General features: G+C 39.6%; 3 protein-coding genes, 1 long non-coding RNA gene and 1 other non-coding gene across 7 annotated transcripts in view; 2 read left to right on the forward strand and 3 right to left on the reverse strand.

Moving 5' to 3' along the window:
* Window positions 1-5012, reverse strand: part of Fam83a (family with sequence similarity 83 member A) — an 18067-nt gene extending 13055 nt beyond the window's left edge. The window contains exon 1 of the mRNA XM_026407847.2: window positions 4533-5012. Coding sequence (XP_026263632.2) covers window positions 4533-5012 — 480 coding nt within the window. The remainder of the gene's footprint in view (window positions 1-4532) is intronic.
* Window positions 5013-26671: 21659 nt separating this feature from the next.
* On the forward strand, window positions 26672-26744 carry Trnam-cau (transfer RNA methionine (anticodon CAU)). Its single transcript has one exon. It is a non-coding gene; the product is annotated as a tRNA-Met (tRNA).
* A 47-nt stretch (window positions 26745-26791) lies between these two features.
* Window positions 26792-29511, forward strand: LOC113195898 (uncharacterized). The gene is made up of 3 exons (XR_003302481.2): window positions 26792-27022; window positions 27326-27573; window positions 29218-29511. It is a non-coding gene; the product is annotated as an uncharacterized LOC113195898 (long non-coding RNA).
* A 2171-nt stretch (window positions 29512-31682) lies between these two features.
* Window positions 31683-104987, reverse strand: Tbc1d31 (TBC1 domain family member 31). Of its 3 annotated transcripts, none has more exons than XM_077800366.1 (22): window positions 104703-104987; window positions 98508-98654; window positions 91718-91833; window positions 89278-89456; window positions 81832-81983; window positions 78881-79040; window positions 77010-77210; window positions 73038-73214; window positions 69793-69872; window positions 69558-69704; window positions 65092-65225; window positions 59474-59607; window positions 58858-59037; window positions 57312-57544; window positions 56885-57037; window positions 55611-55746; window positions 51212-51304; window positions 44544-44684; window positions 43307-43501; window positions 40167-40305; window positions 34081-34176; window positions 31683-31916 (listed from the first exon to the last, which is right to left on the reverse strand). In XM_077800366.1, exons 1-22 carry the CDS (start codon window positions 104777-104779, stop codon window positions 31783-31785), a joined length of 3204 nt encoding a protein of 1067 aa, XP_077656492.1. In that variant the 5' UTR covers window positions 104780-104987; the 3' UTR covers window positions 31683-31782. The 3 variants fall into 3 exon arrangements, with proteins under 3 accessions (XP_077656492.1, XP_077656491.1, XP_026262998.1); XM_077800365.1 differs by having other exon boundaries at window positions 34081-34179; XM_026407213.2 differs by lacking the exons at window positions 65092-65225; window positions 69793-69872; window positions 73038-73214; ... (5 more) ...; window positions 98508-98654; window positions 104703-104987 and having other exon boundaries at window positions 69558-69698.
* LOC144255675 (uncharacterized) lies at window positions 93309-98587 on the reverse strand. Its single transcript, XM_077800368.1, is given in 3 exon segments — window positions 93309-94428; window positions 94430-96696; window positions 98508-98587. Coding segments are annotated over 2 exon segments (2391 nt in total). The 5' UTR covers window positions 96661-96696; window positions 98508-98587; the 3' UTR covers window positions 93309-94268.
* Window positions 104988-128435: the final 23448 nt, after the last annotated feature.

The raw sequence follows: 128435 nt of genomic DNA on the forward strand, positions 1-128435 counted from the left end.
TCCTCTGTGGGCATAAACCAAAGGGACAGGGTAGGCAGGGCTGGATCTGGATAGGGCCAATCAGAGGGACCAGCACAGGCAGGTGAGGCTGGCTGAGAAGGAGAAACAAGGAAGACCTTTGTATAACACCTTGCTGAAAGGGAAGAAGCTTTGGAAGCAGAGCCTGGTAGGCCAGCTCCAGGAGTCCACAGCTTCTGAGAGATGGGCCCAGGCAGGGGGTTGCTAGACTGATGGGGCAGACCCTGCACATGGGGCCAGCCTGTGGAGGGGGAGCCAATCCTGACACATGGGAGCTCCTCAGGGGCTGGAGATCTGCTGCTTCTGGAAAGGCAGGGTGTGGGAAAGGAAATGGGATTTAGGTCCTGGTGTGACCACCCCCAGTGCTGGGGACAGCCACTGGGGACACTCAGCACCCCTACCCCCAATCTGTGCTCACTCCTGCTTTTCCTTTTTCTCTTCTATATTCTAATGTTCCTTTTGTTTTTGTCTTTATTTTGAAGGATGAGTAATAACAATAGCAAGGCAATAGGTAGATCTCATGAAATTTCCACAACTAGTCCCCCAGCCTCCCAGGAGAGGAGCCAGGGAACCTTCCCTAGCCAAACAGCTGAACTATGCTGGACAAGCCCCAGACTTCAGTCCAGAACTTGTGCCCATTATTTGGCTCCAGGTCTATGAGAAGAGTTCTGATGTCTGTCTACATTAGGTACAGCCTGAGGGAGGGAAAATGAAGGAGGAATAATCCAGAAAAATAAATTCCAGTTTCCAAGTTCTCTGCCAGACAATATGATTCTATGTTGTCTCCACTCCAAATTCTCCAATGGCCTTAGGCTTGCCTAATAAACTTGCCAGGGTTTTTTGGTCTCAGGATCCCTTCCTTCTTCTCTTAAAAATTATCGACAATCTCAAAGAGCTTTTACTCATGTGGATTAAAGCTATCAATACTTAGCATATCAGAATCTAAGACTAAGAAATTTTTGAATAGTTTTATTAATTATTTTAAGATATCAATAGGCGACCTATTACATATTAACATAAAATGACAGGTTTAATGAAAAGAACTGGCTCTAAGACGGGTGCAGTGGCACACACCTGTAATCCCAGCAGCTCTGGAGGCTGAGGCAGAAAGATCGTGGGTTCAAAGTCAGCCTCGGCAACTTAGTGAGGCCCTAAGCAACTCAGTGAGACCCCGTCTCTAAACAAAATATAAAAAAGGCCTGGGGATGTGGCTCAGTGATTAATCACCCTGGGTTCCATCCCCAGTACCAAAAAGAAAACAGAGAAAAAAGAAAATTAGCTCTAAAAATACAGCGAGAAGAGTGACCTTGTTTTTCACTTGTTTCACATTTTCACGTGCATATGGTGGAGCTGGGGATGGAACCCAAGGCCTCGTGCGGACTGAACACGTGCTCTACCATGGATCCTCTCTGGGTTTACATTTTGCTGATTTCTGTGATGTCTGCCTTCACCAAGGAGTGTGGCTTCTTCTGTCTCCTGCGTCAGTCCGCTAGATACCTGGCCTGGGTGGAAGTCTACGAAGATGATCCAGCTTCCCCTGGGTAAGCGGCGAGTAAGGAGAGGCTGGTCCTCAGGGAACCTGTGGAGGGCCTCCACCTCCTGCAGGAACCTGTGACCACGCTAGGGAGCTGCTGTTCACACCCTTTGGCTCAACACAGAAGGCACAGCACTGCTGCCCCACCTTCCTTGTCCCCACTGCTCACCCCTCCTCCAGGTCCCACATCCCCAAGCTAGGGTCCTCCCAGGGTCCAGTGGTGTCTGCCCACATTCAGGACACGTGAGACTTTTCAGACGCCAGGATGTTTGCATTGGACCCTCCCTAGGACTGGACTTCCTTTCCTCTCCTTCTCTGCCTGGCAAACTCTTACTCAGCTTTAGCCACTCAGCTCTGAGGCCACCTTTTGGGAAGCCTGCCTGAGTCACCTTCTACCCACTTCCAGGCACTGAGGGCCTCCCAGGCCTGGGGCAGCTTCCCGAAATGTCGTCCGATTCTCTCCCGACAAAGGGCAAGCAGACGGCAGAAGCTCCCCAAGGACAAGTGACCTCTCCTGTCCCACTCTGCCACGCTGCGATTTGTGGAGGAAGGTGGCTCCTGCTGCTTGGGGAGTGGGAACTGCTCCAGAAGGGCTGGCTCCTCAGCTTGTCCCCTCTCTCCTCCTCTCCAGGGGGATGAGGCCACAGGGGAGGGGAGAGTTCAGCCCACCTCTCCTCCCTCTCTCCTCCTTCTACTTCTGCAGACAGCCTGGGACCGGGCACCAACCCAACCTGCTGCCACAGCTCTGGGAACAGGCCATCCCCAAGCCCTCGCATGTGTGAGTGTGAGTGTGTGTGAGTGTGTATGAGTCTATGTGTGTGTGTGTGTGTACGTGTGTGTGTGTGGGGGGGCAGCGATATCACAAACAGCTTCAAGGCCTTAGGGGCCCAAGACAACAGGGAGTAGTGGGGACTATGTGGCAAAGAGGCCCCAAGAGGTGACCACAGCTCAGCACCCTATCTGCCAGGGGGAGCTAGAAATTCTTACTTTTAGGTGAAATCTGCAGGTTTTAGTGTTGTCCTAAATTCCTAACAGGCTGAGTTGTTCAAAGGGACATGAACAGAGCCCAGGGCCACAGAGGGGGAGGGGGTGCCTTGCCAGCTGGGCAGTAGGAGGCGAGGGGCTCTGGCAGGGGCTGTGTCTCTCAGGCCCTGACTGGCCTCTTTCCAGGACTCTTGCTCTGCAGCTGCTGCTGTGATGGAGGGTCTCCCTGCGACTCTGGTCTCACCCCCAGAAGGGCACTGGACATCTGGCTCCCGAGGCCTGTTCCCAAGTGTGTGAGCCCTGGGCTTGAAAGACACATTTGGGAACAGGCCTTGAGAGCCAGAAGGGACCTCTGTCTAGCAGGCAGGCTGAGTGCCAGGAGTTCAGGGGACTTGAAAGAGGTGGCGCCGGTGGCCCCAGGCAGCCCAGGCTCCTGGCTGCCTGCCCAGACCTGTCTGTCAATCTGATGCCTCTCTGTCACAGAAACACGAAACACGCTCCAGAGCAGCCCAGTCACACGGAGCCACTCTGCCCGTTGCTACCTTCCGTTTGAGTTTCCAGAATCTCCGCTCTCCTCCCTGTCTGCATGTAGCCTCCCCGCCTTGGTGGCCTTCTCTAGAACCTCAAGATTCCACGCAGTATTGACTCTGGGAGGGGATTCAGTCATGAAACTGGGACTCTAGCAAAAAATAAGCTAAAATATCAGCATGTATTTTTAAGAGTTTTTTTTTATTTTTTACTATAACAAAATAAATAGTTTTAGTTACAAAAAGAAAAATAAGACTTTTTTTTTTTTTTTAAGCAATGGGGATTGAACCCCAAGGGCTCTGCCATTGAGCCACATCCCCGACCCTTTTCATTTTGGGTTTTCAGACAGGATCTCCCTATATTGCCCAGGCCAGCCTCAAACTTGCAATCCTCTTGCTTCAGCCTCCCAAGTAGCTAGGATTCCAAATGCATCAACACACTTGGCAAAAATCAATCTCTACAGATGATGAATCTGTCAATCTTTACAGATGTCAGAGTTCCTTCCTTAAAGTCCGTTCTTACTTCTGCCCCTCTGCAGCTTCTGGAGGGAGGAGAGGAGATCCATAGTGCTATGCTAAATAGTGCACCTGGTAGGGTGAGGCCCCAAATGGCAAGTCCTTCCACTTAGTCCCCTGCTGACGGAAGTACAGGGCTCTGGAGAACTCCTGGCCTGGCCTGACTGGGCCGATGCATGCTCTGTCTTAAGGACTTCCTCTTCTAAAGTCTATATTGATTAAAATATCAATATCCAGGGAGGGAGAAACTTTCCCTGCTGTGGGCCCCATCTTCTGCCTCGCCGCTGGCTTGGTTCAGGTGCCATAGCAGCACCTGTGGGCAGGCAGGTCTAAGCAGGGTCTGAAAGGACCAGGGGCAAGGGTGTGCCTCAATGGAGAGGTCTCCCTCATTAGAGTGGGCTCCTAACCCAGCCTGGGGAATTCAGAACAGTCTTCCCCAAGAAGGAGTAGCGTCAGGGACGGCGAGGGGTGCCCAGGCAGAGGGCGGCATGCAAGGACCTGAAGGCAGAGCTTGGTGGGTGAAGAATCCACAGGGCCCACGAGGTTGAGTGGGAGGAGGTGACGGGGGCTGTGAGTCCTGAGAAGGACTTTGCTCCTCCCATTGTTGCAGACAGGGGTACAGATGGCACCAAACAGGGAAGGGGCCAAGTTAGACTCGCAGTACAGGGAAAGACTCTGCTGCAGCACAGAGACTGGGTGGTTTGGGAACCAGATGGAAGAGCAGGGCCAGGGAGGAAGTGACTGCAAGAGTCCCAATGATGGTTCTTGGAGGCTTGTGCCCAGGCTGTGACAGGTGACATTGGGAGGTCAATGATCCACAGCAAGGCAGAGCACAATGTCCCCAACTCCATCCTAAACCCCAATTACCTGGATTCTGTCCCCGAGAGCAAGACACATCCCCTCTCCCTACTCTATGTGCCATAGCCAAGAGGACACAGGACCCCCATCACTACCTGGTTGGTCCGGGTGATGCAGCGGCGTACGAGGTCTCTGATGTTGTTGTGCTTGTCCATCTGGAAGTACACAGTGGCACTGGACTTTTCCTTCAGGTAGGGCTTCTCAGCTGAGGCCCAGGTATGCAGCAGGTCTGGCTCGCTGCCCTCTGAGGCCATAGGGAAGTAGGTTCCTGATGGCAGGGAACAGGAGTCGAGTCCCTTGGGGCCTGCTTCAGCCCCTCCTGCAAGATCCGGGGCACAGGGGGGCTCCTTGGCCTGGGCCTGGATGTACTGGGTTTCCACAGAGGACAGGAAGTCCACTTCACCTTCCTGACTGAGCGCTCGCCAATAGGCCTCAGGACCCCCATCCAAGAGGGCATCTGTGGCCAGCCGCACACTCTCGTTGTCACTGAAGTCAGCCCTGGCTGGTCGGACCCACTGGCTCTTGACATCTTCTAGACGTTTCCGGATCTTGCCCACATGCCTTGACCGACTCATGCTCCCCGTCCCTCAGTCGTGGAGGGAGAGGCAGACACTGGAGCTCTTCCAGATGTGGGGAGACGGAGCACACGGAGGAGTGGGGCTCCCGACTCTCCTGGAGACCACCTGCTTCCTGGGCTGGGTGCAGGGTACCTGCCACCCCTCCTCTGGCTCAGAGAAGTGACTTACCTCTGTCCCTGAACAATGCTTCTCAGGGATCCTCACCTGCAGCTGAGGGATTGGCTTATCTCCGAGGGCCACCGCCCAGCCCGCAGGCCCGAGGGCTGGCTCAGTCTCCACCTTGGCACAGTCAGCCATGGGATATTTCCTCTCCTCCAGCTGCGGCTGAGCCGGCTCTCCCGCTCGGTTGCACAACTCACCGGGCTGGAGCCCCAGGCCTTTGTTACAAAGCTAGGAACAATCCCCAGCCCATGGACAAGTGGGCCTGAAGGAGGAGGGTACCGGGGCCATAAGGTACCCTCTTGTGCTCCTGGGTTCAAATGCAAGAGGCAAGAATTTCCCTGGGAGACGGTACTGTGGCCATGGTGAGACTTGGGAGGAGGAAAACCAGAATGCAGACTAGAGACCACCAGGCACCAGGGGCTCGAAGCACCCCTCCCCGTGGTCCTGTGAATGAGCCCTCCTGTCTCTGCTTTGGTTTGTCATTGTCCTGTTTGCAGTGTCCACAAAGAGGCTGAGCCAACCCTGACCCATTGGTCTGGAGAAGAACCAGAGGCTGTGTCCTGGATCAGGAATGGATGACATCTGTCCTGGGGCTGGAGGGCGGGGGGCAGTACGTACGAATGAATCATGTGAACTCAGTTCTGAAGGGAATAAGCACATTTTCTCCTCAGATCAGATCATGGCCTGACAGTGGAACAGGATGTCTGGAACCTGACTGCCTGGGGTTCTAAATAGCTCTAAAGACTTGGGTTTGAGCACAGGAACATTGGAAGGTGATTCTAAGAAGCAGGAGGTCAGGTGGATGGTGAGACAGAGGGGAGGAAGCCAGTCCAGGGCAAGTTCATGTGTAGGTTGTATCATGGCCATCTGGGGTTCACAGACATCCCTAGGGGCATCCAGTCCTGTGGGAACCTCTGGGTGATGGGGTAGAACACAACTCAGTTTCCTACCTGAAGGGGGAGAACGCTGCAGCCTCCCTTTCTCATCTGCAGCCTCCCTTCCTCTCTGGTGGAGGGCTGCCCCAGGCTGCTCCCCAGCTCTCTGGCTTGCCATGTGATCTGCCCGGCAGCGCTGGAGCGAGCCTGAGGCAGGGAGAATGAGTTAGATGAAGCGGTGCTTCAGGAAGAGAGGAGTGTGACAGTGGTAGGTAGGAGGGACAAGAGCACGGTCCTGGGGCTGGGGCTGGAGCTCAGTGGTGGAGCACTCACACTGCATGTAAATCAGTGAAAAAAATAAAGGTCCATCAACATCTAGTCTTCAAGAGCCAGTGTGCTCAGCAGAGCATGGGTCTCTCTGGGGCATTTCCACTTCTCAGAGGAAACAGCCCAGGGCCCCCAAAGCCCTAAGAAGCAGTGGCCCCCTGGCTTAGTCTGATAGTGTAGCAATGTAGCTTGAAATGCAATCCAAAGAGGAGAAGAGCAGTCTAAAGGGAATTTCTTTTTCTCTTTTGAAAAACATGGAAGGGATCCAGCTCACCATCTCAGGCAAGCTCCATTTATTCCATGTCTCTCCTCCCTACAGTCCCTGGAGCCTCAAGGGGGAAAACCCCAGTAATCCTTCTCCCTCTATCTCCTCTTTGGCTCTCTGCCCTCTCCCTTTGTCTTCTGCCAACTCCGGCTCATGGAGTTGACTCCATCTCATCTCCCACAGCCTCCTCCCACTTCCCAACTCTGGTCTAGACTGTGTCCTCTTCAAACCAACCTCTGATTCTGCATCACGTAAGCCGAGTCCCTAGTCTAGTGAGACAGACCTGGGCCGGGGGTAATCATCCATGGGATTTGTTCCAGTTTATTCCATGATTCAAGAGCTGTCTATGGTTCCCCATTGCCTGCCAAGTGAAGTACCAAGTCCTAAGCCCAGCTCTTGAGACCCTGCACAAAAAGACCCCATGAACACTGCAGTCTGCCCTTTCCCCCCTTGGCCCTCATGGAGGACTCACGGCATGCTGGCTGCCTGAACCAAGGGTGAAATGGGTTACTTGGCTCTGGCACAGAAGAGGAAACCGAGGCTCATAGAGGTTGAGTAACCTTTCCCGGATCACACGACTAGTAAATGGCACAGCTCAGGCCCGGAATTCCAGTGCTTCCCCATGCCAGGCTTCACCCTTCCTTCCCTCTCCTGCTTCCTTTCTACTTCCAGAGCATTGCAAGTTCTCTTATTGGCTTTAGGATGTGTGCTGGGAAGGAAAAAAGAGGTGGATGTTTATTTGGGGATGTTCCTCTCACCCGCCCTTAATTTTCTTGTTGGATGAATAAATGATGACTGCTCCCTGAGACAGCGGTGGCTCTCTGTCATATACAGGGAACATTTGCTCCCTGTCCTTTCACAGAACAAACAGCTCTTTAAAAAAAAACCAAAAAACCTTTGTGTGGAACTTTCCCTGTTGGAACTTGGCTTCTCCTATCCCAGCTCCTGACCCTCACACAGACCCCAGAGACTTCTAGGGTCCTTTAGAAGAGTCAGCAAATACTCTATACAGTGTTGATACCACCACAGCTTCCACACCTGCACTCGTGGCAGACATTACTAGTTGATCATAGAACTCTTTCCCAATAAGCTGAAAACTCTCCCTTCATTGCCCTTTCTAGGGATCAAAGAGAAGCCCTCCCCTGGAATCTTGGTGGTACTACAAGCCTTTGGTTTACTGATGGTGAAACTGTAGCCCAGAAAGGAGTGACTGTTCTCAGAGTCACCTGCTGGCCAGTGCTTGTCATCCTCTTAGCTCCTGTCTCTTCTCTGTGGCCCAACCCTGGGAAATGCCGTCATTCTTGCTGGATCTGCTGCTGTAGTAACAAACTTCTTCACCTGGGATTGCACCACTGAACCAGGAAGTCTGACCCGTGGTGGACTGAACACTCGTGCACCCAGGAGGCCTCGTCAAAGCCCTCGGCCGCAGGCACTGTGGGATCAGGAGGTCTTGGTGTCCCTGCCTTCTTCTTCCTGTGGTTGACTGGGGTGTAGCTGTGTCTGCTCCTGGGGCCATCCAACAGTGAGGGAAAGAACGTGAAGCTGGGCTCCTGTGAGCAAAGGCTGGTGTTGGGGCTTCCAGAGAATTCCATTTGTCTAGGGCAATGGTTCTCAACCGGGGGAGATTTGGGCCCAGGAGAGATTTTCCACCCAGGAGTGTAGACGTGACTGGCTGTCATATGCGAGGAGGGTTTGCTACCTGGCATTAGAGGGGATGAGCCAAGCGTGCTGCTGCATCCTCCAGTGCACAGGACTGCCCCACTGCCCCAACAGTGGACTATCTGACCAGAATGCTGAGAGTGCCGAGGCTCAGGAGCACTGCTCTGGGGCCAGGCCTGTGGGTGACTGACCCTCACCCTGTGATGACTGGCATGTGGGCGCCCCAGTCCCCTGCCATTGCTCAGGCTGTTCCCTTTGCTGGCTCCACCATCACATCCTACTCAAGTCTCTCTCAGCATCCAAGGTCTGTCCCCAACCCTACCTATGCTAGGAGCTTTTCTCAGCAAGTGCCACCGTCTGGAGTTGCTGCTCCTCTGAGACAGCCCCGTGCTGGGGAACTCGTCTCCATCAGCCTGGCACTAGCCCTGGGTGTCCTGCTTCATCTCCCCCAGCTCTTAGCACTCCAGTGGGGTCTTGGGAAAATGCATGAGCTTTGGAGTTGGGCACAGGTGGGCTCAGACTGTGCCAATGCTGCTGTGTGACCTTGTAGGTAACTTGGATGACCTCACTGAGCTCCTCTTTCCTCATCCATCTGGTAACAGCTGACATTTCTAGAACACGTGCTGTGTGCTAGGCTCCATTTGAAGTGTTTCTCATGTGCTAACTCATTAAGTCCCCCCGACGCCTCCTCTGAGTAAGTGCTCTTCCCAGGGGTGTTTCAGGGATGATGGTATCGGGGCACAGAGTAACTGTGAGGGGCAAGGGGTCTGAGGGTGAGTTGTGGCAGACCAGCGATGTAAACTTGCTCTTTCTCTCTTTCCTAGCTCTTCTGCCTGAGAGAGCACCAGTGTTTCTTTTTTTAGGGGGGAGGGGAAGGGTACTGGGGATTGAACTCAGGGGCACTCGACCACTGAGCCACATCCCCAGCTCTATTTTGTATTTTTTTTAGAGACAAATTCTCACTGAGTTGCTCAGCATTTTGCCATTGCTGAGGCTGGCTTTGAACTTGAGATCCTCCTGCCTCAGCCTCCCGGACCCCTGGGATCACAGGCATGTGCCATTGTGCCGGGCTCTTCTGAGCTTTTTACATCTTTGCTATTGGATTACATGTGCAATTTCATTTATTTATGTATTTACTCACTGTAGTTCTATGGTTTGTTCGGAAGACTCTGTTCCTGCTAGATGGGCACTCTACTGCTGAGCTACACTCCCAGTGCGAAATTTTATTTCTTGCCTTCTCTTTTGCCTTGTTAGTTTTCACATGATTAAAAATATGTAGGGCTGGGGATGTGGCTCAAGCAGTAGTGCGCTCGCCTGGTATGTGTGCAGCCCGGGTTCGATCCTCAGCACCACATGCAAACAAAGATGTTGTGTCCGCCGAAAACTAAAAAGTAAATATTAAAATTCTCTCTCTCTCTCTCTCTCTCTCTCTCTCTCTCTCTCTCTCTCTCTCTCTCTTAAAAAAAAAAAAAATATGTGCATGCTGGGCATTCTGACACATGCCTGTAATCCCAGCCACTTAGAAGGCTAGGAAGAAGAATTGCAAGTTCAAGGCAACTTATAAGTCTCAGTAACTTAGCGAGACCTTGTCTAAAAATAAAACATAAAAAAGGCAGGGATGTAGCTCAGGGATAAAGTGACCCTGTGTTCAATCCCCAGTACCAAAACACACACGCAAAACAGTGTCCACTTTCCCCCTTCATATCTCCACGTCCCTTTTCTTCCTGAATGATTCAGTCCTAAAGCCACTGGAGTAGAGTGCTCACCTAGCAGCACAGAGCCCTGCGTACCAACCATAGACTACAGCGAGCAAGGTGGGCATCAGTGATGGGGAAGGGGCTTGGCAGCCTAGAGCAGATGTTGGAGCCCAAGCTGAGTGAGGAGATATAGGAGAGAGAGGGACCAGGGAGTGTCTTTAAAGGGGACAGTTGAAATTCAAGCAGGGCAAGGAGGGAATCCACACAGGGAGGGGAGAGCCTGCAACGGAACGGCAAAGCTTGAGCTAGAAGAGGTAGCCGGCACGACAATAGATTGGTACAAACAAGGCATTGAGCAAATAAACCAATGTACTGGGCAGGAGTACGCACCCGTAATCCCAGCGTCTGCGAAGGCTGAGGCAGGAAGATCACAAGTTCAAAGCCAGACTTAGAAATTGAGCGGGGCCCTAAGGAACTCAGTGAGACCCTGCCTTTAAATTAAAAATATAAAGATAAAAATAAAAATAAAAAAGGGGCTAGGGATGTGGCTCAGTGGTTAAATATCCCCAGGTTCAACCCCCAGGCCCCCCCCAAAAAAATTAAAATTAATTCTAATATAAATTATAAATAAATGTATTTGTAAATATATCAACTACACTATACAAAAATAAGAACACGTGCTGTAAATATGTGGGTCCCCTAGTTGTGCCTGCTGACAGCCCTCTACCAGGGCCCAGGGCCTCCTGGGGGAACAGCCACTTTCATGTTGGGGGCCAGGAGGGAGCAAAACAATCCTGGAACCTCTTGTTCCAGAAAGCAAGAAAGAGCCAAAAGAAGAAAGGAGGACATGTCAAAGAGTCTCAGAAGCCAACTTGAAAGGGCTCGCGCCTGCCAAACCTGGGAAATTTTTTGCATCAAAATAATGGTATTAAAGGATTATGAAGCATTAAATAAAGTAAGAAAACATGATCATATCTATATAAAAAATAGATATCTTAAGAGTTTTAGGAGGAAGGGGACATTAAAATATTTTCAGATAAAACTCCCCCCAAAATACCTAGTGACTACAAATGGGGAATAAAAAACTTCACAATGGAGAAGCATCTCAGACACTACCCTGATCAAGTGATCAAAAGGACTCCCATCTGTAATGGGACAAATTGAAATCTTGAGCCAACTGCTAAGGTGCAATGAGAAGATGCCAGACTCTCTTCCATGATATTCCAGGCAAAGATGTGTGACCTGAATCCAATTATAAGAAAATATCAGATAGAGCCAAATGGAGGGACATTCTACAAAGTAACTGCCTCTTATCCTAAAAGTCATGAAAATCCAGGGACATCTGAGACTGTTCCAGCATGGAGACCAAAGAATCTTGCTAACTAAATGCAACCCGTGATTCTGAACTGGATTCTTTTGCTTATGAAACATGACTTACTGAGACTGTAGACTGTTGGCAAAATTCCCACAGGACCTGAGGATTAAAGGTAGCAATTTATCACTATTGATTTCCTGATTTTTCTTTTCTTGTTGACAGTACTGAGGGTAGAACCCAGGGGTGATTTACCCCTGAGCTATATTCCCAACCACCACCCTCTTTTTTTCTGGAGATAGTCTTGCTATATTGCCAAGGCTGGCCTCAAATTCGTAATCCTCCTGCCTTAGCCTCTTCAGCTGTGTGTCACCAGGCCTATCTTGAGTTCCTGATTTTGAGAGCTGATTTGTAGTTTGCAGGAGAGAGTCCTAGCTTATAGGAAACAGAGAAAAAGTATTCAGAGGTGTTGTGCACTTTGTGCACAGCTCATTCTTGATTGTTCTGAAAGAAGGAAATTCTGTGTACTGTGTTTCAATAACCTTTTGATTTAAAAAAAAAAGTGTGTTTTAGTCAATTCTATGAATAGGAAACAATCAGGCAAACCCAAAATATGGGACCATCTACAAGACAAAGGGGCAACAGGACCACAGTGGGGACGAGGAGGAAGTGTCTAGTCTTGTGACATCCGCTCTACCTCCTGCCACAGCCCTGTCATGTTTCTGTAGATGAGGAAACTAAGGCCCAGTTCCTTAGGACCAAAGGCAGATCCTGGATTGGGTTTATCCCTGGAGCCCTTGCACCTACGCACAACCAGATTCAGTCATTGCTAGTCTACGCCAGAATCCTCCCCTTCATATTGAGCAATTTGGGCTGGGAGTTGGGGGCAGGCAAAGCATGCCTTGGCTGCTTGGCACCCCAAGGGCCTACCCTAGTTAGTGGCTGGCACCACGGTGGCACTGAATCAATGCTTGTTGGGAGGATGAATGGCCAGGAGCTCTTGAGGGGGAGGCCAGCTCACATGGATAGAATGGATACACATAGGAGGCCTGGGCTTGTGCATGGGGCAGCCAGGGGCTGAAGGCTGTGGCCAGGACCCGGAGGAACAGGGTGACCTCAGGAGCAGCTGCCACCTTCGCCCCTCTACTTCCCCATCAAGCCTGCAGCAGCAAGAAAATTGTACAGTCTCATTACCCAGTGACCTGAGAAGTGCAATTAAGTTGAAAATTAGTTGGCATAATTAATTAGACAGGTAAATAGCTCCCTGTCAACACCAATCAATCCTTTCTGCATAAAATCAGCTCCTTCGTGAAGGCAGGGCAGGGCGACGAGCTTGGGCAGCTGCCACATTGCTGGTGGACCAGGGCACAAGGGGTGGGGGCAGGAACAGGCCAGAGTGTGTCTGGGTGCCTGACCACTCAGGGCCTCCCACAGTGGCTTTCCAGAGAAGCAGTTGCTCTGGATTCATTCCCAGTGATTCCATCCATAGCACTCTATAGAATCACAGCTGGATTCCCAGGGGTCCACAGTTTGCCCTCTTAAAAATTTCTACTTCAGAGCCCATTGCTGGAGATTTCTGATCTGCATGAAAAATGATGGGAGAGGGCTGGGAATGTGGCTCAGGCGGTATCGCGCTCATCTAGCATGCGTGCGGCCCGGGTTCGATCCTCAGCACCACATACCAACAAAGATGTTGTGTCCGCCGAGAACTAAAAAATAAATATTAAATATTTTTTAAAAAATGATGGGAGAACCTACTTTTGGTTAGCAAATTTAGAGAAGCCTTTCAAAATTAAGGTACAACTTACCCCCGTCAATGTACAGCTCTGAGTGTGGAAAAATGTGGTCACATGACCACCACCATCAAGGTACGGATCACCCCATCACTGAAACACTTCTGGCAACCTTTGGCAGACACCGCTGCTTCCTCTCCCCTGGTGGCTGGCAACCACTGCTCAGTTATCTGCTCCTTAAGTTTTGCCTGTCCCCAGATGTCACATAAATGGAATCACATAGGCTAAGCCTTCTGAGTCTGACTTCTTTTGCTCAGCATAGTCCCCTGGGGGTTCACCCAGCCTGTGTGTGTGTGTGTGCAGCTGCCATTGTTGTTGCCGAGTAGTATTGCATCACATGGCTGCACCACACTTTCTCTACTTCCCAAAGAAGACACTGGGCTCTTTCTTATTTGGGGTGTTTATTGGTAAAACCACTATAAATATTCATATACAGGTTTTTGCATGAACATAGATTTACATTTCTCTTAGGTAAATACCCAGGAGTGAGATTGCTGAATCTTATGATAGGTGTATAGATAACTTTGTAAGAAGCTACCAAACAGTTTTCTAAAGGGCCTGTACCATTTTGTATCCACATCAGCAGTGAACAAGACTTCCTTACTCTAAATCTTTGCTAGTGAACAAACTTTAAGAAATGAGGTTGGGCACAGTGGTGATGCCACTTGGAAGACCGAGGCAGGAGGATCACAAGTTCAAAGCCAGCCTCAGCAATTTAGCGAAGGCCCTAAGTAACTTAGCCAGACCCTGTCTCAAAAAGTGTGGAGATGTGGCACAGTGGTTAAGCCTCTCTGGGTTCAATCTCTGGTACCAAAAAAAAAAAAAAAAAAATAGCATACATTACTGGTGACTACAAGACTGTTTACATAATTTGTGGGGCATAACACAAAATAAAAACACGAGGTCCCCCTTCAAAACAAAAGGAAAGAAATGCCTCTAAAGTTACTAAACCAAAAAGCTCTATTCTTTATTTTTTTAAGTATTTATTTATTTATTAGTTGTAGTTGGACACAATACCTTTATTTATTCATTTTTTTAATGAGGTGCTGAGGATCGAAACTGATGCCTCGTGCATGCTAGGCAAGCACTCTACCACGGAGCCACAACCCCCACCCCTGCTCTTTAATGTTTTAAGTAATGAAAAATTATAATTTGGAATCATTAGCATAAATTTTGCCATTCATCTTTAGATTGTGCAATGTTATTTATTTATTTTTTTGTACTGGGGATTGAACCCAGGTGTGCTTTACCACTGAGCTATATCCCTGGTCCTTTTCATTTTACTTTTAAAAAATTTGAGACAAGATCTTACTAAGTTGCTGAGGCTGGCCTTGAACTTGCCCTCTCCCCACCAGGAGCAGGGATTGCAGGTGTGTGCCACCACACCCAGACTGTGCAATGTCATTTTAAATGCAAATAGGAGAGCATTGAACTTGTATGTAGAATCACTGAAATTGGTATTCCGATGGCCCATGCAGATGTGCTTCATTCTTACCAGAAGGTGGAAATGCTGTTCAAAGCCAGCTCAACTGTTTCTATTTCTCTTCTTGTGGGCTTTCCACCAACACTTCACCTCTGGCTTATCTATGAATAAAGAAAGGCTGAAGGGAAAAGGAACTAGGGGCAGTCTTCTCTTTCCCTTCTTTTCTATGTTGTCATTTTGAGCATAATGTAACCAATTGGGCATTTCTTTTTTTAAAAAATATGTATTTATTTTTTTAGTTGAAGTTGCACACAATACCTTTATTTATATGTGGTGCTGAGGATCGAACCCAGGGCCTCACACATGCTAGACGAGTGCTCTACCGCTGAGCCACAACATCAGCCCCCCCATTATTCTTTTTCTATATTTGAAACCAGTTTGGGTATGAAGATTAAGTATGGCTTCTCAGTCCACTAGGGCTCCCTTTGGTCACAGAGTTCACACAGTTATACACATTGAGTCTCGCTGACCTTCACATCATGAGTCCCAAGAAATCAGTTCTCCAGGGCTGAATGGGAATGGGCTGGGTCTGGAGGGTTCTGTAGACAGCACAGCACATGCCTCTACTGCCCATGCTGGACTCACAAAACCCAAGTTCAACCATCAATTCGCTGAGATTTTCAAGACACTGACAACAGGGCATTAAAATTAGTTTTCTGGCAGGTGTGATGGCGCACACCTGTAATCCCAGTGGCTCTGGAGGCTGAGGCAAGAGGATCGCAAATTCAAAGCCAGCCTCAGCAATGACGAGGCGCTGAGCAACTCAGTGAGACCCTGTCTCTAAATAAAATACAAAATAGGGCTGGGATGTGGCTCAGCGATTGAGTGTTCCTGAGTTCAATCCCCTGTATCCCCCAATCCCTCCCCAAAAAAGTTTCCTGTAATAGAAAAGCATTCAATCCCTGAAGTCGTATGTAATACATTCTTTGGGGAGAGTTTTCTGTTGATCTAACCTGTACTTTGTTTCTTGGTGAAACTGTCTAGATCAAGACTAACTCTGTTCTTTCATGTCCTGCACAGCCTACAGCCCCGGCCAAGGTCCCAAGGGAGCTCGGATGATACTGACTGGTTTTCAAAGAGGCCACTAAAAGAAAACTGTTTCTCTACCCACAGAATGCCTCCGACACCAAATGTGTGGGCTTCCCCACACCAAGCAAATCTCCAGTTCTCTGAAGACACCAAATGAGTGTCCTGAAATTTCATTCAATTCGGACACTATTACCTGGTGAAGGGCTCAGTCCCACAAGTCTGCCCACTTCAGACTCCAGCTGCAAGCAGTGGGGTCCCCAGGTTACCCCGACTTCTGCCCAACTTGGCTTCCAGTCAGGGCTTCCCACAACTCCCTGTTCATATTTGATAATTTGCCATGATGCTCCTAGAGCTTGGAGAAACACTTTACTGACATTTGCCAGTGTGTTGTGAAGGATTCCAGTGAAGAACCACATGAGAAGGTATCTAGGGGGAGGTTCAGAGGGACCCCAAGCCCAGGAGCTTCTGCCCCTGTGGAGCTGGGCGCACGGCCCTCCTGGCAAGTGGGTGTGCTCACCAACCTGCCACCTCTCCACAGTCCTTTAGGGTTTCTCTGGACCCTGATGATGAAATTCCAACCATCAAGATATGGTCCAACCAACAAGAAGAGACTCATCACTCTGGAAATTCCAGGGGACTTAGCAGCTCTGTGTCAGGAACCAGGAGCCCAGGACCAAGACCAAACATAGCCACAGAAGACGTTCCCCTTGTTGCTATCAGCCAAGAAATTACAAGGATTTAGGAGCTCTGTGCCAGCAACTGGAGACAGAAACCAAATATGTCTTTTTTATTATATCACAATATCATACACTCCTGGAACAATCTCTTTGTGCCACCCCAGCTTTGTGTAGGAGCTGGAGTGGATGAATGAGAGCACTGAAGTTACCCCCCACACACACACAAACAGCCGGGGTCAGAAGGTTGAAGTTATCAGATGGTAAAGGAAGAAATGCCTAAGTAGCTCATATTGGAATCACCTCTTAGAGAGGATTCTCATCAATGTTGCAATACTCTAGAAGATTCTGGCTTGGGCCCCTCTTTGGCTCTAGTGACTTAAAGGCTGCAAGAATGAATCAGCTCATGAGGTCCCTGCTTCCATTCAATGAGCACAGGCTTGCTCTGGTGTGTGTGTGTGTGTGTGTGTGTGTGTGTGTGTGTGTGTGTGTGTGTGTGGTGTGTTGAGTGGAGACAGATTTCTAAATATAAAAAGGCTCAGGCTCAGGATAGCCAGCATTGGAACATTTCTTCACTTTACAAACCCTCAACTGGTGCCTACGTGGGAGTGCTCTAGTGTCGTGGTTCTGCACCCCCAGAACAAATCCTGAGGGGATTAAACACCGCTTTGTAAATCATTTCTTCCATTTGTATTATCTTGTCTTACCCCTCCTTTCCTCTTATATGACATTTTGTATAACAAATTAGAATAAAAGTTTAAAAAAAAAAAAAAAAACACCGCTTTGTAATAAGACCTTCTCCCTGTTCCCTAAATTAATGGAAACCTCTAAGCCTTAAATCATAAGCCAGATGGTGGAACTCTGTCATAGTGTGATTGTGCAATTTTAGCAACCAACTCGATGTTTGAACTCTTGATGATAGAGTAGATTCTAGTGATATGATTTGAAAGGATTGGTGCTTAGGACCCAGCCCCTGTGAGCCTAGCTCTGACATGTTAAAACCACACACCCATGAGCTCTGCAAAGGAGGGGGCCTCATGGCTCTGTGCCCCAACATAGCCTTAGGTTACAGGACACACACGGTGACCTCTGCCATTGCGGTCATACTTGTTACAACTGTGGGCAAAGCCACTGCCCTGCTCTGGGTCTGAACTTGGAAGGGGCAGGCCTGGATCTGCCTCCAGCTCCTGCTGAGACCACACCCACCACTGTGGTCTTAAGCTGGGGCTTAAGGGTGGAGTGGGAGGGCCTGCCGTCAGCTGTGTGCTGTAACCCTTTCCTCTCCTCTGCCTAGGGGAGCTTGCTGTCCAACACACCCAGTACCTGAAGGGAGGACAAAGGCCTACAGTCCATTCCTGGCTGGTTCCCAGAAAGCCCAACCTGGTTAGGGAAGCCAGAGCCTGCATAGCTTTGGAACGAAGTAATAAGTCTTGGTTCACCCAGAGAGCTGAGGATACCTGGGTGGATCTCCAGTCCTTCCCTCCAGGGAAGACCAGCCTCCACAGCAAAGCGTGGAAATGTCCCTCACCATCCTGAAAAGTTCTAGGCCCACTGGAGGCTCTGCACAGGGGACACAGCCTGGCCCTGCTGAGGAGGTCCTGTGACCCCATGGAAAACACAACCATTGAGAATCCACACACTGAGCTGTAACAAGCAGTAAGGCCAGGGACTGTGAGAGGGGAGTACGGAGCAGAGGACTTGGCCTGGTTCAGGGTCTGGGGGCCTCTCTGAGGTCATTGTGGAGACCAGAAGGACAGTAGGGACTAGCTGGGTGCAGCAGAGGGAAGGGGTGTAGGTGGGGGAGGGCGGTGGACAAGAGGAGCTCAGGAGGGCAGACCTGGGGGCACAGGAGGACTGGCCTTCATCTTGTGGACAGTGGGACCTGCTGAGGCTGCTCCTGGGGACACAGACAAGGTCAGCTAGTGGAGTGACAGCTCTTCTGGCCACGTGGAGCTTCTCAGTGAACATCTGGAGGGCAGCCTTCTCTCAGCTCTGTCAACAGGGCTCAGAGAGATGACTCTTGGAAGCTTCCAACAACAACAAGCTGACTCACACCTCCGTGTCCACTCATCGAGTCAAGAATGGAGCTGGGAGGATGGTGGCCTTCTGCCTCCTTGGACAGATGACAAAGGAACAGGCTGGCTGCTTCCTGTGGGGTGTCTGAGGAAAGCTCTCCTCACCCACTCTTGGGCTCCCTGGGCCTCCCTCCACTTTCCCAACTGGCTGCTCCCTCCCCTCTGGCTTGTCACAGCTAGAATAATGAAATGAGACACTTGGGCACACGACCAAGTCAGGCCATGTTATCAAGCCCTGGCTGGGAAGGGAGCCAGGCGGGAACCTTGGCCATCTCCCAGAGTGCCAGAGCACAAGGGAAGCCCCACAGGGCTTTTCCTCGGCCCCTGCCCAGTGCTTGCCTCTCTCTCCAGTTAATTTCAGTTTTCCTTTAAGCAGAGAGGGCTGGGAAGGGGATGGAAGTCACAGTGTGCACAGATTTGGAAAGCTGCCCCTGAAGTCCCTCCAGATGGAGTGGTCACAGCCTGTGTTGTGGCCAGGCCAGATGTGGCCCTCAAGCTGGTTGTGAACCCTGCCAAGCAGATGGGTGCAGTGACCTGGGGGTGGGAAGGAGGTGCAGGGAGAGGTCAGGGGTGGCAAGTCCTGACTGGTACCAGCTGAGTTCCTGGACTGTGCCTTCGGGCGAGTGGAGACTTCTGTAAATGAGATCTCCCCAGAGTGCCCAGCAGATCTGCCAGAGGCCAGGGAAGAACATTTTTTGGTTTTTGGTTGCCCACAAGCTTGTCAGACTTATGTGGTCCAAAACACATTACAAGGATGTCCCCTGCAGTATTTGCTACAGTATTTGGGAAGAATTAGAAGTTCTAGAACTAGAATACCCAGAGCAGTTCAGACTGCTGTAACCAAGAACCATAGACTGGGGGGCTCCAGCCACAGACATTCCTTGGACAGCACTGGGACTTTCAAGATCAAGGTGGGGACGGACTGGTGTCTTCAGAGGCCTCTCCTTGGCCTGCATCCTCACGTGTCTTCCTTCTGCATGTGTGAGTCCTGTTCCCCTCTTCTCAGACACTATGTGATTAGAAAGAATGAGGGAGATCTACGCGCATGGGCAGGAAGAGTTTCATTGTTAAACGGAAAAAGTAGGTTGCAGAACTAAAATAAGCACAGTGTAATCCTACTTATGCACTTGAAAACCAAGTGTTTATTTTCATTTTTGTCCATAAAAGGGATACTCACGGTGGGTCCCTCTGGAGAGGGAACAGAATTAGAGGTGAGGGTAGGGGAAGGAAATTTATACTTGTGTATGTGAATATGTGTAGCACCTTAGATTATGGTTCTCAACTCTTCCCTCCTTCCCTTTGCCTGAGATTCTGTAGTCCCTCCCACTGTGGGCCCAGTATGTCTCTCAGCCGGCCCCACTGATGTTGAACTTGGACTCTGTGACTTGCTTGGGCTATTGGAATTTTTTTTTTTTTTTTAACCAGGGATTGAAACCAGGGGAACTTAAACACTGAGCCACATACCAACCTTTTTAATATTTTATTTTGGGACAGGGTCTCGCTGAATTGCTTAGGGCCTACTAAGTTGCTGAGGCTGGCTTTGAACTTGTGATCCTCCTGCCTTAGCCTTCCCAGCTGCTGGGATTACAGGTTTTGTGCCACCTTGCCTGGTGGGCTATTGGAATTTTGATGGACAGGCTTCTAAGCAGGTGTCTGATTCCTTGTGGTACCTGGGTATCTCTAATACCAGGGGCTGGGGAAGGGGGTGTGAGGAACTATTAATGAATGAGTATAGGGTTTTTCTGTTTGGGATGACAAAAAAGGTTTTGGAAATAGGTAATAGTTTCAGAACATTGAGAATGCGCTTAATACTACTGAATAATATGGTTTAAAATGGTAAAATTTTTTTGTTACATATATTTATAACAACTGAAAAATAATATAACATTCCCAAACTCATTCAAGGGCACAATTGAAATGGGCTAATTATACGTATGTGAATTAGATCTCAGTAAAAGCCTTTTTAAATAAAGAAAAAAGCATATTTGTTATTTAAGCCATTAAATTTTGGGTTGTTTATTAAGCAGCACTACGGTATTAGCTGACTGATACAGTTTGTATGTATGTATATATTTTATATTTTTTAATGAAAATATATTATTTGTGTAATAGAAAGTATGCAAGCCAGAATTTATCAGGTTCCCAGAAACAGACCTCTTTCCCATTGTCCTCCCTGATGGTGGCACCAGGATGTTTCTGGACATTGCTCATCCCAATCTGGAGCAACTCTACCTTCTGCTGATAGTGAGCAAGACCCCAGTCCTGACCCCTGTGCCCACTTGGTGCCTCCTCTTTGTGTCTGCAACCACTTCCCAGGACACGTTTTCATTACTTGGTGCTGGTGCCAGGACTGTGGTCAGCATTTCCCAGGTAGTCTCCCTGCCTGGGCCCATCCAACACAAAGAACAATCACTCAACACGTTTCCATTCAGTTACCCTGCCCAGCCAGCCCTGAGCCAGCCTACACACACACACACACACACACACACACACACACACACACACTCCACTTTGTGACATGAGCTCACAACAGCCTCCACTGCCTGTCAGGTCACATCCAAACCCCATCAAATGCCATCTGGACGTGTACATGGAGCAATCCCAGGGAGAGTGTTCCTGAAATTGGTGACCTGGAGAGAGTTGCAGGGGCCAGGCTACTGCTCTTTCCCCATCTGCCCTAAACCTCCAGCACTGCAAATAAAAGCAATACGCAGAATGCTGGTTTAGAAGCTGGGAAAGTGAATGACTCTAGTGACTATCGTGACTTCCAGTTTAAAGCTGAAAGAGGACCCAGCAAGCTTCTAGACTGGTGGAAATAATTTTTGATTACCGATTCTTAGGAAATAACTGGTAATGTATTTAAGGGATAGAACTTTAGTGCTATAACAGCTTTAACAAAATTCTCTCCATCCTTTTTACTTCTTCACAGGAACAACTTTCTCAGCATGTACATTCTATAAATGTGAAAAATAGGAACAGAGTTAACGCTGAAACCCCTCCCAAAAAGGAATAGCTGGACCCACATACCTGAACTAAGTGGAATAAAAATCATATTTGTCTCATGGATATATATATATATATTTTTTGGGGGGGGGGGTATCAGGGATTGAACCCAGGGGCTTAACTACTGAGCCACATCCGCAGCCCATTTTTATTTTGAGACAGGGTGATACTAGGTTCCTTAGGGCCTCCTATGTTGCTGACACTGGCTTTCAACTTGCCCTTTCTCCTACCTCAGCCTCCCCCACCAAGCCTCCCCAACACTGGGATTACAGGCTAGTGGCATTGCACCTGACTTCATGGATATTCATTTTTGATTGATTTATATTTTTCCATGTAATACTTATTTTAAAAAATATATACATATATTTATGATTGAGTACTTATAAAAGTAATGATATGTTAATTTAGAAGAAAATTTTGACATTCAGTATTAGATATGGAAAATGAAAAGCCCCAAAATAGTGAGGCCTGGAAAAGGGAATGAAAAAGAAAGCCATACATTGATAGCTTTCATCTCTTTCAAGATAAACGGCTTTCCAGATAGTGGCCGCTGATGGGGAGACAGTGTTTTATCAAACCTAGAATGATAGTCTCTAGGAAACACTAATCTCTTCCAAGATAAATCCTGGCTACCACCCCTAATCCCAAACCCAAATTCCTGAGTGCCCAAACTGACATGCTCACCAAATCACCTCTATAAGCCCACACTCCTCCTGCGCCAGCGGCTCATTTTCCACCAGGAGGATGGGGCCATTCCCGTGGGTGTAATCCTGCTTCTGAATAAAAGGCTGAAATGATTCGTCAAGTTTGCCATTGGCCTGGTCCTTTTGCACGAACACTCAGGGACTTATGGTCCCAAGAAAAAATGTCCATTTATGAACATATTTGTATTGCTGAGGGGCACACTAAGTGATCAATAAATGCTGAGGGTCACACTAAGTGATCAATAAATGCATTCAAGCATAAAATATGTATTATATGAAGAAAAAATTTTTTTTGGGGGGGGAATAGTATGAAAATATGAGTTCAAGTGGGAAATAAAATGTAAAGTTTCCAAATGTTAAAGAGAAGCTAATTTGTGGACGTTCAACACAGATTCTGGTTTATGTGGTGTCCATGCGGGGCGGTGTGTGTCTAGATTTCATACAGAACACTTTAGAACACCTTATACTCAGTTATTCTTTAAATTAGCATTTACAAAATACACGGAAATCACATCTTTTGCAGCTGCTTGAACTTACAATGAGAAAGTTTAGATGACATTAGGAGAGGAGGTTCATAGATAAATTATTTTAAGAAATGCGCGAGAGGAGACCTGCTGGGGTGGTGCTGGGGTTTTAAATTGGGCTCTTCGCCTAGCTCTTGGAATTACTTGGCGCGTCTGTAAGAGAAGGGTCAAGGGCGTTGGAAGTCTGACCCCCCAGGGCCTTTTGAGAAAGGGTTCAGGGAGATGACCTCATCAGGAGGACAGGAGGACGTCGGGGAGGAGGCAGATAGGGAAGGAAATGCGGGTCAGGTTACACAGGGAGCTGACCTTTGACGGGGTGGACCTGGCGCAAGGACGCGACCTGATCGCAACAAGCTGCCCAAGGGTGGAAGGGGCCCGGCAAGCCCAGGCCGAGAGGGCAACCCTTGCAAAGGCCTCAAGGCGGGAAGGGCTGGGGGCAGGAAGGGCCTGTTCAGGGTGCTCCCCTGCGGGCTCAGCTTGAAACCCTTTGTCGGACAGAGAGTCCTGGCCAACAGTTACTAGTCAGATCTGGGGTCGCCTCCTGCAGAAACCTCTCTGCGCAGTCTCAGCCCTGCGCCTTCGACCCCGCTGGGGACCTGCTGGGGACCACCTGTCTTCCCGACTCAGGAGGGATTCCTCCAGAGCTTCCGCGAGGTGCCAGGTGCGCCCGCGGGGGTCCTGCAGGAGCCTGGCCTTCCTCCAGGCAGTGAGTGTTTCATTATATTCAATGGTTCAAAAAATGGAAGGCGATCCTCAGGGGTATACAAAATGACATATAAGAGGTAAGGAGGGGTAAGACAAGATAATACAAATGGAAGACATGATTTACAGTAGAAGGGGTAGAGAGAGAAAAGGGGAGGGGAGGGGAGGGGAGGGGAGGGGGGATAGTAGAGAATAGGACAGACAGCAGAATACACCAGACACGAGAAAGGCAATATGTCAATCAATGGAAGGGTAACTGATGTGATACAGCAATCTGTATACGGGGTAAAATTGGGAGTTCATAACCCACTTGAATCAAACTGTGAAATATGATGTATTAAGAACTATGTAATGTTATGAACGACCAATTAAAAAAAATCTTTGATAATTAGAGGTATTTGTATTTAAAAGTTAGAAACACTTTTAAAAATATATATATATTTTTTAGTTGTAGATGGGCACAATACCTTTATTTTGTTTACTTAGTTCTTACATGTGGTGCTGGGGATCAAACCCAGTGCCTCATGCATGCTAAGGCAAGTGCTCTACACTGAGCCACAGCCCAGCCCTAGAAACACATTTTGTTGTTGTTGTTGTTGTTTTTAGCAGAATATTTGCTCCGCCCACCACTCTGTTCTGTCCGTCATCTGTCATCCACGAACCGGTCTAGATTGTGCTGGCTACCCCTGCTCTGGGCTGGATCTGGCACCTTGCACGTACTCTAGCCCTGTCGGGAGTCGGTCGGAGTGGCCAGGTCAAAAACCCAAGCCCGCAGGCTTTCCCACCTTCTAAACCAGCTTTCTGCGTCTTGCTTTTATTTGCAGTGCTGGACGTTTTCACGGTCACTTAGGGAGATCCTGGGTGAAGGGGTAGATGGGGTAAGTAGCCTCAGCTAGAGTTCATTTCAAATTACATTTTATCTTTACCGCCCTCCTCCTCCTCTTCTTCCCTCCTCACTTGCCCTCCCTCTCCTTTCCCTTCTTCCTAGTTTCTGCAGATTGTCTTTTAATGAATTTAAACAGGTAACAGATTCACATAGTTCAGGTAGTTTAAAGAAAAAACTATTCAAAGGCATACAGTAAAAAGTGTGCATTCTAGCAAAACGGTTAGGCAGGTTCCAACACGGAGGAACATTCTACAAAATCCTGCCCAGTGCTCTTCAAAACTAGGGAAAGTCTGAGAAACACACAGCCAAGAAGGGCCTGAGACAAGACCATTAAATGTGCTGTGGTCTCTTTGATATGATCCTGGAACAGAAGGGACACTTGGTAAAAGCCAAGGAAATCTGAATCAAGATGTATCAACACTGGATCATTTGTTGTAATAAACATATTTCAATGTAGGATGCTAATAATAGGGGAAACTGGGTGTGGACTCTATGGAAAGTCTTAGTTTTTGCATTTTCTCTATGAATCTAAAATTGTTCAAAAATAAAGTTCATTTAAAAAAAGTCTTCATATCACCTCTGCCCCCAATTGTGCAGTTTCCACACCTGTACATATTAATTATTGGTCTTGTGTGTGTGTGTGTGTGTGTGTATGTGTGCACCTGTGGTACCTTTCAGAGATTTAGTGTGCAAACAGCAGCAAATTTAAATATCCCTGCCCCTTTTACAGAAAGGATAGCTCACCAATGCTCAGTTCTGTGATTGCTTTCTTCTCTTGTTTCCTGGAACAACACAGTGTTTCTTCTTGTTTTCAGCCTGGTCCTCATTCCTGTGGCCTGTTGATGTCTTGCCCTTGACGTTGATGGAGTTGGGCTGTTTCTTTTCTTTTTTCCGAACACAACTTTAGGGAATACCCGTGGACGTGTGTGGTAATTTATTGGACAACTTCTCAGTCGCCGAACTGCCAGGTCCTCAGTGGGTCCATTTGTAACTGCGGTAGACGAGGCAGTTGAGATTTAATCCTCCCGAAACTGGGCGCCTTCTCAGGCCTGGCGATCTGGGTATCAGGGTGAGCCTGCAAGATCTGGGTGACACCGGGGTGACACCCCGAGTCTGCCTTCTCAGGGCTGCTCCAGCGACCTTATCCCCAGCATCGCCCGAGGACTGGGCAGGTGGGAGCTTCCGGAGGTTGGGGTAGGTCAGAGCTTTCCCAGCACCGGGTGTCCCCGACTCCTCCCTCCTTCCTCACTCCGGGGGCCACCGGGCTGCACCCTCCCTGGACTGGAACTCCTGGTCCAGCCCCCTCTGGGAGGCCTGGCAACCCCCTGATCATCCTCCAGGGCTCACCCTCCCCAGCAGCTCTAGTCCTGCTGTCAAATATTTCCCCCACTCCTTACACTAGTTCATACCCCCTTCTCTTTCCAATTCTGGGTAATTTTTAAATTTTTCGTTCTAAGCATTTTCTAAGGACAATTTTCAGATAAAGAGAAAAACTGACAACTGCACAGTGACTATCCTATCCTCCCCACCTAGGGCTAGGTTAAGACCCTGCTCCTCTCGCTGTGGCCCGAGCCACCTCCCTGTTCCTACTTCTGATGTCCCTCAAACTGTGTCATCTTTGTCACCTTCAGCCTGCGGATTTCGGAACACTTCCCGGAGAGCTGTGCCCATCCTCGGCTGGAGTTCCTTTCAACGTACCTTTCAGAGATAAAATCTACAGACGCCGAAATACACACATCTTTGGTGTGCCTTAGTCTGGTTGAGTTTAGATGGTACGCGAAAATGTCTTTTTTTTTTTTTAACAGTTAAGTATTTGTAACGCGAGTGACAGAAGACCCCCACCTGTTTTCCATCTATAGTAGTGAAGCGAAGTTCCCTTTAAGGTGGGGGCATCTAAATGAGCCGATATAAAGAACTGGGGGGGGGGGGAGGAGAGGAGGCGCCCCTGATGCTGAGGCTGTGGCGATGGGACACCTCGAAGCCTGGTCTCGGCGGGGACCTTTGTGTGGCGGTGGAAACCTGGGGACCGGGCAGGACTTGGGGTCTGCGGTGGGGCGCGCGCGTGCGCCTGCAGATAGATCGTGACCATCCTGTTGCCGCAGCCCTATTCCCTAGGCCGAGTGTCCCTGTGAACGCAGCACCCAGTACAGGGCCAGGAACACAGTAGGTGCCTAATGTTTCAAAAGATCACGAGTGTGCCAACGCTTTGTCAGCACTGCACAACAGTTCACAACAGCAGGAAGAATTCCCCTCTCCCTGGTTCTAACTGGTGCAGTATTTGTTGATTGGCAAACAGCAGGGCAGGCGGAGAAGGGCGCTAGGCAGGTGGACAGGTTTCACGGGTCGCGGAGGCTGAGAGCATCGACAATTTCAGGCCGGAAATAGCCCACGGAGACAAGAAAACCAAACCAAACGGTACCTTCTGAGCATGCGCATCGAGTGCGTCACTAGACTCATTAGCCTGTAGCCTGAAAGAACGCCTAGGTGCCTCGTTAGCGCAGTAGGTAGCGCGTCAGTCTCATAATCTGAAGGTCGTGAGTTCGATCCTCACACGGGGCACAATACTTTTGATCTCAGTTTCTTTATCCTTGCGGGGTAAACCCGGGTTTTATTTGCTTGTCTGTCTGGGGCTGACCTTAAGAAGGGACGTAGCGGGAATCTTGCCCACGCTAGGTGGCTCGGGACGAGGGCCTGGAGTCGCGCCCCTGCCTACCCACTACTCCGTGTTCCCTGCCCTTGCGGTGGAGCGTTGACTTTCGCGGGGCACAGGGACACCTCTGGGCCGAGCCGGGACCACCCTGTGCGCAGAATACAGAAGGTCGATGCGTCGCAGCAGAGTAGGGCCCCTGGCACCGAGGCCCGGGCGTAGTGACCGGGAGCACCGTGAGGCGGGGAGCGAGGGCCACGAGTGAACAGATGCTGGACAGCAGAGAGCATCGAACACCGTGGCGGGGAGTTGGGGCTGTGGACTGGGGAGTGACCGGCTGTGATGGGACCGGGAGGAGGGACCCCAGGAATCACCGAGGCTGCTGCTAGGGCACGGCAGGCCAGGGGCTGTGTCGAGGCTGCATCGAGAGCTGCTGCAGCTTCTGTGTCACCTACTGAATTCTTCACTCAGAGATCCTCTCCCCTCTCCACAGGTGAATTGCACATTACAGGAGACGGGACAGCGGTTCCCAGCTCCTCACCCTCCAGCCTCCGCAAGTCCCCGGGAAGACTGCGGTGACACTTCCGGTGTACTGTCCCGGCCTGGAGGCCCTCCCCGAGCTCTCACTTGGCTCTTCCTGGGTAATAGCCCTTACTCAGCCGATCACAGGCCGCGGTGCAGATTCGTCATTTACCGGTCTATGCTTATTCCGGTTATTTGGATACTCGGGAAATAGCACAGGTTAGTTCTGTGACCTATTCACCTGCGGGTAATCCAAATTTTGCCCACGACTCCTTGATCACCTGAGCCCATTACCCCCGAATGTCCCCATGGGCCACAGTAGTGAGCATCAACTCGGGGCCTAGAAATCCCTGTAAGGTCTGGGTGTTTTCTTAGTATACAATCACTCAAGTAAAGGGCCACAGGTCCCCTCAGGAAACCTTAAAGAACACTTACAGCATGCAGTAAGGTCTTTTCTCAAGGGGATCTGGACTCTTTCAATCAAGTGAGTTTTTTTTTTTTTAAATACTTTCTTTTAGTTGTGTATGAACTCAATGTCTTTATGTGTCTTTATGTGGTGCCAGGATGGAACCCAGTGCCTCATACTTGTGAGACAAGTGCTCTACCAGTGAACCACAACTCTAGCCCCAAGAAATGCCTTTTTTAAAAAAATATTTTTTAGTTGTTGATAGACCTTTTATTTATTTATTTATTTATTTATTTATTTATTTATTTAATGTGGTACTGAGAATCCAACCCAGTGCCTCACACATGCCAGGCAAGTGCGCTACTGCTGAGCCACAGCCCTGCCCTTCAAGTGGCTTTAGGTCTGGAAACTGGGTGGCAGGCATGACTCCAGTCAGGCTTTTGGCCATCAGGTTGGTGTTTGTCCTGTTACACATATGGAATTTCATTTAATAGGCTTCTTATGTGTTTCAATCTTTGTGACACTAATCAATTATCAACAAAGACCCCTTAATGCTACTAGTTCCATGCTGCCTTTTGCTGTAGATAGTTGTCTTTGGCAATTCCACGCTGCTACTTGGCTTCACTAGCATGGAATCTCATTATCAGAGGTGGCCTCCCTTTACTGTCACATATTGTCTGCAGAGGGGAGCCACCATGGAGCTTTCTGGTTTGCAGATGCTTCCTTCACTCACTGCCTTAAAGAAGGAAGAGTCTTTTTAGGACCAGAGTACACAGTTTGAAGGTGTGGAGGTCCATATGTGATAAATCCTTTCTGTTTAAGCTTTGGCTATATTCATCAACATCATACCAGTGAAATTCTGTCATTCTTATCAAATAGCGGCCAAAATCGAGTCCACATTTGTCAGCCAACCATGTAAACTGTAGAGCCACTTCCAATTGCACAAGGGTGCTGGTTATCCATTGACTGCCTCTCAGTCCCTGCCCTGCAGTAATGGCCTGGACTCTTCTGCATTTCTTTTCTTAGTATGCATGCTGTTCAGCTGTCAATAGAGGGTGCTGGAGGGACACTGCGGGAATGGGGCTTCTCTTCCTAACTCCACTGTGCTGCTCAGCTGACTTGCTCCAGCTTCATATCCCTTCAGAATTAGCATGGGTGGGAGATCCAGGGGTGCTCTTCTGTAGTCATGTGCCCCAGGGAAGTGCAGTCTGCTCCTTCACTCCATTGCTCTTGACTGCCCCAGTTCGATGACCACTTCACTGCAGTCCTTTGATGACACTGGCATGTTCCAGGTGAGTAGCAGCATCCTGATGCACTCTGAGCACCTGCACATCAGCCTTGGACTGCCTGTGGCTGAGGATTGTTTCCTGTGGTCCTCTTGATTGCACAGTGCACACACCAGGCCACACTCCAGCCTGAGGAGGGGTCCTGATACCTTATGCACTTTTACCCACCAGCTTTGGACGACGTGCTGTGGATGTGGACTAGCTCTAGCCTGGACAACCCGTGAACCACTCCATTCTCCACCCCTTCTTGGACATGTTTGACCCTGAGCCTTGGAACAGAAGGGGGCTCCCTTTCCAAGGCCGTCCTTCCTTGAGAGATCCCCCTCCATCTGTGGCACCCTTTAGAGTTCTCTTTACTTCTTCATAGTTGCCTCCCATCAGCTTAACAAATCTTTATGTTATACCTCCCTCATTGTGTGGTTTGTCTCCTGAATGGACCTAGACTGATATGAGATTAAACATTAAATTCAGAATTTTTGATAAGTTCATCTGTATTCATAAACCAAGCCTTATACACAGTTCTGTTGTGGTCAACACGTACCACTGTGGAAACATTCGAATCTCGCTCAACATTACAGAATTCATACTGGAGAAAAACTCTGTGAATGTAAAATATGAAAAGGCCTCAACTCGAGTTAATATCCTATTCAATACCATTTAATTCACTGAAAAACCCCCTCAAGTGTAGACAGAGATGGAGAGAGATTTAGCTGAAGCCCAACACTTATCTAACATGGTCCAGTTTGCACAAGATGGAAACCTTCTGAAAGTAAAAAACATAAAAAGGCATTTAGGTATTGCTCTTCTTACACAAATTCAAGGGAGTATTGGAGAGAAACTTTCTGAATAAAGCCATTGTGTCAGGCTCAACCCTTATTCGATCCCAGAGAATTCTCATTTTAAAGTAACTGGGGTAAGACTGAGGCTGTGATGCCAAGAAGACATAATCAGAAACATACTTTATGTACTTCAGCAGACATGATAGTCTTAGAAATGCCAACCAAGCACATATGACTAGAGACTCAGCCAAATATCTGAAATCTGCTAAGGCAGTGACTTTATCAAGATCGTTGTTGGGAGAAACGTAGCCCAGAGAAAACTGGAAGAATGTGATTAAAAAGAACTTCATATGGTTGAGCAATCAGAACTCATTTTTAAAAATCAACTTTTTAAGAAACAATTGTGATACATTATAAAGCCGTATGTGTGTATAGTTGCAAAACCAATCTTAGTATAAATTTTAGAAAAAGAGGACCTGGGAGAGAGGTTAAAGTTGGCAATACACAGCTGATTCCTGTAGGCAGAATCACAACAGTTTTAGACTCTGCATGCTTTTAGGTGAACAAGCAATTTCTAGTTCATCCAAGTTCCCATCACACCCTATATATTTCATACCCTGTGACTCCTGTTGCAAAACACACCAGCCTGACCCATGAAGGCATATATTATGACCACTGAAAATGTACAGAAAATTAGGTTGAAGAAACTACTCTTGGGAAACCAATGCCTTGCAGTGACAGGATATTATTTTAGTACTTTGATAAGAGAACCTGACTAAGAGGATTGGTTCACTGTAAGCTTATGTGTTGAGACCCCAGGGGAAAAAAATGACTACTGTGCTGCACACGCATTGTATGCTGAGCACTGGGTAAAGAACTGCACACGCCTCGTCTATGTAGTCCTCACATAAAGGCTGGGAGCTATTTCTATTCTCCCTTTAAAAACGGGGGAGCAAGGTTCATGAAATCTTGGGTAGCCCTGCTGGGAGCGAAGAGATGGGGAGGACCAGCAGACAGCTCTGCTGAGAGCAGCACGCAGAGGGCCAGAGAAGCAGAGCTTGAGATGTCTGTGGTTGTGGTGGGGTCACTGGCAGAGGAGATTCTGCTGTGGTGACACGGGGGCAGGAGGGCTGTCATTCAGGCCAAGTCCACGCTGATGGAGCCTCCGGCTGCTGCCGAGTTCTCTCAGTCCTGGTTGCATGTTGCTGAGATGGTTTTTTGGGATTTTTTTCTCTATTTATTTTAAAAATATTTTTAAAATGTTGATGGATCTTTATTCATTTATTTATATGCGATGCTGAGAATCAAATCCAGTGCCTCACACATTAGGAAAGCGCTCTACACTGGGCCACACCCCCAGCCCTCTCCTTTTATCTTTTTTTTTTTTTAATTTTTAGTTTTTAGTTGTAGTTGGACATAATATCTTTATTTTATTTATGTATTTTTATGTGGTGCTGAGGATTGGACCCAGGGCCTCGCATGTGCTAGGTGAGTGCGCTACTGCTGAGCCACAACCCCAGCTCTATCCATTTATCTTTCTTATTTTTTATTTGTAGTTGAACACAATACCTTTATTTATTCATTTTTATGTGGTGCTGAGGATTGAACCCAGTGCCCCTGTACGTGCCAGGCGAGCGCTCTCCCCCTGAGCCCCAGCCCCAGCCCCTTCATTTATCTTTAAAGTAAACTTTCATTGCTAAAGTTGCTGAAGCTGGTCTTTGCAACTGAGAGCCCAACAGCCTTAAGAGTTTTCAAAAACCTTTTACTGTGAAAAGTTCAAGAAGTCATTTGTAAGTCAAAAAGTATTAGAATTAAATAGAAAACATAATTTTTATGAACACATTTTTTTCTATACAGAAGGATGGTCTCCATAGGAATTTAAAATAAACAATATAAAAATCAGTGTCATTGATTGTAAATAGGTATCTCCCTCTGACTATCTTGAGGTGACATGTCTTTACATAGTTAAAAGGTGAGGGGTCCGACATCTCTCACGAGCTTGCTCGGTGAGCCTCTGGCGGAGATTTCTTACTTTCTTGATAAGATTCTGCTCCATGCTGTCCCATTCTCTTGTTTTTCTATTTAAAGAAACTTGAAAACAAAATTTAATATTACTAGCAGTTGAATTTTCTGATGTTAGCAATGATAGAGTAATTACTTTGAAGGTTATGTGCTGCAAACGTTAATAATAAAATGAATATTGTAAAAACGAGGCTTCTTAAACAAAAAGCTGAATGAATTACCTGCCCCTAAGTAGTTCCATTTACAATTCAAATATTTATTTATAGAACTGAAGAAATGCTATCAGCAAAGTTGTATATTTTAAGTGATTTAGCATTTATAAAATTTATACATTAGGAACCAAGCATGACTAAGAATTTGTGTTCTTCAAAACAGTAAGCTTCCTCACTATGATGTCAATGATAACGAGAAAAGTCATTCCTAGTCACTGTGAAGTGTGTTCCATGACTGCTTTCCCAATAACAAAATAAACAAACAATGTTCTTAATAGCAAAGATTAAAATACAACAATTTGTCTAAGAGTAATGGCCATTTCAAGTGGACTAAGGGGCTAGTAAATATGGAATTTGGGAGAAAAATACACTTCTGAAATTTAGTTTCATAACCAGTCAGCTTCAATTCCTGAAAAACTATTTTCTTCTCCCAAAGAACTTTCTTTTTCATTTTTATTTTTTCCCCAAACGACCTAGACTGAGCCAATCCTTTCACTCCAGTTTGAAATTTAGAATTGTCTGGTTAAAGTTGAAGTTCTAGTTGGGCGAGAAGCACAGGCCTGCGCTCCCAGCTGCTCTGCAGGCTAAAGCAGGAGGCCAGTGCCAGCCCAAGGGGTGTGAAGGCTGCCTGTGAAACGTGGTGAGGAAGAAAAAGAGGGAGTTCTGAGGTGTCAGAATAAGAACAGTGGAGAATCTCTGTATTTCATTTGATTCACAAATGATTCTTAGTCTAATTCATATCCTGGCACAGAATTTATAGGTGCATATATAACTATGAGTTACAAAAACATTTCACATAATACTGGAATCTTATGACTTATTAGAAATATTTCTTGTAAGTCACTGGGAAGCCAAGAACCAAGCCACGATGTGCTCGAATGGACAAGTGCCAGAGCAGTCCTCAGGGACACTGTCTTTGATAACAGATTTCTTTTGGAGAACAGCTGAATTTGTGATTTTGTTCTTCAAAACTTCCTCAAGAAGATGTGAAAACAAAAGAGGCTACAGAAACTCATTTATTCCAGATTCGACAATGGAAACCCTCCCTGAAGAACGGGTCAAATCAATCATCTTCGTGGTCCCAGCCCTCCTCCCATGGGTGGTGTGTGAGGAAAGTAAATGTCTGCTCTAAGAGGGAGACAACTAGACGTACACATTCACGGCAGAAGGAACCTTCTGCAGGGATCTGGCCTTACCAACATGCAATTCCACAAATGCACATTTGTCTCATCTTTTTTGTATAATTTATTAAAATATTATTATAGTTTAAAAAAAGAGAAATTTCTTAAAAAGCTCATTTTTTGGAAACCTTGCATAAAATTTTGTTCTTTTAAAAGAACTCAAAAGACCTCCTTAAATTCTGCTTCATCTATTGAAAACGTCAGCTGAAAGAATGTCTAACATTACAGTTTCCAGTCCCTTCTTCCCTTTTCACAGTTAGTAATATACTTGTTAGCTCCTTTATCGGTTAGTGTGACTATACTGCTGTAAGATGCCACCCTATCCCTTCCAAAAATAAACATGATCCCCCAGGGCATCAAGCCAAGGGATCTGAAGTCACCCACTAGCCAGCACAAAGCCTTTCATCTTGGCAGCAGCGCACCTGATGTAGCATGGACTCCTCCCAATGGCTGCAGAGGAAGACACAAGACAATTCACATATGTGGTAGTGCTGAAGTTTTCTTTTTGAAAGGATATGAAAGCAGTTACAAACCTCATATTATTAATTTAGGGCCTTCAGTTAGGGCCTCTACCTCTTTTGGGGCAGCAATACTGATATAAACAAATGGAGTGGCATGAATGCATTCTGCAGACTTTCTTTATCTGGAGTTGGTCTGTATCTGGTTTTTCCTCTAGCTGGAAACACGTGGGATTCTTGCTGACTCTATTTTAGGTTCTCTGCTATCAGGGACCTAAGAAACCAGCACTGACATTCTATAAATATCATTGCAACCACAATTTTGCTTAAATATTGTTAAATAAAAAATGATAGAAGAAATCTTTCTTGCTTATCAACTTACTCTGTGTTGAGGAATCCATATCAGAAATGTCATTTAATTCTGAGGTTCTAGGCAAACTGCTCAACGTAACCCGTTCATTTTGCAACTGGAGCACTTCTGCTGCAAAAATGAGGTAGAGAGGATGTTCAGGAAGGAGCAGAAAGCCTTTACTAATGCCAGTGGTCCCTAGTAAATTAAAATTGTCAGACTGGGGATATAGCTCAGTTGGTAGAGTGCTTGCCTTGCATGCACAAGGCCCTGGATTCAATCCCCAGCGCGCACGTGCGAACACACTCTCTCTCTCTCTCACACACACACACACACACACACACACAAAATTGTCAGGATGGTTAAACACTTTCTTTTCTATTCTGAAAAAATGCTACCACCATTAAATGTTGCGGAGGATCTGTCTTCCTTAACGAGACTCCTAAAGTGCAAGAAGCAAAATCAAGAATCAATAAATGCAATGGCATCAACCTAAGAAACTTCTTCTCAACAAAGGAAACAATAACATGAAGAGAGAGCCTAAGAATGGGAGAAAATCTTTACCACATGAACCTCAGAGCATTAATCTCTAGGATATATAAAGAACTAAAAAAAAAAAAAAAAAACCACCAAAAAAACAAATAATCTAATTAATAAATGGGCTAAGGAACTGAACAGACACTTCACAGAAGAAATACAATCGATCAACAAATATATGAAAAATGTTCAACATCTTTAGCAATTAGAGAAATGCAAATTCAAAGTATTCTAAGATTTCATCTCACCCCAGTCAGAAAGGCAATTATCAAGAATACAAACAACAACAAATGTTGGTGAGGACGTGGGGAAAAAGGTACACTCATATATCGCTGGTAGGAATGCAAATTGGTACAACCGTTATGGAGAGTGGTATGGAGATTCCTCAGAAAACTTGGAATGGAACCATCAATTGACCCAGTGATCCCCTTCCTCGGTTTCTACCCAAAGGACTTAAAGTCAGCATATTACAGGGACGCAGCCACATCAATGTTTATAGCAGCTCAACTCACAATAGATAAACTATGGAACCAATCTAGATGCCCTTAAACAGATGAATGGATAAAGAAAATGTGATGTAGAACTAATTAGAATAAATTAAAAAATGCTACCATCAGCCAGAGGCAAGTAAAGCACAGTGAGAGTTAAGAGCTCAGCTGAAATTTTCATAGCATCTTTTAAAAACACCACTAGCTAAAACAAAAAGGCAACAGATAGCTAAAAAAAATGCAGATGTTAGGGTAGAGATCCCCAATGTTTACTGGAAGTGCTTATGAAAGCGATCAGGAAGCCCTTGCCGAGCACTGCCGGCCGCGCACCAGCCTCGGCCGACTACAAGCCCACCCCGCGAGGCTGGCCCCGCGCAGCCTCCAGAGAGGAGGCCCAGCCAGCTCTGGAGCCCAGGGGCGCCTCCCACTTTCATCAAGTGCTCTCACTGGCTGACACTGGCCTCTCAGCTGCTCTCTTACTGCCCCTAACTCCTAAGGCTTCACATCCAATGACACCAAAGTCTTCCTTGAAAAAGCCCCGTCCTAACCCCCACCTCAGGCCTCTCCCTGGCCACTCCAGCACAGCCCAGCCTCCATACACGGCCGCAGCCGGCAGAGGCTCCCTGCGACACCAGCTGCAAACTCCACCTGCTCTTTTCACTCCGAGGTTTAGCTCCTGAGGCATTAAGATAAAGCTAATTACCAACTGACTAACGAGCTGGCGTGGGCCAACCTGGCGTGGGCCAACGGCACAGGAGTGTGCGAGGGGGAGCGGAGGTCGCCCACACCGCCTGCTCCGCGCCCAGAGCAGCTTCTAGAGACTTACCAAGAGGACACAAAGAGTCGACCTCTTTACACGTGGAAGGAATAGAAAATGGAGTGCGGTGACAAGCTCGCCAGCCTCCAAGTGCCCCAGCACAGGGGGCGCAGCACAAGTCGGCCTTCCCCGCCTTCCAGAGTCCACATCTCCCAGTCGCCTCTCCTCTGTCCTCCAAAACACTGGCCACTGCGTTTAATTCACCTTCCCCAGCGGCTGTCTGGTAAATATTATCTCTGTTCAAATAACCAGTGGTTCCCTTTGCCCACAGCAATATTTCAAACACTGGCAAATTAAATTGCATTTGTGAGGTCCTGGATATGTGAATTTTAAAAAAAATCTTTGATTTATGAAAAATAACAAATGTTAATTGTAACAATTTTGGACATATAAGGAAGAGAGGAAAAGTGAAAGTTCCTATACTTCCTGTATTGCAACTTGCTTTTGTTTTTCTTAATTTAATGTATCTAAGGCTCCAAAAGTAATTCTTTATCACTTTATTTATTATTATTGTTTTGTGGTGTTGGGGGTTGAACCCAGGGCCTTGCACATGCTAGGCAAGGACTGAGCTACATTCCCAGCTTTTAAAAACAAAACAACAACAACAACAACAAAAAAAAAAATTTTTTTTTGAGTCGGTGTCTAAATTGCCAAGGCTGGGGCTGGGGATGTGGCTCAAGCGGTAGCGCGCTCGCCTGGCATGCGTGAGTCCCGCGTTCGATCCTCAGCACCACATACCAACAAAGATGTTGTGTCCGCCGAGAACTAAAAAATAAATATTAAAAAAAATAAAAAATTTTAAAAAAAATTGCCAAGGCTGTCTTGAACTTGGCAATCTTCCTGCTTCAGCCTCCTGGGTGGCTGGGACTATAGGCAGGAGCCACTGTACTGGCCTTTTTATTATTTTGAATTAGTGTTTATATAATGAATTGTTATTATATATACTGAAAGATTCAAAAGGAATAAAAAGGTACAACTAAATTCCTGCCTTGTCCAACCTTGCCCCCAAGTTCCTTGTCTAGGAGGCAGACTTACAGCAACAGGAGAAGGACCCCCCCTCCCAGGCTGGCATTGAAGTCCTTATTATCTATCTTTTCCGAGATAGCTAGGGCTAGAGTGAACCCAAGTTCTTTGCTCCAGCTTGCCTAACTTAAATCACTAAGACAGGCAACTTCCTACCATTGTTTAATCACAATAACAAGTTCTTCATGAACAACTGAAATTCATGGAAGTTTTTGGTTAACCAATTCACATAAACATAAGGAAAAATTTCGTTTGTGTATGTATATGTGCATGTTTTGGGAGATGTTTCCCAAAGAGGTCCAGAAACAACAAGTGGTTACAAAACAGTATAATGCAATGTTAGGATTGTAACAAAATTAAAGATCACCAAGTCTATAATCTTCTCATTTCACAAATACAAAACTGAAGACCAGTAAATGTTCCTGAGTTAATCCAAATTCAAGTGGTTAAATAAACTAACCAGAGGCACACAGCTCAGTGACAGCAGCTGAGTGTACTGAGACCCTCGTGTTCACACCCACACAGTGGGCCTGTCCTGAGTGGGGTGCACCCTCTCTGTCTCAAGTGTCATCCTGCTTCTCTACACTCTCCCCTTTCTTCAAGGCCCAGTGATTTTGAAACCTGGTCCAGTGGCCTTACTCAGCAACAGCATTTACTGATGTCTTTCTTTAAGCAACAGTCTCCTTAATGTATAATCCATACCCCCCACACAAACTGGATACTTTCCCAGTGCACAATTCAGTGTTATTAATATATTCAGAGTTATTCAGAGTTGTACAACTGTCACCACTAATTTTAGAACATTTTCATCACCCCAAAAGAAACTCCACATCCTTTTCACTTCCAGCCAACCACTAACTACTCTGATCTCCACAGATTTTCCAATTCTGTACATTTTATATGAACAGGATCACATAATATGTGGCCTTTTAGGTCTTTTTTTTTTTTTTAATGTATCATGGGGTTTAAGGTTCAGTTTTCTTTTTTTTTTTTTTGGTGGTATTGGGAATGAAACCTAGAGCCCTGTGCATGCTAGGCAAGCACCCACCCCTCCATGAGCTGCCGCCATGAAGTTCACCCATTTTGTACCATGGATCAGCACTCACTTGTCTTTATAAATGAGTAAGATTCTGTTCTATGGATATATCCCATTGTTTATCCATTCCTCATTTAAAGGATCTCTGGGTTGTTTCTATTTTGACTGTTTCAAATAATGATGCCACAAACATTCACGAATAAGTTTTTACACAAACACATGCTTTTGATTCTCTGGGAGATATACCTAGGGGATGCACTACTTGAGTTAACCTTCTGAGGAACTGTCAAACTAACCTTCCAAAGCGATGGCACCATTCTACACTCCCTGCAGCACTGTCCCCATCTCTCTGATCCTCACCAACCCTTTACTATTTGTCTTTTTGACTATAGCCAACCTAGAGGGTGTGGAGTGGTATCCCATGGTGGTTTTTTATTTCATTTCCCTTTCCCTAACAATTAATAAAGTGGACATGTTTTCCATGTGCATCTGGCCATTTTTTGTATCTTCTCTGGAGAAATGTCTATTCACATGCTTTGCCATTTTAAAATTAAGTTTCTAGGCCTGGGATTTTAGGGACGTCCAGGCATGAACCAGAAAGTTCTGTCTTCTGAAAGATAGTAAGAATTTCCTGACATTGCTGATAAAGTTTCAATACTAGGCAAAAATGTTAAGTAAATCTTCTGTCCCTGGCACATGCGGACTGTTTGCTTCGTCCTGGTACCTGTCTTCTGGGGCCTGAGTGGAAAACCAACACTGAGCATCTCCAATCAAAATGTCTTCCTAACTGTAGCCAATTATCTTCTAAATTATACATCCTGATTAAAGAAATGACTGACAGTTCTTTAGGGGTTTACCTTTTAAAAACGGGATGCTTATTAACAAATTCTCTCATTGGTAAAGTTTAGGAGGGTTAAACTTTAGGTAGCAGGAGGGGAGCCATTATGGAGGCAGACGGAAGTATGTTGTTACACCAATGATGATGGAAGCTTCCCACATTTTTCTATTTCTAAATATGTAGGTTCTTGAAAAGATTCAAAAAGTTTTTCCTTTCTAAAACAGGAGTAAGTATGAAAGGGTCAGGGAGAAAAGATAGCTCCAGAAGACACTATCCTTTGTGAGCCAGTTTTAAATATTTAATTTGTGCAAAGTCACATTCTCTCCCCACTTCTCCCAACTACTATTTTTGATGCAACTGAGACCACTAAATCTCAAGCATGAGAGGTAATGAGGGGTTGCCAAAGTAGGAATGAGTAACTGATGACAGCATCTAACCTAGATTTTTACTTTTCAGATTTGTGGTTGAAACTCAAAACATTATGCCAAGTAAAAGAACAAGACATAAAAGACCATATATTGTAGGACTCCATTTACATGAAATCTCCTGAAGAGAAAAATCTAGTGACCACAAGTAGATCAGTAGTTGCCAGCGGCTGGTGGGGAGTGAGGGGAAGAGGGGAATAACTTTTAATTGGTACAGAGTTTATTTTGAGGTGTCAAAAAAAGTTCTAAAATTGCTTGTGGTGATAGTTGCACAGCTCTGAATAGATTTCTTAACATACAGTAATACAACACATTGTACACTATAAAATAGGTAAATTGTATGGTATGTGAATTATACATCAGCAAAGCTGTGATTTTAAAAAGAATGCATATACATTATAAAAGACTGAAACAATACAACATAATAAAATTTTCCTGTATTTGTACTCTATTTTAGAATTTTAAATTATAATATATAAATTATGATTTTCATTTTTTCAGTTGATTTTGTAGTCCTTGTAACAAAAGCCTAATGTTTGATTAGATCCTATAGGAAGATCTCTAAGATAAACATTAATATACTATTATTCTGAGGGCCAGATATTGGCAAAGCACATATTTTTACTAAAATAATTATAAGTAGCACTTTGGGAACAAATCACATTCTAGAAGATTAAGAGGATGTCAAGGGGCCATGGATCTACGGAAAGTCCTACGGGAATCAGTCCTACAGGAAAGGCGAAACACTGTTCTTGATCAGAGCTTTGTTTTTAAACATAACCACCTCCTCAGCTCACCCTTTCCTGCTCCTCCCCCAAAAGAAAAAAGAAACTAGTGATTACCTCTTAGCAGTGCATAGTTTGAATGAAAGTGCCAAAATACACCTCTATGAATTATTCATGAGAACAGAAAAGAGGAATGTGTGACAGTATGAAGGACACTCAATGACACTCACCTTTATTACATGGATTTTCAGCATGTTCTAAGGCAGCACTCATCTCCTGCTGTAAAAACCACTTTCTGGATTCATCCGAAAGGGCAGAAGCTTTCTTTTCTGATCTCAAATGAAACCCTTTTTCTTCAGCTTCCTTCCACTACATAAAAGTAAGTGGTGAAAACAGATCACATAAACATTGTGGTAACACAAACTCTTATCTTTTCCTCTACTCTTCCTCCTTCACAGTCTCAGGGTGCACACTATCTGCTTGGTATTATGGGATCTGGGCGGCTGTGGTGTCCCACAGCTATGGAAGACCTCTGGGAACAGAGGCACATTCTGTGTAGTACTCAGCACCTCTGAGGGCCGTGGAACCCATAGCCAACCCAACCATTGTAGAAACAACCATTCATTTCCATGTGCTTCAAATCTTAGGAGTCTAAGCTGGTTTTGTATTAATGGTGATTAATTTTATTTAATTTTAATGCTATGCCTTAGTAAAAAAAAAGTCAACAAAATTCAGAGAATTAATTCTTTGTCCAGCTCTGGCATACACCTTGACCACAAGGAAGTCAAATAATTTCTATTAGTCCCCTGATTTCTTCCCCAGAAAATAAGAAAATGACCATCACCTTAAAATCAGCTCAGAGGATAACTAAAATAACAGATTTAAAATATTATAATATTTGCTAATGTTCTAGAAATGTTACAGCTTTTATATGGAAACACTCATATCATTTTCATGAAGAGAACACCAATGTACTAAATAAAAGCTTTAAAGAATCATAAAACACAACCAGAGACCCATCCCTTTGGTGTTCCTGATGATGGCACTGAGTCTGGGGATTCCCCAAGGTTACATAAAAGTCAAGTTAGCTTTAGAACCCAGGATCCAAACACAAAGAATTTCTGCATAATGTGAGAAGCCCTTACAATGATTCCATCTACTCTCAAATGTACTATTTCACCCAAGTACAGTAGCACCAAATTTCACAGTCCAGCCATAGTATCAGCGATCCGACGGGAGCAGGGGTGGGGGCTTCCACCACAGTACTCCTGAGACAACGGCCTCAGTGTCCTGGACAGTACTCCTCCCCACTCCCCCTTCCTGTCCCTGAAAGGAAGGGCTCCTTGCCACTGGGAGGTGGTAGGACACTCTGGAATAGAGACTTGTCTGAAACATGTGGTAAACAGCTTTCAGAATAGACACCTGAGGCAGCTGCAGAAGGAGGAAGGAACTAAAGCCAGTTATCTAGAGCCTCATCTCTCCCCAGCTGCAGAACCCTTAGGAAAGTCCACGGTATCTGTGATAGAGTCTACAGAGCACAGGGCTTCCAGGTGTTAGGAGAAGTCACCAAAAGATACATCTGTGTGACATACACTCTTGGCTGTCTCTTCAAAATCCATTTTGAATCTACTTTCAGAATAAATCTTAATTTTATTTAGGTTCATAATAAACCCTGTTAAAAACTACATTTCCCAGAATCTTTTGCAACCTAATTGGTTAGAAATATGATATGGGACTACTATGATTTGGATGTGAGGGGGTCCTCCAGAAGCTCCCATACAATAAGGTTCACAGGAGAAATGACTGGATTTTAAGAGTCTTAACCCAATCAGTGAATTTATACCCTGACTGGGATTAACCAAGTGGTGACTGAAGCGATAAGGTGCGGCTGGAGGAGGTGGGAAATGGGATGTGGCTTTGGGATTTTTATTTGTATCTGGCAAGTGGAGTCTGTCTGTCTGTCTGTCTGTCTGTGTCTCTCTCTCTCTCTCTCTCTCTCTCTTTCCTAATCACCATGTGAGCTGTTTCCTTCTGCTACATTCTTCTTCCATGGGGCCTCACCTTGAGCCCTGAGGAATGGAGTTGGCCTTCTATGGACTAAGACCTCTGAAACCATGTGCCCTCAAATACACTTTTCCTCCTCTACAATTGTTCTGGTTGGGTCTTTCAGTCATAGTAGTGAAAGAGCTGACTAAAATAGGGACCCTGAGAAAGAGCTGACTCTGATGGGAGGTAGAAGATCCTGTACTTCTTTCTGTTGTCTGGCATATACATGTGATGGCTGGAACTCTAGCAGTCAACTTGGATGATAAGGTATCATTGAGAATGAAAACCATACACCAAGAAGCAGTACAGAAAAGTCCAAGAAACATGGTAGCCTTGAAGTCTCAGTAGCTTGAAACTGTTTATCTCCAAACTTGTGAGAAAGAAAAGCATTTCTATCTTGTCACTACTATTTTGAGTTTTGTTATTAGCAGCTCCAAACATTTTCTATTTATTCAAAATCTTTTGTAAGTATAAAGAATGAGGTAAAGCTGGGCATGATGGTGGCATGCCTGTAATTCCAACTACTTGGGAGCCTAGTGTAGGACCATTGCAAATTTGAGGCCAGCCTCAGTAACTTAGCAAGACACTGTCTCAAAGTAAAAAAATTTAAAAAGGGCTAGGTATATAGCTCAGAGGTAGAATGTTTCTGGGTTCAATCCTTAGTACCCCAAATCAAAAACCAAAACTCTAAAACCAAAAAATTCCCAAACAAAAAAATTAAAATGAGGGGCTAGGATTATAGCTCAGTGGTAGAGCACTTGCCTAGCATGTGTGATTCAGTTCTCAGCACCACATATAAATAAATAAAATAAAGGTCCACTGGCAACTAAAAACAAAATTTTTTTTTTGAAAAAAAAAAAGTATATGGGGCTGGGGTTGTGGCTCAGTGGTAGAGTGCTCGCCTAGCATGCACTAGGCACTGGGTTTGATCCTCAGCACCACATAAATGTAAAATAAAGATATTGTGTCTACCTAAAACTTAAAAATAAATAAATATTTAAAAAAGTATAATAATATTACCACAGACTTAAAAAACAAACCAAACAATAAACGAAAAGCAGGTAAATTAAAGTGGTAATACTACCCAATCAGTCAGAACAAATCCAGGAGCTAACAAATTGAGACACACTAAAATAAATGAGAAAAATGCTTAACAATTTTTAGGTAGCATCAATATTAGATAACTTCTCTGAGAAATAACCATTAAAATTAGATTATTTTTCCCAACTAAAATTACTTGGTTTGATGCTTTTGTCATCTGATTTTGTATTATTCTGATATTTAAATGCTTCATCTAATAAAAAATTTATAATACGATTCTTACCTTCTTAGCTTCCTCCTCCATCATTGCATTTAATACCTCTGATTCTTTCCTTCTGTTCTTCCGAAGGAGGTTGGCTACTTCTCGGTAACCTTCATTTCTTTGTAGATCATTAGATTTTTGTCTATGTAAATTTTGAATCTGCCAGTCAGTATTTAAGCATGCTTGTTCAGCTTTTGCCAAATTTTCTTCAATTATCTAAGAAAAGTTGTAAAAATTCAGAAACAATGTCAGACTCTAAAATCATGTGTCCAGGTATCCAGGACAGCTGTTCATAAGCTTGGTTGCATATCACAGTCACCTGGTGTGGTAAAACAGACTGACTCCCAGGGCCCACCACAAACCAGTAAAATCCATCTCTGGTGCAGTTGGATATTGGTATTTTAAAACACTCTGTAAGTGATTTTAATGTATAGCAAGAGTGAGAACTTCCAGGCTAGGGGATGGGTAGGATTTAGTAATATTTGTTCTAAACACCATGAAAACAAGTCAAAAGAGCCTATTTTTACAGATTCACAAAAGTCTACAATTAAAAAAAAATAGTGGAATATTTTGGGTGAATAATCTAAGGGACTGTTGCAGAACAGAAGGTCTCTACACCATTCCTGATTCTTGAAAGAGGACCAACCCCCGACATACACCCATTTAACATTTTGCTAAAGGTATAATAGACAAAGTTCTTTTTTGAATGCCTCAAGTTTTATTTCAATTCATTTAAATCATCATTTCTGAAAGGATACTCTGTAAGAAATTCTATAAAATAAGTCTGGAAATGTTTCTTAATGATTCAGAATGTACAAAACTCTCAAATTTGGCATTTAAAAAACCCCCTATTTTAGGACAGCATTTATAATACTTGGTCATCCCCCACTTCACTGAATAACAGTTATTAGAATTCCACAAATATACTCTGGAAGTGCTGGCTTCCATACAAGACAGGGACCTCAACCATTTAGGGAAAATTTCTGAGACACAGCATGACAGAAAAGCATAATTTGTAAAGTTTCTATTTCCTTTGAAACAGTAGTTGTAAAGAGTCTGAAAGAGACTCATATATGACTTTCAATGAAGCAAGCACCCTGTAAATAAATACAGCAATGTGAGGCTCTAGGAACTTGGATTAATGAAGCAAAGCAATAAATTATCTCAATTTCACAATTTATTCTAAATTTGTTCTCTTAAAAGAACTATGGATGGAAAATTACCTCCTATGTACACACTAAATTTGCCATACGTTTACCTTCTGGGTCTTTCTGCTCTGAGTCTGGCCAGTTTCTATTAGCTTATGAAACATGTGTTCTTCAAGATCCACTTTTCGCCTATAGGCATCAGCATCTTCTTTAATTTCTTTTGCAATAGCTTCTTGATTACTAGTAAGATTCTGTTAAAAAAATTGCTGATTTATATAACAATACTAAAACACAAAGTGGCTTTTCTTTTTGCAAAATACTAATACGTACACAAATAAAAACAGTAACCATTTAATTTTCAAAGTAAAAAGCAAGTAGTAGTGATATCAGTGAAAACCACAAAGCAAGTAACTCTGAAAATTCTCTCCTTCCTAAAAGCAAAAACTGTCAGAATCAACTTCTTCAAAATTCTGGAAATTGACTGAAGCCTTACAGCAATCTGGAGAGCATTTACTCATTAAAATGGCTAAACCTCAGTAAGAAACAGCAAGCTCTCTGCTATTTTATCTTGTGTATTCTGATTCCCACCCAACCCCAAGCTCAGGTTGGCCCTGAAAACCAGCAGCCTGGTAACCTATGGAGCAGGCGAGCCGGGGCTGGAGCTCCTTCAAGCCATTCCCTGAGAGTCACCATTACTTGACCTTATGGGTCTCTGCAAGACCCCACTGCCTACACTGTCTTCATATCACCTCACTCAGAACTCAGTGTGCGCAGCCAGTTCCTCAGGGACAGTTGTAGAAAACAATTAGAAATTGAACATCCTGGCTGTGGAGGCAGTAGATCGTGGATAATTCCAGCAGCTCAGGAGGCTGAGGCAGAAGGATGGTGAGTTCAAAGCCAGCAAAAGTGAGGCATTAAACAACTCAGTGAGACTCTGTCTTCAAATAAAATACAAAATAGAGCTGGGATGTGGCTCAGTAGTCGAATGCCCCTAAAAATTGCTGTTTCTTACTGAGGTTTAGCTATTTTAATGAATAAATACTCTCCAGATTGCTATAAGGCTTCAGTCAATTTCCAGAATTTTGAAGAAGTTGATTCTGACAGTTTTTGCTTTTGGGAAGGAGAGAATTTTCAGAGTTACCTGCTGTGTGGTTTTCACTGATGTCTCTACATACCCCTTCCAAAAAAAAAAAAAAAAGCTTAACAAGAAAAACCAGGACTTTGACATCCACAGGAGGACTTAAAAAACTCCCCTACATTCTTGGGACTTTAGCCAGCCACCTGCATATGTAAGGCTATGCATATATCCCTATATCCAGAGCTGTGTGCTCAGACCTGGGGCTGCGGCTAAGCACTCACATATAGTTACCTTTGAGGTTCTGTAAGACCATGAAGTGAAATCTAGGCCAGGATTGCAAACTGCCTTGCTCAATGTGGCAGATGTGCCCCAGTATGCACACGGTGCCCCTCAGGAGGGACCAGAAGCTCTCTGGTTCAAAACCCCTAATAAGGAAGCCTGTCAATCATTAGCTGACCACTAAGCTGAGGAGACACCTCAGCGGCTTCACACAGCAAGCAGCAGATTTCACAGAATTAGTTCAGAAAAGTCACTACGCAAAAACAAACAAGAAACCCTGAGGCAGGGACAATCTCATTCTCATAATTGTCACTTTATATTTAAAATGCATAGTTTTTACAATAACCACGATTATTTTTTAAAAAACCAACAAAGTACAACTTACACATAATACAAATAGATATTAACCATACTACCTCCAAAGAAAATACAAAAACGACCAAAAATATATGAAAAGATGCTTAATATCATTAGTTAGTAGGAAAATGAAGTAAAAAACACAATAAGATACCACCTCATATACACATGTATTGCTATTATAAAAAAGAAAATACAAACTACTTCTCTCAGGTGTATTTTCAAGAGAACTGTAAACATGCCCCATAAAAAGCTGTTCATAAATGTTCACATCAGTATTATTTATCAGAGCAAAATCATAAAAACAACTCAAAAGTCCATAGCTGACAAATGGATAAACAAATTGTGGTCTATTCATATAATGAACTATTATTCAGCCATAAAAAGGAATAAAGTACTGATCCATACTATCATGTGGATGAACCTTGAAAACATGCTAATGAAAGAAGTCAATCACAAATGACCACACACTGTGTAATTCTATTTGAAATGTCCTGTCCACTTAGATAGGCAAATCCATACAAATAGAAAGTAAATCTGTGGTTGCCAGGGCCTGGAGAATGGGGTAAATGCTAATGGGTACAGTGGTTGGGGGATGAAGAGTAACAGATGGCCTTCACAAAGATGTAAATTTTAAAAGCAAAATAACAATGAATGTCCAAATAATCTCATTTATCACTATTGCAGAGGCTGGCCTTGAACTCGTAATCCTCCTGCCTCGGCCTCCTGGGTAGTTGGGATTACAGGCGTGTGTCACCATGGCTAGCAGCTGCTATTTCTTTCATATTTATTTTTTAGTTGCAGTTGGACACAATACCTTTATTTATTTTTTATGTGGTGCCGAAGATCGAACCCAGGACTACACACGTGCTAGGCAACTGCTCTACCACTGAGCTACAACCCCAGCCCAGCAGTTGCTATTTCTTGGTTGAAAGATTTTCCTCCTACTTTTCTAATTATTCACAGGCAGCTTACTTGCCTTTATAATTAGCTTAAAATAAAAATATTTACAAATTATATACAGAAAAGATACATGTGCATAGCTATTTATTGCCAACAATTGTAAACCATTTAAACATCTAACAAAAACAAAAAAGGTTTAAATAAGTTACAGTTCATAGCCACTACAAATGATAACAATGAAGATATAGCCATTTGGAAAAAAGAATTTTATTTAGTAAAAAAGAAAAGCAACTCCCAAAGAGGTAAAATCATATATATGTAAAGACTAAGAACTAGGAGAAAAGGTGGCACAGTCTGAAATCCTGGCAGTTTGGGGACTAAGGCAGGAGGATTGCAAGTTCCAGGCTGGCCTGAGCAACTAAGCGAGGCCCTAAGCAACTTAGTGAGACCCTGTCTCTAAATAAAAAATAAAAGGGCCGGGGATGTGGCTCAGAGGTAAAGTACTCCTGGGTTTAATCCCTAACACCAAAAAAGAACTAGGAGAAAAGAATGAAAATTCACAGTGAAGAGGAATGAGGACAGGTTGGTGGTGTGACGTAGCATACTGGGTAAAGGAAGTTGTCAATTCATTTTTTTTTAATTATAGTTTTCTTAGGCCATGGAGGAAGAGGGAAACTATTATCCCCCCTGCAGGCGGCATGAATCAGACATTGTGCAGGAAAGGTTTTACTCAGTATGTCTGAGTTATTCAAACTCTGCACATTTCAAAGAAAAGACTAGCCCTTGGCCAGCTCCTGGAAGATAAGCTCTTGGGCCTCGATCCCTCTGCCTGATGCCTTTGCATTACTGGGGATTTGGCCGCGCCATTGGCTTATGTGAACAATGCGATTTGGTAGGAGCTGTGGGCCAGACTACATTAGCCTGACTTCTGGAGGGGCTGAAGAAAGACATCTAAGGTCAGCCTCCTGTGTGCTCCTTTCCTACGCTGACCCCCTGTGATACCCAAGACAACGAGGCTTGCGCAAGCCTCCTGGTGGCGGTTCTCTGTGCAACTGTCACACATCTATGCCAGGAGAATTCAGTGTTGTCTGCACAACCCCATGGGAGATGCCAGCTGCAAGATCTGCCTGCTCTGGAGTCCACCTACATGACCCTTAAGTTTACTGGATTTAATTTCCTTCTACTTCAATAAAATGAAACCATAGGTGTAAGAGCTCTTACTGAATTCTGTGAGTCCTAATGAATCAATGAACCCAAGGGTGGTCTTGGGGACCCTGCGACACATACATTTATAATCCTCATAACGATCTTTTCAAGGATGCTATTATTCCACAGAGAAGGTGCTTACATGTGAAAGATAGAGAGAAGGACAAAACCCACTTCATTAAAACAAGGTCCTGGAAGATGAAGGGAAGGGATCTGGATCACAGGTCAGAATTTACTTGTTGGTCTTTATGCTTAGTTTTCTTATTTTTCTTCTTTTTTAATTAGGGTCGGGGGTGTAGCTCAGTGGTAGAGGGCTTGCCTACGTACAAGACTCTGGGCTCCATACCCAGCACTGCCAAAAAACCAAACCAAATGAAATCAAACCAAACCAAAACAAAACAAAAATACCAATCAAATTAGGTGTATATAGAATGTTGAGCTCGTATTTCCCATTGAGCTAATAATGATATTTTCTGGAACAAAATGTCTTTAGAAACCAGGTACAATGGAGCATACCTATGATCCCAACAATTTGGGAGGCTGAGGCAAGAGGACTAAAAATTTAAGGTGAGCCTCGGCAACTTGGTGAGGCCCTGAGCAATTTAGGGAAATGCTGTCTCAAAATAAAAAATAGAAAGATGTGGGGATGTGGCTCAGTGGTAAAGCATATCTAGGTTCAATGTCCAGTCACCTCTACCTGCCCCCCAACCCAAAGTCTTTGGAAATAGATTTTTTTGGGGGGTAAGTAATGGGGAATGAACTCAGGGGCACTTGACCACTGAGCAACACCCCCAGCCCTATTTTGTATTTTATTTAGAGACAGGGTCTCATTGAGTTGATTAGCGCCTTGCTGTTGCTAAGGCTGGCTTTGAACTTGCGATCCTCCTGCCTCAGCCTCCCAAAACGCTGGGACTACAGGTGTGCAACACCACACCCGGTTGGAAATAGATATTTAATTGATGTATAATGTATGTAAGAGAGAAATTTGGCAGGTAAAGTGTTGGTCACTAAAGCCATTTTTAAAAAGGTGAGAGCAATATATCTATCTAAATGAGCAGATAAATTTTAAGATTTTATGTTAGTTTTAATTTAATTCTTCTCTAACCCTGTAGGTTTCCTTAACTAAATATTTCCTTCAAAAGATAGCAAAAAGGGATTAATAAATATTTGCCTCCTAATCTGATACTCAGAAAGCAACTCAGCATTACTTATGTGGCATTCCTGCCCAAAGTGCATCACTAGAATCTTTCCATGAAAACACAATGGGTAAATGCTGAGGGACATTCTGTAACATATCTATCCTATACACTTCAATAAACATGAGTGTCATGACATACAAAGGAAACTCAGGAGGAGTTTAAATAGGAGTAAAGAAGACATGAGACACCTGGAAATATGGATCTTAGATTTTCCTTTTGCTCTAAAGAATGTTTTTGAGATAACTGATCAAATCCGAAAAAGGGTATTTATAGATCAGATAATATTATGTTGACTTCCTGGTTTTGGTAATATACTGCAACTATATAATAGGATTCCTTGTATACTGAAATGCTGAGGGGTAAAGGAGTGTCATGTTTACAACTTACCCTTAAATAGTTCAGAGAAGAAAATATGTATATGTGTACAGATGGAAAGATAAATTTAGCAAAACATTAATATTTGAGAATCCGAGAGAAAAAAAATTTTTTTTTTGTATCAGTGATTGAACTGAGGGACGCTTTACCACCGAGCCACATCCCCAGCCCTTTTTTACATTTTATTTAGAGGCAGGGCCTCGCTGAGTTGTTTAGGGCCTCCCTAAGTTACTGAAACTGGCTTTGAACTCATGATCCTACTGCCTCAGCTTCCAGAACTGCTGGTTATAGGCATGTGCCACTGTGCCCAGCTGAGAGAAAAATTTCTTGAAAATTTTAGGATTTTTCTTGCAAAATTTCTTTTAATTCTGAAATTATGTCCCCTAATTGCTACACACCTCTTATTCCTAAAGGAAAGACAGCAAAAGTAAACTCTAGTTTAGTCCAAGTTAATTACATCTAATTTAAAATTACTGGAAATTCCTTGTTCAGTTCTAGAAGAAACTTAAAAAGTATTACAGATATAATGGATGCTGTTTTAAATATTAATGTAGATAACAATCTTGTGTATGTTACCTGTTATGAACCTGCAGTCAACTTTAAACTCAAAGTCTAATTTTAAGGGGCTGAAGGAAATAAAAACCTATGGTTTCAACATAAATCAGTAACAAAACATTTTCCCCCAATAAAAATTATGTTAACATAGCTTTCCCCAGTGGTATAAAAACTGAGTTGTAGGTTCTAAGCAAATATTTGCTGATCTAATTCCAGAAGATTTAAATTTAAAGTACTTTACAGTTACTGCCATGTTGCCTCACAAGATCCTTGGAAGGCTCAGGGTGAGTATTCCTTATTCCAAATGCTCAAGGCCAGAAGTATTTCTGATTTTGGAATTTTCTTAGGAGTTTGAAATACTGCATAATCTTTACTAGTTGAGCATCCTTAATCTGAAAGCCTGAAATTCAAAATGCTCCAAAATTTGAAATTTTTGAGCATCAAGTTGGCACTTCAAATGTTTTGGCTATCAGAGCACTTCAGATTTTGACTTTTCAGATTAAGAATGATCAACTTGTATTGGGATAATTTCACAGTTAGTTGCACAAATGTAGGAGAACTTAGTAAACTGGTAAAGATCCTGAGGCAATGTCTGGGGCTTACATCTGGTGCTTCAGACACCAGGCTAAGCTGCTACAGAAACATGAATTAAAGAATTACAACAAACTGTACATTCAGACATTCTGGCTACTTTACAATCCTGGATAACACTATATGCTGTTTCAAAAGTGATTAAAATGAACATTAAGAAACTATGAATAAATACAGCCTAAAAAGGGTTCGTACAAACTCTGCTTTTCTTACACTGGAAATAAATGACTTCTACCTTCTCATAAAGTCTTTTTTGTGATTCGAGTTCCAGCTGCCTCATTTCTAGGTCTTTGGTTGTGGTAGCAATTTCTTGATCTCTCATTTGTACCTACGGCCAAACAACAAACACAAGTATTACAAATAATTTACAAGTTCATTTCTAAGGAATTTAGTAATCTTATAAAGTGAAAACTCAATGACAGTATTTAAAATAACAGGAATTGGGACTGGGGTTGTGGCTCAGTGGTAGAGCACTTGCATCACACATGTGAGGTACTGGGTTCGAGCCTCAGAACCACATAAAAACAAATAAAAGTAAAGATATATATATAAAAAATAACAGGAATTGGTTTCAGGAACCAGAATAACTGATAATATGTTAATATTCACTGTGGAATCTAGGACTAATCTCTGAGTTAAAGTTATGCTTAATTTTTTAAAAAAGATCACATAGTTACCATAGACTCATTTGGATAGACTGGAAAAAGAGGCAGCAGTTTTTACCACGCTACAGTAACCAACACTGAGTTAGAAAAACTTGAACAACTTAAATTTGGGGTTTACAGAAATACAGAATGTTTAATCTTATGAAATGTAATGGTTATTTAATGTTCTTTTTGATTTATACTTTTTATAAATCAATTTGACAATAACTTCAGGTTGGACTTTACTGTGGATTATTCAACTCGTGTTTTGATCAGACAGACATAGCTCATTTAGAATTCGCCATTCTCTAGAATTGGATTTCTTGAAAGCTTTTCCCTCCTATATACTAGAGGGTTCAGATAAGATATTTTGAGAGAATCTTAGAAATTATCTTAACTATTTGGTTGCCTAAAGCCCCAATTATTTTTAGCAGTGAGAATAAAATACATTGTATGTATTTCAAACAAAACAACAAACTGTAACCAATCAGTTGTCAATCACCATTCATTTATTTTTTATTATTTTTTAAAAATTGTTTTTAGTTGTAGTTGGACACAATACCGTTATTTTACTTATTTATTTTTATGTGGTGCTGAGGATCGAATCCAGGGTCTCACAGGTGCTAGGTGTGTGCTCCACCACTGAGCCACAACCCCAGCCCCCCATTCATTTATTCAACAAACATATGATGATTGAATTACTACCTTCAACTACTGAGGGTTAGATACTGTTGATTAAAAGACATGCTATAAAATAGCATGTAATAGGAGAAGCAATAAAAATGAGAATATAGTGGGACTTGCAAAAATACACATCCTAGGGGTCAAAGAAGCTGGTCCACCTTAAGGCTGTAAGTGGGAAAGCAGCTGGCTCAAAGGTGGGGGGCTTGAGTCTAGGAGGCAAGAGCAGTGCTGAAGCCAAGGGGTGAAGGAGCTGTCGGGCACAGTACAGTGTGCCTTTTAAGGATTTCAGCTACAGAAGCTCACTGCTTATGAATTTTCAGTGACATAAACAGCCACGTGCCAGAAAAAAACCAGATCACTTTGCTGTTAACAGATGTCTGAAGTCACATATACATGTCACTTTGGACTTAGGCAGTCTTTCCTGCTGGAGTTGAAGAGGAGCGTTTGCAGTTGGGAAGGGTGAGAGCATGTTAGAACAGGCAGCTGGCAGAGTAGGGGGCTAGAAGGGCGGCGGATGCCTGACCATGCTGTTGAAAGGACATTAAAATACTCTGACCACAAAACACTTTGCCTCGCCTCAAGAACTGGAAATATAGGCTGGGGCCAAGGCTCAGTGGTAGAGCGCTCGCCTAGCATGCGTGAAGCACTGGGTTTGATCCTCAGCACCACATATTAACAAAATAAAGATATTGTGCCCACCTATAGCTAAAAAATAAATATTAAAAAAAACCCTGGAAATAAAGATTTAAGAGTTCTGAGCCTGCTTTACTTTTGGGGAAGAACATATACTCTTTGAGAATAATGAAATATTAATTTGATCCACTAGATAAGAGAATAAAAAAAGTCAATTAAAAATTAATTAGCTCCAATAAAAATGTGGGAATAAAAGAAAAAAAATTAATTAGCTTTAGCCAGATGCCATGGTGCCTGCCTGTAATTCCAGCCGCTTGGGAGGATCATAAGGAGAATCTCAAGTTCGAAGTCAGCCTCAGCAATTTAGTGTGGCCCTAAGTAATTTTTTAAAATTAGCTTTAAACAAAAGTATTATGCTATAAAAAAAGAGAAAATAGATTTTGAACACAGATGAATTAAAAATAGTCCCAAAGACTTAAAAATATTTAGTATTTTATAAAAAACAAGTTTGAAATTTCCTAAAGTAAATTAAATTCAGTGTAATCCTAATAAAAATTTCAATAGGATGTGGGGAGATGGGGATTCAGAGTGTGATAAAATTCTCAGTCTGTTTGGAATGCTAAACATCTAGGAATACTGAAGAAACTCTTGAAAAGGAAGACTGATGAGTGGGAATCAGGCCTAGGTAGTAGAGCATCACAATTATTACACATTGAAACTGCATGGCACTGACTTAGGAACAGGCAGAGCAAGAGAGAAGGTCAACTACATGAGGGAATTCAATATGTAATAACCATTGGCAGATGACTACTAACATTCGACAGTGCTGGGACAAGGGATGAGCCTTTTGCACAGAAAAAAGCTTAAAATAACTCATACCTTACACTCAATTTTCAGACAAACTAGGGGTTGGCAATTTTTTTCTGTTCAGAGCCAGATAGTAAATCCTTTAGGCTTTGTGGGTCATTAGGTTTTTGTCACAATCACTGGCCTCTGCCATCGTAGTACAAATGCATCCACAGACAATATGGAAACAAATGGATGCACCAATGTTCCAATAAAATTTCATCTATAGACCCTGAAGTCTGAAATTCATATATATTTTTAAAAATGTAATATCATGAAATGCCATTGTCTGAGTTTTACTTCTGCTTTTCTTTCGTTTTTCTAGTACTAGGGACTGAATCCAGGGCCACACACATTGCCAGACAAGTGTTCTAAAACTGAGCTATATCCCCAGACCTACTGATTTTTACTTTATTTATTTATTTGTTTGTTTATTGGTACTATGGATTGAATCCTCAGGGGCCCTTTACCACTGTGCTACATCCCTAGCCTGTTTTACTTTTTAATTTGAGAGAGGGTTTTACTAAGTTGCTTAGAGCCTCACTAAATTGCTGAGGCTGGCCTCAACAGACAAACAGGTTAGTTTTCCCCAACCTACACTGTATAAGCAGCCACTAGCTGTTGGTTGTTGAACTTTTAAAATGTGACTTGTCCCAATTGTGGTGTTCTGTTAAGTGTAAAATGAATAGTGGATTTCAAAGCCTTAGTACAAAAAAAGTAAACAAATAGTCCACCAAAAATGTTTTTATACCAGTTGAATACTGAAGTATTGATGTACAAACATACTGAGTGGAATAATTAAAATAAGTAAAATTAAGATAATTAAAATTAATTTCATTTTTTTTCTTCTTACTAGAAATGCTTAAGGCTGAGGCAGGAGGATGTCGAGTTCAAAGCCAGTCTCAGCAAAGAAGGGAGATGCTAAGAAACTCAGTGAGACCCTGTCTCTAAATACAATACAAACTAGAGCTGGGGATGTGGCTCAGTGGTCGAGTGCCCCTGAGTTCAATCCCCAGTACTTCCCAACTAAAAAACAGAAATACTTAAAATACTATAAAACTTAATTTGGGGCATGGAAATTTAAGCTAAAGATTAAAATATCTTAAGCTGCTTTCATGTGGAAAAATGTACAATGTAGCACAGTTTTGTAAAAGAAACATTGCAAATAACCTAAATGCCCAATAGCAAAGGATTAAAGAAACTATGGTACATTCATCAATGAAATAGTAGCAATAGTAGGCTGGGGTTGTGGCTCAGTGGTTGAGCGCTTGCCTCACATGCAAGAGGCACTGGGTTCGGTCCTCAGCATCACATAAATAAATAAATAAATAACGATATTAAAAAGAAAAAGAGATGTTAAATACTTAAAAAAAGAAATAGTAGCAATCACACACACAAAAAAAGAGAAATACAGCAATAGGAAAAGATATTCAACATATATCATTTTTAAAGGCATGGTATAAAAACAAGTTGTAGGGAAAATAATCCCATTTTTTAAAAAATATAAGTGTAATTACTTTTCATGTATAGAAACAGACCCAAAAAGTTGTGCAATCAATTTATTTTTTAACAGTTTATCTCTGAAGATGAAAAGATGAAGCATGGAAAAGGTCCATTTTTAACTCTATATATTTTATACTGAAAATCCTACATTGATGATACATAAATATTTACATTAAAAAGGAATCTTTCCCCAATCACAATTAACTTCATGATTAACTGATATGGATACATTTTTATTTTGGAGAAATAGTCATCAAGAATACTAGTCAATTTGACTAGTTACTACAACTAAAAAATAAATATATAAAAAAAAGAATACTAAACCTTTCTCTCAATTTCATCATCCAGTCTTTGTAGTTCCATTTCACGTTGATCTTGCTGAAGCTTCAGAAAACGCCTTCTAGCAGCATCTTGTAAGTATAATTCCTTTATCTTCAGCTCTCTTTTCACAGCAGCTAATCTTAGGTACAAAATACATCAAAGGGAACATTTCCCAATACAGACTTAATTTTTTCACAATAACAACCTGCAACTTATTTTGATGCCACTTGCCCATTTAACTGGTACCATGGTAACACAACGGTGTTTATAACACATAAATGAACAATGCCCAACTATACAAGTCCACATGTCTGCATGTAGATGATAAATGGCCCTCACACAATGGGCTATCCTTCTCACACATTTCGAACAGGTTTACCAGTTAGATTGTTTCAACATGATCTAATAAACTTTATATGAAGGAAAAATGCCAAAAAATACTCCAATGTTACCAAACGTGACGTATGCTTATTCTTTTAGAATTTTAATAGAATGCTAAAAGCTCAGTTCTGTAATTCCTTTTAACATAGAATTTTGTTTCATAAAGTTTCACCCCAAAATAAAAATCAATAAACACAGAAACAAGTTTCCAAACAGGCTTAGTCTAATTGTTTATCCAATAATCGTAATTAAACATTTTTACCTCATTAACATACCCCTGAAAAAGCATTTAATATTTCTTCCCTTGTTCTCCAAATCATTAGATGAATAATGAGAATTATTTTATGTTTCAATTGTCAGGTCACATACTTATGTTCAAAACACAATTTAAAAAATTATACTCCAGGGGCTGGGGTTGTGGCTCACTGGCAAAGTGCTTGCCTTGCACATGTGAGGTACTGGGTTCGATCCTCAGCATCACATAAAAATAAATAAACAAAATACAGATATTGTGTCCCTCTATAAAAAAAATTGAAAAAAAATTATACAATTATACTCCACCTAATGTGATTTACCCAGTATTCTATTACAAAGCATTTCTGCCTACTGTAATGTTTCTAGGTAATTTTCTTCAAGGTACATTAGATCTCATATGAATTCTGAGTAATCAGTGCAAAGTTATATCATATTCAGCATAGCTTTAAAATTATATTTTATTATATACCTTTTTTGAAAGGTGGTATAAATTTTTTTATTAACTTACACATTTGCTTAATGGAAACTAAATAATAATATGATAATTCTGCATATAGCATTGTTCCTATATAAGAAATGGAAGAAAAGAAAAGTTATTCAACTGACTCATGTGCATAGTTTTTTTTCAGATGCAAACATACCTCTGTCTTTGCTGCATCATCTTTTCCTCCTCTTGCAAGAGCATTTCTCTTCTTGTTTCTTCAGCTTTACGGAGCAGCTCTTGTTTCTGGTACCATGCTTCATCTTTGATTCTTTGCTGGTCCACTTCAGCATGCATATCTTCAACTGCCTGCCTTAAGGAGACAATATTTATTATTATGAAAACACAAACAAGAAAGCTTAGTGATTTAGTCCAAAGACAATCAAAACACAAAATGTATACTTGATTAATATGCAGTAACTGATTTTACTTCCAGATCAAGAATTAAATGTTTAAAGATACCTCCAGCCTTCAAACTTTGATTCTGCAAAAATACTTAAAATTTAATAGATTTTTCATTAAAAATTTTCTGGCTTATATTTATAACAGATTTCATTTCTATCAAAGAACAAGTATTTCATTATTACCTCTCTCTCAAGTAATCCAATTCATCTTTCCTTATTCGTTCTCGTTCCTGTGTCTGATAGTCCACAATAAACTTTGGATATTGATTAAATATTGGATATTGTCCTTTTGTCAGTGCAACAAAAACATCCAGCACATTGTCTGGGTGAATGTGAGCAGGCGTGGTTTCCATGAGATGATAAACTTCTCTAATCACAACATTTATATCCAGGTTATTCCGATGGTGAAAAAAATACTGTAAGAAAATTTGATGTTTAAATCAAGATTTACCTAACAAAACAATTTTGAGGCAGAGTTAAAACAAGATTTCAGAAATATAAATGTGAATTTAAATTTTTTTTTTTTTTGGAAATTCACTGAAGGCTTTCTTAATCCAAGTTTTAAAATAAAGATTCAATTTTGTATTTTCAAAATATAATAAGATGCCACAACTATATTATGAAATTTTGAAATCAAACAGTTTACATTTTAACTGAATATGAAGACTTTCATTATAGTAGAAAAAGAATGCTTTAACAAATGAGACCACTTCCACTGTTTGGATTTTTAGAAATTCAAAATCCAAAATAAATATATTAGAAAATAAATTAGTTGGGTGGCTTAAAGATATCTGAAATAGTTCTATATTATCTTGTTCTGGCAGATCCAATTTCTAAAATACATATGTGTGTACTATGTAACCAAAAAGTAAAAGTAAAGTTTAATTTGGTAGAAATCACAAAATCGGTTACAAACACACACAAAAACCTGAACGAATTCATACAATCCACCAAAAGAGACTCTCCTTTTTAAAACCACCTCCATTCTGTACAATGCCCACATTCAGATTTTCATTTTTTTTTAAGTCAATGTCTTACTGACAACAACTAAATGGTGTTTACAGCATTTTTATCATGTGGTAGATTCCATCTATTCACTATATTTTCTAAATTGTCCTACATGAAAATACATTTTTTATATCGTCTATCTTATAAAGTTTACTATTAAAGTATATTAAACTATTTTAAAAAACCAACCCACTTCCAATGCCTTCTTTCAGGCACTTTCCTACCAAGCCCCTGGACCCTCAGTCACCATTTTGCATGTGTAATAAGCATCCCAACCACCACTAGTCAGATAGGTCACTGATAATATCATTACAGAATAATTGACTACTGAAGTGGTCAACATCTTTTACAAAGGCTAAAAAAAAAATAAAAAAAGAAAAAGAAAAAAAAATCACAGCCAGGGGCTGTAGCTTAGTAGCAGAACACTTGCCTGCTCATAAACTCAATCCCCAGTGCTGATTTTTTTTAATTAAAGAAAAATAAATATAAGCACAAAACCCCAATGTTATCATAATTTTCTTCTGACACCATGACTGTAAGACTCAGAGCCTGCTGTCATTGTTTAATCACATACAAACTACAGGGATGCAGTCCAACTTGTTTTCCATTGTATTCCTGCCACCTAGCACCACAGCCTGACATACAGTAGTAGGTGCTCAATTATATTTTTCAACTGAAATAGTTAAAATTTGAAAACCTTCTCTTAAGAACAGATATTTACCTCAAAATCATCCTTAAGAGTACAATTGAGCAAAGGAGCTCTAGAACATATGTTGTAGGCTACCACAGTCATCAGCAGAAAGGAGGGATGGTTGGAAAAGACGTTGTCAAATAATTTGAGCCATTCCTCTCTTGTCAGTACTTCTGAGAACACAGTTTCAAGAAGAGGCCAAGCATACAGCTAAAATAAATGTGGAAAAAATTCATTAGTTTTCTAATGAAAAATCAAAATGAAGTCATTGATAATATTCTCTGATATTCAAGCTATGAAAATAATTATATTAAATACAAAATTATGAAAAAAACTACCTCTTCGTAAACTTTAAGGAAGGCAGTTTAAATAGAAATAATGGTTTACTGTTTTATTTTTTGAAGTACTGAGGATTGAGCCCAGAGGTGCTCTATCATTGAGCTACATCCCCACCACTTTTTATTTTTTACTTTGAGATAGGTCTTAGACCACCCCCAACTAGCTAGGATTACAGGTGTAGGCCACTGCACCTGGCTTACTATGCTTTTTATTATATGCCTTCACAAAAATACAGTTCCATTTATACCAGAATCAACGTTAACTCCTCAAATAAGTTATATTATTCTAAAACTTGTATACCTCTTACCTGAGATGTTATATCATGAGCTATGAAGTGCTGCAGCAGTTCCTTGTCATGAAATGCTAAAATGTTTTCTATTATACTAAGAATATTGATAGGAGGATTAGGAAAGTATTCAAACCAGTGTTGACACCAATTGACTACAAAGGAAAAGGAAAAACAGAAAATGCATCTTTAAATACTTTTCTATATTATCGAAGGTCTTTATAACTCTTAAATGTATCCACTCTTTCTGTCCTCAATATATCCATGAATAAAAACATAACCTTTTACATGTGTTCTTAGAATAAGTGATTTTTAAAATTCTATGTTAAAATAGAATCTTAGGTGCAAACTTTTTCAGAGTAGTAAATGAAAATGTGTCAATTAGAACACACACACACACACACACACACACATACCTTTCCAAGGTAATTCTTTCTTTAAAAAAAAAAAAAAAATATATATATATATATATATATATATATATATATATATAATATTTTAGTTGTCAATGGACCTTTTTATTTTATCTACTTTATTTATTTATATGTGGTGCTGAGGATCAAACCCAGGGCCTCACACATGCCAGGCAAGCATTCTATCACTGATCTATAACTCCAGCCCCTTTCGAAGGTATTTCTGATCTTCGTTACAGGATATAGGATATTCTGGTTTCTGGGACCTCCTGTTTTATCCTTCTCTTGAGTAAAGGATCCCTTTTATAAAAGGTTCCTATGCAGGTGTTCCTTAAATGTGCTCAGTGTTAATATGCCTACCTCCTTAAATCTATTAAAATTCATGCATTATCAAAGTTAGAAAAGCTTTTCCAGGTGTGATGGTGCGATAGTGGATAGTGCGATAGTGCGTGCCTATAATTCCAACTCCCTGGAAGGAGGATTTGCTTGAGGCCAGCCTCAGCCAATTAGTATCTCAAAACAAAAGACTGAAAAGGCTGGGAAAAACAAAAGGTTAAAAGGGCTGGGAATGTGCTCCGTGATAGAGTGCCTCTGGGTTAAGTTTTCAGTACCAAAAAAAAAAAAAAGTTAGAAAAAATACAATTACATTCTTACATATTCATATACACATACTTAAAACAGATGTCTATATATTGTAACCTTTATCCATTAAATGACAATTAAAAAGTCCCCATTCCCAGGAAAAGACTGATTATTTATAACCATAATAACAAGTATCATAGGAACTAGTTTTAAATTTCATTAATCAATGACATTTTGTTTCAGTAAACCTGAATTTCATAACCAACCAGCAGTACTCTCTGAAAGTCAGCTAGTCCAAATTAGACTCCATTTCACTGAAAAGGTTTCTAAAGCTGACTTAAACTCACTGCCCTGTGTAATCAGTGTAGCCAGCAAAAAAAGGTCTTCTCAAAAGATAATTGTTGGGCTGGGGATGTGGCTCAAGCGGTAGCGCGCTCGCCTGGCATGCGTGCGGCCCGGGTTCGATCCTCAGCACCACATACCAACAAAGATATTGTGTCCGCCGAAAACTATATATTGAAAATTCTCTCTCTCTCTCTCTAAAAAAAGAAACATCTGCTTAAAAAAAAAAAAGAAAGATAATTGGTTGGTTTTGCTTAATGCTTCAACTGTCCTTTAGATATTAATTCATATATATGAATATATATATATTATATACACACACACACACTTTAAAAAATTTTTTTAGTGGTAGTTGGACACAATACCTTTATTTATTTATTTATTTATATTACCTTTATTTATTTATTTATTTATTTTTATGTGGTGCTGAGGATCGAACCCAGGACCTTGCATGTGCAAGGCAAGCACTCTATCGCTAAGCCACAACCCCAGCCCCATATTAAATTCTTTTTTTAAAATTAATTAATTGATTTTTATTAGGTATATATGACAGCAGAATGCATTTTGATTCATCGTTCACAAATGCAGCACAACTTTTCATTTCTCTGCACATGACGTAGTGTTGTACCATATTTGTAGTCATACACATACCTAGGGTAATGATGTCCATCTCATTCCACCATCTTTCCTGTCCCCACACTCCCTCCCCTTCCCTCTGGACTGTAAGTTCCAAAGCCACAAAGACACATAGCAGAGTAAAGAGAAAGGATGGTATGAAGAGTCTATGTATTCCAAATAATTCAGAGAAGTGACTGTTTGCTTTCAAATTTTCTTCTAGGCACCATCTGGACTGTAAGTTCCAAAGCCATACAGACACATATAAAGTCAGGGTTCTTCAACTGTATTAATTAAATTATATAATTTATATAATTAAATATATAAAATATATATATAAATTCTGCTTTTTAATTTTAAATACAGGCTGAGTCTCCCCTATCTGAAATGTCTGGGACCAAAAGTGTTTCAGATTTCAGAGTTTTTTGGGTTTTGGAATATTTGCAAAACTTTACCAGGTGAGCATCCTTAATCCCAAAGTTCTGCTCCAAAATCTGAAAATCTGAAAGTGTCATGTTGACACTCAAAATTTTAGTTTCTGAATTTAGAATTTTCAGATTAGGAATGTTCAACCTGTATTGAGTTGTAGTTTCATCCTTTGATAGTAAGCTCTCCTATTTAAAATTAGCAAAAGAAGTCTTTATTAACAGAATATTGTATTACAAGTGGTTTGTAGGGACTTTCTAATTTTGGGTTTTATTATATTATTGAGCATTTAAATGTGAGCTAGATGATTAAGTCATAAATAAAATCTTCCAAAGACTAAGTTTGAAAAGAAATATTTCAATTTCTCTAAATTGCTGTTTTATTGTTTTTTTTTAAAGCGAGAGTGAGAAAGAGGGGGAGAGAGAGGAAGAGAGAGAGAGAGAATTTTTAATATTTATTTTTTAGTTTTTGGCGGACACAACATCTTTGTTGGTATGTGGTGCTGAGGATCGAACCCGGGCCGCACGCATGCCAGGCGAGCACGCTACCGCTTGAGCCACATCCCCAGCCCTAAATTGCTGTTTTAAAATAAGTTAATTTAAAAAGGAAAATTGGGTTCAGCAGCATTTTACCAAGTACCTTTTATGTCTCAGACACTACAATGTCACTCTATGTCACAACACACACAAAGCCCTTATCCTCCCTGTAACATTAATAGAATACTGTTTTCAAACAAGAGAAAATCCTATCTACATTAACCATTTGCCCTAAGTATTTTTATTCCACTTTAGTACCACCACAAAAGACATATGACACACACAGACACAAATAAAGTCAGAGTTCTATTTAGCCCCAAAATTAACCACCTGCAATAACTCTTTGCATTTATATTGACTCTTTACATTGCCTCTTTAAATCCTAAGACCTCTTTACCATTCTTCAGCTTTTTTGGTAACCTACAGATATATAATTGTGTGAAGTATGATATATAATGTGAGTGCCATACATATAAGTCATTTCATTGGAAAGGAATAAAAAGTTTGTGGTTAACAAGTGAAACCAGGAAGACTTAGTGAAATAAAGTCAATGAAACTGATGTACTTTGAGAATCTATGAAAAGCCATTCAATAAATACTGACACTATGGCCAGGCACTATTGTGCCTTTTGTAATCCCAGTGACTAGGAGGTTGAGACAGAAAGATAGCAAATTCAAGTCCAGCCTCAGCAACTTAGTAAGGCCCTAAGCAACTTAGTGAGACCCTGTCTCAAAATAAAAAAATAAAAAGGGCTGGGGGTGTGGCTCAGTGGTAAAATGATCCTGGGTTCAATCCCTGACACCAAAAACAAAACAAAACCTGACATGTAAAGACACAGGGTGGCAATCTATGCTATTGGCATAGCACACTTGTGTGTGTGTGTGTGTGTGTGTGTGTGTGTGTGTGTTACTGGAAATGAGCATATAGGCTTGTATACTTACTTAAATTATGTTTCTTTTTTTTAAAAATGAATTATGCTAGTATATGCACACTATGAAATATTACAATCAATAAAAACACCTAAGAAATTTATAAAAATTAGGAAATTTACACAATATTAAATATTAAATAAAACCATGATTAAATAACAAATTGCTTAAAAGCACAGAAAAAGTAGAAAGGTAAATAAGTTATGGTATACCTATAAGTTGAAATATTATATTATACAGGCAATAAATAATGCTTTCCAAGCATATGTAGAAATTTGGAAGGAAATACCCATAAGAAATTTATCAATATATTACCAAAGATTGTTTCTGGAGAGGAAAAATACTGAATTTTCTTCTGCATACTTTCTCTAATGATCAAAAAAAATATTATCAAAATAAGTACAATGTAATAAAAAAGTATGGAGGGAATTATAATATGTATGCTTGAATTTTAATTTAATTTAATTTAATCCAATTTAACAGACATGATTTTACTAATATGAAAATAATGACCCATTTGCTGGCATAGATGATGGTGGTGGGCAATGACCTTAATGGCAGCAGATTATGGATTATGACTGCCTGGGTCAGATGCTTGCTGCCACCAAACTAACCTTGGATGATAACCTAAGTACTCTGTGTTTCAGTCTCCTCATTTGTAAAAAGGAGGTAATATCTACCAAATAGAATTATTGTAAAGATTAAATGCATGAACAAAGTAAAACATCTTTGATCTACACATCAGGCACCTGAGAACAGTGTCTGGTACACAGAAAGAGCTCAAATAAATGTTAGCCACAGATGACGAAGATAAACAACAGGCACTGTGTGCAAAGTGCTTTACAAACTCATCAATCCAATGAAGAATAACTGCCTTTCAGTAAGTGGAGGATCTGCTTCTTTCTTCACAACCAAATCCAGTATGAATATCTTCTAAAATTTATCCACCCAAATTTCCCCTTTTTTTGGCGGGTGGTGGTGGTGGTTGTATGAGGGATTGAACTCAGGGGCATTCGACCACTGAGCCACATCCTCAGCCCTATTTTGTATTTTATTTAGAGACAAGGCCTCACTAAGTAGCTTAGCACCTTGCCTTTGCTGAGACTGGTTTGAACTCATGATCCTCCAGCCTCAGCCTCTGGAGCTTCTGGTATTACAGGTGTGTACCACGGCTCCTAGCCCAAATTTTCCTGTAAATAAAATGTTTTTTTTTTTTATTTAATTGCTTTTATTTTTTAAATACATGACATCGGAATGCATCACTATTCTTATTACACATATAGAACATAATTTTTCATATCTCTGTTTGTATATAAAGTATGTTTACACCAATTCATGTCTTCATATATGTACTTTGGATAATGATGTCCATTACATTCCACCATCATTCCTAACCCCTGCCCCCTCCCACCCCTCTGTCCTACCTAGAGTTCGTCTATTCCTCCCATGTCCCCCCTCCCTACCCCACTATGAGTTATGAGTCAGTCACCTTATATCAGAGAAAACATTCGTCATTTGTATTTTTGGGATGGGCTAACTTTACTTAGCATTATCTTCTCCAACTGTATCCATTTACCTGCAAATGCCATGATTTTATTCTCGTTTATTGCTGAGTAATATTCCATTACATGTTTGAAATGTCCACTTTGTGTAAAACCTGATTGTTCCACACTTTCCTGACTTAAAAAAGTAGAGAAATCTAGGATTGTTGTTAGGTGTCACAAAGGTGCCAAATCATCAGGAAAATGTTTCAAGAATTCATTCTTGGTTCATTCTGTAATCATTATCTACTTACTTATGAGAGTAGCAACGACTTCAAAACAGATAAGCTGGTTGTTCTGGAATAATTTTACAAACGGAAATGCCAAAAGTGGAAGATAGGGTGTGTCACTAAAGATGGCAGACCAATGAGCTAAAGCAGACAGGGTTCTGTGAATAAAATAATAAAGACCAGAAAACAATAATGTCATTAAAATTTGTGAATAAAAAATACCGTCACATGATAAAAATTTCAATACAGAAGGTATATCTGGTGAAAATTGTTCCTTTTACCTATCATCTAGATCCTTTCCTCTAAAGCAATTTAATTATAAAACCTCTTTTTAAAAGCACAAATCATGGTATATTATAAACATTGTTCTGTACCTTGCATTTTACAACTAATAATCTGTTGGAAATAGTTAATATCAGTAAATGTACAGCAACAGCCTCATAATGTTTTATAGTTGAATGAGAGCTTTGCACAGGCACTTTTTTTTTTTTTAATGATCCCCATTCTTGGGCCTTTAAGAGTCTCCTAATCTTTTATAAACAATGCTGTGCTGAGTATGAGTATATGTCCATCATTCTTCATGTGGTATTACAAATTTGGATAAATTCCCAGAAGTGGAATTGATGGGTCAAAGGATATGTGTGTTTGTAATTTCAATAGCCAGACCAGGCACAGTGGGTCATGGCTGTAACACCAGTGACTTGGAAGCTGAGGCAGAAGGATTATAAATTGGAGGCCAGTCTCACCAACTTAGTGAGACCCTAAAAATAAAAGTCAAATAAATAAAAATGGCAGAGGATGTAATTTAGTGGTAAAGTGCTCCTGAATTAACTCCCAGTTTAAAAAAAAAATCCACAACCACTACCAAATTGTCATCCACAAAAGTACTTACATTCCCATCACTTGTGTAAAAGGATGCCTGTTTTCTCATACTCTTGTCAACATAATTTATTATCAACCATTTATTTCTAGGTGAGAAATGACACTTTTATTATGAGGAAGATCAGCAGCATCTTTTCATGTTTAAGAACGATTTCCAGTGCTGTGATCTGTATGTTAAATTCTTTATCTATTTTTCATTGATCAGTTTTTTTCACAATTATTTATATGAATACTTCATATGTTAGAGAAATGAGCCTTTCATCTGTCATGTTTTACCTGTATTTTCTCCATTTCATGTCTTTGTGTAGAAATTTTTTTCACATGTTGAGATATTATATTCATATCAATCTCTTTTTGATATGTCAAGCTTATTTTTTTATTTTTTATTTTTTTATTGGTTGTTCACAACATTACATAGCTCTTGACATATCATATTTCATACATTAGATTCAAGTGGGTTATGAACTCCCAATTTTTACCCCAAATGCAGATTGCAGAATCACATCGGTTACACATCCACATTTTTACATAATGCCCTATTAGTAACTGTTGTATTCTGCTACCTTTCCTATCCCCTACTATCCCCCCTCCCCTCCCCTCCCATCTTCTCTCTCTACCCCATCTACTGTAACTCATTTCTCTCCTTGTTTATTTTCCCATTCCCCTCACAACCTCTTATATGTAATTTTGTATAGCAATGAGGGTCTCCCTTCATTTCCATGCAATTTCCCTTTTCTCTCCCTTTCCCTCCCACCTCATGTCTCTGTTTAAAGTTAATCTTTTTTTTTCCTGCTCTTCCTCCCTACTCTGTTCATAGTCGCTCTCATTATATCAAAGAAGACATTTGGTATTTGTTTTTTAGGGATTGGCTAGCTTCACTTAGCATAATCTGTTCTAGTGCCATCCATTTCCCTGCAAATTCCATGATTTTGTCATTTTTTAGTGCTGCGTAATATTCCATGGTGTATAAATGCCACATTTTTTTTTATCCATTCATCTATTGAAGGGCATCTGGGTTGGTTCCACAGTCTAGCTATTGTGAATTGTGCTGCTATGAACATCGATGTGGCAGTATCCCTGTAGCATGCTCTTTTAAGGTCTTCAGGGAATAGTCAAGAAGGGCAATAGCAGGGTCAAATGGTGGTTCCATTCCCAGCTTTCCCAGGAATCTCCATACTGCTTTCCAAATTGGCGGCACCAATTTGCAGTCCCACCAGCAATGTACAAGTGTACCCTTTTCTCCACATCCTCGCCAGCACTTGTTGTTGTTTGACTTCATAGTGGCTGCCAATCTTACTGGAGTGAGATGGTATCTTAGGGTGGTTTTGATTTGCATTTCTCTGACTGCTAGAGATGGTGAGCATTTTTTCATGTACTTGTTGATTGATTGTATGTCCTCCTCTGAGAAGTGTCTGTTCAGGTCCTTGGCCCATTTGTTGATTGGGTTATTTGTTATCTTATTGTCTAATTTTTTGTCAAGCTTATTATACTTTGGATTATAATTCTCCAATATTTACTTCTAATACCTTTAAGGTTTCTTTTAAACTTTGTATTTTGAAATAATTTTTGTATTTAAAAATCACAAAAATAGAGTCTGAGGTTGTAGCTCAGTTGGTACAGTGTTTGCCTTGCATGTATTGTTGTTGTTTTTAACCTTTATTTTATTTATTTATTTTATGTGGTGCTGAGGATTGAACCCAGCACCTCGTATGTACTAGGTGAGCGCTCTACTGCTGAGCCACACCCCAGCACCTGGGGTGAGGTTTTAAGATAATCAATTTAGTATTTGGAAAACTGATAAATAAATTTTTAAAAAAGTACTATGCATTAACCTGCCTTTCCTATGTGGATTCTATCCCAGAGTAGCCAAATAACAGAAATTTTCCTTTAAAAAATTTCCCAGTTTAGGGTCTGGGATTGTGGCTCAGCAGTAGAGTGCTCGCCTAGCACATGCAAGACACTGGGTTCAATCCTTAGCACCACACAAAAATAAATGAAATAAAGATGTTGTGTCCAACTACAACTAAAAAAAAAATATTTAAAAAATTTCCCAGTTCATAAAAAGAGAAGAAATGGTAGAACTAGATTTTGTCAATGTTTTGCTGATCTCTGGGGAAGTAACAGGCCTATTGGATGATCATTAATAACCATTAACAGCTCCAAAAGAGAGACAATCAGTAAACTTCCTAACAGATGTACATAAGGCCACCTACAAAGTTTTCTTGAAAAACAAAAAAACAAACACCAAAGGGTAAAAAATAAAAATCTTGTACCAGAGCAGGACCCTAGCTTGATTATCACTTTATAGTAAATTCAGGACAAAAAGGAACATGGTAAATAACACCATGGGAACAAATCAGAAAATTCCAAAATATGGACAATTCATATTGTAAGTTAATTCCTGGTTTCTTCAACAACTAAATCGAAAAAAAAGAAGGAATCAGAATTGGTAGATTAAAACAAATCTTAAAAATGTGTGCACCTTGTTTGGACCCTGATTTACCATAAAAAATTTCCTAAGACAATCAGAGTAATGGAAAAGATGATGGGGTACTTAAGGATACTAAAGAATTATTGTTAATTCTTTTTTTTGGTGTGATAAAAAGGTAAAGTGCTTGCTTATCTTAAAGGAGCCCCTATCCTTTAGAGATATGTGTATAACTATTTAGTAGGGTGTGTGAAAGTGAATTGACCACAAGGCAGGTGGTGTGAGAGGGGTGTGGAGTGAGTGGAAGTACTAACACAATAAGAATCGCCTGAATGGGCAGCTACTGAGCTGGGTGACAGGCCCCACTGAGAATATTCCTTATATTCCTATGCATACTTATGCTTACAACTTTTTATAACAAAAGCTTAATTTAGTAAGTCTTGGACTCTGCACTTACATGACTGGGTCATATTTCCTAACTTCTCCATCCTTGCTTGCTTGCTCTATCTCTCTATCGCTCTATCTATCTATCTATCTATCTATCTTTTTATATATATGTGGTGCTGAGGATCGAACCCAGGGCCTTGCACGTGCGAGGGAGTGCTCTACTGCTAAGCCCTAGCCCTAGCCCCTATGCTTCTATGTTTTTTTTTTTATCTGTAAAATAAGTTAAGTATATATATTTGTAGTGCTTAAAACATGAGAAGTACTTTAAAGGGTTATGTTCTATTATTGATATTTGTTGAGTACTTAATATGAAATATACACTAGCATAAGCATTCTAAAAGAGGTTCTCATCTAATTACTCCAATAATCTTATGATGTTGGTATTGTTAGACCCATTTTCAGATAACTGAAAGGTGAGAAGTAAAATAGCATCTCCTACATCACAGTTGTCAAGTGGTGGAACAAGGACTTAAAACTGGGTGTTTTGCCTCCAAATTCAAAACTCTTTCTACCATGCAGCTCTGTTCCTGAAGATCATTTGAAAGATTCCTATTTTCTAGAACACAATGCAAACTAATTTTCATATATAATATATATCTGTTTTATTTTTACTAGTATGTAACACAGGCTAATCAAAGCTGACTGAACAATACAAAGGGAGGATTTTAAAACATTGCAGTTTTGAGTTACAGGTTTTATATATACATATATTTCTGCAATCTTCAGAACATACCTCTGTAATACTCTGAGTAGTTTCCTACTTTTGATGGGGTATTGCTTCTGAAGGTTGATAAATGCCTCATGAATACCTTTATCTATTAGGCTACTAAATGCTGTATGATTTTCCGGCAGTTGTAGTAGAGCACGCCAAATGAACATTCTGAAATTAAAATACATTTTTAAATAATTTTTTTTGAAAATTTTGAAATTTTAAAAATGATTTAACAATAAAAGATTTAGAACTTTACCTGTATTTTGTTGGATATTCGCCATAGCCTTTTAATAAGATTTGTAAACGTTTTTTGTTTAATCCATCTGACAATTCATTCTAAAAAAAGAAAAAAAAAGAAGTGACATAATCATGAAACTGAAAACATGGTCATCTTGTCCACGGTGGCTTTCCAACTTTAGAATACACACACAGTAAGAAATATTATTCACATCACCAGATTCTATATCACACACACTCTCTCCCTCCTTCCTTTAAGCACAGATACACAGCAAATATAGTTTATGATGTATTCTTTTCCCAGGAGAGGACTTTTTTAAAAAGTTAGTAAATTCTTCAGGTTTTGGGAGCCAACGGAAAAGATAAAAAAAATATTGTGTAGATATTTACATAGCCATTAAAAATGTAGCCATTTTAAAATGTAAAAATTATTCTTAGCTTGAATAGCCTGACTGGGGCCATGGTTGTAGTTTTCTTTCTTCCCTCACCATCTCTCTCTCTTTTTCTTAAAATTCTCAACAATTCCCTCAAATGAAAGCATGAAGGCCAACTCTGGTGGAAAATCTTATCTAGTTCAGCCTTTTATCCTCAGTAACTTCTGACAGCTCCTTACATCGAAAACTTTCAAGTCAATTTTTAATCTTAGTAGAAAAATAATTTTTATAGGCTTTAGCTATTTTCATAAACTACCTCATTTGATGCTAACAACTACATAAAGGAGATGGGATGTTATCTTCATTTATTCATGAAAATGGGAAGATTAGAGTTCAGTGACTTACTCATGGTCAGGAATCTGCAAGTCCTGGCTCAAACCTGACACCCGATTCTGTTTTAGTTTCAGTGATCTTTTTGCTACAAGAAACTAAATATTCAAGAAAGTGGTGAAGGAAAGCCCAGATGATGATGAAAGAAGATTCCCATTCAAGAACCAGACACCAGACACAGAGTGCAACCAGTCCAGTCAGGAGCAAAGTGATCCAGGAAGGAGAAACGCTGACTACTGCCAACAAGATACTGGCCACCGCTGAACACAGCCTCTTGTTAAACAAACTATAGAACACTCTGGGGAGTTGGGGCTGAATTTTATCTGTTCTTGTCTTGGTCATCAGCTCCTGGTGCCAAGCCTCGTTGAAGACATGCATTTCTTCCCACAGCTGTGCTTCACTGAACTTCTTCCTTAGGGCTGGCTCTGGGTTCCTCAGAAGCAGCCCACTCCCTGACATCATTTGGGAGGAGATCCACATCCGTCCACTAGAGGACTGCCAGAAACTCTGATTGCGATAAGCCTTTTATTTTCATAAGTCACCTGTGATCATATTCATTCGTTTTCCCAGAAAAGGCTCTTGTAAATTCCCTGGAATGCTGAATCTAACAAAGCACCAAATCCAAAGACAGTATTACAACCATCCGACACAGGGTTCCCTTGTGAGATTTCCAGGTCAAGTCTCGGGTAGCACTCGAGAGCTCATCTTCTTCTAGAGCATTCACTGAATAGGAGCAATACCACCCAATCTTTACACAGCTTTAGCTTTGTGCTGGCTATTCAATTTAAGTGTGATAAACACTTAGAAGGCTCCAAAGCTCCTGATAATACTTTATATCTTAATGTAGAAATGGGTATGTGCAGAAAAAAGTAAATATAGCATGTATAGTCCTGTTACCCTTAGAAGGCTTGTTTGTAAGTATGGCTCATGTTTGTGTCTAGAAGATAGAATTTGGAAGAATTTCTATCATCCTCACAACCAATAAGAATGGTTCAATGTGCCTAAATTGTATAATGTGGCTTATGATGAACACTTAAGAGTGTTCACTTTTCTCTCAAAGTCTGGAACTTAAAACATGTTAAGCAGGTGCCTACATAACCAGCAAAAGCCTTGGGCACTGAGTCTCTAATGATTTCCTTGATAGACAATACTTCACATATGCCATCAGAATTTACCGCTGGGGGAATCAAGTTTGCCCTGTGACCCCAGGGGGAGAGTACTCAGGGAAGCACGTGGCCTGCTTTCCTCTGGACTTCACCTTTGCTAATTGTGCTTTGGATCTTTTCACTGTTACATAAACTATGAATGTGTAACAAAGCACCAAATCTGAAGACAGTACCAGAGCCACCCAACACAGGGTACATATGTGATCTTTTTATTTATTTTTTTACTAAGTTGTAATATGCTTTATACATTCTTCTCTGTGTGTGTGTTTCATAATTTTAAAAGTCTTCAAGATGAAAAGTTATTTAAACTAACGTGAAAAATACCAAATGTTGGTGAGAATGTGGAGCAACTACAGCTCTCAAATACTGCTCATGGGCATGTAAATTTGCTTCAACCAGTTGGCAAGGTGCTGGTAAAGTTCCTTTTTTTTTTTTTTTTTGATATGTGTCATGGTAACATTGGTGTGTTTGGTTTGTGAAAATTCATTGTATACTTGTGTATACTCATGTACTCTGCAAGTGTGCATATTTATCATCAATAAAGAGCTTAAAAATTCATCTAAAATAACATAACTTCTCTATTCATATCTCTTTCTATTCCAAAGTACTATCAGTGCTTTAGAGGAAGTTAGGAAAACACACAAAAATTTATATAAGAAGAAAACTCACTGAAATTTCTACCCTCAAAGGTAAGTCTACTATTAGCATCCCAGCTACCTCTAGGAGGACAAAGATGAATGGGACAATGAGCAAGGAGAAAGAAAGGCATACTTGAATTTTCCCCCCTTTATTACCTTCTGTATCAGCATCGCCTAAAAGAAGTACAACACGGGCTACAAAATTAAAAATTTTCTAGGAATCACATCCAAAACGTAGAGAAATAGGGAAAATTCAGCTTAATAATAATAGTTAGCCCAACATAATGAGATCAGTTCAACATATAATCAGTACAAAAATAATTGACTAATAAGATATTTTACATTATTTACTTGATTCTAAGTTTTCACACCTTCTTACTGTGAAAGTGTTTTAATTTAGAGCGTGACTTGATTCAGACTAGCCACACTTCAGGTATTCATCGGTCACATGCTAGTGGCTAGCATATTAGACAGTACAGTTCTGTACTGTCTTTTTAAAGTACATAAACATGTGCTACATTTATGTCAAAACATAAAATGCATAAAAGCACAATGCAATTTCAGTTACCATGTTCTTCTCTTCATATGATATTCCTTTAGGTTCCAGGACAGGGAAGTGACAATGGCCTACAAATCACAAGATCTGCCTACAATGGTGTTATGATAAAACAGAGTTTAATGATAAAATATTCTTACCTCTTTATTTTCAAAAGTACCAGTGAGGTCTTGTTTTAATATTCTAGTCTGAATTTTGCTATCTCTGGATTTTGTTGGCCGCTGTACTCTTCCTGAAGGAACCATCATCTTAACATCACTGGCATTCAGTTTATTCTTGGGCAAATCTTCGATTACTTTCACTAAAGGAGGTGGCGGCTGAAAGAAGAAAAAAAAAAAACTATATGCATACACATAGTGGATATTCTTGGAAAATAGGTCTTAATATATGATTTCTGAAATTATGTATAATTATTCTTCAGGCAAAAAGTATAAGTAAAACGTCTAACAATGTTTTCTTTTCCTTCTTCTTCTTCTTCTTTTTTTTTTTTTTTTTTTGTACAAGGGATTGAACCCAGGAGCGCTTTTAAATTCTTTTAAATTTTGGGACAGGGTCTCACTAAATTGCTGAGGGCCTTATTAATTTGCTGAGGCTGGCCATGAACTTGTGATCCTTCTGCTTTAGCTTCCCAAGCCACTGGATTACAGGCATGTGCCATAGCACCCAGCTTTAAGATTATTGACTAACAAAGCAAATTTCTGCCATATTTCTTTGAAGAAGAATGATACATGATGAATATCAGCAATAGGTAGAATTTAATTATTCCTTGAAAGCTGGCCTAAAACCATACAGTGCAAACCCATTTCCATGCTTGCATGACAAGGTCAGTAGTACAGTGACACTCTACTCCAGAGAAGGTATAGCTGCCCACGTGGTCATCAAAACACTGAGAGAAGCACCCTAACAGTCTTCAGGCTCAAGTGACATCTAAGGAAGAGGAAACTGCCAAACGACTTTCCTCTGACAGCACAGGACCCCCACCTCTCTGTCCAGACTCAAGGCTATAATCCACACAGTGAGGACTGTCAGTTCCTTACTATATCAACTGCTATGAGGCAGCTCAGATGGCATGACTTAGGATCCAAACCCTTATTTTTATGGGGTATATCAAATGGGAAAATAACCGACAACTTCCATGTATGCAACGTAAAAGGACTCATTAGAATCTGTTCTCCATACGTCATATTCTCTTTGAAATCAGAAGATACTCCTTATTCAAAAGAAATAAGCAGATAAGGTCACTGAGACTTTCCACATTCTAAACACAATTAAAGCACAACGACCATTTATATTCTATGATTCAGTTCTTTAATTCTTCATCTATGGAATAGAATTAAAAGTAGTCTTGACTTAAATATTATGCTCATCTTTAATATCCTTAGTTTATCTGATCTCTGACTTCAACCCTTTCTTCTAAATTTGTATCAAACTTTCTTTTTTATTCTAATGTTGTTTTCCCCGAGTTGTACTTCATCGTCCACCTGAATTACAACCTCCAAGAGTCAGGGCCTGAGATGTGACCTGATTTGACATACCTTTGTACTGTTACAATTTCAACACATAAGAATCCATTTACTTATTAGCCCAGTATCAGAAATTCTCTCAGGACAAGGAAAGTGCAGAAACAAAATGTGGAAGGAATGGTACACAGGTGGGTTCAGGTTTTTAGAGAATATGCAGCTGAAGATCCATAAAGACAATGATGGTGCAGGGGATGTACCCAAAACTTTGAAAGAATATTCCACCTTGTTTAAATTAAGCTGGGTTTTCTGTTCAATTTGCTCAATAAATAAGAGCATGGAGGAACTCTATGAGTTACTCCTACCACAGTTGTTCTCAGATACCTCCCTGCCTCTTTCTATGGTTTAGTTAGTACTGAAAAACTGACTAATAAGGCTGAAAAGTCTCTCATTAAGGATAGATAATGCACAAATATTTTTAAATATATTAATATACAATAAATATTATAACACATAAAATATTACTAAATGTTATGTGTAAACATAATAATCTAAATAAGAATATGATCCAATTATACAGAGTATAATCTAAATAATAATCTAAATAAGAATATAATCCAATTATACAAAGTATAATCCAATGTTAGAGAAGATGCATGTTTATAGACACCTACACATACACATGTTTAGATGATTATTCACAGCTCTGTGGATTTACTTCAAACACTGAATGAGTGAATATTGAATCCTGATTCTAGGGGAAAAGAGTTAAATTCCTGGGAGCCTCTGGCCACAACATTTTCATCAACTGATCAATAATATAACCTTGTTTCACGTGTGCTTCTGTTTAAAGAAAGAACGTCATTCAATATACATTGTTGATTCATTATCACTGAACTCAGAGCCCAAAGCAGTGTGACAATGACTAAATGAGTTTTTCTAACATACATATTTTCATTTAAGGCACAGCACAGCCTTCTTGTGCTCAGAAACCACAGACAACTCGATAGCACTATGACTAGGCTTCACTTTAAACCACAACAGAAAGCCTCAAAGTGCAGAAACATGACACTAAAAGGACCACGAAAAAGAGACAAGATTAGAATACAAGAGCTGCAACAAGAAAGCATAGCAATGCCTTGTTCAACTTTAGGGCACAGAGCAACTCAAAATTTTCACTACATCTGCAAATGTCTATAAAAGCGCCGCAATAAATGATTTTGGCATTACAAATAAATTTTAGTGAATAGGCAAATTCTCAAATATACCCACAAATAGCAAGGGGTGACTGCATATATTTATACACAAAAGACTGAGAATGCAAACATTAAAGTCATCTGAGAATGCTGAGACATTAAGTAATTTTTATTTATTTGTTATGGGTAGCTTTTCATTTTTTTCCTGCAATGAGACACTTATTACTTGTATAATGTTTTTAAAAAGGTAAAGGCAAAAAAAGACACACACACATACACACACACACACACACACACACACACACACAAATACTGTGTTAAGAATCAGACACCTGCTCCACTAGCGACTAGCTGTGTGACTGGACTGGGGCACAAACTTCCCTAGGACCACTAGGAGTCTGCATACAATCTAACTTGTTAGCTGGAGGGCTTTTAGAGAACCACAGCAGAGGGCTGGGAGTGTATCTGATGTAGGTAACAGATGCAGAAATAAAAATGGTTCCAACAAGGGTCCATGAATATGTACGAATACATTCAGACTTCATTTTCCATAATAGATGCAACGTATCATCCATGTTGGCTGATTACTGATTATGGACAATAAGAGAAGTTGTAAGTATGGGAAAATAAGTGAGGTAAAAGGATTAGAGAGGACATTGAGAGCCAAGTAGAAGAGTCTGGACAGAATGCAAAAGAAGGAAGCCACTAAAGTGTCATTATTTAAGAAATAATGATGAAAGTATTTTAGAAAAATGTTGTACAGGAGATAAGACTGATGGGCAGGGATAGCACCGTGGGCTCTGAGGTTAGGGTATTTGTTTAAATTACTGCTATTCATGGGTACTTTATGAGGAAAAAAAACAAGTACAGCTATTATGGTGACAGAGAAGCAGCACACAGATATTTCAAATTTAAGAAATTATATGACTTAGTATTAACAAGATTTAGGAAATAAAGAAACAAACAGTAGCAGAGCTTCAAGTTTTCTAGCCACAAGACGGGAAGAAAGAGGAGACAGAAATAAAGAAACTAAGATTAAATACCTCTTGTGGGAAGGAGATCATGAATGATATCTTGCATGAGACAAGGACACCAAACAGAGGTCATTTAAAAAGGCAGCCACTTAAGCAAGGAACATTGGTGAGAAATCACAACTGGAAATGTGGCTCTGGGAATAAGAGCAACAAAATACACCAAAAAAATAGGTGGTAAGTTCCAAGTCAGAAAAGAGGAGCATGGATATTCTTCTTCTTCTTCTTCTTCTTTTTGGTTCTAGTTAGTTATACATGACAGCAGAATGCATTTCAATTCATTGTACACAAACAGAGCACAACATTTCAATTCTCTGGTTGTACATGATGCAGAGTTGCACCGTTCATGCAATGGATATTTTATTCTTGATGATACAATACTGAAATGTTTTTAAAAAACTAATGTTGTTTACTTGATAGCATACCTTATTTATTTCTTGTGTTAAAGCCTGAACTGAATATATATTCAGACTTCCATTTTCCATAATAGATGCAATGTATCGTCCATGTGGGCTAATTACTGATGTGCTAATTCCTTCATCAAGGCTTCCAATTTCAAAGAGAAGTTTACAAGTCTGTACATTGATAAACCTCATAATACCATCTTGACTTAGCACTCCAAGAACCTAAGGGTAGAAAGATACAAAGAATTATTAAAAAACATTTCCAATGTCTAAAACTCAAACTGTATATACATATACTTTCTAAACATATATATATTCTTATATGAATATAATTTTTGGCAGGGGGACAAGTGAAGATCCATTCTCAGTGGGCCATTATACATTTTAAAAGCACTAATTATTGTTCATGTTGATTTGCTCTATTCAAGCCTAGATCTGGCTTTAACCAGAACCAGGAATGCATCCTGGGAGACTATGAAAGGTGACACAAGGATCTTCCCTCCCCACAGGTATGCCATGTCCACTGACGACAGACAGCGGGGATACATGACTGAACAGTTTCAAACCTTTACCTCCACTGCTGTCAGAAGCGGAGAAGACAGGGTTTATCTGCCGTTCCCCTCCACCTGCACCCGTGTCTCCTGGTGAGGCTCCCCACTGTCTACCTGTCTTCTGCAACTGTAACTAATATTTGGGGAGTGGAGAAAGATTTGGGTTGCAAGGGTTGTAGATGAGTTAGAGGGAAGCTAGTCTTTTAAGAGAAAAAAAATTAATTTGAATTTGAAACATTAAAAGCATGTAATAAAAAAGTTTAAGCAAACAAACTCTCTGCTCTCTGGGCCTTAGGCATAGGCTCTTTCTCAGAGCAGGTAGCTGTAAGTGGTAACACCAACTGATTCCTCAAAATGCAGATGCTGCTTGTTGTACAAAAACTAGTTTGGAGGGGACAGTCTCAAAAATGTGTTTTTCTCTTCATCAGCTGGTAGAGAACAAACTCCCTCATCTGCAGCTGATGGAAACCTTTTGTTAAGATCCTATCCAAATTACAGATGCACATAATCTTTATGCCATTATTTCAATTCTGGAATTTTATCTTACAAATAGGATGTGTAAAATGGCATTTGCTACAAGCTGTTCTGTGCTATATTATTTGTAACAGGAAAGGACTAAAATTAATTAAGGAGCCCAATAATAAAACTGATTTAAAAAAATAAGTATGAAACACTACTCAGCTATAAAAAAGAAGTTCTATACTAACAGAGAATAATCTCCAAATTAAGTGAAGGATAAAAGGTGCAAGGTTTGTATAAAAAGAGGGGAAAACATGATGTTATATATAAAAACAGTGGTTATAGGGGACCAGACCGATGGGAGAGAGGGCTGAGGCCCTTACCACTACCTGCCTTTTATAAGTTTTATAATTTCAACCATGTGAATGCATTATCTATTCAAAAATGTATTTATAATAGATATGATACATATATGCAAACATTCTGTATACATATGTATGTATGTACGTATGCATAAAACATAATGAGTGTAATTTGTTAAAGTGTGAGGTCCATGATGGTCAATTAAAATAAGAAAGTTAAGGTAAATATTTGTGAGAAATATAAAGAACATAAGATTTTGCAATTTTTTCAAGTCTAGACTCTTCACAAAAATAATATACATTAGGGGCTGGAGTTGTGGCTCAGACAAGCATGAGTGAGGCACTGGGTTCGATCCTCAGCACCACATAAAAATAAAATAAAGATATTGTGTCCACCTATAAGCAAAAAATAAATATTAAAAAAAATATATACTTAGAATTTCAGATTCTTGTCCATCAGGGTATAAGTTAAATAAGTATAAGCTAAAATAGTTTAATGTCCTACAATTCCATTACTAACCTGATTAGAACCAGCATCAAAACTATCAGGAAGAAATTCCAGATGGCGAATGGCTCTAACTTTAGTTGGCATCTGGATAATTCTGAAGAGCTGTGTAGCTTCCAAGCACCACAAATGAAGGTGATTTGATTTGCCTCCAGCAGCCAGGATTCGACCATCTCTATATTACCAAAAAGATGAAAAAGTAAGACCAGCTAACCTGTCAACAGCATTACGGTTCCACAGAACTTTCTGTGATGACAGAAATGCTCTCTATGCTGTCTAAAGTAGTGACCATTAGCCACATGATTACTGACTGCTTGAATTGTGACCAGTGCTACTGAGGAAATTAATTTTTATTTTTATTAATTTAAATAATCACATGTGGCCAGTGGCTACCAGACAAGACAGTTTACATTTACAGGGGTGTGTATATGCATACATTTTTTTCACCTTTTGTGTTAAGGCATCAGCTTAACAAACACTTGTGTGACCACTTGATCAGGGGTTTTCTGAGTAACATTTACATTTTATAGCATAATCTCTCACTATACAACTATACAACTTTTATATTTCACATACAATTATACAGAATTGATAGTGCATTGCTATACATATAAAAACATTTAAAAAGGCCAAACTTTTCCTACTCAAAGAAGGAAAGGTGCAAAAAGGATAAGTAGTATTGGTTTGCAAGGCTGTTGCTTATTTATTCGAGGAATTATCAAGTTCCTACTAAAAGGCAGCTATCACTGTAGCAGCCAGGGACAGAGGAGGAAATAAAGCTCTTTGAAGAGAGCTATATATAGAAGGAAAGTGACAGGACTTGACAATGATTTTTTTTTTAATTGGTACTGGGGATTGAACCCAGGGCCTTATGCATGCTAGGAAAGCACTCTACCAACTGAGCTATATCGCCAGCATCACTGACAATGATTTAAAAGATCACTCTATCTGCTTGTGCAGAGACTGATGTTAGGAAATGGAAGTGAAAATAAGTAGACTAAATAAGGAGGCTAGTACAACAGTCTGAAAAGAGACTAAAGTTGCTTGGGCTAGGGTAAGATCAGTGACAATGGACAAAAAATTTGAACAACTCGATTTGATGAGTGTAATTTGTTAAAGTGTGAGATCCATGATGGTTTGATAGTTAATGGGATTTACTGATGACCTAGAAGAAGAGTGAGAGAAAAGAGGAATTGACCACAATTTCCTAGCTCTTCCATTGAAGAGGCCTAGAAATACTGATCAACCCAATCACAACAAGATTAGGGGCTCAAAATACCATCTTCCAATAAACTGAACTCACATTCTTTAGAGAAATAGCCTATTCCAGGCTTGGGACAAAATGTACAAGATAGACATGGAATATCTAGACCTATCAGAAAGCATAAAAGCTACTATAGGCAACTGGGGTGGTATCAAAAGGGATTCAAAAACAAACTTGAAAAGGATCCCACTGGTCAAAGATGAAAGAACCAATGCACCACCAAGGCTATTAATGGCAAGCTGGGCACAGTGAAGTGTGCCTGTAATCCCAGCGACTCTGGAGGCTAAGCAGGAGGATCACAAGTTCAAGGCCAGCCCCAGCAACTTATCAAGAGACCTGTCTCATAACAAAAAACAAGAAGGACAGGATGTAGGTGGGTGTTAAAGCACCCCTGGGTTCAATCTACACACACAACAACAAACAAACAAAAACCCCTAAAACTACATTGCATTAAAATGTACCAACTATGTTAAATCTATGAGTCTACAAAGATTAAAGATAAAAACTTCAATGACCACCTTTGAAAAATACCAATAAATCAATTTTTACATAGAAAACTGGCTGAAAAAAGAAAGAGGAGAAAATCAAGCATTTTCCTGTTTTTCCTTTACAAACTATATATCAAAGTAATAAGGGTGGACGAGTGGAAGTGTTTCTATGAAAGGGTTCTAATTAATAAGTGAAGAGGGCTGGGGATGTGGCTCAAGAGGTAGCGTGCTCGCCTGGCATGCCTGCGGCCCGGGTTCGATCCTCAGCACCACATACCAACAAAGATGTTGTGTCCGCCAAGAACTAAAAAAAATAAATATTAAAAATTCTAATAATAATAATAATAAGTGAAGAAATGACAGTTAATAAGTGAACTAGTTAATAAGTGAAGAAGGAAAGTCAAAATAGCACCATTGTGCTAACCACTTGTCCAATAGTGGATCTAGGTAATGATTATTAATGACCATTAAAATCAGAAGAGAAAGGGTTCTAGATTGCTCCTGAAGAAAGTACACAAACCACTTATAAGATTTTCTTGCTTCTTGCTCAGATAAAGTCTCCAGTTTTTAGATATACAAATATAATCAGCGTACAGGAAATACATACATAATAGGAGCATATTAATAATACAACATAGACATAAAGAGTAAAATCCACAATACATAAAACTGCAGGAGAGATGATCAGTTAACAAATACATATCCACCAAATCCAATGTGTGAACCTTGTTCTGTGGCTGATTTAAACAATTCAGTCATAAAAAAGACAAATCAGGGAAATTTTAACAATGATGTATGGCAATATTAAGAAATATTTAATTTTTAAAACGTGATAATGACTCTATGGTTATGTTCTTAAAATAGCCCTTATCTTTTTTTAGAGATATGCATTGAAATATTTATGGATGAAATGATATACTCAATCTTTGTTCAAAACAATACAGTAGGAGCAATAGATACAGACAAAAACAGGAGTAGCCATTAGTTGATTACTGTAGCTGGTCAGAGTACTTAAGAGATCATGCACCTTTTTATTTTTGTGTATTTTTGAAATTTTGAAAAAATAAAGTAAAAAAAAAAAAAGCCTGCAGACCACGTCTAAATTTGAAGAAAACTGTTCCTTACTTGATAAGAAGGTAATCAATGAAAATTTGTAATTTTTAGCTGAAATGACATTTCTTTAAAAATTCCCAGTGTCTTAAAATGCACGTTACCTGGTCACAGCAAACACTTTATATATAATACTTGAGCTTTCAGGTGGAGCTGGCAATTGATATTTGCAAAAAAGAGTATCACATTCCCAGGCAAAGATGGAATTATCTTTAAAACAGCTGAGGATGGTATTACTTAAAGGAAGAAAGAAAACCTAAAGAGCAATAGAACAAGTTATCTTTTATGTAAGGTTCAGATAGTCCTCTTAAAATTATACAGTAAATTTTCCTTTTTTAAAAAAATTACCTTTTTTTTAAACTAGAGAAAAATACATTTCTAACACATGACAGGATAATACTGATATTTCATAAATTATAATACACTACAAAAGAAATGGTAAAACCTTTTCAACTAAAAGATTATGTGACTGTAATGACTAGACAATTCACAAAATTCTAAGTAAAAATCTAAAACTTTTTATCTTTTATTAAAGGACTCAAATGAAAATAACATTCTGAGCATCAAATTTATTCAAAAACCAATGACAGACACATAAACAAACTGATGTTCACACAATATACAATAATGAAATCACCAAACCACATATCTCTCAGAACATATCCTTCACGCACACACACACACCCAACACATATTTATAAATTAACTATCAGTCATCTGCCACATAATGTTTCATTGTTTCTTTTCGGTCAACATCGTTGTCTCCTAAATCATAATAGAGCTGTAAAGTTACTATCACCTAGTGAGGTGGTAGCACAACTCATTACTCAAGTGTGTGGGTGATGCTGGTGTAAACAAACTTAATGCACTGTCAGTTGTGAGAGTATAGTTCACACGATAATGTACAGTACATGCTAGCTGATAATAATGACTATGTTTCTATTCTATGTTTTTATTATACTATATTTTTTATCATTACTTTAGATTGTACTCACTCTACTCATTAAAAAAAAAAAGAAGTATGCTATGTTGCCCTGGAAACAGCCTCATATATGTCATGCTCACCCCATCTCTTGACCACATCAAGAGGCCACATAGGGTGAGTGACCTATGCCATCAGGGTTTGTGTTAAGTACACTCTCTGATGTTCACATAACATACAACTGTGAAATCACCAAACAACATGTCTCTCACAACATGACCCTTGTCAGTCAGCAATAGTTCCAATACTAAATGCTGATAAATATTAAAAATACCAGTGAAAGTACAGGGAAAGGGCAGTGTCACACATTGCTGCAGGGAGTGAACACTAGCTAAAGACATTACACAACCTGTCTCAGCAGTCTTAAAATACATCTCTCAGGTAGTTACTTCATTTCCTAGAGTTAGCCCTTCAGGCAGCCAGGCGCAGTGGTGCACGCCTATAGTCTCAGCAACTTGGGAAGTAGGAGGATCCCAAGTTCAAGGCCAATTTTGACAACTTAGTGAGACCCTGTTTCAAATTAAAAAATAAAAAGGGCTGGGGATGTAGCTCAGTGGTTGAGCACCCCTGGGTTCAACCCCTATCCCCAATCACCACAACTACCAAAAAAAAAAAAAAAAAAAGAGAGAGAGAGACAGTCCTTTGAGAATAGTTGGAAATCATTTTAAGATAAATATAAGCATTATTTATAAGAGTAAAAAGGTGAAAAGGCATACATGATCATATTTTATTACAGATTTGATTTATATAAAGAACTGAGAGTGAAATTCATTAATAGCAGAGTTAAAATGTCTTTATTTTACTCTCTTAATTTCCATTTTATACAAGCATTAATAATACTTCCTTTTGATAGTACAAAATTTTAATTAAAATTGACCAACATTTTCTCACCAGAGTTTAAACGGCCTCAAATTCAATTCTATGAATACATCTGCACAATATTTTTTTTTGAGAGAGAGAGAGAATTTTTTAATATTTATTTTTTAGTTTCGGTGGACACAACATCTTTATTTTATTTTTATGTGGTGCTGAGGTTCAAACCCAGCGCCCCGAGCATGCCAGACAAGCTTATTACTGCTTGAGCCACATCCGCAGCCCTGCACAATATTTACATATATACAACACACCATGAAATATACTGTTTAATTAAAACCATCTATTCTAGATTAATGTCAATCACACACAATAAAAATGCTAATAACTACATAAAATTCTGGTAGATCATACAAGGATCTGATCCAACTTGTCACTTTTTGTGTTTGGCTCACTTGCTAAACACAACTCCTAGTAGTCTGCTAAGAGATTGATTATGTTAGGAAAATTTATAATATAAAGGTCTTATAGAAGATATTTACAATAAGTACATTATAATCTATAATAAATACATTAAGAAACTGTTTGAAAGGCTGGGGCTATGGCTTAGCAGTAGAGTGCTTGCCCAGCACATGCAAGGCCCTGGGTTCAATCCTCAGCACCAAGTAAAAATAAATAAAATAAAGGTATTATGTCCAACTACAACTAAAAAATAAATATTTTTTGAAAATATCAAAAATGACATAATAAAATTCTTATTATAATTTGTAGTCATTTTTTCTAGAAAAGTAATAAAGTTTATTCCAACTGGAGAAGCAAAAGCTTAAAAGTTAATGAGCATCAATTGCTATTTTAGGGGAATAGTTGTGATAGATTAGTGCTTGCATGATTATTCATTACTAGATTTGTGATTTTAATTGCCAGATTTTAATGATTACAAAATTGTTCTTAATGAATCAGATGTCACTATTATTTAGATAGTGTCATCTCTTGATACCATAAAAAACTTAGGAAAAACATTAACAGTATATATTGGGGTGTTGAATTCAGGGATGGGGTTGCAGTTTTTCCTTGTAGAATGTGAAAATCCTAAATTTTCTGTGTTAGTCTTTTTTTTCTGTCTCCATAATAAAATACCTGAGATTAGGGAATCTGTAAAAGAGGTTTACTTAGTTTACATTTATAGAGGTCTAAGAGTGTGGTACCTCCTCTTGCTCAGCCCTGATGAGGGCTTTCTGGAGACAGTATGGCAGCAACACTCTGGAAGGGTAAGAGAGAGGGAGAAACCACAAGGCAAGATAGGAAGCCAGAGGAATTCAGGGGCCAGGCTTGCTCTTTTCACAATCTCTTTCTCCTTTACCAGAGTCCCCCAAGAACTGCATTGATTCCTTCTAAGTGTGGAGCCTCAATGAAGGCCCCATCTCCCAACACTGCCACACTAAGGACCAGCACTTGCACCTTTGAGGGACAAAACACAAATTATATCCAAATCAGAACTTTCCAATTCAATTTTGAGATGTATGTAAGCTGTTCTTAAAGTCTGAAGACTTTAGAAGAGTTACGTTAGCAAGTTAAGGTCAAATGCATAATTTAGCAAGTTCTCATTGTAAGGAGACCCAGAATTAAGCTTGGCAACACTATTAAACATGTCCTGATATCATCATAAAGCTTTTTCTGTCTGGGTGTGGTGATGCATGCCTATTATAATCCCAGCAGCTCAGGAGGCTGAGGCAGGTGGATTGCAAGTTCAATGCCAGCCTCAGGAACAAAGTGAGGCTCTAAGCAACTTAGTGAGAACCTGTCTCAAAATGAAAAATTTTAAAAAAGGGGCTGGGGATATGGCTCAGTGGGTACACACCCCCGGGTACAATCTCTAGTACCTAAATAAATGAATAAAATTAAAAACTTTTTCTGATACATACTGAACCACAGGAATCATAAAGCCAGGATTTATTCCTAAATCCATGAAGAACTGAATACCTTACTTTGAAGCTTCAACAAAAGAATCACAATGTAGGGCTGGGGATGTGGCTCAATTGGTAGCGCGCTCGCCTGGCATGCGTGCGGCGCGGGTTCGATCCTCAGCACCACATACCAACAAAGATGTTGTGTCCGCCGAGAACTAAAAAAAATAAATATTAAAAATTCTCTCTCTCTCTCTCCTCTCTCACTCTCTCAAAAAAAAAAAAAAAAAAAAGAATCACAATGTAATAATTTGAAGAGGTGTAACTGGTTTACCTGAGAAGCAATATGGTGTGATGGAAAGCTTTTCGGAAAGACAGGTTTGAATTCAAACTGCAACTCTTTTTGCAAATAATGCAACACAGGACAAGTTACTTGATGTTTCTGAACTTCAGTTTATCCTTTTATAAAAACAAGTTACTTCATGTTTCTGAACTTCAGTTTATCCTTTTATAAAAACAATATCTAGTTAAAAATAACTACAAAGTGCCAGTTACATTGTATGTAAGCAACTGGCATCTATTGCTATTAGTCTTTCTGCTCCTAATACATACCAAAAAAGAAAAAAGAAAAAAAATCAGTGGAAAGGGGTTAGAGTCCTTTTAAAAATACTTGGAAGGCTAGGTTTGTAGCTCAGTGAGCACTTGCCTCATGTGCCTGAGGCACTGGGTTCAATACTCAGCACCACATTAAAAAATAAATAAATAAAATAAAGATACTGTGTCCATCTACAACTAAAAAAAATTAAAAAAAAACACTTTGAAAGTCAGACATAGTGGCTCACATCTATAATCCCAGCGATTTGGTAGGCTGAGGCAGGAAGATCTCAAGTTCATGGCCACCTAGGCAACTTAGTGAGACTCTGTCTCAAAATAAGAAACAAAAAGGACTGGGGATATATCTCAATGGAAAAGCACCCCTGGGTTCAATCCCCAGTAGCAAATAAATAAATAAAAACACTTTGAAACAAAGATCCATAGTTCTTTGTCTGAAACCTTTGAGGCCAGATGTATTTCAGAATTATTTTCAACTTAAGTACTGCAATGTAACACATATTCCATAGCATCATATGACCTATGCCAACAGCTTATATTCAAATATGTTATTACAACCTCACATCAATTCAGTTCAAATTTTTGCTGCCCTATTAACCAAGGTCAAAACATATTTTGCCACCGAGTTAAACACTTCTGGGCAACTAGCACTGTGCTAAGTGCTTTGCATTGGTAAATATTTTGTTGAAAAGTTTAACATCACTCTATTGCAAAGTCTTTAGATTTAACTTCTAGTTCATAAGAAATGCACAGTAGCAAAAAACAAGTTAAACAACAATGATGAAACACTAAGACAAATACAGAATGTGGGGCATTTTCCAAAACAACTGGCCTGATATTTCCAAACAGTTAATGTCATGGAGAAAAAAAATGGAACATTTTTAGACTAAAAAGTGGAATATTTTATGATGACACTAAAAGTGCCATCATAAAATGAACTTCATATGGGAGGGTAGGGGAGGGAAGGGGGAATAGGAAGGACAACAGAATAAAATAGACATAGTATTGCTGTATGTATATACGTGACTGTATGATCAATGTGATTCTGCAACCTATATACTCAGAATAATGAGAAATTATACCCCATTTGATTCAAAGGTAGGATATGTCAAGATCATTGTACTGTCATGTGTAACTAATTAAAACAAATTTAAAAAAAGAATCTGGAAAAAATTATGTCATTTAAATGAAAATAGATGGATCTTGACACCTATGTTAAGCAATATAAACCAAACTCAGAGGCCAAAAAAAAATGAACTTCATAGCAAAAGACCCAAAGAAAGATACTTCAAGGATTTCATGCATCAGCAAAATAAATAAATATTTCAAAGTTCTACTTAAAATTTAGAAATCAGAACCTAGAATAAAAATTCAGGATTAGTAAAAATTTAAAAAGACTTAAATTTTACTTTAAGAGTAAGATATTTATTTCCTATTTTCAACAGTGTAAGCCAGTGGTAGAACTGTCTAGCCCACGTCTAATTTTTGTATAGCCTAGGAACTAAGAATCTTTTACATTTTTAAGGGGCTACATAATTTTACTCTTGGCCTGAAAAGACAAAAACATTTACAATCTAGTTCTTTAAGAAAGAGTTTGCTGGTAACTTATAGACTATGGCGTTCTATTCTTAAAATAGTACACTTATATGCATATATCATACATATACTTTTTTTCCCCAAATTTAATTTTATTCTTATACCACTAATATTTGGAATCATACTTTTTTAAACTAAAATGTCTAAATTACCAAGCAAGGTTAGCATTGGCAACTATCCAGTGCGTATAATTTTAATTTCATGGTAAAAGGAACAGATGTTTTTTGTGTTGTTGTTTTATAACTCTATTTCCATTGTGGGCTCCAATTCCCAATGCTCTTTTCTTTGGAATTTAAAATTCAATTTAAGTGCTAAAGCAATTAAAGAAGAAAAGACCTACTAAGACATTTAGTCTAAAGCCCTACTGAATAAGCTGGCTATAACTTTATCTCTTTTTAATTATTAAAGGCACACAAAGGAACTCTGGGATTTCCAGGGGGACTACAAAACAAATTTTTGGTTTGACATGCATTACTAGCTGTTCCTGTTAATAACAAAGAAATTAAAAGCAATACTGCAAATACAATATAACCTCAAGCAAAGTAAACTATCACATGGGAGACCTAGATACTCCTGAAAACAGTACTTAGCTAATCAAAAAGAAAAAAATTAAACTTAAAAGCAAAATAAATGGATTTGTGAGTCTGTCTGTATAGTTCTGGGGATGGAACCCAAGGGTACTCTATAACTGAGCTACACCCTGAGCACTTTTAATTTTTCATATATATAAGGTTTTTTAAAAAATTTTTTTTTTTTAGTTGTCGAAGGACCTTTATTTTATTCATTTATTTATTTATATGCACTTCTGAGAATTAAACCTAGTGCCACCCACATTCCAGGCAAGTGCTCTACCACTGAGCCACAACCCCAGACCATATAGTTTTTATTTTGAGATAGGGTCTTGCTAAGTTGCTGAGCTTGGACTTGAACTTGTGGTCCTTCCACCCCAGTCTCCCAAGTCACTGGCATTACAGGCATCTGTCGCCATGCCCAGTTAAGATATTGAAAATTTTTTAAAAAGGTAGTATATTTATACAATGGAATACTAATAAGTAATAAAATGGACAAGCTATTGATACCTAAAATATAGATGAAATCTCAAACATTATGCTGAGTGAAAAAACCTTACATAACCTATTACTGAGTAATTTAATTTGTATGAAATTTTAGAAAAGGCAAAATCAACCTATGGTGGAAAACATTATACTAGTGCTTACCCAGGAAGGATATGCTGGAAATTTCTGGGATAATGGTAATGATAGGGCTATATAGGTTATATGGGTGTATGCATTTGTTGAACTTAACAAATGAATACTTAAGACCTATGTATTTCATCATATAAAAATCTTACATTAATAAATATTGAACTATAGTCAATTAAACACAGGCTCAAGTACACTGATGTCTATGATTTAAAACACACTAAAAAGAATTAATGAACAGAAGGACGGGAAGATGGATAAATCCATAATACAGACAAATTGCTATATGATTGAAGTTGCTCATAACAAAATTATGGGGCTGCAGCTAGAAACTGAAACCATCACATTGTGAGAGTTGGGTTTTCACAGCTGTAATTATAACAAAACTTTAAAAAAGAAAACTTAGTCTGAGAAGCACATGCCAAGATGCCTATCACTCACCTTCTGTATGCCCACTGACTGGCGAATATTCAGTTTTCTTTTTCTCTGAAAGGTATCCAAGTCCCACAGTTGTGCTGTATCAGAAGAAGTGGTGATGGCATATCTCCCTGATGCATGCACAGAGATTGAAAATACTGATGATTCGTGTCCTCTCATCCAGCTAACTAGCTCCTTGGTGACTATGGTAAAAATAAAATTGTTGCACAAGTGAAGCACTATACATTCTACATGTTCACCTATACATACTACTGTACGTAAACACTATGCATGAACTGATTTAACTGATAACTACATATTACATAAGGCACCTCCACCAATATCCATGAAAAGGGAAGCCCGCATGGCTGGCTGATAAAGTGTACCACGGGACATGTTAGTAACGTGTCTGATGGAAGTATCAGAGGATGAGGCCTACAAAGAGTTTGAGAATAGCCTCAAATGTGACACTGAGTCTGGGAATTCTCTTGTGGGTAATAGTTTTATGTAGAAGAGTAGCATATATATGGTCCATATTTTACAAAGAATACTTTGAGCACATATGGAGTATGTACTGGAAGAAGGGAAGATATTGAACAAGACTCCTTTATGTGTTGCTATAAAAATCCAGGCAGGAGATGAGGTAAACTAAGAAAGGATAATGGAAAAATGAAATAAATTCAAAAGCTATGAAGGAGAAATATCAAAGGACTTAGTGATCAAATTAATGTATTGAGATAAAGGAGGAATTATGACTCCAGTGGTTCTAGTTATGGAAGAAGATACTGATACTATTATGTAAGAAAAACATGAAGAAGAACAGATTTTGCAGCATGGGAAAGAGAAAAGTTTGATTTTAAAAACTGATTTTGAGGTGTGTGTATTTGTGTAAGCAGAGAAACTCCATGGTAAGGAAAACACCAAAAACTATCCATGATAATTATCACTAAGTAGTAAAAGTATAATAATTTTTATTTTATCCTCACACTTCTCTGTAATGTTTCCAAATTTTCTACAGGGGGCAAGCTTTACTTTTATGACCCGAATCCTTCCTCCATAAAGATGGAACTGAGAATAGTCAGAAAGCAAGACAACAACATGGAAACATTCAAACTGGGTCAAAACTGAAGATACAGGAACAAATTTCTTAGGAAAACAGTTGTGGCTTCCAAACACCAATGGAAAGTCTGGTATTAGTTAATGACTAATTTTTCACTGGTCTTCAGTAAGATGAAAAAAGGATAATACTGTACGTTTTTCATAAAGCTAATGTTAAAGTATTATTCTTTAATGTCCCTTGCTTTATTAAATGAAATTATGTTTTTTCAATGTCAGTTAGCAAAATTAAAAATTGATACATTAAGTGGTTCAGCTACTTAGAGAGGTCCTAAGCAACTTAGTGAGACCCTGTCTTAAAGTAAAAAAAAAATTTAAAAGGGCTGAAGATATAGCTCAGTGGTAAAGCACCTCTGGATTCCATCTCCAGTAACCCCTCCAATATGTATATGTATATGTATACATATTACAGTAAAATTATAATTTTTATTTTATCCTCATACTTTTCTGTTGTTTCCAAATTTTCTACAGTGAATATGCTTTTTCATATTATATATATACACACATATACATACATATATATATAATATATATATAACATAAATAGTATATATAATACATTTTATATATGTATATATTATATATAATGTGGTATAAAACATACCGGTAATTAGACATATATTTTTTTTTCTTTTTAATATATACCTATAGAATAAGGAGTTTTTCCTCCAAAGAGAAGTCTGGTTTTTGTTTAGGCTCCTAGGAGGTAATTTCCCAACCCATTGTTCATGGTGGTCCCTCAGGCAACATAAAAATGGTTTATGTTAAGAGAACTCAGTGGGGCCTGACTGCACAGAAAGACCAATCACATCATTAGAAGGTCTATGAGTCTAGCCTCTTGGGAGGGCAGGAGCACTAGAAATTTATTCTACCACATGGGCGATATTTCAATCAATCGTACCTTTATAGTGATAAAACCTGACACCAGGCTTGGTGAACTTCCGGGGTTAGCAACATTGGTGCTGACTGCTACAGGTCAGTGCTGGGAGGGTAACGTGTCCCTGAGGACAAAGGAAGCTTCCCTTTTAGAAGATTCCCAGATTATATTATACCCCTCCTTCCTTTGGCTGGCTCTAATTTTTGCTACGTTATGACTATAATCACAAGTATAATGCTTTTCTAAATTCTGTGAGTTGTTCTAATGAATCACCGAATCTGAAGGTAGTTGGGGAACCATGAGTTGGGAAGCAGCCTATCTGAAGTGAAGAGGGTCCTGGGTCTGTTCCCTACTCTCACCCCACAGCTTGCCACTGTGTCTGAAGTGAAGGCAGTCTTATGGGTTAATTCTTTGCAGTTCTTCAGTCTATGATTTGCTCTGGTTCAAAACTCAAAGAAGAGGACTTCTTACCTATATCAAAGCATTTAACAGAATAATCAGCCAATGCCACAAGGAATTCAGATTTCCTATGAAGATTAAAGGCCAGAGCCGTGCAAGCTTGTGTTGTTCGCTGAACAAGATTAAACCTATGAAGAGATCACTTAGTTAGAATCAGAAATTCTATATATAAATCCAAAAATTTTATGCTGGAGGAGTCTTTAGAAATGAGGAAAATGAGGCCCAGAAAAATAAGCCATTTTGATAGACAAAAAGTAGGTTATGAAAAGTGCTACGTGTCATATTAAAGAGTTTGAATTTCACTTACACAAAATGGGAAGCCACCATTAGTTAGTTTTTTAAATTTTTATTTTAGTTGGAGATGGACACAATACCTTTATTTTATTTATTTACTTATTTATTTAATTTTTGAGAGAGAGAGAGAGAGAGAGAGAGAGAGAGAGAGAATTTTAATATCTATTTTTTAGTTTCTTCGGTGGACACAACATTGTTGTTTGTATGTGGTGCCGAGATCGAACCCCGGCAGCACGCATGGCAGGCGAGCGCGCTACCGCTTGAGCCACATCCCCAGCCCCTATTTTATTTATTTTTATGTGGTGCTGAAGATTGAATCCAGTGCCTCTTGCGTGCTAGGTAAGCGCACTACCCCTGAGCCACAACCCCAGCACCCACCATTAGTTTTTAGCAAAGCAAAATCAGGATCAGGCATGTCTTTTAGGAAGATGTTCCTGGCAGCAATGGCAAATGAATGGAGGGAGGGGCAAGGAAGAAAAGGAATTCATTAAGAAAAGGAGCTCAGTGGTAAAGCACCTCTGGATTCAATCAAAGAATACTGGTTATATTAACTTTCATCATTTGTTGTTGTTTTCCTTCAGTACTAGGGATTAAACCCAGGGGTGCTCTACCACTGAGCTACATCCTCTGCCATTTTTATTTTATCTTTTTTACTATGATGTCTGTCATTTAACAACAGGATGCAATACATGAGTGTTAACACATAAACAAATATTCAGTTATAAAGACATATTGCATACATAAGGTAAATATAGGTTAAAAAAATGCACTGTAAACCTGGCATGATGGTCCATGCTTGTAATCCAAGCAAACTGGGAAGCTGAGTAACTTCAGAAATTTAAATTCAGCCTCAGCAACTTAGTGTGGTTTCAAGCAACTTAGCAAGACAGTCTCAAAATTTGAAAAAGTGGAGAGAGGGCTTAGGAATGCGGCTTAGTGTATAAAAATACCTAAACTTAAACTGAAATACGAAAAAATATATAAAGTTTAAAATATTACACTTGAGTGTTAAACATCAAAAATAGATTTCATATAATTCTTTTCTCAGTATTCAAAAGTGAAAATAGTAATTTTTGATTTAGAAAAACAATTATATTCTTTGAAAGATGAGGTTTCTTTACTATGCATATATGATATTTATGACTGATATTTCTACAAAATAACTTGATAATGCTTAATAAATTTAAAGACAACTACTTGTTTTCTAAACTTAAATGAGTTAAGTATTTTATTGATACTCATATACATCCAGGTGTAATATATAGATAATAACTTTACTATACTCTCACATTTATTATAAATGTTTCATTGTTATATGAGGCATACATTTTGAACAAAATCTGTTCAATGTTTACTACTAGTATGAGTTTTCAGAAGTTTAATGAATTTAAAACTTAAATACATTTTGGATATATTATTTAACTTTTTAGGGTTTCTGGGCACAATGAATTCTCCAAAAATAAGCAGTGTTTAAGAAACATGTAGCTACAATTTTTTTTTCCATTTGTATTTTCTCTAACCAGTATGCATCCACAGGTGCTGAGTATTGCTGAATAAATTTTGGAGGCATTGTCACATTGTCAATTTTCACATTTCAAAATTTTCTCTATGCTATGGTTATCGTGGTGAGGATTAAATGTTGTCCCTTTCTTAGAGTAATGGTAAAATGGTCTTGTTTGTAGAGCTTCTCTCCAGGGTGTTTTCTCTGATGTCTATTAATATATGATATATAATTAAAATGTTTCTACATTCTCTACACTTAGATGTCTTCTTTCCAGGATAAGTAGCCTAGTGGTGAAAAGAATTGATTTCTTATTAAAAGCTTTGCTGCACTGTTTCAATTTGTAGGGGTTCTTTTCTGTATAAATTCTGTTGTTAATAAGGTTTAGTCTTTCTTTTTTTAATGTTTATTTTTTAGTTGTAGTTGGAAACAATACCTTTATTTCACTTATTTATTTTTATGTGGTGCGGAGGATCGAACCCATGATCTCAAACATGCAAGGCTAGCACTCTACCACGGAACTACAACCCCAGCCCCAAGGTTTAGTCTTTCTTTAAAAGTATTATTACTTTATTCACATTTCACATTCACCAGGATGTCTTCTGCTGTGGTGAATAAAGTTTTATTTTTTATTAGAACTTTTCCACATTATTCACTTTTGTAGGGTTATTCTCCAGTGTGAGTTCTGTTGTGGTGAATAAGGCCTGTTTTATTGCTAAAAGCTTTGCCACATTCCTTATATTTGTAAGGCTTCTCTCCAGTGTGAGTTCAGTTGTGGCAAATAAGGTATAATTTTTGACTGAACGCTTTGCCAGATTCTTTACATTTGTAAGGCTTCTCTTTAGTGTGAGTTCTCCTGTGGCAAATAAAGCATGTTTTTTGAGTAAAAGCTTTGCCACATTCTTTACATTTGTAGGGCTTCTCTCCAGTGAGTTCTGCTGTGGTGAAGAAGGTCTATTTTTTGAACAAAAGGTTTGCCACAATCTTTACATTTGTAGGGCATCTCTCCAATGTGATTTCTTCTGTGGTGAATAAGGTTTGATGTGTCACCAAAAGCTCTGCCACCTTTTGTACATTTGTAGGGCTTCTCTCCAGTATGAGTTTTTCTGTGGCAAATAAGGTTTGATTTTTTACCAAAAGATTTGATACATTCTTTACATTTGTAGGGTTTCTCTCCAATGTGAGTTCTACTGTGGCGAATAAGGTCTGATTTTCGACCAAAAGCTTTGCCACAATCTTTACATTTGTAGGGCTTCTATCCAGTGTGAGTTTTTCTGTGGCAAGTAAGGTCTGATTTTCGACCAAAAGCTTTGCCACATTCTGTACATTTGTAGGGCTTCTCTCCAGTGTGAGTTCTCCTGTGGCAAGTAAGTTGTGATTTTCGACCAAAAGCTTTGCCACATTCTGTACATTTGTAGGGCTTCTCTCCAGTGTGAGTTCTGATGTGGCAAGTAAGGTCTGATTTTCGACCAAAAGCTTTGCCACATTCTGTACATTTGTAGGGTTTCTCTCCAGTGTGAGTTCTGATGTGGTAAATAAGGTCTGATTTTAGACCAAAAGCTTTGCCACAATCTTTACATTTGTAGGGCTTCTCTCCAGTGTGAGTTCTGCTATGGTAAATAAGGTTTGGTTTTCGACCAAAAGCTTTGCCACAATCGTTACATTTGTAGGGTTTCTCTCCAGTGTGAGTTCTACTGTGGCAAATTAGGGATGATTTTTGAACGAAAGCTTTGCCACATTCTGTACATTTGTAGGGCTTCTCTCCAGTGTGAGTTCTGATGTGGCAAATAAGCTCTGATTTTCGACCAAAAGCTTTGCCACAATCTTTACATTTGTAGGGCTTCTCTCCAGTGTGAGTTATCCTGTGGGAAATAAGGTTTGATTTTTTACCAAAAGCTTTGCCACAATCTTTACATTTGTAGGGCTTCTCTCCAGTGTGAGTTCTCATGTGGTGAATAAGGTCTGATTTTTGACATAAAGCTTTTCCACATTCTTTACATTTGTAGGGCAGCTCTCCAATGTGATTCCTCCTGTGGCGAATAAGGTTTGATGTGTCACCAAAAGCTTTGCCACATTCTGTACATTTGTAGGGCTTCTCTCCATTGTGAGTTCTGATGTGGCAAGTAAGGTGTGATTTTAGACCAAAAGCTTTGCCACAATCTTTACATTTGTAGGGTTTCTCTCCAGTGTGAGTTCTGCTGTGGTAAATAAGGTGTGATTTTTGACCAAAAGCTTTGCCACAATCTTTACATTTGTAGGGTTTCTCTCCAGTGTGAGTTCTGCTGTGGCAAATAAGGTATGATTTTTGACCAAAAGCTTTGCCACAATTTTTACATTTGTAGGGTTTCTCTCCAGTGTGAGTTCTCCTGTGGCAAATAAGGTATGATTTTTTACCAAAAGCTTTGCCACAATCTTTACATTTGTAGGGCTTCTCTCCAGTGTGAGTTCTTCTGTGGCAAATAAGGTTTGATTTTTTACCAAAAGCTTTGCCACAATCTTTACATTTGTAGGGCTTCTCTCCAGTGTGAGTTCTGCTGTGGCAAATAAGGTTTGATTTTTTACCAAAAGCTTTGCCACAATCTTTACATTTGTAGGACTTCTCTCCAGTGTGAGTTATCCTGTGGCAAATAAGGTTTGATTTTTTACCAAAAGCTTTGCCACAATCTTTACATTTGTAGGGCTTCTCTCCATTGTGGGTTCCTCTGTGGTAAATAAGACCTTTTTTTTTACTAAAAGCTTTGCGACATTCTTTATATTTGTAGGGCTTCTCTCCAGTATAAATTCTCTGGTGATGAACAAGGCCTGATTTTTTATATGATTTCTGGTGTTCACTCTCAGTTGTATTTTTCCATGTTTTCTTTTGTGGTAAATAGTCAAGATCACAACTTCCATATTTTGCACTTATCACTTCATGTAATATATGTTGTATTCCCTTTTCTAGTGAATATTCTTGGATATGATTAGGATTCATGGCCAGGAAGGCCAAGTTTCTATAGTTCTCTAGCATCACATCTCTATATAAATTTTTCTGAGCAGGCTGAAGGCATTCCCACTCCTCTTCAGTAAAATCAATGGCTATATCCATAAATGTTAACAGTTCCATTTCCTGGCTCTCAGGGTTCTCAGCGTTCTCCCTGTGGCTTGTTTTCAGATTCTGCATAGCACAGACACCTGGACTCCGGATCAGGACAGAAGCCTACAAAAAGATTTTAAAAAATGCCATTTTTATGTTTAGACAGGGTCTCACTAAGTTGCTAAGGCTGGCCTTGAACTTGTGATCCTCCTGTTTCAGCCTCCTGAGTTGTTGGTATTATAGCTGTGTGCCACTCTGCCTGACAACTTCAATCATTTGATTAAGGTAGTGTCTACTATGCCTCTTTACTGTAAAATCATTATTTTTTCTTCTGTAATTAATAATGATTTGGGGGGAGGCACTTTATGACTACACAATATCTAATTCCTCATTAAATTGTTACAGGAATTTGTGGATTTTTATCTTAATGGATTATCATCCATTATTATTTATTTAATCATTTTTGTTCACTATTATTTTGACATTCAAATTATGTCCAATTTGATTAGAGGGAGCTCCTACAAGCTGGCATCGATGTCCTACTTATACAGTCCCATCATTCTTTGAAAAATTTCCTCTTTCTGGCAATATATGTTATACGCTCATCCTGTATTTCCCTGCCCCAGTTCTGAAACTGTCCATTTCTTCAAGGCTCCCTGATTTCTTTTGGTAAACAATGGTGTTTAGAAAACAAAAAATAGGTTGGGTATAGTGGCACACACCTGTAACCCCAGAGACTCAGGAGGCTGAGGCAGAAGGATCACAAGTTTTAGGCCTGCCAAGGTAACTCAGCAAGGCCTTCAGCAACAGAGTGGGACTCTGTCTCAAAATAAAAAACAAAAAAAGATGAGGATGTGGCTCAGTGGTAAAGTGCCTTGGGGTTCAATCCTTGGTACCAAAAAGCAAAATAAGAAATAGGCAGTAGGGTACATTCATTGTTACCAGTGTGATGGTGTTCCCAGGACCTCTGAGTGGCCAAAGCTCAGGAATATATGCACATAAAATTTACTGATTCTTACACATATACTCTATTTCTTCCTATCTCGCTCTCTCTCCCCTCCCCCGGCTCCATATACACACATATATATTTATATCTATACCCAAACCAGGGGTTCACACTCATATTTCCAACTCTAATACCACAAGGTTCATCCTAGTTTTCTCCCCTTCCCATATTTATAAGTTCCTTTTCCAACAGTGAGAAAGCTGGCTCCCATACCTCCAATATATTTACTTACTGATCAAATCCCTACATATTAACCACTTGCCATCACTGCCCCATTTCACCCTCAGATTTCCTCTGATTTGGGCTACAGCTCTCCACTACTCACTCTGATATGGAAACCCACCTTAATCAATCCTTTCTAACTGCTTCTGGACTAAACTGTTCTATAAGGAAAGAGAAAAATTAAGAAGAAAAAGAGTACATTTTTAAAAAATATTTATTTATTTTTTAGTTGTAGTTGCCCACAATACCTTTACTTATATGTGGTGCTGAGGATAGAACCCAGGACCTCGCCTATGCTAGGCGAGCACTTTACCACTGACCATGACCCCAGCCCAGAGTACAGATTTTTAATGCTTTAAATTTTCACATCTAGTTCATAATAATAATAAGGTACAAAGGAAATTATGTTCTTTCTAAGTTGACTATTGGAGTACCAGAAATTAGCTGACAAACTGGTAGTAACAAAAACTTAACTTTAAAAAAGAATAAGCTACTAGAGATATTGTTAAAACCAAAGCTGTAAATCTCTAAAAAAAAAATGAACAGTATCTATCCTTTCCTACTGTCTCCTCTCAGTACTTACAAATAAGGTACCTAAAATGTAGTAGAATAATGCTTTCTGAACCAATAATGAATGGAAGTTGCTAAAATAGTGAGTGAATTAATAACTTGTTAAATAAGGTAGATGTCAAAAACATCTGCTTACCTGTTTGACTGCAAGTCAAAAACATAGATATTTCCTTGATGGTCCCCAGCAATTAAGCAATCGCCTGAGCCATCAAAAGCCACATTCAGAAATCTTAAAGTTTTTGGATGATAATCAGAAGTGTTATGAATGATGTTCACTATAATTCTGTCAAAACAAAACAAAAAAACAATATTAAATTCTACACCAAATATTATCTGACATATCAAAAAGATTTATAGTATATATTATATTATATATAAAATGTAATATATATATATGTACAAACTTTGAAGTTTTTTTGCCTACCTACTCTTCTCCTGTTGCAATTCCTTCTCTCGCCTATAACCAATCTTACAATTTTTTTTTTCTGTTTTTGGTACCAGTGACTGACCCCAGAGGTGCTTAACCACTGAGCCACATCCCAGCCCTTTTTACTTTTTGAGACAGGGTCTCACTGAGCTGCTTAGGGCCTTGCTAAGATGCTAAGGCTGACTTTGAACTTGCTAAGATGCCTCAGCCTCCCAAGCTGCCAGGATTACAGGTGAGTGCCACTTGGCTACTTAAAAGTGATTTTTGAAAAGAATTCAGAAAATTATTCAATATCAAAGTAGTTACTATGCATTTATTCATCAAACACTTGAAAACTTACTCTATGACAGACACTGAATAAGCCAGGAATTAAGAATATCTGATAACATGACTCCTGTTATCATGGAACTGAGTTTAGTAGTAAAAACAGGCGTTTAAAAAATACATATAAACAGTATTTATAAGTTATGATAATATGACAGACAATAGGATATATTTTTTGTTGTTTTTGTAACAGAAAAGGGTCCAAAGTGAATTAAACGTACATGAGTTCTATTTTCACTTCTAATAGATCTACCATAATACCTAAGCAGGTGTGTTCCCAAAGGATATGGATCACTGCTACTTCATTACTATATCTCAGCACCTGGCACTGAATACCTGGCCCACAATACACAACAAGCGCCCAATATATGCCTGCTGAGGCAACTGGGGGCAAAGCTCAGTGGCACTGAGTGGGGTTTGGGGAAAATAACTGCTAAATGAATGAAGGCTTAAGACATTCTTTTAAAACCCACATTAATCAGACTCTTAGTCCAAAGATTAAATTTATTTTTTAAAAAGTATACTATAAAGGGGCTGGGGATGTGACTCAAGCGGTATCGCGCTCGCCTGGCATGCGTGTGGCCCGGGTTCGATCCTCAGCACCACATACAAACAAAGATGTTGTGTCCGCCAAATACTAAAAAAAAGAAACATTAAAATTCTCTCTCTCTCTCTCTCTCTCTCTCTCTCTCTCTCTTCCTCTCCCGCTCTCTCACTCTTTCTTTAAAAAAAAAAAGTATACTATAAAAATATACAAAATGCTTAAGAGGTTATTGAAAAACATTTTAACCTTAGATTTTAAACAGATGATATATGCATACATGTAAACACAATTAAAAGAAAAAAATGGAAGAAAAGGAAAAACCTATATATAGGAAAAAAGGATGAACACATCCAAATAATAGCAGTCATTTGCAGGTAACAGAAGTATGAATGATTTCCCTCTTCTTTCTATTTTCCTATATTTTATACATATTAGTTAGTGATCACATGCTATTTTCATGGACAAACCTTATTAAGAATGTACAGCTATATTATCTAAAGTTACTATTTTTTGAAAGGGGGATTCTGTATAATACATCTGCTGAAAGAAAGCCATTTATAAAACGTCCATCATGAAATAACTCAAGACAATATATGTGTGCAAATTCTGATCCTGAAGACCAAAACAAACACATTCTTTACTGCAACAATAATTTTTAATCATGTAATTTTATTTTTACAAAATTTTTAATTTTAATTAGAAATATCTATCTTCATAAAACTCATTAAAGTATACTAAATTGAATTATGTGAAAATATTTTCTTCATGTTTATCTAAACACCAGCTTTTAAAACACATTAGAAGCAACAACAAAATTCTTTTTTTTTTTTTTTTGGTAATAGCTATAAAGCAAGAAAAATGACTTTTATAATCTTGAACCTTTACTTAGTTATACGTTTTATCCCCTGTTGAGATCACAGTAGTCTTTACAACAAAAATCAATCTTTTTTTTTTTTTTAAGAGAGAGTGAGGAGAGAGAGAGAGAGAGAATTTTAATATTTTATTTCTTAGTTCTCGGCAGACACAACATCTTTGTTGGTATGTGGTGCTGAGGATCGAACCCGGGCCGCACGCATGCCAGGCGAGTGCGCTACCGCTTGAGCCACATCCCCAGCCCCAACAAAAATCAATCTTTTTAACACAACTTTAAATGAGCTGAAGTCTAGTCTATTTTGGAGCCATTCTAACATGGAGTAAGGTGGGAGGCAGAGCCTTACCTCAGGTAAGACATAGCTCTTCACAAATAACACAATACAATATTACATCTGAAACATGAATCAAAGAAAGGCTAAGAGAGCTTTTTAAACTTTCTTTGTGTGGAAAAAGTGGCAGAATGCTTCCATGTTTTACAATGTCACCTTTAAACAGATCAGGCACTCCTTATTACCTTCCAAAAATACATTTAAATTCCTGTTTCAGTGTAAAGAGCAACACAAAGTTGTATATATAACTGACAATAGGTTACTTTATCCAGTTATAAAACATCAAATGACATGAATAAATACCAATCAAATTTTTTATTTCTATGCAAATCTGAAGCTTTTGCTACAGATAATTTTGGTTTAAAGAACACCAACTTGTCAAAGTAACTAAGTTTAACTTCTGAAGTACAATTTAGAATACATATTGTACGGTAACAATAATCACAGGTCTGCATGGGTGAACAAAAAAAAAATCAAAGGATAGCCTTAAATCTCTTATACACTTAGGAAACAGTGTTAATGATCAGAAATTGACTTAGACAAAGCAAACAGATATAAGACAGGTCTTCAAATGATAGTGTGGCCCTTCTATGTCAGATACATTGTATAAAAGAGAGCACTTATTATTTATCTTGCTAGTAAACTTACATAAACTTTCATTTTATTTTTTTTGTATTTCTTTTTTTTTCAAAGAGAGAGTGAGAGAGTAGAGAGAGAGAGAGAGAGAGAGAGAGAGATAATTTTTAATATTTATTTTTTAGTTCTTGGCGGACTCAACATCTTTGTTGGTATGTGGTGCTGAGGATCGAACCCGGGCCGCACGCATGGCAGGCGAGCGCGCTACCGCTTGAGCCACATCCCCAGCCCTAAACTTTCATTTTATATACTTTTTCTTAGCACTTAAACAAGGCTAAGACAGATATAGTTATCAAATGCATACATATACCTAGTTACATATATTTTGGGTATCAACCATTATTATAACCTAAATAACACTAGTTTGTTTTTACTTGTTACAAAGCAAACATTTAAGACTTTAAAACAGGTAAAAACCCTTTAAGATTTCCTTTCGCCAAGTAACAAAAACCTAACAAATACAAGAAAATTATCTCAATAGATAAGAGCAGGTCATTGTTTCAGACTTTGCTTCATATTAGTACATTAAAGTTCAAATAACTTTAACTGTGCTAATTATAGCCAATTTAATCACAAACACAAACTTTTTGAGATTTACCTTCTGTAATATATTTTAACATTCACAACTTTACATCCTTAGTTTTGTCCTCTTTCATCTTGGCCTCTAGCCCAAGAATATTACTTTGCCAGATAAAATACTTTCTCCTCCAGAAACATTTCTTTAACCTTCTAATTTTCTATACTAAAATATATTTCCATACCTATAACTTTCTTCTGTTTTTTTCTAGTCTGGGACCCTTTCTTAAATCTATATTATGAAACAGTCCTTATGAATATTATTTGTGCATTTAATTCACACAACAAATTTCTTCCCAGGAGAGGGATGGACAACCTAGCAAATACCAAAGAAAAACAAAAAACAAAACAAACAAACAAAAAATCCTGTGCCTTAATCTTTTTTCCCCCAGAGTCATTCAAGGGGTTGGAGTGCAGGATCTTTCTGAGACTGACCTTCTCCCTTATCATTATCACACTGCCATCAACTTTAAGTGAATTCCCCACTATCAACTGTATATAGAGACTCCTTTGGGGCCTTTTTAGATACTAGGTATATTGACATGCAATGAAAGAGGCCCTTTCTATCCTTTTCTTTAGGCTTCCTTAAAGATGCAACAGCAGACTTCTTACACTGCTTATTTTTGTATATTCCCCAAGGGATTAAAAACACAAAATTGTGTAGTAAAATAACTTCAAAATACTTCCTGACCATCAAAATTCAGAGAGAAGGAGCTGAGGCTGTGGCTCAGTGGTAGAGCACTGGGTAGAGCATGTGTGAGGCACTGGGTTCGATTCTCAGTACCACATATAAGTAAATAAATAAAATAAAGGTCTATACATCTAAAAAAAATATTTAAAAAAAACTTAGAGAGCAGACAACTTTCTCCTCCAGTCTTTTTTCTATAGCATTACATCTTCTGATGACAAAATTAAATGATCATTGTTCAAAATATGGGAAAAAAAAAACACCACAAATCCTACCATCTAAATGTAACTCAGGACTAATAGCACCATTTTGTCCCTGATTCTTCATTTAAATCATACACAAAAGCTACTCAGGAGGCTGAGGCAGGAGGATCTCAAGTACCAGGCCAGTTTGGGCAACTCAGCAATACTGTTTCAAAATAAAAATTTAAAAGAGCTGGGGACATAGCTCATTGGTTTAAGTGCCCCTAGGTTCAATTTTTCTTTCCTGGAAAGAAAAAAAAAATCACACATCACTATCCATTTTCAAGCAATTTCAATTGCTCATAGGTTGCCTGACAGTTTCCCAGTTCATGAACATAAGAACATCAAGTTTTTACTGAGCATCAAACTTATAAGACAACAGTGTCTAGTAAATCTGCCTGATTGGGCTTACAGTGATAACTGGTCTAAAATCACAGAAGGTGCACATCAACACTTCCTTCAGCTAAATGCCTCTACCTCCATACTCAGTGCTCTCTTCCTCTTTCAACTCCATAAACAATGGGTTTTAATAAACAACAACAACAAAAAAAGAAAACCATGTTTTGATGGAATAAACAACAAGGAGGTGTGAAAACCTTGCATGCATATCTACTTGGTAACAGCAAGAAAAAGAACAGGTGGATTGGCTCTAACTCTTGGAACACTTAGAAACTACCAGAGGCAGGGGTACTATTTATATAAACTCCAAAACTAGAAAGGAAAAACCTCTCCACTTTAAGCAAAATTTTTTATCCCACGGAGTGAACAGGACAGAGGAATTGATAAAAAGGATAGACAGCAACTGGAAACCAAACAAGTGGCTGCTCCAGCACTGTGCAGTGGACATACAAAGTAAGCCAGCGTGTTGATCTGCTGAGGAGCAACCAAAATCAACAAAAAACCTACTAGAATAAGAAACACTGAAACATGAACCCAAGCGTTACTGCAAAGTCTGCGACAATCCTAGGACATTTCCCTGACGCAAGAAGTAATGGGAACCCAAATGGTCCCACTTCCACTGAAGTCATGCAAGAGAGCTGGGCCCTCAAACAGCGCAGAAAACTGGGAAAAGAATGAAAAGTATCTCTGGCTGTACTAGAAGGCCCTCAGCATTATAGAAGCAACCCTCTGCCCCTCATGTACACATCTACACCTAAACTCCAGACGACTGTTAGTTTGTTTTGCTCCACTGCTCTCCTAGAGTGTTTAGAAGTGTACCTGGCACACAGCAGGTGCTCAACAAATAGCTAATGAATAGCTAATACATGCAATGATTTGAGGATGGATAAACTTCAATTTCTGTACTAAAGGGTACGTTCCCCTTCCCTCATCCCTCCTGGAGTTCTTTTCCAGCGGTGACAAATATTTACTGAGCACGCACTACATGCCAGAAGTGCCATCAGGACACTATGATAATTAAAGCGGGACAGCGCTGGCTCTCTCGTGAGCGGCGCAAATTCCCTTAGGTAAATCTGAGAACTTCCTGCTCCAGCTGCACGGTGGCCGGGACCAAATCCGGAAGGGTGTCAGAGAGGACCACTCCTCCTGAGGTCCCCCAACCCAGGGATTCTGGGCAGAATCAGGGTCAGGATCAGGGTCCGAACCCGAACCCCTGCCCGGCCCTCGTGTCCCTTCCCAAGACGGCTCCTCACACTCCCCTCCAGACACGGACCCGCGCCCTCCCGCCTTTACCCGTCCCGAGTGAGCGGCGATGGCTTGCGGTGCCATATCTTGCCGCTCTCCTTGTTGCCCAGCTCGGTGCTCTGCATGTCCAAGCCTACTTTCGGCCGCCGCCGATCGGCTCAGTAACTGTCCCGGCACCTTCCCGGCAGGCTCCGCGCTCCCGGCCCGGGAAATTCGAGCGCCCGCCGCGGCGTTCCGGGTCCCCGTGGACCGTTCCAACCGCGTGTGGGACGCCCCTTTCTATTTACAACTAATCGGGAGGCGGATTCCTCCTAAACTCCACACAGGCTACCCCTCCAGACAATGGGATGGCCCAACGACCTTCTCGCGTAGGCTCCGCCCCCTACAGAGGTCGGTCCCCAGGACCCCAAAGCCTTCTGGGAATGGTAGTTTTCTGCAGATGAAGCGTGGGAATGCTTGTCTTTTGGGACCCTTGAGGGGGTTTTAGGCTGCCAACAGAGGCAAGGTCCCTCTCTTCCATTATAAACTGCATTTAGGGATTGTACAGAGATAAACGCATTGAGGATTGAAGAGTTTATTTCCTAGGACTTTGAGGCTCCAAAGCATCCTATAGATGAATAGTTTATTCTTCTTCACCTTTTCATCATCCGTATTATTTTTTCAATTCCACAATCTGACAAGAGGTTTCCATATGGTGATGTACAGTCCACCCCTGGCAGTCCCGCAAAGCAATGTCATCAACAGCCGGTTGTGTTAACGTCAGAGTTATTTTTTTTTTGTTTTGTTGTGTTAAGTTTTCTTAGCCCTTCTGTAGTGCATAATAGGTATGGGGTATTCTTTTATGTATTATACCAATATATTGACTCATTTAATTATCATACCAAACTTACAATTTAGGTAGCACTATTATCCCACTTTTATGTAGGTTTTCCTGAGGCTGTCCCAACAAATAACCACACACTTGCTGGTATAAATCAATAGAAATTTATTTTCTTAGAATTCTAGGCACCTTAAATCCAAAATCTCAGTTTCAGCAGCCTCTCCAAGAGGCTCTAGGCAAGGTTCCTCCCATGCCTATTTTAGCTTCATGTGGAGGCTCGCTTAGTTGGCTTGTGACCACATCACTCCATTGTCTGCTTCCATGGTCACATAGCTTTCTCTTCCAGGATATGCATCTTCTTTTCCGTCACCTTCAGCTTTTATCTATGTAAAAATAAAAGGAAAGTCATGATGAAAGCAACATTAAAAGAGCTTTTCAGCATGGTGCCTGGAGAAGCCATTAAGAGACAGGTCTGTGTATCTCTCATTGCTGGATCCCTGGGAACACAAACTATGGCTCACCGTCACACTTAACTGAGATATAACTGACACTTGGTAAATTTCATATATTTGGAATGTGCAGTTTTATAAGTTTTAACATAAGTCCCCCCCCCAAAAAAAATCACTAAAACAAGATAATGAAGACAGCCATCACCCCTGAAAATTTCCTCATATATCTGAGGGAGATATAGAAGGGCAGTCAGGGTAAAATGGGAAGTGAGGAGGTCAGGGTCAGGGCCAGAATAAAGGAGCACAGAGAGGGTCTTCTGACAAGGTCAATTTCCTGCTGACGAAAGTGCTTGTGTACACAAGCATGGGACCCAATCAGACAGACACTTCCATACTCATGCTCCTAAGCGGGGGATTCAATAGAAAAGAGATGAGTGGACAGAGGGGGTACCAATCACTAACAAGTGAGGAGCACATGGACATGGGAGGAGATAAAGAAAGATGGAAAGTCAAAAGACCATAAAAAGAAGAAGTCAAAAGTCCCCCAGAGACTCTGGACAAGTCTCTCTCAATCTCTGTCATTTTTTTGATAATTCTACTTCTTACTTGCTATCTCTGTGTCCTGTTCTTCAATTTTTTTTTTTTTTTGCTGAACAGAGACAACAAACCCAGCACCTCTATAGACAGTAACATAGCTTTGTAACCTGTTTCTATTCCCACCCCTCCTATCCCACAAGCAACTGCTGATTTGTTATACATCTCTTAAATTAGTTAATATTTTCTAGATATATATATGAGTTCATAAACCTTTCCTTCTCGGTCTCTCTCCTCTCTCCCTTTCTCTCTTCTCTCTGTGTCAATCTTCTGGCTTCATTCCTTCACTATGAACTTGAGATCATTATTTTGAGATTCATTTGTATTGTTGGGGTACTAATAGTTCATGTTTTTATTGCTGAGTAATATTTCATAGTACTGATATACCATAACTTGTTTATCATTCACCTACTGATGAACCTTGGAGTTGTTTCCTGTTTGGGGCTATTCCACATAAAGCTGCTATAAATATTTCTATGTAAGTCTTGGTATGAATATATGCTTTCATTTCTCTTGGGCAAATTACTAGAAGTGGAATAGTTGGGTCATGCATAGGCCTAGATTTAACATTTTAAGAAACTGTCAAATGAACTATAATGAACCTTTATCATTTGACCACTCTAGGAGTATAGTGGTATCTGTGCTGATTTTAATTTCCATTTCTGAACTGATAAATGATGTTCAGCATCTTTTCATGTGATTATTTGTCTTTTGATATATCCTTGGTGAGACATCTGGTCGAGTCTTTTGCCTAATTTTTAATTGCGATGTTTGTTTCCTTATTATTGAGTTTTGAGGGTTCTATATATATCCTAGATACAAACCCTTCATCATACATGTGCTTTATAAATATCTTTTCCCAGTCTGTGGCTTGTTTTTTTCCTTCTCTTAGCAGTGATTGTCCAAAAAAAATATTTATCAACTGATCTTCATCAGTATTAATCTTTCTTTCCTTTTATGGACTGTGCTTTTTGGTGTCATATTTAAGACATCATTACCTGGATTAAGATCACAAAGATTTCCTCAACTGTTTTCTTATTGGGATGTATTTCAAACACACCCTTAGAGGGTTGGAAAGTTGTACACAGAAGAGATTTTTAGTTGTTTCTTTGCAGAGTCCTCTATCCTTGCCGTCTCACCAACTATACTTTGACTGTGGAAGGATGCTTTCTTTTTTGTTGTGATAATATATAGTTGGGAGAGAGAAGTATTGCCAATTTGTTGAAGCTTAATTGACATTTTGATTGCCCAACATCTAAGCATCTTTTCTGTTTGGGAAAGTTCCAAGATATTTGGAAAGTAAAGAAAGACAGCTTATTCTCTTTCCCAATTCCTTGGCAACCGTTTCTATGCTTCCCCCAAAGCAAAGGCCAGTCAAATGTTAGTAAGCAAATTAAGTAGCACACTAACAAAAACTATTAAAATATAATTAAAGAACTTTACTGCAGTCTCTCTGCGAACATCAAAGAGGAAGTAATTAATAACCTTTCAGCAAACGTCTTAAAATGCCCTTTCCCACCTTCTTCAGGCAGGCTGAACTGTTATGCCACAATAATTAAGAACTCAAATTCTCAATGGCCTAAAACAACTCCTTATATCTGGGTGTTGAGCTCATCTTAGTCTCTTGTGGATGCAGGCTAATGGAGTTGCCATTATTTCAGAGTTTTTTGTTTATATGCCAGGAGGAAAAAAATGGTTTTAGAGAGTTTCACACAAGCAATGAAATGCTCTAGAACAGAAATGACATCATTACTTTTGCACTCACTACCAGAACTATGGCCCCATCTAAACACAAAGGGCAAGGAAGTGCAATCCCACTAAATAAGTTATGTGCAGTTACATTAATGCTGTAAAAACAAAAAACAAGACAAAGCAAACAAACAAAAAAACAGCAAATAAAAAAAACCACCAAAACTCTGCAGCATTCAATGATAAACATTTATTACTCATGTATCTGGACCAGCCAGCTGTCCCTCCTGATCTTGGCTGGTCTCACATGTCTGGGGGGCTTCTGATTGATAGTTTTATAATCTGGCCTCATTTAGGGAAACTGGGGCAACTTGACTCTGTCCCAAGTGTCTCTCACCTGGTGCCTCATCCTGGTGCAGGCTAGTCAAGGTGTGTTTTCATGGCAGTGACAATGGTGTGGATGAGCAAACAGGCACGCAATATGTATAGGCTTGGAGCTGGCATGTTATCACTTGTACCTCTTTCAAATGGCCAAGTAAGTGGCTGGCTGAGTCCAGGGACAGAGTACTATGTTCTCCTCATTTCAGGAAAGCATTAAGAAGTTTCACAGTGGTCATGGATCTGGGCAGAAGTGGAGAATGGGGACCATCGTGCAACCTACAATAACTACTAAGTGTTTAGACAGAGGAAGAACCCAAATATTTGGTGAACAGAATTGACAACTCTTACATCATCCCTGTTTCCCAGTATCTAAAGTACACCTCCACAAACCTCTGGGCTTCTCTCCTTCTCTTCTTTTCTAAAAGCTTCCTTAAAGCCCATAGAACACCAGGGTTCCTATCTCTCACTTTTTTGTTATATGATTCAACTTTGTCTTTCTTTAAACCCCCCACCCCTATTAACAGCAGTTGCAGACAAAAGAATCTAGAGGCTAACCCAGAGCTATCATCTTTCCTCTTTAAAATGTGGAAAAGATGATAGACTCACGGAATTTAATCTTTCCCTTCTATCCCTGTCACATACTCACTAGTTGTGTGATTCACTGATTAATGTAACCTGCCCGTGTTTGATTGTTAACTCCATAAAAGCAAGGACCTCCCCAGAATGTAGCATAGAGCCTGACACAAAAAAAGAGGACAAAATAAATTTGTTGAGGGGAGGCATTCACTTGTTTTATGCCTCCTGGCATCTGACACAGTGCCAGACACATGGTAAACACTGAAAACATGTTTTTTAAAAATACTTACTTGAGCTATGATTTAAACTTAAACTACTCCAGACTATGTTTTTAAAATTAAAAGAATGCCAAGTAGCAGTTAAAAAGGGGAAAGCAATAAGAAGATTGAGTTTATGATCCTCGCTCAGCCACTAAATAGTTGCATGATTTTAGGTAAGTCAAAACTTCCTGAGTTCCAACTTTCTCATATGCAAATAGCAGGAATGGGATAGTTCCTTGTTAACCCCCTTCCACATCCATTTCTATATAATATACAGTTTGGAAGCTTATCTATGCCTTCCTTGAAATTCTTATGTGCACTTATAAAGAAAATACCATTTTATATTTTCAGATAGGCATCCAGAGGACCACAACCAGACACATGTTTACACATATTATTTCCTCCTGACACACATAATAACTTGGATGCACTTCATTATAATCAATGTCAAGTTCAGGATTTCTGAATGAGATTTCTGTTTTGTTGGAGACAGGCTCTTCTCCTTATTTCACTATTTCCTTTGCGATATCTTACAACACACATCTGACATGTCACTTTATTTTGACTTTTGTAACAAACCTAAACAAACCCTGACCACCTATTCTTTACACCTCTACTCTTGTGTTCCCCCAATACAAACAATTTTTGATATCACAATTTGGGGACAGTTATGCAACTCAATGACTCTTCAAATACTGGCTTTTGAACTATTCTTTAAAGACCTAAGGCTTACAAATGACGTGTCTTTAAATTTCTTCCCATCACATTTGGTAAAGAGCCTGGATTAGACCTTCCGTCCACAGGTAGGCCATGTCTTGCTCTTATCATTCATCTTTGATTCAATCATCAGCTGGTCTTTATCTATTATTTTGAATGCCAATTACTTGTCAGACACTGTACAAGGAGCTGAGCTGCAGTGGACAAATAAGATGAGTTCTTTGTCCTTGGAAAGCTCACAGCTTACAATGTAATAAGAGGTACATGGAGAAATGGATGTGTTAATGTAACACCGTGTGATCAGTGCTATAATTAAGGTATGGGTACATTTGAGAGAAGGGAGCAATGAATTCTCTGGGGAAAAAGAGAGCTGTGAAAAAGAGGGGTGACATTCAAGTTGGGCCTGGAAGGATGAGGTGAAAAAGGCTTTCTGCACAAAAGGAAGACTTAGTTTTGTAGGCTTCTTATTTCCACAATATAAATATTTACACAATATAAATAAAAACCCAAAGTGTGACATGTTTGTTGTTGCTCATTAGTTTTAATTTTTTTTTTTTAGTTGTAGATGGACAAAATACCCTATTTTATTTATTTATTTTTATGTGGTGCTGAGGATCAAACCCAGTGCCTTACACATGCTAGGCAAGTGCTCTACCACTGAACCACAACCTCAGCCCAAAGTGTGACTTCTTGACACGTGGAGCTGAAAAACTGTCTCAGAATCCAGGTCTCTCTAATGTTCCCTTGTTTCTCTCCTAAGCACAGGTGGGGTTTTCTCTGAAGTGCTCTTATCTGAGAAAATTAATTCCAAAAGAAATATAATTTCTTAAAGTCCCACCCTAGGAATCTCATTAAATACTGTAACCAGGAAAGATTTAGACACCTGGGAACAGAGGAAACTGAAAGTTGTCACCATGGGCTGAGGAGTGTAACAGAGTGTAACTCAATGGTAGAGCACTTGCCTAGCATGTGCAAAACCCTGGGTTCCATCCCCAGCACTGCAAAATTGTCTCTGTATTCATACAGGCTTTTTAAAAAATTTGTTTACTTAATTATACATGACAGCAGAATGCATTTCAATTTGTTGTACACAAATATAGCACAACATTTTAATTCTCTGGTTGTACACGATATAGACTCGGACTATTTGTGTAATCATATATGTACTTAGGATAATGATGTCCATCTCATTCCACCATCTTTCCTGCCCCATTCCTCCTCTCCTCCCCACACTTCCCTTTGCCCAATCCAAATTTCCTCCATTCTTCCCAATTGGGCCCCCCCCCATTATGGATCAGCATCCAGTAATCAGAGAAAACATTTGGCCTTTGGTTTTTTTTGGGATTAGCTTACTTGGCTTAGCATGATGTTCTCCGACTCCATCCAGATACCTGCAAATGCCATAATTTTATTCTCTTTTATTTATTTATTTATTTAAAGTCAGGTTTCTTTATTAGGGTACAAAGGTAAAATATATGATCCAAAGATTTTATTCTCTTTTAATGTTGAGTAATATTCTACTGTGTATATGTATCACAGTTTCTTTATCTATTCATCTATTGATGGGCATCTAGGTTGTTTCAAACAAGTTTTTCATCAGTTCTTCTGAAGGCAGCTCCCAGAATTTACCTGAGAGACTTTATTTGCAAAATAAGACAAATTTTGTTTGTTGTGGAGTTCCTCACCTTCCTTTTCCAGATCTTGTTGATGCCTGCCTCCCCATTTCTCCCTTATGAAGCATTTTTTAGTTTTTGTATTTTGCATGGCTCCTGTATACATATGCATGTAAATATGTTTAACATTATTCTTGTCTCTTTCTAAGCCTAGCATTGTTGTAGGGGTGTTGGCAATGCTTTGAGCAGGAAAGGATTTCCCCCGACTTTTTCTGCACTCTACATATCCTATCCCGCATTGCTGAGAGCCATTGCCAAGTAGGAATGACGCATCAAAATTTCCTTGCCAGCGTACCCCATGTTGCTTAGAGGAAGGACTCGTGGAAATGGACTTGCCTCGGACACTTTGCAGTGACATTGCATGTATGTTTGAGAAAGGTGACCCTGCTCAAGGACCAGGGTGGATCCGGGTTTAAGGAGGATCCTACTGGATTAGGGTGGATCCGGGTTTAGGGTGGATCAGGTTTTAGGGAGTATCCCGCTCCTTGGGTTTAGGGCATTCCCAGTTTAGGACAATCTGGGTTTAGGGCGGTTCCAGGTTTAAGGTTATTCCTGCTGGGAATAGGGCGTATCCTGCAGCCTGAGTTCCCCTTGAGTTCTCCTGGGATTCAAAAAGTATTTGGGATTCAAAGCCTGGTGGAGTATGTGAATTTTGCGGCAGAACTTGGATTTCCCCAGAACGTGTTTGTAGAGGGCCGGTGTGAGTTCGGGAATAAAGAATTGCTGTTTGAATCTACAAGGTGTGTGGTGGCTCCTGATTCTGTGCCCAGCCAGACTGTGGCACCACATAATACAATAATTTTGTCCTCATTTTACTAATGAGGAAGCTGAGCCTTGCCAAGGTCACAGAGCTAAAAAGCCAAGATTCAAATCTAGACCTAGCTGGCTGCCTTATATCGCCCTGCCTCTTGTATGCTTCTCTGTCCTTTTAGGGGCCACGTTGGTGTGATTCTATGTCTTCCAAAGACCCATTGCCCAAACCAGAAAAGAATTTATCACTAGCCTGGGTTAAAACTCTCTGGGAATCTTTATAAGAAGATTTTGTTTCATCCTCTGCTAAAAAATAATTTATTTGCATATTAAAAGGAATCTTGTTGGTAAACAGAGGATTTCAATTTTAAAATAATAACATAGCACAAAGCAAGTTGGGCTGTGGAAGAGTGTGGGAGGATTATAATGACAGTCTACTCCCTGCACAACCCTCCAGCCTATCCCCCAGAAATGTACCGCTTTCTCCCAAACACTTGCAGAAACTGACACCTTAGCCTCCCCCTCACTGGTCATATGATTGGTCTAGGGGTGGAGCCTGACTCGAATGAGCCAATCAGAACCCTCCCTGAGATTTTTTTTTTTTTTTGCATGAGACGGAAGAATGCAAGTCTCAGCCCAGGAGCTCCCAGAATAACTTCAATTTTGTAGTGAGAGTCAATTTAAGAGAATTTCTGATGCTCAAGGGAAAGCAGGAAAAAAAAAAAAAAGCCATGGTAAGTGGTCATCTTGGCCGCATTTATGTCCCTTGTTCTGACTGTCCCAGAAGCTCACCTGACCCCCTGTCTTTGCTGTACTCTGGTTACCTGAGCTAGGACTGGCCTTGTATTTCTAAAGTAGGAACTGGAAAGGGGAAAAAACAACGAGAGATGGCTTCAGGAGATGATGATGCAAGGGGGCAAGGCTGGAAGGATGAAAAGGGGCTGGCAAGGGAGAGGAGAAGTGAGAGGAGGAAAGGGCATCTGCAGAAAGGCAGGGGGTTGTGCAGCAAAGTGGTACCTTCCAGAAACCAGAGTTACTGTGTTCATCGCAAGAGCAGGAGGCACAGGCATTATACAAAGTACACACAAAGTGCTTAGCACTTGGAGACCGCTAATGACAACAATAATAATGGCAATAACAATGACTATTATCGTTGGGTGTGGGTAAATGGCGAGAGAATAAGAGTAAGAGACAGGCAAACATCAGGACATAAAACCACTCAGACTGCCATTCTAAGGAGTTGGGGTGTTATCCTGAAAGGTTCTAGGGAAACTCTGGATACATCCCTCAGACTGCAGCGGTGTTAAAATTAGTTCCAGGCTTGAGGCAGAAAGAGGGTGAGGAGTTGGGGTTGGGGGAAGGAGCTGTTGTTTGAGACAAAAAGTCATAAAGAGCTGTTGAAGGAAAGGCAACAGAAGGCAACAGCTGGATGACAAGCAGAGCTGACGCTGCAGAAGAAACTTCTGTTTCATCCGTGCTGCAGAAATATGTGTCATGCTGCCAGCTGATGCAAGCCCAGGCAATGTTTTCCATTTCCTAGATGACTTAGCTAGTTGGCCTTACGAGAGGGAGGACAGAGGCAGAAGCCACTGTAGGTGAATATGACATAGGGCACCTCCCTCCAGCTTTAATATGAGTCAGAACTGGGAAAAAAAAAATCAAAGGGATGTGTTCCAAGCTGCTTAAATAAATATTCATGCCCAGGTGTTCTCATAAAACATACATGAAAGCAACCAAGGGCAGTTTTTCATGTTTAATCAAAAGGATTTGGCACCTACAGCTGAAATAGTACAATATCAGAAGAGAGGGAAAATGTGATGTTGATCTTGACTGGCAGCAAGTTGGTGCCCACATCCAATGAGAAAACTGCTGACATAGACTAGTGTTTCTAAAAGGCCTTCTCCACACCATAGGAAGGAGGAGGCTCTCTGGTCTATGACAGAATGGGCTGTGCCTGCAATTTCCAGTCTTTACAGCCCTTCCAGGTGGCCAGAGAGGAAAAGGGTGTGGAGTTAGCAGACTGTGTACATCTAAAGTTGTCTTGAGGGGCTGGGGATGTGGCTCAAGCGGTAGCGCGCTCGCCTGGCATGCGTGCGGCCCAGGTTCGATCCTCAGCATCACATTCAAACAGAGATGTTGTGTCCACCGAAAACTAGAAAATAAATATTAAAAAATAAAAAAAATAAATAAAGTTGTCTTGAGGAGCCTGGTCACTCTAGGGACACTTGGGCTTGTATGCTACTGCATACTCCATCTTATGGAGGAGGCATAATTTCATAATTCCCTACTTGTTGACAATTAGATTAAAAAATATTTACAACCTCTGTGCCAGACAAATTAATTTCTGATTGTGTTATTGCAGGCATTAGTATACCCAGTTTGGGAAGGTTCTGTTGGCTAAGTTAAACATGTAGTATTATACTGTGCAGGTGCCCGCCTGCCCTGGGCAGAGGGCTGTGGAGTCAGAGAACACTGGGAATATCTCATGCGGCCTTGGTAATCAGCCTTGATTCATAGGCTTCTAATAACATTTGTGGGCTCAGAGGACAGGCTATCAATCAAGTGTGACATGATGCCAGTAAACCATGAATAAAAGGCCTCTACTTGCTCTAAAGGAGGAAGAGAAACTGATTGAACTAAGCATTTATTGTCCAGTAAAATGTTCCAGGGCAGCATAGCATCTTTCCTTGAGTGGCCATCCTGAAGAGTGCGTGAGAGAGAGGCCACAGACCAATGTAAGGTGATGATCAGCAAGAAATCAGCACCTAACAGGCCCCTTCTCAGTCAAATTTCATGATATAATTGCACAGATACAAGACACAACCTCAGGAGTACAGATAAAAATAAAATGCAGTATGATAATTAAGAAGTATTTATTACCTTTTTAAGCCGTAATTTATTTTTTAATTTTTGAAATTAATTTATTTGTTCTAATTTGTTATACAGGACACCAGATTCATTCATAGTACACAAATGGAGCACACGTAATTTATTTTTAATGTAAGTTTATATAATTTAATTTTAAATAACAGCTGTGTTTAATAATTGACTCGATAATTCCAGAAAATTTAGCGGTTGGCTCCTATAAGCCAATAGGAGCTGGTTCCTACATTGTATCTCTTACTTGCTTTCACCAACTTAAACATTTGATGATTTGATAATGTTCTGTTGTCTACCTCTGTGTAGTAAACCACCTCAAAACTTTTGACTTAAAGCAGTGATGATTTCCTGTTTGTCTCGATTCTGGGCTCAGGTGAGCAGTTCTGCTCCACATGGTATAGCTTAGGTCACTCATGGTTGCATTTAATAGAAGCTCAGCTGGAGCTAGGACATCTGAAATGGCTCTTCATCCATCATTGCCTCTTTTTTTTTTTTTAAGAGAGAGATAGAGAGAGAATTTCAATATTTATTTTTCAGTTGTTGGCGGACACAACATCTTTGTTTGCATGTCTTCTCCAGGTAAATTGTTCTATTCCTCATGATACCAAGATTACATTTGCTCTTTTTACAAAGGGAATGTTCTTTCAACAGTTCAATAAATTCTAACTGTGCACCTACTTGTAGACAAGAACTGTCCTGGGTGCTGGGCTATAATGATGAACAAAACAATGCTGTACATGCATGGAGCTTCCTTTCTAGTTAGAGAGACAGACAGTAAGCAAATCAGAGAATAAGTGAAAGATGCTGTTAGGTAACAAAAAGCTCTGTATGTGAGATCCCTCATTCTTTGTTAACAGCTGCATGTTATTCCAGTATGTAAAGCTGCTGCTGTTTATTCAACCAGTCTCCTAAGTATGGTTACTTCAGTTCTTTCTAATATGTTGTAATGATAAATAATGCATTAATCTCCAGGATATACAAAGAACTAAAAAAAAAAAAACTCAACATCAGAAAAATAATCCAATCAATAAATGGGCTAAAGAACTGAACACTCTACAGAAGAAATAGGAATGATCAACAAATATATAAAAAAATGTTCAACATCTCTAGAAATTAGAGAAATGCAAATTAAAACTACACTGAGATTCCATCTTACTCCAGTCAGAATGGCAATTATCAAGAGTATAAGCAACAATAAGTTGTTGGTGAGGATATGGAGAAAAAGGTACACTCATAACATTGCTGGTGGAACTGCAAATTGGTGCACCCACTCTGGAAAGCAGTATGGAGATTCCTCAGAAAACTTGGAATGGAACCATCATTTGACTCAGTTATCTCACTCCTTAATATATACCCAAAGGACTTTAAATCAGCATACTACAGTGACACAGTCACATCACTGTTTATAGTAGCTCAACTCAAAATAGCTAAGCTATGGAATCAACCTAGGTGCCCTTCAACAGATGAATGGATAAAGAAAATGTAGTACAGGGCTGGAGATGTGGCTCAAGTGGTAGCACGCTTGCCTCAGCACCACATAAAAACAAAGATGTTGTGTCTGCCGAAAACTAAAAAAAATAAATAAATATTAAAATTCTAAAAAAAAAAAAAGAAAATGTAGTACATATACATAATGGAATGTTACTCAGCCATAAAGAAGAATGAAATTATGGCACTTGCCAGTAAATGGATAAAACTGGAGACTATCATGCTTAGTGAAATGAGCCAATTCCAAAAAACCAAAGGCCAAATGCTCTTTGACATGTGGATGCCAACATACAATAAGGGTTGGGGGGAGAGGGGAGGAAAGACTAGAAGTTCATTGGATTAGACAGAGGTGGATGAAGGGAAGGGAGGGAGGATGGGAACAGGAGACAGTAGAACGAATCCGCGTAACTTTCCTGTGTTCAAATGTGAATACATGAGCAGTAAAACTCCACACCATGTAAGAGTGGCATTCTAATTAGAATAAATTATCCTAATTAGAATGAGTTATACATTTGTATGTATGTCAAAATACACTCCACTATCATGTATATCTAAAAGGAACAAATAAAAATAAATAAATAATGCAATAATAGACAACCCTGTATCTGACTTTTTTGTATAATATTTTATTCTCTACATAGGTTTATCTTTGGGGTAAAGTATAAATGTTTATCTTGGTTTTATTGTTATAAATTCCCCATCTGGGGCTGGGGATGTGGTTCAAGCGGTATGGCGATCGCCTGGCATGTGTGCCGCCCGGGTTCGATCCTCAGCACCACATACAAACAAAGATGTGTCCGCTGAAAAAGTAGAAAATAAATATTGAAAAAAATCTCTCTCTCTCTCTCTCTCTCTCTCTCTCTCTCTCTCTCTCTCTCTCTCCCACTCTCTCTTTAAAAAAAAAAAAATCCCCATCTGGGGATTAGTTTTGTTATCTTTTGCCAAACTGAGAGGTGAGAAATAGAATCTAGTATAATGTTAATTATTATTTCTTTTATTACAAGAAAAGCTTAAAATATTTTAATATGGGCTAGGTTAACAATATCTTATTTTTTGAATTGTCTATTCAAAGATTTTGTTCATTTTTATTGAATTTTTGTCCTCCCCCCCCACACACTCATTTTCCTGGTCTTTATATACTTGGGGGATATTAGCCTTTTTCTGTGATGTATTTTGTGGTACTAGGGATCAAACCCATGAGTCCTTTACCACTAAAATCCCACACCTCCCTCCATTTTGGTACTGGGGATTGAACTGAATGACATCAGCAGGTTTTTAAATTTTGGGGGCTGGGGTTGTGGCTCAGTGGTAGAGTGCTCACCTCACAGTTGTGAGACCCTGAGTTTGATCCTCAGCACCACATAATGCCGCAGTCTGGCTGGGCACAAAATAACCGAGCCGCCACAAAGCCTTGTAGGTACAAACAGCAACTCTTTATTCCCGAACTCTCACCAGCACTCTACACACACTTCCTGGGAATACTCTCCCTCCACCGGGCTCTGCGACCCAATTCTCTGGGAACCCCGAGAAAACTCAACGGGAACTCCAAAGTAGTGGGCACCCGAGGCAGCAGGAGCTGCCCTATTCCCAGCAGGATCTGCCCTAATCCTGGAGCTGCCCTATTCCCTGGAGCAGGGTCACCTTTCAACCATTCCCTCTAGCAAAATGCCAGGTGTCATTCCAACTAAACTGTGGCTCTCAACAACATAAAAATAAATAAACAAAATAAAGACATTGTGCCCATGGGAATTTTTTTTTTTTTTTTTTTTTTTTTTTTGTGACAGGGTCTCCCTAATTTGCTGAGTCTTGCCAATTTGATGAGGCTGGCCTAGAACTTGTGATCCTCCTGCCTAAGCCTTCTGAGTAACTGGAATTACATACGTGCCTCACCCCGCCTGGCTCTGTGATATCTTTTGAAAACATTTTCCCCCACTTTCTCACTTATCTTCTGACTGTAGGATTTTTTTGGTCATGCGTACATATTTTTTATTATTTTCTTTTATTATATTTGAATTGTGATGCACTCTGTTACATTGAGAACTTTCCTGAGTGGTCCACCATTTGGAGAATCATATAATTGAAAAACCAGCCTCTACCTCAGAGCAAAGCCTGTCCAAGGAAGGGACATGACCTTTGTCCTTGGAAAGACCCACAGAGCACTCCTAGGCACATTCCCACCCTGCTAAGTTGTTTATCTACAAATAACAGGAGAGATCTGCTGCGCCAGGTGTCCCTGACTCAGTCAGGTTAGGTGGAGGTCCATAGCAACCCCCTAGCAACCACCAATCAGCATGAGACAGGGAGATACCTGGGATGCCAGATGACCCTCCCAGTAATTTATGGTGGTTGATAACATGTTGGGAAACCATGTAGTTCAGCATGTACACCCCTCTTGGCTCAAAACAATCAGTTCAAATGAATACCCTTTTTGTACTGACCAATCACCCCTACCCAACTTGTTCCCGCCAGTGAAAGTGCTAATCATGTTTTAGAGTTGTTATTTGATTTTCCCGCGGTGTGTGATGATTTGCTAAGAGATGCTATTGTTAACGCTGTTGGCAAGTGACCAGTCCTTGCTTCCCCGATGTTGAAGAGTAACACCAAAGAAGCACACCGAGGCAAGGTCAGAGTAGAAATTGGAAGTTTATTAAAGGACAGCAGAAAAGACTTCTCCCGGAGGAAGAAGGGGACCCAAGAGGTGGGATCCGTGGAAGTGCGGTTGTTTCCCCTTCTTATAGGTTTGGTGATGTAATGTAGGTTGGAAGGCCCGAGGGGTGGGACACAGGTGGGCCAAAGAAGTAATCTGGGGGCTGGGGATGTGGCTCAAGTGGTAGCGCGCTCGCCTGGCGTGCGTGCGGCCCCTCAGCACCACATACCAACAAAGATGTAGTGTCCGCCGAGAACTAAAAAATAAATATTAAAAATCTCTCTCTCTCTCTCCTCTCTCACTCTCTCAAAAAAAAAAAAAAAAAAAAAAGGAATCACAATGTAATAATTTGAAGAGGTGTAACTGGTTTACCTGAGAAGCAATATGGTGTGATGGAAAGCTTTTCGGAAAGACAGGTTTGAATTCAAACTGCAACTCTTTTTGCAAATAATGCAACACAGGACAAGTTACTTGATGTTTCTGAACTTCAGTTTATCCTTTTATAAAAACAAGTTACTTCATGTTTCTGAACTTCAGTTTATCCTTTTATAAAAACAATATCTAGTTAAAAATAACTACAAAGTGCCAGTTACATTGTACGTAAGCAACTGGCATCTATTGCTATTAGTCTTTCTGCTCCTAATACATACCAAAAAAGAAAAAAGAAAAAAAATCAGTGGAAAGGGGTTAGAGTCCTTTTAAAAATACTTGGAAGGCTAGGTTTGTAGCTCAGTGAGCACTTGCCTCATGTGTGTGAGGCACTGGGTTCAATACTCAGCACCACATTAAAAAATAAATAAATAAAATAAAGATACTGTGTCCATCTACAACTAAAAAAAATTAAAAAAAAACACTTTGAAAGTCAGACATAGTGGCTCACATCTATAATCCCAGCGATTTGGTAGGCTGAGGCAGGAAGATCTCAAGTTCATGGCCACCTAGGCAACTTAGTGAGACTCTGTCTCAAAATAAGAAACAAAAAGGACTGGGGATATATCTCAATGGAAAAGCACCCCTGGGTTCAATCCCCAGTAGCAAATAAATAAATAAAAACACTTTGAAACAAAGATCCATAGTTCTTTGTCTGAAACCTTTGAGGCCAGATGTATTTCAGAATTATTTTCAACTTAAGTACTGCAATGTAACACATATTCCATAGCATCATATGACCTATGCCAACAGCTTATATTCAAATATGTTATTACAACCTCACATCAATTCAGTTCAAATTTTTGCTGCCCTATTAACCAAGGTCAAAACATATTTTGCCACCGAGTTAAACACTTCTGGGCAACTAGCACTGTGCTAAGTGCTTTGCATTGGTAAATATTTTGTTGAAAAGTTTAACATGACTCTATTGCAAAGTCTTTAGATTTAACTTCTAGTTCATAAGAAATGCACAGTAGCAAAAAACAAGTTAAACAACAATGATGAAACACTAAGACAAATACAGAATGTGGGGCATTTTCCAAAACAACTGGCCTGATATTTCCAAACAGTTAATGTCATGGAGAAAAAAAATGGAACATTTTTAGACTAAAAAGTGGAATTTTTTATGATGACACTAAAAGTGCCATCATAAAATGAACTTCATATGGGAGGGTAGGGGAGGGAAGGGGGAATAGGAAGGACAGCAGAATAAAATAGACATAGTATTGCTGTATGTATATACGTGACTGTATGATCAATGTGATTCTGCAACCTATATACTCAGAATAATGAGAAATTATACCCCATTTGATTCAAAGGTAGGATATGTCAAGATCATTGTACTGTCATGCGTAACTAATTAAAACAAATTTAAAAAAAGAATCTGGAAAAAATTATGTCATTTAAATGAAAATGGATGGATCTTGACACCTATGTTAATAAGCAAAATAAACCAAACTCAGAAGACCAAAAAAAAAAAAAAATGAACTTCATAGCAAAAGACCCAAAGAAAGTTACTTCAAGGATTTCATGCATCAGCAAAATAAATAAATATTTCAAAGTTCTACTTAAAATTTAGAAATCAGAACCTAGAATAAAAATTCAGGATTAGTAAAAATTTAAAAAGATTTAAATTTTACTTTAAGAGTAAGATATTTATTTCCTATTTTCAACAGTGTAAGCCAGTGGTAGAACTGTCTAGCCCACGTCTAATTTTTGTATAGCCTAGGAACTAAGAATCTTTTACATTTTTAAGGGGCTACATGATTTTACTCTTGGCCTGAAAAGACAAAAACATTTACAATCTAGTTCTTTAAGAAAGAGTTTGCTGGTAACTTATAGACTATGGCGTTCTATTCTTAAAATAGTACACTTATATGCATATATCATACATATACTATTTTTCCCCAAATTTAATTTTATTCTTATACCACTAATATTTGGAATCATACTTTTTTAAACTAAAATGTCTAAATTACCAAGCAAGGTTAGCATTGGCAACTATCCAGTGCGTATAATTTTAATTTCATGGTAAAAGGAACAGATGTTTTTTGTGTTGTTGTTTTATAAGTCTATTTCCATTGTGGGCTCCAATTCCCAATGCTCTTTTCTTTGGAATTTAAAATTCAATTGAAGTACTAAAGCAATTAAAGAATAAAAGACCTACTAAGACATTTAGTCTAAAGCCCTACTGAATAAGCTGGCTATAACTTTATCTCTTTTTAATTATTAAAGGCACACAAAGGAATTCTGGGATTTCCAGGGGGACTACAAAACAAATTTTTAGTTTGACATGCATTACTAGCTGTTCCTGTTAATAACAAAGAAATTAAAAGCAATACTGCAAATACAATATAACCTCAAGCAAAGTAAACTATCACATGGGAGACCTAGGTACTCCTGAAAACAGTACTTAGCTAATCAAAAAAAGAAAAAAATTAAACTTAAAAGCAAAATAAATGGATTTGTGAGTCTGTCTGTATAGTTCTGGGGATGGAACACAAGGGTACTCTATAACTGAGCTACACCCTGAGCACTTTTAATTTTTCATATATATAAGGTTTTTTTAAAAATATTTTTTTTTTAGTTGTCGAAGGACCTTTATTTTATTCATTTATTTATTTATATGCACTTCTGAGAATTAAACCTAGTGCCACCCACATTCCAGGCAAGTGCTCTACCACTGAGCCACAACCCCAGACCATATAGTTTTTATTTTGAGATAGGGTCTTGCTAAGTTGCTGAGCTTGGACTTGAACTGTGGTCCTTCCACCCCAGTCTCCCAAGTCACTGGCATTACAGGCATCTGTCGCCATGCCCAGTTAAGATATTGAAAATTTTTTAAAAAGGTAGTATATTTATACAATGGAATACTAATAAGTAATAAAATGGACAAGCTATTGATACCTAAAATATAGATGAAATCTCAAACATTATGCTGAGTGAAAAAACCTTACATAACCTATTACTGAGTAATCTAATTTGTATGAAATTTTAGAAAAGGCAAAATCAACCTATGGTGGAAAACATTATACTAGTGCTTACCCAGGAAGGATATGCTGGAAATTTCTGGGATAATGGTAATGATAGGGCTATATAGGTTATATGGGTGTATGCATTTGTTGAACTTAACAAATGAATACTTAAGACCTATGTATTTCATCATATAAAAATCTTACATTAATAAATATTGAACTATAGTCAATTAAACACAGGCTCAAGTACACTGATGTCTATGATTTAAAACACACTAAAAAGAATTAATGAACAGAAGGACGGGAAGATGGATAAATCCATAATACAGACAAATTGCTATATGATTGAAGTTGCTCATAACAAAATTATGGGGCTGCAGCTAGAAACTGAAACCATCACATTGTGAGAGTTGGGTTTTCACAGCTGTAATTATAACAAAACTTTAAAAAAGAAAACTTAGTCTGAGAAGCACATGCCAAGATGCCTATCACTCACCTTCTGTATGCCCACTGACTGGCGAATATTCAGTTTTCTTTTTCTCTGAAAGGTATCCAAGTCCCACAGTTGTGCTGTATCAGAAGAAGTGGTGATGGCATATCTCCCTGATGCATGCACAGAGATTGAAAATACTGATGATTCGTGTCCTCTCATCCAGCTAACTAGCTCCTTGGTGACTATGGTAAAAATAAAATTGTTGCACAAGTGAAGCACTATACATTCTACATGTTCACCTATACATACTACTGTACGTAAACACTATGCATGAACTGATTTAACTGATAACTACATATTACATAAGGCACCTCCACCAATATCCATGAAAAGGGAAGCCCGCATGGCTGGCTGATAAAGTGTACCACGGGACATGTTAGTAACGTGTCTGATGGAAGTATCAGAGGATGAGGCCTACAAAGAGTTTGAGAATAGCCTCAAATGTGACACTGAGTCTGGGAATTCTCTTGTGGGTAATAGTTTTATGTAGAAGAGTAGCATATATATGGTCCATATTTTACAAAGAATACTTTGAGCACATATGGAGTATGTACTGGAAGAAGGGAAGATATTGAACAAGACTCCTTTATGTGTTGCTATAAAAATCCAGGCAGGAGATGAGGTAAACTAAGAAAGGATAATGGAAAAATGAAATAAATTCAAAAGCTATGAAGGTGAAATATCAAAGGACTTAGTGATCAAATTAATGTATTGAGATAAAGGAGGAATTATGACTCCAGTGGTTCTAGTTATGGAAGAAGATACTGATACTATTATGTAAGAAAAACATGAAGAAGAACAGATTTTGCAGCATGGGAAAGAGAAAAGTTTGATTTTAAAAACTGATTTTGAGGTGTGTGTATTTGTGTAAGCAGAGAAACTCCATGGTAAGGAAAACACCAAAAACTATCCATGATAATTATCACTAAGTAGTAAAAGTATAATAATTTTTATTTTATCCTCACACTTCTCTGTAATGTTTCCAAATTTTCTACAGGGGGCAAGCTTTACTTTTATGACCCGAATCCTTCCTCCATAAAGATGGAACTGAGAATAGTCAGAAAGCAAGACAACAACATGGAAACATTCAAACTGGGTCAAAACTGAAGATACAGGAACAAATTTCTTAGGAAAACAGTTGTGGCTTCCAAACACCAATGGAAAGTCTGGTATTAGTTAATGACTAATTTTTCACTGGTCTTCAGTAAGATGAAAAAAGGATAATACTGTACGTTTTTCATAAAGCTAATGTTAAAGTATTATTCTTTAATGTCCCTTGCTTTATTAAATGAAATTATGTTTTTTCAATCTCAATTAGCAAAATTAAAAATTGATACATTAAGTGGTTCAGCTACTTAGAGAGGTCCTAAGCAACTTAGTGAGACCCTGTCTTAAAGTAAAAAAAAAAAATTTAAAAGGGCTGAAGATATAGCTCAGTGGTAAAGCACCTCTGGATTCCATCTCCAGTAACCCCTCCAATATGTATATGTATATGTATACATATTACAGTAAAATTATAATTTTTATTTTATCCTCATACTTTTCTGTTGTTTCCAAATTTTCTACAGTGAATATGCTTTTTCATATTATATATATACACACATATATATTATATATATATAACATAAATAGTATATATAATACATTTTATATATGTATATATTATATATAATGTGGTATAAAACATACCGGTAATTAGACATATATTTTTTTTTTCTTTTTAATATATACCTATAGAATAAGGAGTTTTTCCTCCAAAGAGAAGTCTGGTTTTTGTTTAGGCTCCTAGGAGGTAATTTCCCAACCCATTGTTCATGGTGGTCCCTCAGGCAACATAAAAATGGTTTATGTTAAGAAGAGAACTCAGTGGGGCCTGACTGCACAGAAAGACCAGTCACATCATTAGAAGGTCTATGAGTCTAGCCTCTTGGGAGGGCAGGAGCACTAGAAATTTATTCTACCACATGGGCGATATTTCAATCAATCATGCCTTTATAGTGATAAAACCTGACACCAGGCTTGGTGAACTTCCGGGGTTAGCAACATTGGTGCTGACTGCTACAGGTCAGTGCTGGGAGGGTAACGTGTCCCTGAGGACAAAGGAAGCTTCCCTTTTAGAAGATTCCCAGATTATATTATACCCCTCCTTCCTTTGGCTGGCTCTAATTTTTGCTACGTTATGACTATAATCACAAGTATAATGCTTTTCTAAATTCTGTGAGTTGTTCTAATGAATCACTGAATCTGAAGGTAGTTGGGGAACCATGAGTTGGGAAGCAGCCTATGTGAAGTGAAGAGGGTCCTGGGTCTGTTCCCTACTCTCACCCCACAGCTTGCCACTGTGTCTGAAGTGAAGGCAGTCTTATGGGTTAATTCTTTGCAGTTCTTCAGTCTATGATTTGCTCTGGTTCAAAACTCAAAGAAGAGGACTTCTTACCTATATCAAAGCATTTAACAGAATAATCAGCCAATGCCACAAGGAATTCAGATTTCCTATGAAGATTAAAGGCCAGAGCCGTGCAAGCTTGTGTTGTTCGCTGAACAAGATTAAACCTATGAAGAGATCACTTAGTTAGAATCAGAAATTCTATATATAAATCCAAAAATTTTATGCTGGAGGAGTCTTTAGAAATGAGGAAAATGAGGCCCAGAAAAATAAGCCATTTTGATAGACAAAAAGTAGGTTATGAAAAGTGCTACGTGTCATATTAAAGAGTTTGAATTTCACTTACACAAAATGGGAAGCCACCATTAGTTAGTTTTTTAAATTTTTATTTTAGTTGGAGATGGACACAATACCTTTATTTTATTTATTTACTTATTTATTTATTTTTTGAGAGAGAGAGAGAGAGAGAGAATTTTAATATCTATTTTTTAGTTTCTTCGGTGGACACAACATTGTTGTTTGTATGTGGTGCCGAGATCGAACCCCGGCAGCACGCATGGCAGGCGAGCGCGCTACCGCTTGAGCCACATCCCCAGCCCCTATTTTATTTATTTTTATGTGGTGCTGAAGATTGAATCCAGTGCCTCTTGCGTGCTAGGTAAGCGCACTACCCCTGAGCCACAACCCCAGCACCCACCATTAGTTTTTAGCAAAGCAAAATCAGGATCAGGCATGTCTTTTAGGAAGATGTTCCTGGCAGCAATGGCAAATGAATGGAGGGAGGGGCAAGGAAGAAAAGGAATTCATTAAGAAAAGGAGCTCAGTGGTAAAGCACCTCTGGATTCAATCAAAGAATACTGGTTATATTAACTTTCATCATTTGTTGTTGTTTTCCTTCAGTACTAGGGATTAAACCCAGGGGTGCTCTACCACTGAGCTACATCCTCTGCCATTTTTATTTTATCTTTTTTACTATGATGTCTGTCATTTAACAACAGGATGCAATACATGAGTGTTAACACATAAACAAATATTCAGTTATAAAGACATATTGCATACATAAGGTAAATATAGGTTAAAAAAATGCACTGTAAACCTGGCATGATGGTCCATGCTTGTAATCCAAGCAAACTGGGAAGCTGAGTAACTTCAGAAATTTAAATTCAGCCTCAGCAACTTAGTGTGGTTTCAAGCAACTTAGCAAGACAGTCTCAAAATTTGAAAAAGTGGAGAGAGGGCTTAGGAATGCGGCTTAGTGTATAAAAATACCTAAACTTAAACTGAAATACGAAAAAATATATAAAGTTTAAAATATTACACTTGAGTGTTAAACATCAAAAATAGATTTCATATAATTCTTTTCTCAGTATTCAAAAGTGAAAATAGTAATTTTTGATTTAGAAAAACAATTATATTCTTTGAAAGATGAGGTTTCTTTACTATGCATATATGATATTTATGACTGATATTTCTACAAAATAACTTGATAATGCTTAATAAATTTAAAGACAACTACTTGTTTTCTAAACTTAAATGAGTTAAGTATTTTATTGATACTCATATACATCCAGGTGTAATATATAGATAATAACTTTACTATACTCTCACATTTATTATAAATGTTTCATTGTTATATGAGGCATACATTTTGAACAAAATCTGTTCAATGTTTACTACTAGTATGAGTTTTCAGAAGTTTAATGAATTTAAAACTTAAATACATTTTGGATATATTATTTAACTTTTTAGGGTTTCTGGGCACAATGAATTCTCCAAAAATAAGCAGTGTTTAAGAAACATGTAGCTACAATTTTTTTTTCCATTTGTATTTTCTCTAACCAGTATGCATCCACAGGTGCTGAGTATTGCTGAATAAATTTTGGAGGCATTGTCACATTGTCAATTTTCACATTTCAAAATTTTCTCTATGCTATGGTTATCGTGGTGAGGATTAAATGTTGTCCCTTTCTTAGAGTAATGGTAAAATGGTCTTGTTTGTAGAGCTTCTCTCCAGGGTGTTTTCTCTGATGTCTATTAATATATGATATATAATTAAAATGTTTCTACATTCTCTACACTTAGATGTCTTCTTTCCAGGATAAGTAGCCTAGTGGTGAAAAGAATTGATTTCTTATTAAAAGCTTTGCTGCACTGTTTCAATTTGTAGGGGTTCTTTTCTGTATAAATTCTGTTGTTAATAAGGTTTAGTCTTTCTTTTTTTAATGTTTATTTTTTAGTTGTAGTTGGAAACAATACCTTTATTTCACTTATTTATTTTTATGTGGTGCGGAGGATCGAACCCATGATCTCAAACATGCAAGGCTAGCACTCTACCACGGAACTACAACCCCAGCCCCAAGGTTTAGTCTTTCTTTAAAAGTATTATTACTTTATTCACATTTCACATTCACCAGGATGTCTTCTGCTGTGGTGAATAAAGTTTTATTTTTTATTAGAACTTTTCCACATTATTCACTTTTGTAGGGTTATTCTCCAGTGTGAGTTCTGTTGTGGTGAATAAGGCCTGTTTTATTGCTAAAAGCTTTGCCACATTCCTTATATTTGTAAGGCTTC

Source organism: Urocitellus parryii, chromosome 7 (assembly GCF_045843805.1).
Source record: "Urocitellus parryii isolate mUroPar1 chromosome 7, mUroPar1.hap1, whole genome shotgun sequence".
Classification (NCBI taxonomy): Eukaryota; Metazoa; Chordata; class Mammalia; order Rodentia; family Sciuridae; genus Urocitellus; species Urocitellus parryii.

Excerpts from the sequence above, each read along its gene's own strand:
- Tbc1d31 (XM_077800365.1), bottom strand. The coding sequence starts at position 104,779 with ATGCAGAGCACCGAGCTGGGCAACAAGGAGAGCGGCAAGATATGGCAC. Across the intron at positions 65,226-69,557 it reads CTACTCAGAGTATTACAGAG|AACCCTGTCTGCTTTAGCTC; the intron begins GTATGTTCTGAA and ends TTTTATTCACAG. Across the intron at positions 57,038-57,311 it reads TTGGATTACTTGAGAGAGAG|GCAGGCAGTTGAAGATATGC; the intron begins GTAATAATGAAA and ends TGTCTCCTTAAG.